Source organism: Symphalangus syndactylus, chromosome 9 (assembly GCF_028878055.3).
Source record: "Symphalangus syndactylus isolate Jambi chromosome 9, NHGRI_mSymSyn1-v2.1_pri, whole genome shotgun sequence".
NCBI lineage: Eukaryota > Metazoa > Chordata > Mammalia > Primates > Hylobatidae > Symphalangus > Symphalangus syndactylus.
In genome coordinates, this window is record NC_072431.2 from 10,530,055 (window position 1) to 10,674,233 (window position 144,179).

Consider the following 144,179-nt stretch of genomic DNA (forward strand, 5'->3'; position numbering starts at 1 on the left):
GTGCCACCATGCTTGGCTAATTTTCATATTTTTAGTTGAGACAGGGTTTCACCATCTTGGTCAGGCTGGTCTCGAACTCCTGACCTTGTGATCTGTCTGCCTCTACCTCCCAAAGTGCTGGGATTATAGGCGTGAGCCACCGAGCCAGGCCGATTACTCAGAATTTTCTATATAGACAATCATATCATCTGCAAATACATGTTTTAATTTTTCCTTTCTTATTTAAATACTTTCCCTTGTCTTACTGTACTGGCTAGAACTCTTAATACAAGTGGTGAGAGCAAACAGTTTGCCTTGTTCCTGATCTTGGGGAAAATCATTAGGACTTTTTAGGTATGATGTTAGCTATAAGTTTTTCATAGATGCCTTTTTCCTCTGGTTGAGGAAATTTCTTTCTATTTCTACTTAGCTGGGAGTTTTTTCATTAGAAATGAATGTAGAATTTTGGCAAATGCTTTTTATGGATCTATTAAGATCACCATATGGTTTCCATTTTTGGTCTGTTAATGCAGTGAATTTTATTGATTGATTTTCAAATGTTAAAACAACCTTTCATTTCCTGGAAAATTCCTACTTGGTCATGGATATGGTTTGCCTGTGTCCCCACCCAAATCTCAACTTGAATTGTATCTCCCAGAATTCCCATGTCTTGTGGGAGGGATGCAGAGAGAGGTAATTGAATCATGGGGGCTGGTCTTTCCCGTGCTATTCTTATGATAGTGAATTAAGTCTCATGAAATCTGATGGTTTTATCAAGGGTTTCTGGTTTTACTTCTTCCTCATTTTTCTCTTGCCGCTGTCATATAAGAAGTTTCCTTCACCTCCCACCATGATTCTGAGGCCTCCTCAGCCATGTGGAACTGTAAGTTCAATTAGATCTTTTTTTTCTTCCCAGTCTTGGGTATGCTTTATCAGCAGTGTGAAAACAAACTAATACAGTCATAATGTGCTATTTATTTTATATATTTGGGGATTTAATTGGGCTAAAATTTTGTTAGTAATTTTTACAACTATGTTCATGAGGAATAGATCTATAGTTTTTTTTTCTTTGAATGTCTTTGTCTAGTTTGGGTATCAATATAATGCTGGTCTCACATGATGAAGTGAGAAGTGTTTCCTCTGCTTTATTTTTCTGATAGGTATTATGCAGAATTGGTATGTGTTCTCTGCTAAATATTTTACAGAATTCGGCAGGGAAGCCGTCTTGGCCTGGAGTTTTATTTCTGGGAGAATTTTTAACTAAAAATTTGATTTCTTTAATAAAAATGGGGTTTTTGTGTTGTTTGTTATTTCCTTTTATCCTTCTTACATCTATAGGATCTGTAATGATGTTTTATTTCTAGTTATGGTATAATTATTCATATCTTATATGGATAAATATTGGTAACTTCTTTATTCTCTGTCTCTGCCTCTCTGTCTCTCTTTCTTCCCAAATCAGTATGGGTTGAAATTTATTAGTTTTACTGATCTTGTCAAAGAACTGGCTTTTGGTTTTATTGGTTTTGCTATTTATTTTTTCCCTTATTCATTAACTTCCACTCTTTATTATTTCTATTTTTCTACTTACTTCTACGTATGTCCTCTTTTTCTAATTTCTTCAGATAAATTTGTGGTTAATAATTTAATATTTACATCTTTTCTAATATAGGTCTTAGTTTTTCTTTGAGCATGTTTTATTTGTATTCTACACATTCCAATTCTTTGTATTTTCATTTTCATTCAGTTAAGAGTTGGTAATTTTGTGTTTGATTTATTCTTTGACAGATGTGTTATTTAAGAGGGTATATTTTATTCCAAAATATTTTGGGGTTTTCCAGATTTCTTTTTGCTGTTAGTTTTCCATTTAATTACTTCTTTGTTATAAAATATTTGTCTAATTTGTACCTTTTTAACTTATTGAGACTTGTTTTATGGTTTAACTTGTGACCTCTCTTGGTAAGTGCTCTGTGTTCTAAAATATTCTGCTGGTTTTGGTTGAAGGGTTTTATAAATAGCAAATTTAGAATCAACAATTGGTTGATAGGGTTGTTCAGTTCTTCCATATCATTACTGACTTCTATCCACCTGTTCCACAGATCACTGAGAGAGGTGTGTTGAAATCCTTGACTATAGGCCGGGCACGGTGGCTCATGCCTGTAATCCCAGCACTTTGGGAGGCTGAGGCGGGCAGATCACAAGGTCAGGAGATCGAGACCATCCTGGCTAACATGGTGAAACCCCGTCTGTGTTAAAAATACAAAAAAAAAAAAATTAGCCGGGCATGGTGGTGGGCGCCTGTAGTCCCAGCTGCTCAGGGGGCTGAGGCAGGAGAATGGCCTGAACCAAGGAGGCGGAGGTTGCAGTGAGCCGAGATCATGCCACTGCACTCCAGCCTGGGCGACAGAGCAAGACTCCGTCTCAAAAAAAAAAAAAACAAAAAACAAAAAAAAAAAAAAGAAAAAAAGAAAAATTCTTGACTATAATATGTATTCATCTATTTCACCTTGAAGTTCCATCAGTTTTTGCTTCAAGTGTCTTGAACATTTGATATTAGCTGTATAAATGTTTAGAGTTAGTATGTCTTCCTGTTAAAGTTTCCTTTTATCCCTGTTAATAGCCTCTCCTCAGTGATATTGTTACTTGTGTAGTTTAGATTCTTAATATCCTTTCCTTTGCTTACTTATGGCCATTATCTGCTTTTTCTATTTTAGTGTTTCTTCTTCTAATTAATCCTTTTTGTTATTTCCAGAGTTATTTTTTTAACACACAGTTTTGCTCATGTAGTCATTTGCCTACAAAATACAATCTAGATCCCTTAAAAAGACAGTCATGGCCATTCACAAGCTACTGAATCCTACTGTATATCACTCTAAGTATAGAGTGGAAGCTGAGAGTATGACTGAAAGTTTGTGAATCCTGATTCCATCACTTATGAGCTGTTTGGCTAGTTCAAGTTAATGAAACTCCCTATGCCTCAGTTTATCCATGCAAAAACAGAAATAATAAGAACCATACCTAACCAATAGAATGGTTTTAACAGAAGAGTTCATTCATTTTAAGTTCCTAGAACAGTGTCTAGTACACTATCAGCAACAAATGTGGCTTTAGCTCTAATTACTATTATCTGGATACTTTCTTTCTTGTGATATCCGTTTTCTATTCTTGCTGTACTTGACAATGGTATTTATACTCCCAGGGCTCTTCTTTGTTCATTGTCTTTTAGTCATTTGTATCCTGACATTTTACTATTAGTGTGTTAGGACACACTGGGTCCTATTTAAATTTTTGATTTTAGCAGACATGCTTAGTTTTAGCATGCAGGTCTTGGCCATCTTTTGTGGACAGTGGTTCCAATGAAAATTTAATTATCAGAGCCTTTGGGGTGTTATTTTGGTCTGCTTAATTTACCTGAGACTCCTACTGTTTCCTACTAGTGCCATCTGAGGGGGCAGAAGGAGCGTCCCTTGGTCAGGCTGCCTGGAACCTATAAGTTGGGGAGGGAAGTTTCATTTCCACCAAAAAGAAGAAGCTTCTCATGTGGGCACATCCACCCTGTGTCTCTTATTGTGGGAGGAAGCCTCTGGAGACAAAGAGGCTTCTGGGCTAGCCAATTCTGTGGCAGGATTCCCCCTTGTCAGTTTCAGTAGTGTTTCTAGGTAGGGAAATGTGTGTGTGTAGATTGGACAGAGAATGCTTCCTCTGGCTCCTCATTATCATTGGGGCTTCTGATTGATCTGCACTGCTGGGGCTGGGGTGGGGCCTGCAGGACTTGCCTGGTCTTGTGGGTAGAACTCTTCTTCCATCCAGGGGAGGAAGGACCCTGCCTGGGCTGCCTTCTGTTGCTGTGTGGGAAGTTGGGAAACATTGGGCTTGCATCACATCACCTTCTTCAGTTGGGTGGGGGTAAGAGATGCTCTGCCACTGTGTTTTTCCTTTAGTCCTGGGGTGGCTAACCAGTTTGCCTTTCACTCTCTACCTTTCAAAGTTATCTTTTGGTTGTTTCATTTTATTTCCAGTGTTTATAGTTGTACTTAGCATGGTAAAACAGAGAGAAATCTTGTTAGAACTAAAAGTCTTGTTTTTCTCATTTTAAATGCTTTTGTCAACATTATCTCCAACTTATGTGATCCCATTTATCCTTCGACTCTTAGTTCAGCCAGTATCTTCTCTATGAGAACTCCCTTGAATCAAGTGGCCACCTTCTTTGACATGGACTCATTGTCAATAAAAATAATACAAATAAAAATAGAGTAGAATAACTATTACATAGCATTACATTGTGTTAGGTATAAGTAATTTAGAGATGATTTAAAGTATAGGGGAGGATGTGCCTAGGTTATATGCATATACTACACTATTTTATTTAAGGGACTTGAGCATTCATGGATTTTCATATCCATGGGGTTCTGGAACCAATCTCCCAAGGATAATGAGGGATGACTGTATTCAGCAGGGAGTTAAAAATGTCTTCTGTGGTTTAAGTAACACATAAATAAATGTTCCATATTAGGGATAACAGTCACATTTAGGTCTAAGCAGGTATCAACAATTTTAGTTGTAATAGTAAAGACAGAGAGATGTTAGGTGTCTCTGGAATAATAACCATTAAGGAATCATTTCTAAGTGAGAGATAATTAATATATTTATATGGTAGGGAAAAGATATTTGTAGGTAGGAATACATTAAAGCTGTATCAGAGGGCACAGTAAAAGAGAAAGAGAACATAATAAAAATGAAAACAAAATTATATCAGAAGATATAATGAAGGAGAATAGCTGAGGGAATTGTATTCAGAGCACCTGGTTAGTGTAAAGCAGGATTTCTCCCCTTATGACAAGAATAAATATGGATAAGTATAGATTTGGGGGAGGAAGGAGTTAAAGCTGTAGACCTATGATTCATTGCTGCCCTGATTACCAAGACTGATGCTTTTGAGGGAAAGCAAAGAAGGCACTTGAGCCAGTCAAATCTCCATGTAAACTATATTTTGGGTAAATAGACTAACATTTGTTAGGAGAAGAGTTCTTACCTATGGAATGTCCTTTAGAGGTTGTCTCTGGCTTCAGATTACTTATAATAAATGCATCTATAGTTTACGGATTTGTAAGGCATGAAAACTATTGCATATGTTCTACAACTCTCTGAGGGCATAAAATAGAAATGGTTTGTAATCATACTCCCCCATATGGGGAAAGTGACCACTAAACCTCACTTAGAGACCTCATCTATTCTTCTCGGCCAGATGACTCCTGTCCAATGTGGAAAGAAAGGACCTGAGAAATCACGCGGGATGTTCTTGATTTCTCTCTTTGTCTGAGAAATCACGCAGGATGTTCTTGATTTCTCCCTTTGTGCCTCTTGATTGCCTATGTGCTTGACATTGTTAATAAAACTTGCTGCTGGGTAAGGTCTCTGATATGTGTGGTTCTGATTTGGTAATTTGATACTCATTGTGATGCTCAGATGTTAATTCGGCGGAATAGGATAGGGTATTTTAATTTGGTGGGTTGGAATACATGTATTTTCTCCACAGATCGTGAAAACCGTGCCCTCAGCTAAGAGAAAGGGATTGGAGGTGGGACTTAAATAGAATGTTAGAGACTTTGACTAGTGTGCATTGTGAATTGGGAAAGAAGAAAATGTAAAATGATTGCAAAGAGACATTCAGCTGTAGCTAAGGTAAGGTCAATGTGATAACTAAATGGAACAGCTGGGTTGTGCTAATAGAAGCAGGATATCTAGAGTGTGAGGGAGGTGCCTATCCTGCCCCACTCTGTACTAGAATGTTCATTTCTTCTGGACTGTAATAGTCTAACTAGAAAACATTCATGGGAGACCAAGAAGATGTTAAGAACTTGACTCAATATTATGTCACATATTGGACAGTGGAAAGATTGGCAACATTTGGTTGAGAGAAAGGAAAACAGAACAGGCCTCAGGTGATTGAACATGAACCAATGATTGGAAATTGTGCAGAACCATTTTATGACTATATAATGAAGCATTTTAAAAAGCTGCCTAAAGATAGAAAGTGCAGCCTTAAGCTAGATATTCTACCACCTCTGGAGATTTTTAGTGCAGCAGAGTTGGTGAGGCTGGAGAATGTGTATCAAAAGGTACAAAGTTTCAGTTAGACAGGAGGAATAGGTTCAGGTGATTACACAGCATGGTGACTATAGTTAATAATAATGTATTCTGTACTTAAAAATGGCTAAAAAATAGATTTTAAATGTTCTCACCAGAAATAAATCATACATATTTGAGAAAATAGATATGTAAATTAGCCTGATTTGGTCATTTCACAATGCATGCATGTACCAAAATATTACCTTGTGCTCCATAAAGATGCAAAATTACTCGTCAATTAAAAATAAGGTAAATCTTTAAAAATAAAAACAAAACAAAAACAAAATCTGCCACATAGCAAGATTTGGGACCACTGAGCTGGTTCTTGTAGTGAATATTTGAACATCTGGTGGCTGAATTAGATGATAGCTCATATTCTTTTCAAGCTGATACTGTGTGTCTGCAGTTGACCACATACTGAAGATCAACAGCAGTACTTTTCAGTGAGTGCTGTCTGCCTCTTATAGCTTTATGAACAGCTGGCCTCTGGATGATTAGTTTATTTTCTACGGCTCCCCAGTACTGGATATGGCCACTGCTTATGAAATATGACTCATTTATTGGATCTTAATCAGGTGGTAGGAAGCCTGACACAAGTGAGCTGTCTAGATACTCATCAGTACCGAGCTGTGTCTGAAGTGCTTGAGTAAGAAATATTAGCAGAAGTGTACTTCAAGGCTGAGTTACTGCACCCGTGTCTAATAAGCTCACTTGGGAATTCTAATTTTGAAGGGCTTCAACACTGGCAGAGTTGAGCATGTCATGAGCCCTTGTCTGATTTTCTTAATTGTCTTTACTGACCATTATGTTAATATTTACAATTCTAGTTATAGAATCCAACGTAGTGGCTAAATATTCTCCTGACAATATCCATAAGAAGGAAAAGTTACTGATGACACTTCTCTGTATAAAGTACATTTATAACAGAACCAGGGACAATACCTCCAGAGAGGAGAGGTCAAGAATTTTATCCTGTGGAGTCCTATCAGACTTCAGTTTATTTTTGTAACCAAAAAATTAATGGTCCCAGCTCCTCTGGGATTTGATGGGCCAAATTTGGCTATATATTTAAAATCCACCTGCATTGGCCTCCCAAAGTGTTGGGGTTACAGGTGTGAGCCACTGAGCCCGGGCCAAGAAATCTAGTTTCAATTTCCTCAGCAGATACTGATGTGTAGCCCCTGTGAAGCTTAAACACTTCAGAATTTTATTTCAAATAAGGAAGAATATTTGATTTGGGTCTGTAGATTAAATTGCCCCCTTTAAATAAGGGAAGAGTGATATATTCAGAAAGAACCATGATAAAATTCCTTTGTACTAATCTTGGCGATGAAAGTTCAGTTTGAAACTAAGACTTATCTTAAGAGCAGGGTTTCTCAAACCTAGCATTACTGACATTTGGGGCTGGAAAATTCTTTGTTGTGGAGGGGTGATCTGGTGCATTGTAAATGTATAGTGGCATCTCAGGCCTCTATCCACTGGATGACAGTAGAACCCACCACCTAATTTTTACAACCAAAAATATCTCTAGATTTGCCAAATGTCCTTGGGGGAAAAATCACACTCATTTGAGTACCACTACTCTAGAGAAACACTACAGCATTGATTGTAATTTAATAAAACTTTAACAATCTTTGTACTGAAAATTTAAAAAAAAACTGTAGTAATCATCTGGTCTTTTAGCTTGTTACCCCTCTAGATAGTTCCAGGACATTATATAGACTGTGAAGCTTGACCTTGATGGGATATAAATGCTTTCCAAATACAGAAAAGAAGTAGATAGGATGTAGTTTCCTGAATATAAAAAATCTGCGAGGTGTCACAGGAATGTGGCCTGGATATGGCAACTTTGACTAATTCATCATGATTCTATAGAAAGACAAAATTGTGCTGTTGGCTTAACTCCTTTTTAATTATGCAAAAACTTTAATATTTGGATTGATCCTGTGGGAATGGCCTTCAGACACAATTAAATAAACATATCTTCAGCCAACCAAAGATTGTTATTAGAGGTTTATCTTTTTATTGGTTAACTTATAGTTGTAATAAAAACGTGTAATTGGTAGAACAGTAATGTTTAAGAAATGTTCAGTAATTCGCTTATTTTATCTTTATTTAAGGCTTTACAACAAATGGTAAAGTTTGTGTCAAGGGTTGTCATTTACATGAACTTAAATGATACAATATCATTTTACTCAGAGTTAGCACAATGTGAGCTTTAAGGATACAGTCCCCAAGACTGTCCTTACTTCTGACACCAATTGCATCTTTGGGGAACTCCCAAAACCACCCTCAGTTTTGAATTCACCAGAATTACTCACGGAACTCGTTGAAAGCTATTATACTCATGATTATGGGTTATTACAGATAAAGGACACAAATTAAATTCAGCGAAAGGAAGAGACAAATAGGGCAAAATCTGGGACAGTTATAGATGTGAAACCTCTGGTGTCTTCAGGATGTGTTACTCTCTTAGCATTGATGTGTGACTTATGCACAGAGTATTGTTAACCAGGGAAGCCCACCCAAGCCTTAGTGTTCAGAGTTTTTACTAGGGCTTCATTACATAGGCATGACTGATTGATTCATTGCCCTTGTGTTTGATTTCAGTTGCCAGGTTGACAGATGCATGATCCAAATTTCACGCTCCAAAGACAACCACATTTTAGGGTGTAAAATTCAGGGTGTGGCCAGCCCCTACCCCAAGCAAAGATACTTCTCTCAGTTATGACATATATTACAACCCAAAAATTGAAGGCAAAAGCCAGGCCTTTCTTTGGGCAAGGTCGAATTCTTTACTGCAGATTTGAGCAATACAAACTTGTTTATAGAGCCTAAGTATGATACATATGTATGTAATTTTTAAGAATTCATTATGCTTCAGATATTTCCACACATACTATTCTTGAAATCCTGCATCTATTTATAAGATAAGCCATAGTATTAGAGGCCACAAGTATAACAATCTTATCTCATGTGTTGTACAAGTTGAATATCCTTTATCTGAAACGCTTAGGACCAGAAGTGTTTTGGGTTTCAGATTTTTTTCAGGTTGTTTTCAGATTTTGCAATATTTGCATATAAATAATGAGTATCTTGAAGATGAGACCCAAGTCTAAACAGTCAATTCATTTACATTTTATATGCACCTTATATACATAGCCTGAACATTATTTGATATAATATTTTTAATAATTTTGTGTATGAAAGAAGTTTTGACTGTATTTTAAATGTGATCCCTCACATGAGGTCATGTGTAGAAATTTCCACTTGTGGTGTCATGTCACTACTCAAAAGGTTTCAGATTTTGAAGCATTTCAGATGTTACATTTTGTGATTACACATGCTCAACTAGCATTATTATTACTATTTTTTAAAATTTAAGCTTCTGTGTTTAAATAGTGGTAGAATGTCTCCCATTATTACAATGAGTTGTCAGACCAGTTTTCCATTTTACAAGACCAATGTTTCACATAAATTATATTCATCATAGTTTTAAAATATTTTAATTTAACATAAAACTTTGAATTATCAGAAGTACCCATGATCAAAATCACACAGCTAGTAACAGATGAGCCAGAATTTGAACTTAGCTTTTTAAGTTCCATGGATTCTTTTGATCTCAAAGCTGTACAAACATCATGAAAGGCATTATTCACAAGACCCTGGAATCAGCTGAGAACACATGACCAGCCTTTGGAAAATATTGCCAGTGGTTTGTTGGGACTCAATAGATGCTTAGAAAAGCTTCTGTTAACCTGACATGATAAAGGCAATTGAGAAGCATTTTGTTTATGTGCTTAAAATGCATGTCCATATGGCAAATCAGAAAATTTGTTTTGGCTAGTGCCCAGGCCTACATAGTTTTGGTTTGTGATTGTATTTGTCATTGGACAGACTGGTTTTGTCTTCTCAGAGACTGAATAAAATTTGGGTCATGATGGTACCTTTACAAAGCAGCACAATCTTACTGACTACTTAACTGCTAAAGATGTGTTTCTATGCCTCCACTGAATCTTGGACACAATAGCGTTAGGGTAATTATCCTAGTTTACATCACTATTACAGCACATTCCTTCTGAATCTAAAGTTATTGTGACTTAGAGAATCACTCATGACTTTCTATTTTAAAACTTGGTCCTGGCCGGGCACGGTGGCTCAAGTAATCCCAGCACTTTTGGAGGCCGAGGTGGGCAGATCATGAGGTCAGGAGTTCAAGACCAGCCTGGCCAACATAATAAAACTCTGTCTCTACTAAAAATACAAAAATTAGCCAGGAATAGTGGCACATGTCTGTAGTCCCAGCTACTCGGGAGACTAAGGCAGGAGAATCGCTTGATCCTGGGAGGCCGGAGGTTGCAGTGAGTAGAGATTGCACCACTGCACTTCAGCTTAGGCAACAGAGTGAGACTTTGTCTGAAAAAACAACAACAAAAAACTTGGTCTTAATATTTACACAGAAACAAACTTTGTCTATTACTTGTCAGGCCAAAATTCATGTCGTTTTCCAAGACCATTGTCCTCCTCTGCTATCCCACTTAAACTGATTGCTATCTTCTTGTGCGGTTTGTAGTTAAAATGATTAAAAATTTTCTGGGCTGTCGGTTCTAGTAGCTATTGAGTGACTTAAATAGTTTTAATACATTCACAAACAAAGTTTAATGGGCAGATAGCTTTTCTGTATTAAGTTGAAAAAAAGAAATCTCACGCAGATTTTTAGCTGGTTTTCTTTGATGCCTTTTTCAATGTCCTGCAGTTGTTTCAACACGGAAATATTTCAGAGAAAAATGTGTTTGGGCTCCTGAAGACATATGTATTATAATTTTACAACCAGAAAACTTGGGCTTTGTAACTCAAATTGCAGAACTTATCTGAAGTTTACTTGTCTATCACCAATAAGAAAAAAGAGTGAAAATAAATATATAGCTAACAATATCAGTGACAAAATGAAAAAGTAGTCAAAGTAGAATCTTTCCCTTAAAAGTGGTTTTAAAATTCTAGTTCTAGGATCAGATCCATTGGAATTATCTTGAGTATTTACTGAAAATATGGAATCTCCAGACATGGAACTCAAGAAATTTTATTTTTAACAAGTGGTTTTAGGTGATTCTCAGATTCACTCAGAATTCGGAACCACAGTGTCAGTGAAGCAGATAACCTGAGAGTTCTCTTTAGGGAGCAAGTATCTACAAATGGTGGAGAACTTAAATTAAGAGGTAGATAATGTAAGGATTGGGAATAATTGATATTAATATAAGGAGATATAGAATATGGAGGTTACCAATGTTGAGGTCAAGCATATCCCAAAAGAACTATATACTTCCTGCGTAACAGAGAGCCAAGGCTAGAAGAAGAAATTGGCAGATCTACATTGGAATACATTTAACCAAGGAGGTGAAAGACCTCTACAAGAAGAACTATGAAACACAGTTGAAAGACATTGTACATGACAAAAATAATTGGAAAAACCTCCCATGTTCATGGATAGGGAGAATCAATATCATTAAAATTAACTCTACTGCCCAAATCTACAGATTCCATACAATTCCTATCAAATTACCAATACCATTTTTGGCAAAATTAGAAAAAACAATTGTAAAATTCATATGGAGCTGAAAAATAGCCTGAATGCCCAAAGCGATCCTAAGCAAAAATAATAAAGCTGGAGGCATCACATTATCTGACTCCAAACTATATATACTACAAGGCCATAGTAACCAAAGCAAGATGATATTGATACAAAAACGGACACATAGATGAATGTAACAGGATAGAGAACCCAGAAATAAAGCCATAGTTACAACCAACTGATCTTTGACAACACTGACAAAAAATAAACAATGGGCACGGACACCCTATTCAATAAACAGTGCTGAGAAGTGACTAGCCACAAGCAGAAGATCAAAATGAGATCCCTACCTTTCACTGTATACAAAAAATAACTCAATGTGGATTAAGGACTTAAATGTAAGACCTGAAACTATAAAAATCCTAGAAGAAAACCTAGGAAAAATTCTACACAGTGTCCTAGGCAAATAATTTATGACTAAGACCTCAAAAACAAATACAACAAAAACAAAAATAACAAATGGGGCTTAATTAAACTAAAGAGCTTCTGTACAGCAAAATAAACAACAGAATAAACAGACAACCTGCAGAATGGGAGAAAGTATTTGCAAACTACGCATCTAACAAAGAACTAATATCCAGAGGCTATAAAGAACATAAAAAAACAAGAACAAAACAAATAACCTCATTACAAATGGGCAAAGTACATGAACAAATACTTCTCAAAAAAGACATACAAGTGGCCAACAAATGTACGAAAAAAGTCGCTAATTATTAGATAAATGTAAATTAACATTGTAAGATACCATCTCACATCAGTCAGAATGGCTATTATTAAAAAGTCAAAAAATAAACATATTGGTGAGGATATGGAGAAAAGGGAGCACTTACACACTTTTGGAGGGAATGTAAGTTAGTTCAATCCCTGTGTAAAACAGTATGAAAGTTTCTCAGAGAACTAAAAATAGAACTGCCACTTGACCCAGCAATCCACTATATATACCCAAAGGAAAATAAATAATTTTACAGAAAAACACCTGCACTTGCATATTTATTACAGGGCTGTTCACAATGGCAGAGTCATGGAATCAACTTAAGTATCCATCAGTGATGGACTGGATGAGGAGAATGTGGTATATATATGCCATGGAATCCTGCATGGACACAGAAAATAAAATAATGTCTTTCATTAATATTCATGTGTTTTTATTCATTTCATGTCCTTCACAGCAGTATGGTTGGAGTTAGAGCCAATATATAAATATTTTTTATTCAGAAACAAAATCAAATGCCACATGTTCTCATTTATTAGTGGGAGCTAAACAATGAGTACATGTGGGCATAAAGATGGAAATAATAGACATTGGGAAATCCATAAAGGGGATGAGAGGGGCATGAGGTGTTGAAAAAGTAACCGTGGGTTACAGTGTTCACTATTTGGGGGATGGGTTCACTGGAAGCCCAAACTCCAGCATTATGCAGTATACCCATGTAAAAAAAACCTGCACATATACCCCTGGAATCAACAATAAAAAAAGATTATAATAAAATGTACTTGCATATCTTGTTTCTAACCCCAGCCCAGTCCTCTTTACAAAATACAATTGACCTTTTGACCTCTCTACAAGCACTTCATCTCTTTGAGTTTCTTATACCCCACAGGGAGAATATGCTGAATAAAATTTATGTGATTTGGCTCTGTGTCCCCACACAAATCTCATCTTGAAGTGTAATCCCCATGTGTTGAGGGAGGGAAGTGATTGGAACAGCGATTTCCACCATGCTGTTTTAGTAATAGTGAGTGAATTCTCACGAGATCTGATGGTTTATAAGTGGTAATTTTTCCTGCTCTCTCATACTCTCTTGCCTATCTCCTGCTGCCATGTAAGATGTGCCTGCTTCCCCCTCCACCAAGATTGTAAGTTTCCTGAGGCCTCTCAGCCATGCAGAACTGTGAATCAATTAAACCTCCTTTCTTTATAAATTACCCAGTCTCAAGTAGTATCTTTATAGCAGTGTGAGAATGGACTAATACACAAACCTTTAGTATTTAACATAAAATATCATATAATAAACATGAAAATATATACTATATATGTGAGCTTTAAAAAAGTGACTGTTATATTTTGCGTATTTTATTTTTTTCATTCATCTATTTGCTCACTGAGCAAACTTCCAATAATGAATTATACTAAGTACTACTTTAGGCCCTGGAAATAAAAAATGATAAAGAACTATGAATATATAATATCTATTGACTCATGTTCCAGATGTGCTATGTTTGGTATACATTAATTCATTTATTCTGGAAAGTTCTAATAATAAAAATTACATGTATTAAGTGCTTCTAATGCACTAGATATTGCATGACTGACTGTATAAAATAGAGTTGTTTAGATAACCAACTGAATGTGTGTGTGTGTGTGTATGTAGTTGGCCCTACATGGGTGTGTGTGTGTGTGTGTGTGTGTGTGTGTGTGTGTAGTTGTCCTCATGGATTCTGCATCCATGCATTCAACCAATCTCACACTGAAAATATTTTTTAAAAAATTTTGTCTATACTGAACATGTGTAGTTTTTTTTGTCATTTCCTAAACAATTATGCATAACAATGATTTACATAGCATTTACATTTTTAAGGCATTATAAGTAATATAGAGATGATTTAAAGTATACAAGAAGATATGCATAGGTTATTTGAATGCTGTATCATTTAATATCAGAGACTTGAGTACTTGCAGATTTTGATATCTGTGAGAGGTCCTGAAATCAATTCCCCATGGATATTGAAGGATGACAGTGTGTGTGTGCATGCATGTGTGTGTATTAAGATGGAGTTAGAGAAAGAGAGGGAGAGGGAAATTTATTTTTAAAAATTGGCTTATGAGGTCATGGAAATTGGCAAGTCTGAAATCTGCAGAGAAAGCAGCAGGCTGGAGACCTAGAAAAGAGTTGACATTACAGCTCAAGTCCAAAGGCAGAAATTCTTCCTCTGTGGGGGAAGCAGGAGGATTAAATCTTTTGCTCTTATGGTCTTGAATTGATTGGATGTGGCCACTCAGGCCATGGAGGGTAATCTGCTTTCACTAAAGGGCTACTGATTTAAATGTTAATTTTATCCAAAGATAGATTGCATAGTAATAGGTAGACTGGTGTTTAACAGAATGTCTAGGTACTATGGCCTAGCCAAGTTGACACATAAGGTTAACACCACACTGCTTTACATATATTGTATCTTAGCAACTCTGTGAGGTATTATTATCAACTGCGTTTTACAGATCAAGAAATTGAGGAAACAAGGATAAGCGTTTTGCCTTGGAGGAGAGTAATTGTAAAGAGTGAAAGACATTCAGACAGTTGTTCTAATTCAAACCAATATTCTGAACAATAATGCTTTCACTTCCAGGGGAAGAAATTTAGGCAAATTGAGATTAAGTAACTGGCCCGTGCCATTCAACTAGTAGGTGATGGATTCAGAATTTGAATCCAGATCTGATTGTAAAGCCTCTGTTGTTAACTCACCATACAACAAACCTTTTCGGTCTCTGTCCCTAGGCAGCTCTCAGTCTGTTAGAAAAGTAAGATATGAAAACGAATAATTGGTATTGTTAGGAAATGATTATTTGGAGAGACTGGAGTCTTCCTGAAAAATATGGCCTCTGAACTTTGCTTTGTAAATAGTCAGATTGAAGAAGACACCATGAAATGGAAAGATATTCCATATTCATGAATTGGAAAAATCGACATTGTTAAAATGTTCATACTACCCAAAGCAATCTACAGATTCAATCCAATCCCTATCTAAATACCAATGATATTCTTCACATAAATAGAAAAAAATTATAAAATTTATATGGAACCACAACAGATCTAGACTAGCCAAAACTATCTTAAGTGAAAAGAACAAAACCAGAGGATTCACATTACCTGACTTTAAATTATACTACGGAGCGGTAGTAACCAAAATAGCATGGTACTGGCATAAAAACAGACACACAGACCAATGAAACAGAAGAGAGAACCAAGAAACAAAAATCCACACACCTACAGTGAACTTATTTTCAACAAAGTTGCCAAGAACATACACTGGAGAAAAGACAGTCTCTTCAACAAATGGTGCTGGGAAAACTGGATATCGATATACAGAAGAATTAAGCTAGACCCCTATCTCTCACCATATACAAAAATCAATTGTATTGATTAAATACTTAAATCTAAGACCTCAAACTGTTGAACTACTACAAGAAAACATTGGGGAAACTCTCTAGAACATTGGTCTGGGCAAAACTTTCTTGACTAGTATCACACCAGTGAAGACGACCAAAGCAAAATGGACAAAAGGGATCACCTCAAGTTAAAAACCTTCTGCATAGAAATGAAAACAATCAACAAAGTGAGAAGACAATCCACAGAATGGGAGAAAATATTTGCAAACTACCCATTTGACCCCATTTGACAAGGGACTAATAGAAATATACAAAGGGCTCAAACAACTCCATAGGAAAACAATTAATAATCTTATCAAAAAGTGGGCAAAAGGTGTGAATAGTCATTTTTCAAAACACAAATGGCAAACAGGCATATGAAAAGGTGCCCAACATAATTGATCATCAGAGAAATACAAATCAAAATTAAAATGAGATAGCCTCTCACCCCAGTTAAAATGGCTTATAACTAAAAGTCAGGCAATAACAAATGTCGGTGAGATGTGGAGAAAAGGGAACACGTGTACACTTTTCGTGGAAATGCAAATTAGTACAACCACTATGGAAAACAGTTTGGCAGTTCCTCAGAAAACTAAAAATTGAGCTACTGTATGATCCAGTAATCCCATTGCTGGGTATATACCCAAAAGAAAGGAAATGAGTATATTGAAGAGATATCTGTACCCCCATGTTTATTGCAGCACTGTTCACAATAGCCATGATTTGGAGACTACCTAAGTGTCCATCAACAGATGAAGGAATAAAGAAAATCTGGTATTTATACACAATGGAGTACTATTCATCCATAAAAAAGAATGAGATCCTGTCATTTGCAACAACATAGATGGAATTGGAGATCACTATGTTAAGTGAAATAAGCCAGGCACAAAAGACAAATATCATGTATTCTCACTTACTTGTGGAATCTAAAAGTCAAAACAATTGAACACATGAATAAACAGTGTAGAAGGATCATTACTAGAAGCTGGGCAGGGGAATGAGGACTTGGGGTAGAGGTGGGGATGGTTAATGGGTGCAAAAATAGAAAGAATGAGTAAGACCTGATATTTGATAGCATAGTGTGACTATAGTCAATAATAATTTAATTGTACATTTTAAAATAAACTAAAAGAGTATAACTGGATTGTTTGTAACATGAGGGATAAATTCTTGAGGGGATGGATACCCCATTCTCCATGATGTGCTTATCTCACATTGCCTGCCTGTATATTGTTCCCCCTCCCAAGTAGCTGGGATTACAGGCACCTGCCACCATACCTGGCTAATTTTTTTTGTATTTTTAGTAGAGATAGGGTTTTGCCATGTTGGATAGACTGGTCTCGAATGCCTGACCTCAAGTGATCAGCCCACCTTGGCCTCCCAAAGTGCTGGGATTATAAGCATGAACCACCGCGCCTGGCCACATGCCTGTATCAAAGCATCTCATGCACTCCACAAATATATACACATACTATATACCCATAAAAATTAAAAATAAAAAAATTCAAAAAAAGATACAATAATGAGGCTTTATTAGTTGGACAAAAGTACATTCCAGGAAAAATCTGGCATGTGAAATAAAATGAGTATAAAACAGCAAAGTGTATTAGGGAAAGAATGAGCATTTTGTTATTTCTCTAACTGATATGAAGTGGGGGTGAAGTGGGGTGGGGTGGGGTGGTGAGGCAGGAGATCAGAATGGCCAGTTAAAGCTAGGCTAGATATTATTTTGTGCTAGTAGGGAGACAATGAGGAATTTTTAATTGGGGAGAGATTTTATTAGACTTTAGTTTTACAAACAATGAGAAACTCTTTCAGAAAAAGTTGTGAAAGACTTTGAAATAGACAAAAAACTTTACTAGGTGTCTTCATTTGAAATATATGTTGTTTAAAGGACAGAGCACACCCTTCTGAGTTATTTGATTCTATGGGATTTGCATCTTTCATTGTCTCTGAGCTATTCAAAATTCTGTAAATTGCAGATCATGTCGATGCAAATGACTCTTGTCCATAGATGTGCAAATGAATTTTCTGGAGAATGGAAAATTAATTTTCCTCCCTACTGTGGAAAAAGCCAGGCTTGAATATATTGGTAAATTCATCTCAGCATCCCTTGTTAACCTATATAAGTGTGGTACTTTAACTTCTCCTTTGAACTCATTGTAACATCTTACTTGCTCCCTCATTCATTAATTAGTTAAATAAAATCTACGACACATGTTTATTTTATAGTTGTATGTTATCATGTTACCTTAAATTTTTTTTAACTTGTCTGTCCTAAGTGAAGAGACAATGTGCTTCCTATGAAGGCAGCGGTAGCACACGCAGATGGAGGGAAGGCAATATAGTAGAGAGTGCTTTATACTGACTTTGTACTGACAAAACCTAGTGTACTGGCTTTGTACTGACAAGACCTAGTGTACAGGCTTTGTACTGACGAGACCTAGTGCTCTGATGAGATATGGGAAGTGATGAATTACGAGGGTTCAAAAATGATTCCTCGATTTCTGGCATGAGTGATTACATAGATAATTTCTTTTCTCAAGATATGACCCACAGGACAAAAGATATCAAGGTAGAAATTACAGTGGGTTACTAGATATTTGGTTGTGGAGTTCAGAAGTATCTGATGCTAGAGGTGCTGATTTGAGAGTCATACATTTATAGATGTAAATTCACGAGACTAAATTTAAACATTAAGGAAGAATTGTAAGGTGAAAAGACAAGTGGGCACAAACATTTTAAGGATGAGCAGAGTCAGAAGATCTAGTAAAAGAGATGGGAAATAAATATGTTTATTTTTGGATGATGTTAGAGAAGTCACGGGGAGAACAATGTTTGTAGAAGGAAAGACTAGTCAACAGTGTCAAATGCTGGAATTTTCAGTCAGTTGGGTTTGGCAATGTGAAAGTCAGTGGTGGCCATTGCCAATTTAAGTGTCATGGGGTGTGTGTGTGTGTAGAATGATAAAAAGCAAAAACAGGGTGTTGGGAATTTGAAAATCTGATAGAAGGTAAGGAAAGCTGTGGGAAAGAAGGTATGAATGGGTGAAAAATCAAGGGAATTTTTAAGATTGAACATAGCATAAGGGGAAGGAGTCATCTGAAGACAAGGAAGAGAGACAAGGAATTAAATTTATAAAGCTCCAAGTTAGATGAAAATACATCGGACTCAGAGTCCAAGTGGAAACAACTTTCAAAAGGAGGAAGAAGATGTTTTACCCTGAGGTTCAAGGAAAAGAGGAACAGCTGGGAGCAGCACAGGTAGCTTCTAAAGTTGCAGAGCAGGAAGGTGAAATATATGTTACTTGATAACTTTTAATATCATGTACTCAGAGTTAAGGAGTGAAATTCAGGAGGAAAGGAAAAAGTATGCCTAATCCCTGAATTGAATGGGAGTGGGAAAGCTGATAAAAGATAAACTCTTCATGGTAAAATTAATCTGGTATAAGTAGCTTTTCTCCTGGCGTATTGTTCTTTGCAAGGTTTTATTTGCAGGTATGAAACCCCTGGTTCGTGGATGGTTGCTAAGAGATATGCCTACTCTGAAATATCTTTTTCACCTTCCTTTACTTTTCACTATTACACTCTTCAGTTCATTAGAAAACTATGGGGGAACATATTAGTCTCCTCAAACCTCTGTTAGATATGTATACCTGGCAACGGTCCCTCTAAAAATATAGTACATCATTTTAGCTCCATTATTGAAACACTAAGTCATAAGATGATGTAATATACAACAGATAATTTCCAGTGGGGTAAAATTGTAACAACCACCATTGTGGGCGGGTGAGAACAAACACAGTGTATAGGTTAGGAAGGGCAGCTCTTTGTACTAAGAATGGAAGATATCCAAAAGGAAGGGGACGATATGAAGATGAACTTCATCTCACAGTTTTGCTTAAACAGCCCAGAATATGGATAATCATGGTTACTTACCTCTAGCAGTGTAGTATTGATAGGTAATGACACAGTCATTTTAGAATGATTCTTTCCTATTTGATATTTTCCCAGATCACTGCTCTAAGTGCTTTACATGTGTTATATTGTTTAATCCTTACAACCACGCCTAAGTTAGATTATTATTCTTGTTTTACAAACGCAGAAGTCATTGAGTTAAGTCACTGAGTTAAAAGAAAAACCTTGTAATTCACATAGCATGTAGTGAAGCTTCAAACCCAATTGCATTGATGCAGTTGTGGATACCCTACCTCATTTTGCCAACTGCATATGTGGACTACAGTAACTTGTTGCACTCCTGTGTGCTATGCAGTGCCTGTTACAAGGACCCTAACTACAAGTCTGGCTGTTTTTTATTTCACTTGCCTTCTCCATGTGCTGTGATTCTTAAACTTTACTGCACTCAAGAATCAAGGGAACTTATAAAGAAATCAGATTCTAAGGTTCCAACCCCAGAAATTCTAATTCTGGAAGTCTGACTATGTCCCATGAATTTGCACTCTAAGCAGACTTCCTAGGTCACTCTGAAACAGGTGGTCTGTAGACCACACTTTAAGAGTTATCTTCAAGGATTGGGCTAGTTTTAGTTTCTAGTCCTTTCTTGTGTATCTTAATGTAAATAATTGGAAACTGTTGGGTTAAATTCCATAGTTAGTATTGTAGAAGTATGTGTAAATATGTTTTATGGCTGAAAATGAAATGTTGAGTAATTTTTGTGGATTAGTAATATCTTTAAAAAGCACTCCTATTTCTAGGAGACATTTTTATTACATCAATATGTTGTCTGAACCTGCCTCTTTGTGGGGAAATCTTAAAAATTTTATATAAAATAGACAATTCTCCCAGAATTATGGCATTATAACTTACTCAACAGCTTTGGAAACACAATAAAAGAAATATTATGAACTTACTATTCTTTCTCTTTACTCTTGACATTAAGATATGCCCTTAAAATTATAACTGTATGTATTTATACCGTACATGAAAAGTGTATACATTTCATAGATATGAATATATAGGAGCAATCCACTTCTGCTTCGTTGCTTTTTACATTTTGTTTTCAGTTTTCTAACAAAGGTCATCTTTCTGTTCAGTACAGGAATCCAATCTCTATCTAGTGTTGACATAAGGGAACTATAGGCTATTTTTAAAATGTCAGTTATAATCTCTGAATGGAGTGCTTGGGTGGCCAATTTCATGTTTCTGAATTTTGATGGTGGTAGAGGTTTTTAGTGCCAGATGTGTGGGGATTTGATTCCTGTGTAGAAGGATAAAGCAGGAACCACATAAGATAGGTGCTGAGAAAATTAATTGGCCTTTACAAGCCATTTGTCACAAGGCACAGGGTAGTTCAACGCACAATGCATAATGTGTGCAGCAAGACCAGGTGTGTATTGGGTTATCTATGGTAACATCCTGATAGCTACTTGAAATCTGGCTGGTACTAGCCAAACAACAGAAAATATTCAGTTGGTTGAAATAAGATAGGTAATGACATTTTTTTATTTAGGTGATCTGTCCACTCAAGGCAGAATGCCACCCAGTGGTAGTCTGATAGGAGTGGCAAGGGCTTGGTGGTAAAAATGATGATGAAGAAAAAGCTTACAAGCTATACATACCATAAGAGAACCTAGGACTCATTCGCAATATAATTCCAGGTAGATAAGTGATATATTTAGCTTAGTAAGAATTGGTGCAGGAATTGGGGTCAGTGGTTCTGTACTGTTAGAGGAGGTTCATTGGCAAATATATTTGAGAATCTGGGAAACATTTCCCTGGAGAGCCTTTTTTTCTTTTTTTAAAAACATCATGACACTCTTACAAATACCTCTTCTAAGTTCTAAAGAGACAAGCAAAAGTACAGTGCATAAGCCATAATGACTGAAAAAAATATAAAAGACAAGGTGAAAGGAAAATAAGGAAGAATAATAAAATGGGGCTACAAGAGAGAGAACTAGAGATATGTGCTATCAAATTCTCACAGTGACTGAAGGTGGGACACCACATGAATTTTGAATTTCCTAATGAGCCAAAACCAAGAGGGAATCAGGACAAGTTGCAAGATTCAGATTGTCCATATTATACCAGCTTGAGGGGAGGCTATGGCCTTGAAGTCTAAAGGAAGTTCCCCCATAGTTGTTGCAAGGGAGACAGAGTGAAACAGTGTGCAAAAAGATTTTCTTACAGCATTTTTATAGCATTTTTCAGTATAGGATACGTCATTAAACAAAAGCACAATTTTTAAAAAGTGATTCTTTTATTGTCTGGGAAGGCCTAGACAGTATAGTCTGGATTGATTGGTTGGATAAACACAGAGGAACAAGAGAGTGGCAAAACTGTACCATGCATGCAGCAGGCCATGCTCTACAAGGGCCTCTGAGGATGCAGCAGAGAGGTACCCTGGGTAATTTCTGGCAAATCTTTCAGTATTGTTATTGTATGTTAGTGATGGTGGGAAGATTCGTAAGTCTTAAATATTTACTGAGTACAGGATAAAGTTCTCATACTTTTATTAAAATAAAGGAGTTTAAGACTCTGTATTGAAGAGATAGCAGTCTATAGTTCCAACCACAGGCAAATTAAAACATTCCTAAAACTAGACTCATTTTTGTGTTGGCTCCAACAGTTGAACAAATTAGAGACTGAATCCTCATAGTTTAAACCCTTAGAGCATCTTTGAGACTATTGTAGTTTGGAAAATTTCCCATGCAGAAATAATTAATTGATCATTAGGCCATAAAAAAATCTTACTCAGGATATCTAACTTTAATTATAGTGGCTGGCCAGTGATACATAGCTTAAATTACTCCTTAGTAACCAAAGGAGGTTTTCTGTCAATTCATATGACAAATATCTGTCAAAATTTATGAGAGTCAGCATTCCTTCTGCTGTTAGCTCACCAGGCCCTTTGTCTCTTGAGACCAGTGTGAGTCTATTAGATCATATCCCTAGTATTGAGGAGAGCACTTAATTGTTCTCCTAGATGTGAGGTAGGAATGGACTACATCTATTAGGTAATCTACAATGTGTCAGTGGGCAAGTGTACCCTATGTGATGATAATGATAATGATATCATAATAGTGATTTTACTGAATATTTACTACATGTACTTGATACTTGCTAAGCACATTATGCACTTTATTTCATTTAGTTTTTGACATTCATTTAGTTATTATTAAGTATAATTGTTTTCAACTTGCAGCTATGGAAACAAGAGTTTAAAGAGCTTACTTACATTTGCACACCTACAAGGTAGAATGTACACCCAGGTGGAAATAGGAAAGTCCGTATTCTTGTCTATTTGGAAAGAACAACATTTGCCTTTTCATCTTTGCATTTCACCATCTGACCTACAGATTATAGATCTCATAACAGAGTTCAAATTAAGGGCCTTTTGCTATTTAGCATGGAGGGAATGTTTTGCCAGGCCCAAGGCTTAGCCATTGTTCCTGGATGGGAGCCACCTGCCAAATTTCTTGAAACATAACTGTTAAATATTATTATATCCAGCAGAGTAGACTCAGTTTTTCAGAATATTTTCCATGTCATTTAGAATCCTTAATGATTAGAATATTATTTAGAGATTTTAAATAATTTTATAGAACATGAATTATATTTTATTGTTTAAATTAAAATATTATTTTAATATTAAAAAACTTTAAACTTCTAACTATGTCTTCAAAGTACTGTTAGTTATATCTATGACTTCTTTGATGCTGGAGTCTTTGTCAGGTTCACTACTGGTATGGTAGTCTTTCAATGGGCAATTTTGATTCACTTTTGAAAATGTTATTCACAAAATAATTTCCAGAAAGATACGATAAATAAGCAGTAATTACTTGTACATTTTATCTTCATAGTGTAAATCTTGGGATAGTGCAAAATGCTCAGATCTCAAGAAATATTATTTATGCACACAAAAATGTAAGAATGAAAAATATTTGTCCATATATATGGTTAAAAATTATTCTCTGCTGTTATTGGTTTCATGCTGTGGAAACAAACCCTGAAGGGTACTGATAAGTTGCCTTAAGGCAATTATGCTTTTAGGCCATTTATCCTAATGCATGTCTAATATGAAGTCATATGCCCTTCTTCATTTTATAAGGAAACTGTCCCGGTGTCTGAGAGCTTAGAGTTTATAAAAGACCTATATGAACGGATTAATCAGGTGAGGTCTTTTGGAAGAGCTAACTTTTATACTAGATTTGTAAATAATTAATAAAATAGACTATTCTATAAGGACAAAGAATATAGGCAAATGGAGATAGCAATTTAAAACACCACGAGGCTAAGGAAGAGGAACACTGGGTACATGATATATAAGAAATTAAGAAAGATGGAAGATGGCCGAATAGAAACAGCTCCAGTCTACAGCTCCCAGTGTGAGCGACACAGAAGACGGGTGATTTATGCATTTCCAACTGAGCTTTGAAGAGAGTAGTGGTTCTCCCAGCATGCAGCTTGAGATCTGAGAATGGGCAGACTGCCGCCTCAAGTGAGTCCCTGACCCCTGAGTAACCTAACTGGGAGGCACCCCCAAGTAGGGGCAGACTGACACCTCACACGGCCAGGTACTCCTCTGAGACAAAACTTCCAGAGGAATGATCAGGCAGCAGCATTTGTGGTTCACCAATATCTGCTGTTCTGCAGCCACTACTGCTGATACGCAGGCAAACAGGATATGGAGTGGACCTTCAGCAAACTCCAACAGACCTGCAGCTGAGGGGCCTGACTGTTAGAAGGAAAACTAACAAACAGAAAGAACATCCACACCAAAAACCCATCTGTACATCACCATCATCAAAGACCAAAGGTACATAAAACCACAAAGATGGGGAAAAAACAGACCAGAAAAACCAGAAACTCTAAAAATCAGAGTGCCTCTCCTCCTCCAAAGGAACGCAGCTCCTCACCAGCAATGGAACAAAGCTGGACAGAGAATGACTTTGACAAGTTGAGAGAAGAAGGCTTCAGAAGATCAAACTACTCTGAGCTAAAGGAGGAAGTTTGAACCAATGGCAAAGAAGTTAAAAACCTTGAAAAAAAATTATACGAATGGTTAAATAGAATAACCAATGCAGAGAAGTCCTTAAAGGACCTGATGGAGCTGAAAACCACCGCATGAGAACCACATGACGAATGCAAAAGCCTCAATAGCTGATGCGATCAACTGGAAGAAAGGGAATCAGCGATGGAATACGAAATGAATGAAATCAAGCGAGAAGAGAAGTTTAGAGAAAAAAGAATAAAAAGAAACGAACAAAGCCTCCAAGAAATATGGGACTGTGTGAAAAGACCAAATCTATGTCTAATTGGTGTACCCGAAAGTGATGGGGAGAATGGAACCAAGTAGGAAAACACTCTGCAGGATATTATCCAGGAGAACTTCCCCAATCTAGCAAGGCAGGCCAACATTCACATTCAGGAAATACAGAGAACGCCACAAAGATACTCCTCGAGAAGAGCAACTCCAAGACACATAATTGTCAGATTCACCAAAGTTGAAATGAAGGAAAAAATGTTAAGGGCAGCCAGAGAGAAAGGTAGGGTTACCCACAAAGGGAAGCCCATCAGACTAAGAGCGGATCTCTTGGCAGAAACTCTACAAGCCAGAATAGAGTGGGGACCAATATTCAACATTCTTAAAGGAAAGAGTTTTCAACCCAGAAACTCATATCCAGCCAAACTAAGCTTCATAAGTGAAGGAGAAATAAAATACTTTACAGACAAGCAAATGCTGAGAGATTTTGTAACCACCAGGCCTGCCCTAAAAGAGCTCCTGAAGGAAGCACTAAACATGGAAAGGAACAACCCATACCAGCCACTGCAAAAACATGCCAAATTGTAAAGACCATCGAGGCTAGGAAGAAACTGCATCAACTAACGAGCAAAATAACCAGCTAACATCATAATGACAGGATCAAATCCACACATAACAATATTAACTTTAAATGTAAATGGGCTAAATCCTCCAATTAAAAGACACAGACTGGCAAATTGGATAAAGAGTCAAGAGCCATCAGTGTGCCGTATTCAGGAAACCCATCTCACGTGCAGAGACACACATAGGCTCAAAATAAAGGGATAGAGGAAGATCTATCAAGGAAATGGAAAACAAAAAAAGGCAGGGGTTGCAATCCTAGTCTCTGATAAAACAGACTTTAAACCAACAAAGATCAAAAGAGACAAGGCCATTACATAATGGTAAAGGGATCAATTCAACAAGAAGAACTGACTATCCTAAATATATATGCACCCAATACAGGAGCACCCAGATTCATAAAGCAAGTCCTGAGTGACCTACAAAGAGACTTAGACTCCCACACAATAATAATGGGAGACTTTAACAACCCACTGTCAACATTAGACAGATCAACGAGACAGAAAGTTAACAAGGATATCCAGGAATTGAACTCAGCTCTGCACCAAGCAGACCTAATAGACATCTACAGAATTCTCCACCCCAAATCAACAGAATATACATTATTTTCAGCACCACACCACACCTATTCCAAAATTGACCACATAGTTGGAAGTAAAGCACTCCTCAGCAAATGTAAAAGAACAGAAATTATAACAAACTGTCTCTCAGACCACAGTGCAATCAAACAAGAACTCAGGATTAAGAAACTCACTCAAAACAACTCAACTACACGGAAACTGAACAACCTGCTCCTGAATGACTACTGGGTATATAACGAAATGAAGGCAGAAATAAAGATGTTCTTTGAAACCAATGAGAACAAAGACACGACATACCTGAATCTCTGGGACACATTCAAAGCAGTGTGTAGAGGGAAATTTATAGCACTAAATGCCCACAAGAGAAAGCAGGAAAGAACTAAAATTGACACCCTAACATCACAATTAAAAGAACTAGAAAAGCAAGAGCAAACACATTCAAAAGCTAGCAGAAGACAAGAAATAACTAAGATCAGAGCAGAACTGAAGGAAATAGAGACACAAAAAACCCTTCAAAAAATCAATGAATCCAGGAGCTGGTTTTTTGAAAAGATCAAGAAAATTGATAGACTGCTAGCAAGACTAATAAAGAAGAAAAGAGAGAAGAATCAAAGAGACACAATAAAAAATGATAAAGGGGATATCACCACCGATCCCACAAAAATACAAACTACCATCAGAGAATACTATAAACACCTCTACACAAATAAACTAGAAAATCTAGAAGAAATGGATAAATTCCTAGTCACATACACCCTCCCAAGACTAAATGAGGAAGAAGTTGAGTCTCTGAATAGACCAATAATAGGCTCTGAAATTGAGGCAATAATTAATAGCTTACCAACCAAAAAAGTCTAGGACCAGATGGATTCACAGCTGAAATCTACCAGAGGTACAAGGAGGAGCTGGTACCATTCCTTCTGAAACTATTCCAATCAATAGAAAAAGAGGGAATCTTCCCTAACTCATTTTATGAGGCCAGCATCATCCTGATACCAAAGCCTGGCAGAGACACAACAAAAAAACCAGAATTTTAGACCAATATCTTTGATGAACTTTGATGCAAAAATCCTCAATAAAATACTGGCAAACCGAATCCAGCAACCCATCAAAAAGCTTATCCACCATGATCAAGTGGGCTTCATCCCTGGGATGCAAGCCTGGTTCAATGTACGCAAATCAATAAACATAATCCAGCATATAAACAGAACTGAAGACAAAAACCACATGATTGTCTCAATAGATGCAGAAAAGGCCTTTGACAAAATTCAACAACTCTTCATGCTAAAAACTCTCCATAAATTAGGTATTGATGGGACATATCTCAAAATCATAAGAGCTATTTATGACAAACCCCCAGCCAATATCATACTGAATGGACAAAAACTGGAAGCACTCCCTTTGAAAACTGGCACAAGACAGGGATGCCCTCTCTCACCACTCCTATTCAACATAGTGTTGGAAGTTCTGGCCAGGGCAATCAGGCAGGAAAATGAAATAAAGGGCATTCAATTAGGAAAAGAGGAAGTCAAATTTTCCCTGTTTGCAGATGACATGATTGTATATCTAGAAAACCCCACTGTCAGCCCAAAAATCTCCTTAAGCTGATAAGCAGCTTCAGCAAAGTCTGAGGATACAAAGTCAATGTGCAAAAATCATAGGCATTCTTATACACCAATAACAGACAAACAGCCAAATCATGAGTGAACTCCCATTCACAATTGCTTCAAAGAGAATAAAATACCTAGGAATCCAACTTAACAAGGGATGTGAAGGACCTCTTCAAGGAGAACTACAAACCACTGCTCAATGAAATAAAAGAGGATACAAATGGAAGAACATTCCATGCTCATGGGTAGGAAGAATCAGTATTGTGAAAATGGCCATACTGCCCAAAGTAATTTATAGATTCAATGCCATCCCCATCAAGCTACCAATGACTTTCTTCACAGAATTGGAAAAAACTATTTTAAAGTTCATATGGAACCAAAAAGGAGCCCTCATTGCCAAGTCAATCCTGAGCCAAAAGAACAAAGCTGGAGGCATCATGCTACCTGACTTCAAACTATACTGCAAGACTGCAGTAACCAAAACAGCATGGTACTGGTACCAAAACAGAGATATAGACCAATGGAACAGAACAGAGCCCTCAGAAATAATGCTGCATATCTACAACTATCTGATCTTTGACAAACCTGCTGAAAACAAGCAATGGGGAAAGGATTCCCTATTTAATAAATGGTGCTGGGAAAACTGGCTAGCCATATGTAGAAAGCTGAAACTGGATCCCTTCCTTACACCTTATACAAAAATTAATTCAAGATGGGTTAAAGACTTACATGTTAGACCTAAAACCATAAAAACCCTAGAAGAAAACCTAGGCAATACCATTCAGGACATAGGCGTGCGTAAGGACTTCATGTCTAAAACACCAAAAGCAATGGCAACAAAAGCCAAAATTGACGAGTGAGATCTAATTAAACTGAAGAGCTTCTGCACAGCAAAAGAAACTACCATCAGAGTGCACGGGCAAGCTACAAAATGGGAGAAAATTTTTGCAATCTACTCATCTGACAAAGGGCTAATATCCAGAATCTACAATGAACTCAAACAAATTTACAAGAAAAAAACAAACAACCCCATCAAAAAGTGGGCGAAGTATATGAACAGACACTTCTCAAAAGAAGACATTTATGCAGCCGAAAAACACATGCAAAAATGCTCGTCATCACTGGCCGTCAGAGAAATGCAAATCAAAACCACAATGAGATACCATTTCACACCAATTAGAATGGCGATCATTAAAAAGTCAAGCAACAACAGCTGCTGGAGAAGATGTGGAGAGCTCAGAACACTTTTACACTGTTGGTGGGAGTGTAAACTAGTTCAACCATTGTGGAAGTCAGCGTGGTGATTCCTCAGGGATCTAGAACTAGAAATACCATTTGACCCAGCCATCCCATTACTGGGTATATACCCAAAGGACTATAAATCATGCTGCTATAAAGACACATGCACACGTATGTTTATTGCGGCACTATTCACAATAGCAAAGACTTGGAGCCAACCCATATGTCCAACAATGATAGACTGGATTAAGAAAAGGTGGCACATATACACCATGGAATACTATGCAGCCATACAAAATGATGAGTTCATGTCCTTTGTAGGGACATGGATGAAGCTGGAAACCATCATTCTCAGTAAACTTTCGCAAGGACAAAAAGCCAGACACCGCATGTTCTTACTCATCGGTGGGAATTGAACAATGAGAACACATGGACAGAGGAAGGGGATCATCCCACACCAGGGACTGTTGTGGGGTGTGGATAGGGGGGAGGGATAGCATTAGGAGATATACCTAATGCTAAATGAGGAGTTAATGGGTGCAGCACACTAACATGACACATGTATACATGTGTAACAAACCTGCACATTGTACACATGTACCCTAAAACTTAAAGTATAATAATAATAAAATTAAAAAAAAAAGAAAGATGGAGGGGGAAGTGAATAGAAATATAAGGCTTTGAGGTTAGGACTGAGACATTTAAATTAGAGTCATAGGTGATGTAAAATTGTATATTTACAGATATTTTTGTGTATCATATGTCAGAAAAACAAATGAAAGATTAATTTCATAATTTTGTATGAGACATGAGTAAAAGTAACAGTGATTTGTTTAGTAAATTTCATATTAAGCTTCTTCTATTTGGTACTAATATTTAGTGATGAGTAAATATGACTAAATATAAATATTATGACTCACTTTGGTCATAGTCTTATAGCGGAGTCTGGAGTACATGGACTACAAAAGTAGGTGCTGCAATAACAAAAATAGATTAAAAATACTTCTGATTGAGAAAGTGAAGACTATTTAATGGAGGTGACTTTTAAGCTGGACTTTCAAAGGTTAATATCATTCCAATAAGCACAAAAGAAAAGCTATTCCAGGTGGAAAGGCCAGGGCTGGCCAAGGGTACAGACAGAACTGTTGGTCAGGAAGTTGGAAGGAGTATGCAAAATACTGAGAGGTGTTTTAAGCCCCTTGTAAAATCACAGTCTCTTTACATTTACATGTAGATCAGCTCTGAGTACATAAGAAGACCTGATTAAATGTGCCAATGATCTTTTCCTACTAGTTTCTTATGTGCCAATGATCTTTTCCTACTAGTTTCTTATGATGTGGTTGAATAGAATCACAATTCTATTCACAACTGATAGAACTGTGGAGTAGAGTGCCAAAAAGCTAGGTAGGTTGGCATCGTATCTGATACCTATAAGCAATCAAAAATTTATTCCTTGCCTTCACAGATATCTTCTAATTCGATTCTCTCAAAAACTTTATAAATTAGTGAGAGTAAATATTCTATCCCTTTGTGGTAATTTAGATTAGCCGATACTTGCCAAGGTTACTTAATTGGTAAGTGGCGGAAAGGGATTTGTACCCAGGTTTTCTGGTGTCAGGTTTAGTCTACGCCACACATGCAAAATGACAGAGGTGTAACCATTTTAACAGATTAATACTATGAGAGGAGAATCAGCAAAGAGAGCAGTAAAGAATTTACCTGAAAATCTTTAATTTCCTGGCAATGGAGCCTTATAGTTCTTGATTTTTAAGAGACAGCATTCTTCTGTTAGTTGATAGGCTATAAAGAAGCCAACTGCTGCGATATACTATTAAACAGCTATATCTTAATTTGAAATCTGTTGGTATGGTCGTGCCCCATTTAGTTGTTATTTGGATGGACAATGGTGAACCTATCTTCTGTAACAAATAGAAATGAATGAGCTTTTATTAAGGGGATCCATATTCTATCAAGTTCATGTTTACTCATAATTTTATTACAAGGACAAAGGGGAGAGAATGATCCTTTAAAGAATTACTGTAGGATGTTTAGAAAAATAAACACTCCCCCAAATACAGAATTACTATCTTCCCTTATACAGTCCTGTTTTTTTTTAAACAACAGCAAGGAATTTCAGGTGTTTTACTGATAGCCCCATCAATCTTCGCAATATTCCTGTAAGTCAGGTAGGTGGCAGGAATTACTAGTAAGAGGAGAAGAAATTTAATATGTTTATTTGTTGCAAGAAAAAGACACATGAAAACTTGTAGTAAGAACCCTTTAGTTTGAAATATTACACATAATAGCAGGGGAATAAATTATTCAAGGGAGAAAAAATTAAATATAATGAATCTTTCAGAATCTGGAAAGTTTTCTCATAACAAATGAAAATAGAAAATAAATCATAATGAATATTAAAAATAGAAAAATATGACATTTCAGCTAAATTCAATAAACATATATTGAGTGCCTAATGAATTTAAACTTTAATCATTTTCTGTTTCCGTTTATATTGAAGAATGCTATTTCTTAAGTGCCAAGTGTTAAAAATATTTTTAAAATGCTGAAGGCATCTCTTGATAATATAAGCAGTGTATGAAAATGAGCTTTAATAATGATTCAAGTTGTGGGTGGTTGTGAGGAAGGAGAGACAATAAAAATCGTTAGCAGGAGCTCTGCTGAAGTGTCGAATACATTATAAAAGGGCAAATAAAGATAGGTATAACCTTTGTCTTTAAGCACAGAGTATGGAAAAGTGTTAAAGGATAATGATTAGTTATTCATCCTCACTATGGGCATAATAAAAGGAAAAAACCATAAGAAATTTTTAGTTGATAATGGGAAAGATTTCTCAACAATGATCATTGCCTGATGCAGTGCTAGATTGGGCAATTAATGCAGGTTGTGGAACATTTTTAGAGAAGAAAAGAGGTGAAGATACAGGGGTATGTGACTATTAATGTCCCTGGCCTGAGTGTGTGAGTGTATGTATGTGTACATGTATTTTAAGACTGTATTTTTGAGAGATTGCTTAATTCTTTTTATGAAATATGGGGGTAGGGAGGAAGTTGAAGGATAGATTGTTGATCTTTTTAGTTTATTTCTTTAATGTTTCTGACTCTGTAAGTCTAGGAAAATGTTTTAATGTTAAAATTTGCTATTCCCAGCCATCAAAATTGTGTCCAAAGCAATTAAGTGAAGATGGAAAAATAAGTTGCTCAATGTGTATATGTACATATTGTGAGATGTCTCCAGATTTTAAGGAAGGCTAAGACATCTTTTGTCCATGTCGGTTAGAAGTCCAAAGCCATTTAAGCCTAGTGGTTCATGACTGACAGAAATAAAGGGTCTCCAGCTGCTAGTGACTTGATCTTTCAGAAGTATATATCTCTTCCAGAAGCACATAGATTTTAAAAGAGAAGTTGGTGAATAAGGCAATTCTTAACCTAAAAGATAGGAGTTCTCAGATTTTAAGAGTGGGGCCAGAAGGCATGGGGAAGACATAATAATAGCAGAAGTACTTTCAATCATACCATATAGGAGACCACTCATAATAAAGGTGAACATAGGAACAAGAGATGGTAAAATAGTAAATTGATAAAGTGACTAAGAGAAAATGGGAAGAGTGAAAGAAATCACAAAATGATAAGAAAGCTGAGCAGAGAGAGAGAGAATCTGGTTATAAGTGAGACATGAAATGCAGAAGGAATAAAAAAGAGACAGAGGGTTGGGCATGGTGGCTCACGCCTATAATCCCAGCACTTTGGGAGGCTGAGGTGGGCAGACCACCTGAGGTCAGGAGTTCAAGAACAGCCTAGCCAACATGGCGAAACCCCATCTCCATTAAAAATACAAAAATTAGCCGGGTGTGGTGGCGGGTGCCTGTAATCCCAGCTACTCGGGAGGCTGAGGCAGGAGAATTGCTTGAACCTGGGAAACGGAGGTTGCAGTGAGCCAAGATCGTGCCATTGTATTCCAGCCTGGGCAGCAAGAGTGAAACTCCATCTCAAAAAAAAAAAAAAAAGCCCTCAAAACTATGTTCTGGTTCTAAAGTAGCTAAAGGAAGTGTCTACACATTGCTAAACAACCAATGAATTAAGTGTAAAACTTACTTAAAATTGTTGTTTTGCATTTTGCAGACTTAGTCTTAGCTACCCTTTTTAAAAAAAAAAAAAACTTATTTTCATCTCCCCTTATTCCCTCCTCATCTCTTGTTTCCACTTCTCATTGTATGTATGTATGTATGTATGTATGTATGTATGTATGTATGTATCCATCCATCCACCTATCATCTAGCTATTTCTGTGTTATTTAATTTGATTCTTATATCAAATCCTCCACGATGTAACAGGTTAAAGTTGATTGTAGTTGTCATAATATTAAAAGCTCTTAAATAATTTGAATGTGGACCCAAAATTAGATCAGTGTTTCTCTAGTGTGGTTCAAACCTTGAACAAGTTATACTTTTATTAAAATGTAGATTAATTGATTAAGAATCTTTAGAGATGGTTATGGTGACAATCTATATGCTGGACTGTATTTTAAACACGTTTACATGATGAGATTTATGCACTTTAATATTTGATAAGCATTACTGTAGAGTAAATATATAGAAACCTAGAAATGATAAACTTTTCTGATTTTAGATATACAGGCTTTTAGGAATACTAATGTGAGTGTTGAGGCCAGAAAAATGAAGCCGGGTGGTACTGGAGGAGTATCTCCGAAGACTGCTCTCAGTAGGCTGACAACAAGTTAAGATGAATGTGTAACTGTTTTCTACATTCTTCTTACTGCTATAAAAATAATTGAAATGCAGAATGCTTAACTTCATTCAGCTGTAAGCCTTGTAAGAACGTCAATAAAAATTTAAAAATTCTATTCCTGTTCTTTCATTTTTCTAGTTTCCCTGGGTGTCTCTCATCACCCTGCCTAATCCTTTCTCTACAAAACATTTCTTCTTGACACTTGAGCTCTACTTTTATTACTTTTTCCATTATGCAAAAGGTAACTTGAAAAAACTGTATAAAAGGTTTATGCGTTTATGTTAAAGTTTTGACAGTTGTAGAAAAAAGTGAAATTGGTTATTGCTACCTCAATGAAATTATTTTGTTAATACTTCAAAGATAATTTTTATGTGATTCACACTGGAGACAAGTTTGATTATTAATTTCTATAATAGAACATAATTATGTTGGGGGGGACATTTAAATTTGCCTGAAAAAAGGCTGTTTTTCATCTAAGCTTTTAAAATGGCTGGAATTTATCACATGTTAAAAGTTTAGGGTCTGACCAGGTGATACAGAAATGACCAAGAATTTCTTCCATAAGCTTACAAGTAAATGGAGAAGGCATTTTTGGTAAATACTATAATCTTCTCTTACATTATATTGATTAGGTTTTTCCTTTTTAAAATTTCTTTAAAGTGACAAGTGTAAAAATAGACTACTGAGGACTAAATTATTTCTATTCAGAATGATTTTATTTGTTCAAAACTATTCTAGAAGGAAGTGCAAAACTTCAAGTATGTATGGAGTTTGATGCAATATGAAATGTATGAGTGTGGTATTTTAGCTATCTGGTGCAATATAAGGTCATTACTTTGGAAGAAACATTTCATATCCTTACAGGTCCCCATGATAGTCTTTCGCACCAGTGAAGGAATATAAAACATGAGCTCAGCCTCTTGGTTTATAATCTGTGAAGTTTTGAGTATATTGTTGAGTTTCAAAAACAAGGGGATGTGAATTATAAAGAAACCTTTAAGAGTTGTGATTGAATGCAAAAGTTAGTTCATTTTGGGGAAGTATATTGGCTCAATCCTATAGGCTAATTATCCAAATCTTATTAAGGTTGGATATATTTACATCACAGATTTCTTTATTTCTTGTTGACTTAGGATAGTTTCACACTGGTAACAATAAAAAAAGAGAATTAAAATAATTACCAGAATACTTCAAGTGAGAAAGTGATTCTCCTTAAATATTAAGTTTAAAGGGGTTAAAAATGTTCTTTTTGGTAACCTCTGAGCCAGTCTCCCCTAACCCACCTACAGTAGCGAACCAAATTTAGTACCTAATGCAAATATATTTTTGAAAAAAAAAAAAGAAAAAAAAGAAAGGAGGCCTCTATAAGGGATAGCGGACAGAGAAGTAGAAGAAAGCTGACTTTCTAGTTAGTGGGCAACTCCCTATGCCCGCTAGCTAGCTCCCCTGTCTCCAGGCTGTGAGACAGGTTACTCACACATTCTAAGAGTTCTCCTGCACAGGTGGAATGGAGCTAAAAGGATTTCATGGATCTCCTGCGAACCATTACGTGATTGTTTCTTGTCACCAAGGTTCATCCCTGTGCTTCTATCATCCTCTCCTCTGCTTTGGTTTATTAATATTGGGGTGTTCTCACTGTTGCAGCTTCCTAAGCTTTTATAGAAGATACAGAGCTTAATTCTCATTTTTCTAAATATAAAAGGATGTCAAATTGGTGGTTTTGAAAGAGACACCCATATATCAAACACCAATGTTAGTCATGAAACAGATGACACTCTAGGAAGTTTAAGCAAGACCAGCCTGGGCAACAACGTGAGACTCCCATCTCTACAAAAAAATTAAAATAAACTGGATTTTAAAAAATTGCACAGTAACTCTCTTCCCATGGGGCGTGTCTTCCTTCATTTTTAAGCAAGAGAGGGGGGATTTAGGAAGCTTAATTTGGATATCTGCTGATAAATGGGCTGAAGGGGACATTGGGCTCAGACTACACACCTACAGGTTGTGAAGGCCACATCCAAGGAAAGGTTATCCCAGACTGGAGTGGGTCAGGCTCAAGGGAACTTAAGTAGGGCTCCTCCTAATGCTGCCTAATAGGGTGATCTATGGGACATTCAAGAGAAGGTAGACGTGACTGCAAAATTTATAGAGACTTAGGAAGGAGTAAAAAACCACTGGGAAGGAGTGAATTTGTTTGGGTCAAGGAGCTGCATGTGAGAGTCCACACTAATGCTGGACATCTCTGAGGAACTCCAAAATTCACCACATCAGATAAAGCCAGCTGTAAATATCTGCTGGGTCAAGAGTGTGGGAAATCAGTTCAGGGCTGTGTGGTCAACAAGCACTGAGGAAACTAGGACCTGACTGAGTTTTTGCCAAAGGGAGAGGAAAACTACCCCCAGATAATACATTTAGAGAGCATTCGAGGCAAAAGCATAATGTGTTCTGATTATATCCCGTGAGTTCTACTTGGTAAGATACTATGTGCATAAGTCCCAAGACCTCCTTAAATAACTAAAGGTTAATAATTATTATTGGCTCAATTGGTGTAATCTTAATAAGGAAACAACATTTAGTAAAACTGGAAATTGAAAGCCTTAATTTTCTTTTTTTTTTTTTTTGAGTACCAATAAGTCTTTATTTATTCATTGTATTTTCCCAGGGAAAGGAGAAGGGAAGGGAAGAGTCAGCATGTGTTAAAAAATGATTAGAAAATGGGAAAGGAAGTACCCAGTACAGCAAAATCAACCATCAAATAAACACACCCCAGTGATGGGGTCACCAAAGCCCAAAGGGGCTCAGTCTCCTGCAGTTCAGGAATGAGGGAAAAGGATCAGGAGAAAAACAGACAGGTAGAGGCTTTTCTACCCTCCCTCCCCATAAATTCAAGATTTTACACAAAGCTTTGGTTTCTAGCAGTAAACATGGAGTTACATTCGTTCGTCTCCTATTAAACAATCTTGTGGCCACTTTGACATGTTTCTAGCACCTGCATAAAAGTACCTGAGTGACTTGGATATACATTCATATTCCCTTTCTTGGCCTCCTGACCCCACTTTCTACATGGAAGGCCCCCAATTGAAATGAAAATTAAGGCAATCGAAAGCCTTAATTTTCAATCAGTACATTTCTTTATCTACTTCATGTAATAAAGTACTACATTCTAAACACAAATACTTACGACTTTTTTCAAGGTTAGATAATCACGAATCACTGGGATGTTGTCACATAGTACATTCTTGTTTAATTATGCATAATCAAGTTTTCCTTTATTTTATTATAGTATAGTTTAATATCTCATTTATAGATACTTATAAGAAGAAATTTTTTTTCTAATCTCCCCAAAGCCTTGCAGTGATAGCACTGAGGAAAGCCGGTAGACCTAGAGGCCACTACCAAGTTCCCCTCCATGTGATTTGTTGAATTCCAGGTGGGTGCTCTAACTTTTGGACCATACTCTGAGACTGGCATCTTACAAGGCCAAGATGGTAGTGCCTGTCCTTGTGCCTGATATAGACTTTGGTTTTGCTATTTCATATCAATTATTTTAGACAATTAAATATTGCAAGATATGTAATCTTAAAAAAGGAAAGTAGTCTCTCCTTATCCGTGATTTTGCTTTTCCTGGTTATCGTTACCCACGGTCAACCATGATCTGAAAATGTTAAGTGGAAAATTCCAGAAATAAATAATAAATTTTAAATCGTATGCCATTCTGAGTAGTATGTTGAAATTTCACATCTCATTCTGTCTGCCTGAGACATGAATCATCTTTTTGTCCAGCATATCCATGCTGTGTATGCTAGACATCCATTAGTCTCTTAGTAGCCTTCTCAGTTATCAGATTGACTGTTGTGATATTATAATGCTTGTGTTTGACAGACCAGGAGGACCATCACCTTGGACAAACACTGCCTATTTAAGTTCCAGCTCCCTTTCTAGCGTCATGCATTTCAAGGAAATCACTTCTCTTATTACAAGCAGCCAGAAAGAGCAGACAGTAAAACACAGGTAAGACAGCTGGGACACAGAGGGAGGTGGGGGGAAAGTCTCTTGTGTAACGGGCCAAACTTCACCCTCATACAATGGGCCCAAGTAAAACAGTGGGCCTTAATAAGCACATTCCTTTCCCTTCAGGTGCACTAAGGTAGGCCAAAAGCAGACTGAGGGACGTGCCTGCAGCTGCAGAAAGATGTGTAGGAACAGACACACAACTCTCCCTCCCAGATAAGCACAACAAAGAGACACAGAAGCAGTCCAAGCCTCTGCTAAACTCTCCCACCCTGAATCCTTAAAAACTCTTAATCTATAAGAGAGTGTGGCTCTGACCTAACTCGGCTAGCCGCCCCTCTCAGGTTAATTTAAAATAATCCTGTCCCTGTTGACTAAAAAGCCACCCTTCGTGTTTCTCTCCTCTTTCTTTAATTCTTACAGTGTTTATTTTACTAAATCGTTCTATTTTGTTATTAGTTATTGTTGTTAATGTCTTATTTTGCCTAATTTACTAACTAAACTTTATCATAGATCGGTATGTTTAAGAAAAAACACAGCATATAAAGGGTTTGGTACTATGTGAGTTTTCAGGCATCCACTGGGGGTCTTGAAATGTATCCCCTGTGGATAAGTGGGGACTTCTGTATTCTATTTATATATCTGACAATAAATTGACTACAGGTGGTTGTTTGTAACTACTCCACCTTGCTCTATTTTCAGTTTTGTCATTTCTGTTGCAATGGTCAGAAACACCTATTATGGATGCTACTAATACCATTCTCTTTCATTATTGTCATCTTTCTTAGACTTCTTGGCGTCCCTCATTCATATGGTGGACATTGGTGTCCCTCATTCATATGACGTTTTTCCATTTCGATTCTCCAAAGTTTATTTTTAAATTTTTGTCGTGGATACAGTTCATGCTCTATCCAGGTCCTCTTTAACTGCCAGTGCACTCAGTTCAACAGCTGCTGTTGATGTTTACTGTCAATGCCCCACAACTGAGCAAATATTCTCTAAATATTTGTCTGAATAAGGAGCCACCTCACCTGGGAGCCATGACCTGCTTCCTTCCCAGTGCAGCCTGCAGCTAACACTTCTCTGATGGGAGAGGGGCTCTAAAAGGCTGGCCTCCTTGCTTAAGGTGGGGCCGACTCTGTAATTTCTTGCAGATTCAGAGATCCTCATGGAGCTAGGCATTGTCTAAGACCACATACTTGCATAGCTTTTTTCCTGCATTACCTTTTCCTCACTCCTGTTCCTCACTCCGCATCTCCTGACAGCACTCCTTCAATAAATAACTTGAACAAGAATTTCCATCTCAGACACTGTTTCTAGGAAACCCAACATAAGGTGATCATTTTGATCTCTCCTTAAAGCTTTCTCTAGGTGATGCCATGCTTCAATAAAAGCTAATATGCTGACTTTCAAACTCTGCACATCATATTGTCTCCAGTGAAGGGTGTCCAGGTTCTTGGCGTCTTGAACAAAGAACTGGAAAAAACACACAAACAAAGCAAGGAAGGAATGAAGAGATTTATTGAAAATTAAAGTACACTCCACAATGTGGGAGTGGGCTCAAGCATAGGGGCTCAAGGGCCCCGTTACAGAATTTTGGGGAGATTAAGTACCCTCCAGAGGATTCCATTGGTTACTTGGGATATGCAGTAAATGTAAATGAGGATGAAGTAAAGTTACAAAGTTATTTACTTGGCCTACACCCTGTGGAGAAGATATTTTCCTGTCATAGCTGAAGTGTGAATTGGCCTTATGTTCCCTGCCTGAAGACCCTATTTGCCTGCCTCAATATGTCTTATGTAAATTTCAGACTGAGAAGCACATTTGTCTGCTTTTTGAGGATTTTTCAAATTTGGAACTGCCTCCTATCTCTGGACAAGGTTGCTTTTTGATTCTTTTAGTTGTATTGATTTAGAAATTTCAGAATCATAAATTATTAATTATCAAATTCAATAGTCTTGTGAATATAACATCCTATGGCATATGAAGTTTGCAGACCGGGCATGGTGGCTCATGCCTGTAATCCCAGCACTTTGGGAGGCGAGGCAGGCAGATCACCTGAGGTCAGGAGTTTGACACCAGCCTGGCCAACACAGTGAAACCCCATCTCTACTAAAAATACAAAAATTAGCTGGGCATGGTGGCATATGCCTGTAATCCTAATTACTTGGGAGGCTGAGGCAGGAGAATCGCTTGAACCTGGGAGGTGGAGGCTGCTGTGAGTAGAGATTGCGCCACTGCACTCCAGCCTGGGCAACAGAGCTAGACTCTGTCTCAAAAAAAAAAAAAAGAAAAAAGAAAAGATTTCGGACAGATTACATATCTTGCAATATTTAATTGTCTAAAATAATTGATATAAAATAGCAAAACCAAAGTCTATATCAGGCACAAGGACAGGCACTACCATCTTGGCCTTGTAAGATGCCAGTCTCAGAGTATGGTCCAAAAGTTAGAGCACCCACCTGGAATTCAACAAATCACATGGAGGGGAACTTGGTAGTGGCCTCTACGTCTACCGGCTTCCCTTAGTGCTATCACTGCAAGGCTTTGGGGAGATTAGAAAAAAATTTCTTCTTATAAGTATCTATAAATGAGATATTAAACTACACTATAATAAAATAAAGGAAAACTTGATTATGCATAATTAAACAAGAATGTACTATGTGACAACATCCCAGTGATTCGTGATTATCTAATTGTAGTTTTGATTTGCCTTTTCCTAATGGTTAGTGATATTGAGCATTTTTTTCATACAGCTCTTGGCCATTAGTATGTCTTCTTTGAATAAATGTCTCATAAAGTATTTCAACCATTTTTTAATGAGTTTTCTTTTTGGCTGTTGAACTGTTTAAATTCTTTATATATTTTGGAAACTTACCCCTTTTCTGATGTACAGTTTGTAAATATTTTCTTCTATTCTGTAGGTTGTTTCTCCTGTTAATTGTTTCCTTTGCTGTGCAAAAGCTTTTTTCATTTGATATAATTCCATTTGTTTGTTTTTGCTTTTGTTGCCTGTGCATTAGAGTTCTTATTTCAAAATCCTTGCCCAGCCCAATGTCATGAAGCATTTCTCCTATATTTTTTTCTAATAGTTTCATAGTTTCTGGCTTTACATTTAAGTCTTTAACCCATTTCGAGTTTATTTGTGTATATGGTGAGAGATAGGGGTCTAATCTCATTCTTTTGCATGTGGATATCCAATTTTCCCAGCACCATTTATTGAAGAATTTGTCTTTTTCCCAATATATGTTCTTGCCACATTTGTTGAAAGCCAGTTGGCTCTAGGCGTGTTAATTTATTTCTGAGTTCTCTGTTTTGTTCCATTTGTCTATGTTTCTGTTTTTATGTCAGTACTATATTTTGGTTACAATAGCTATATAGTATATTTTGAAGTCAGGTGGTATGATGGTTCCAGCTTTTTTCTGTTTGTTAAACATTGCTTTGGCTATTTGGGGTCTTTGTGGTTCCATATAAATTTTAAGATTGTTTTTCCATTTCTGTGAAGAATGTTATTGGTATTTTGATAGGGATTGCATTAAATCTGTAGATTGCTTTGGGTAGTGTAGTTATTTTAACAATATTAATTGTCCCAACACATGAACATGAGATATTTTTTCCATTTATTTCTGTCTTCTTCAGTTTTTTTTAGTATTTTGTAGTTTTTCTTGTGAAAATCTTTCACCTCCTTAGTTACCTTTATTCCTAGTTAGATTATTTTTTGTAGCTATTGTAAATTGTTTTCCTGATTTCTTTTTCAGATATTTTATTTTTATCATGGCAGTGATCTTTTGTGTTTATTTTTTATCCTGCAACTTTTCTGAATTCCTTTATTAGTTCTAATGCTTTTTTTTGGTGGAGTTATTAGGGTTTTCTACATATAAGATAATGTCACTTGCAAACAGGGACAATTTGACTTCCTACTTTCCAAATTGCATGCCTTTTATTTCCTTCTTTTGCCCAATTGCTCTGTTTAGGACTTCCAGTACAACGTTGAATAGCAATGTGGGCATCCTTGTTTTGTTTCTAATCTTAAAGTTTTCAATTTTTCTACATTCAGTATGGTATTGACTGTGGGTTTGTCAAATATGACCGTTATTGTGTTGAGGTATATTTCTTCTCTACCCAGTTTGGTGAGAGTTTTTATCATGAAGTGTTGTTGGGGTTGTTGAATTTTGTCACACACTTTTTCTGCATCTGTTGCAATGATCACATGGTTTTTGCCTTTCTTTCTGTTAAGGTAATATATAACACTTATTGATCTGTGTATGGTGAACCATCCTTGACCCCTGGGATGAATCCCGCTTGATCATATGAATGATCTTTTTAATGTGCTATTAAATATGGTTTGTTAATATCTTGCTGAGAATTTTCGCATTTATGTTTTCTCAAGGATATTCACCTGTAGTTTTGTTTCTTTGTTATGTCTTTGTCTGGTTTTGGAATCAGGGGAATGCTATTCTTGTAAAGTGAGTTTGGAATAATTTCTTCCTCTTCAGTTTTCTGAAATAGTTTGAGGAGAATTGCTGAGTTCTTTACAGATTCTGAAGAACTTAGCAGTAAAGACATCAGGTCCAGGGCTTTTCTCTGAAGGGTGACTTTTTATTACTGATTCAATCTCCTTACTTGTTGTTAGTCTGTGCATATTTCCTATTTCTTCATAATTTAATTTTGGTAGGCTGTATGTGTCCAGGAATTAACTCGTTTCTTCTAAGTTATCAAATTTGTTGGTGTATAGTTTTTCATAACAGTATCTTATGATCCTTTGTATTTCTGTCATATCAGTTCTAATGTCTCCTTTTTCATCTCTGATTTTATTTCTTTGCATCTTCTCTTTTTTCATGTTGTTAAAAATTTATTCCTTTTATCTTTCCAAAAACTAACTCTTTATTTCATTAATCTTTTGAATTTTTTAAGTCTCTATTTTATTTATGTCTTCTCTGAGCTTCATTATTTATTTCCTTTTACCATTTGGGTTTAGTTTGTTCTTGTTTTTCTAGTTCCTTGAAGTGCATCTTTAGGTTTTTTTATTATAATTTTTTTATAGGGAGGCGTTTATTGGTATAAACTTTCTTTTTACAACTGAATTTGCTGTGTCTTGTAAGTTTTGGTATGTTGTGTTTTCATTTCACTTCTCTAGGAAGTTTTAAATTTCTCTTATAATTCCTGTATTGACCCATTGCTTATTAAGGAGCATGTTGTTCAATTTTAATATATTTGCAAAGTTTTTGAAATTTATCTTGTTGATTTCCAGATGTACATGGTTTTACTCAGAAAAGAAGAAATTGTGTTAGTCCGTTTTCACACTGCTATAAAGGAACTACCTGAGACTGGGTAATTTATGAAGAAAAGAAGTTTAATTGACTCACAGTTCCACAGGCTTAATGAGAAGCATGACTGAGAGGCCTCAGGAAACTTATAGTCATGGTGGAAGGTGGAGAGGAAGCAGGGACTTTCTTCACCTGGTGGCGGCAGAGAATGATAGAGTGTGAAGGGGGATGTGCCACACACATTCAAACAAGCAGATCTCATGAGAACTCACTGTCATGAGAACAGCAAGGGGGAAGTCCGCTTCCATGAGTCAGTCACCTTCCACCAGCCCCCTACCGCGACATATGGGGATTACAATTTGAGATGAGATGTGTGTCGGGACGCAGAGCCAAATCATATCAGAGATGATCTCTATCTTCTTAATTTGTTAAGAGTGCTTCGTGACCTAACATATGATCTATATGGGAGGACATTACATGTGAAGTTGAGAAGAATGTGTATTCTGTAGCTGTTGGATGGAATGTTCTGTAAATGTCTGTTAGGTCCCTTTGATCTATGGTGCAGTGTAAGTCCAATCTTTCTTTGTTGATTTTCTGTCTGGATGATCTGTCCATTATTTAAATGGGCTGGCATATGCTTCAGCTAGGGAAAAAACAGTTCTGGGGCACTAAGCTGAACATAACACCTTATATTTGCAGACTAAGAATATTGGCTTTGCATATTTGCATGCTCCAGTGTTGGGTGCATATATATTTGCATTTGTTATATCCTATTATTAAATTGATCCTTATATAATTATGAAATGACTTTGCCTATTTTTACAGTATTTTAGTTAAAATTCATTTTATCTGTTATGGTCACTCCTGCTCAGTTTTGGTTTTCGTGTATGAGGAATGTCTTTTTTCCATCTCTTAAATTTCACTCTTTGTTTTTAAGAATGAGGTAAGTCTCTTGTAGGCAGCATGTAGTTGGGCATTTAAAAAAAATTATTTAGCCACTCTCTTTTTTTTTTTTTTGAGATGGAGTCTAGCTCTGTTGCCCAGGCTGGAGTGCAGTGGCATGATCTCAGCTCACTGCAACTTCTGCCTCCCGGGTTCAAGCGATTCTCCTGCCTCAGTCTCCCAAGTACCTGGGATTACGGGTGCCTGCCACCACGCCCAGCTAATCTTTGTATTTTTAGTAGAGACGGGGTTTCACTGTGTTGGCCAGGCTGGTCTCGAACTCCTGACCTTGTGATCCACCCCCCTCGGCCTCCCAAAGTGCTGAGATTACAAGCATGAACCACTGTGCCTGGCCTCTCTATCTTTTAATTGGTGAATTTAATTCATTTTCATTTAGAAATATATTGGTATGTAAAGACTTCTCCAACTTTATTGTTTTCTGGTTGTTTTAAAATCCTTTGTTCTTTTCCTCTGGTTTGTAGGTTTTCTGTGATGCTGCCCTTTGTTTTCTTTCTCTTTCTGAATTGTGCATCAGTTATAATTTTTTAAATTTGTAGTTACCATGGACTAACATAGTTTTGTAATTATAATAGGCTATTTTACACTGATAACAACGTGACTTTGGTTGCATGAAAATACTTTAGAATTTTTTCCTCTGCCCCACAGTTTATGTTTTTGTTGCCCTAAAATTTTAAAATTTACATTTTTATCTGCTAGCTATTTTTTTTTTAAATATTGTGTCTTTAGCCTTTCATGCTAGTAAACTGGAAGATTTATAAAGCATCATTCAGTACTGGAACATTCTCAGTTTGAATATGAATTTTCCTCTACTGGTGAGTTTTATATCTTCACATGTTTTCATGACAGTAATTATTATTGTTTTGCTTACAGTTGTAGAACTCCCTTAAGCATTTCATTCTTTCTTTTTTCTTTTTTTCTTTTTGAGACAAGGTCTCACTGTGCCACCCAGGAGTGTATAGTGGAGTGCAGTGGTGTGTGATCATGGCTTATTGCAGAGTTGACATCCTGACTCAGGCAATCCTTCCACTTCTGCCTAATGAGTAGCTGAAACTGCAGCCACATGCCACCATGCCCAGCTTATTATTATTATTATTTGTAGATACAGGGTTTCACTCTGTTTTCCAAGCTGGTCTTGAACTCCTGGTTTTCAGCAATCCTTCCACCTTGTCCTCCCAAATTCCTGGAATTTTTAAGCATGAGCCACAATGCCTGGCCCCTTAAGCATTTCTTGTAAGGCCAGTCTAATGGTGATAAATTCCCTCAGCTTTTGCTTATCTGTGAAGGCCTTTATTTTCTTCTTATTTTGGAAGGATGGTTTTGCTGAATATGGTATTATTAGTTGACAATTATGTCTTTCAGCACTTTGAACATATCATCCCATTCTCTTCTGGCATGTAAGGTCTTCTGCAGAGAAATCTTCTGATAGTCTAATGGTGATTCCTTTATATGTAACTTGACACTTTTGTCTTGCAGCATTTGGAATTCTCTATTTTTGAAAGTTTAATTATTATGTGCCTTGAAAAGGGTTGAGTCTAACTGAGGACTTGTGGGTTTCTCAGATCTGGATATTCATATCTATTACGAGATTAGGAAGTTTTAAGCTATTATTTTATTAAATAAGTTTTCTATGCCTTTTTTTCATCTCTTCTTCCCCTGGAACTCCTGTAATGTGAACATATGTTTGCTAAATGGTGTTCCCAAAGTCCCATAAGCTTTCTTTATTCTTTTTTATTCTTATTTCTTTTTTTTCCCTCTGGGTTATTTCAAAAGAGCTGTCTTCAAGTTCAGAAATTCTTTTTTCTGCTTGATCTAGTCTGTTGTTGAATGTCTTAATTGTATTACTGTATTTTTAATATACTTTTTGAATTCCTCAGCTCTAATATTTTTGTTTGCTTTTTTTCTTTCTATTAAATTTCTCATTCAGATCATGAATTGCTTTTCTGATTTCATTGAATTGTTTGTCAGTATTCTCTTGTATCTTGCTAAGTTTCCTGAAGATAATTATTTTGAATTTCTTTTCAGGCATTTTGTAAATATCCTTTGTGGGGGTTTTACTACTCATGAATTATTGTGTTTTTTGGGGGTGTCATGTTTCCTGGATTTTTTGTTTGTTTGTTTCTCATATCCGCTGACATGATATCTACTGATATCTACACATCTAGTGGAACAGGTTGCTTTTTCCAATTCTGTGGAATGGTTTAGTAGGGGGAAAGTTTTTTTTTTTCTGTAGAGGATCCTGGGTGTCAGTTGGGTATGGTGCATTGGCTTTGTGTCTGTGTGGACTCAGTAGTGTGGTCTCTGTGTAGTTTCTTCAATGTATTTCTCATTGGCTGATATTTGTGTTTGCCTCGGTGCCTTAGCTGTGGGAGTTTGTGACAGCCAGGGTGCATTTTTGCTGAGGGAAGGGGTGCCAAGCCGGTTGCAGGGCCAGACACATGCAGGCATGGTTGGTCGGCCAGCAGTGTGGCAGTCTCTCCCAGAGCTGGGTTACCAACAGATTGGCTGTCAGTGTGGGCACAGATGTGGCAGGCCATTGTTAGTGTGATGGACCCTCTGGCAAAGCAGGGCTCTGCTGAAGTGGCTGTTAAACCGTCCACAGGCTGTCACGTGTACTGTAAACCGCCTGGCTGCCTGACGGTGCACATGTGGGAGCAGTAACCTGGCTGATAGTTTGGTGGTGTCCCTGCTGTGCAAGTCTGCTTATTTCCCAGAAGAGCTGGTTGCTATGTGGTTTCAGACACTGGAGTTTTAATCATTTTGTCCAGCCTATACTCCTAGTACCCAGGGTCATAGTGTTTCAGGCATGCATGTGAACATGAAAGAATGATGTTGGGACCTAGGCAATGGATAAAGGCAATGTGTTCTGGCCCCCAGGGCAGAAAACACTCTAGCAGTTGGTCTGGTGTTAAGATGGTGCTAGGTAGTAGCAGTTTACATCACAAGAGTGGAGGATTCACAATGTAGATTCCTAATCTGGAGCAATGCACCTGTGCCAACTTCTAGCAACTCTCCAAAGTGGGTTTGGGGCCTGTGAGGGCTAGGGGATTCTTCTATAGAAGGGACCACCAGCATCTGTGATGATAATGGGACTGCTGAGTGTGTTCAACTTTTCTTTTTCCTGTAAGAAGAAATCCCTCTGTCTCCGAGCTTATCCTGGTGGGGGAGACATTGTAAAGTGGCAGGGTAGCTTGCACCCCTCTCTGTGGTGCTATCCTAAGTGTCTGTGGTCCACAGGGTTTTTACCACTCCCTGGTGTTCTCTAGGGTACTTGATTAGTCACTCCACTCAAAATGTAGTTTTTTTTTTTAATTGTTTTTGTCCTTTTTTGTTGAGGTGGGGAAAGCCAGGTAACTCTAGTTGGCATTTCACTGATGTCATTCCATGACTTTTCTATTCCAGTTTTTGCCAGCCACAGAAATCAGTCTTCATCTAAGTCTTCCCTTTCAGTTCCTAAGTGTATCAGCTAGGATTCTTTCTGTTGCACAAGACAGATTACTAACTCTAACTCATTTTAAAAAGATGGGGGATTTATTGGCTTATATAACTTGAAAATCCAGAGGATAGTTTCACTCTAAGTGTGGCCTGGTTATAGGCTCAAACAATGTGATCAAGATTTTATTCTCCTCTTTATTTCTTATCTTTTTCCCTGTCGGTTTCTTTCTTAGTCTTCAGGGGTGGGAGAAGGAAGTTGTCACACAGAAGTTCTAAGCCTACGTTTTCCTGCGTTAAAATCCCACAGAAGTGAAAGCGTCTTTTTCTGAGTATTCTGATCAAATCCTGGCCTTCATTCTGATTGGAACAACCTGGGTACATGTCTAACCTCGAACTAAAGAACTAGTAGGGCATGGGTTTCTGCCCCCTTTTTGAGGTTGGATCACCACCAGAACCAGATAGATTGAGAATCAGTTGGGTGTCATTCTCTAAAGAAATTCAGGGTGTGGTTCCCTAAATGACACCAATAAAAGCTTGGTGGGAAATATACCAAATGTGCATTGAACTAAGCATATCCTAAATGAGTCTGAGTGATTCTCAGTGGCCTCAATGCTGTCAGTCTACACTGGATGAGTCTTGCTGCCTTGAATTCAAGTATTCAGCTTGCTCAGCATAAGTACCTGTGTGACCATTGAATTATTCTGACCCTAATCCGTTATGGAAATACATTCAGAATTTGCTGGTTGTTTTTTTTTTTCTTCTTCTTCTTTTTTTTTTTTTTTTTTTTTTAAGTTCAGTAGATTACCTGTCAGGTTTTCCAGGCTTTGAGTAAAGATGTTGGTTGTGGGCATCTGCCTTTCCATACTTATCTTACCTGCTATAGCATCTGTGCATTTTTAAAACCACTTCTTGTTGCTAACTACGTTATTGATTATTCAGTGTACCCATTTACAGTGCCTGAAGTGTGATAGTCTGAGATGGTAAAAGCAGAATAGAAGGTAGATGAATCTCTGCTTTCATTTTCCTCACTGATGATAAGAATACCTCACATAGAGGGCTTGCTAAATAGTAAGCAGGTTTATAAACAATTTAGATATGTTAACTTATCCTCACACAAAGCTGTGAGGTAGATACTATTCTTCTTATTGTTTTACTTGTAAATAATTAGAAGCAGAGAGATATTAGATAATTTTCTCAGGGTCACAAGAATAGAATGATGTGAACAATGAATTTACCCAGGTAGTTTGATTTCAAGATCTGCTTTCCTAACAACTACACAATGCTGCCTATGACGGACACTCATATATTTATTCTTGATCATTTCCTCACCTTGGCAGATGTGCCCTGACTATACTGTTAATGGGCTTTCATTATTCAGATGAGTCATAGTGGCACAGCTTTCTCATGCTAGATATTTTTGCGGAGCTGCTGAAACTTTTCATGTACCTTCTAGGTACAGAAAGAAACTTGCAGTCTTTAGCATATCCTGTGTTCCAAAGCTTGGAATTGAATAGCCAGCTCCCATGTAGAAACATATCCAGCCAGTTGGCTCTTTTGCACTTCTTTCTCACATTAAACTTCCCATTGCTTCAGCTGTTCTACCAGCACTTGAGGGAGGCAGAGTCATATAATGGGACAGGGAATCACTTGGGACTCAGGTCTGGGTTGTAGTTCTAACCTGGAAGTTAAGATATGTGTGAATTTTTGTATATTCACCTTCTCTGTGCTTCAATTTTTTCATATGTAATGTGCTGAGAAAATAGAACTTATGAAACAGAAAACTTGGTTCAGTGTTGGCTAAAAAGAAAAGAAACCACATTTCACAAATAATGCTAATGAATAAGGTTTAGGAGGAAATAATTTTGGAAGTACAAAGAATGTGCTGATGAGATAATGATAGAGAAAGGAGGCAGGGAAATCCTGGGCACAAGAGGGCTGGCCCCGGACAAGGGCCCCATCCTCAAGCCGAAAAGCCTAATACTGCGGCCAAAGTGAGAACGTGCATCCCTGTTTTCCTGCTTGAATGTTGTCTTTTCTAATACCACCCATAGCCCACTCTGCCCCCATCATGTGCCTATAAAACCCCAGAACTCAGCCAGGAGAGAAGAGAAGCAGCCGGATGACAGAAACTATGGTTGGACATTGGAGAGAAGCAGTTTGACTTCTGAGGGACAGCTTGACAGTGTAGCTTCAGAGATGAGTCTGGTGTAGCTGCAGAGAGGAGTCCAGGGATGGTGGGACTCCAGAGGAAGATGACCTTCCTGCTCTGTTCTTCCCATTGAGAGCCACTCTCATCAGCAATAAAATCCCCCGTGTTTACCATCTTCAGTTTATTCACGCAACCTCATTCCTCCTGGACACTGCCCAAGAACTTGGGTGCCACGAGTGCAGGTGCAAAAGGCTGTCACACTAACCCTCCACCGAGCTGTTAACACTTAAGCTGTCTGCGGACAGAAAAGCGAAACAGGCAATGTAACACTCCTTCTGGGGCTTCAGGGGTCATGAGCAACCCACTAGATGCTGCTGCAGGGCACGCATGGAGTTTTGCCCCTGCCAGAGCCCAAAAGTGCTTGCCCTCCCTCCTGCACCTGCTCACCTGTGCTCCCCATCCCACAAGGGGTGGAACAAGGGGTGGAAAAAAAATTATATTCTGTGATCACAGGTAGTTTCAGAAAAACTCTCAATCCTTGCTTTTCTTCTCCTGTCACACCACCATAACAATTATCATCGACACAGAAGAAGACTTTTGTGACCAAATGTGTGGTTTTTTCTCCACCACCAAGGTAGCAACTAATTCTACAACGGACACTAACTGGGTGTCCTCCAAGTCACTCTGTCACCCAGGCTGGAGTGTAGTGGCACGATCATGGCTCACTGCAACGTCCACCTCCTGGGTTCAATAATTCTCCTGCCTCAGCCTCCCGAGTAGCTGGGACTACAGGTGTACGCTGCCACACCCAGCTAATTTTTTGTATTTTAGTTGAGACGTGGTTTCACCATGTTGCCTATGCTGGTCTAGAACTCCTGAGCTCAGGCAATCCACCTGCGTTGGCCTCCCAAAGTGCTAGGATTACAGGTGTGAGCCACCATGCCTGGCCTGGAACTTCTGATTGATGGTCTTCAATTTGGGGTTTCCATTACCGTCTCTTTGGTTTCAATTAATTTGCTGGATTGGCTCACAAAAATCAGGGAACACTTAGGTTTATCGTTTATTGTCAAAGATATTGCAAAGGATACAGATGAAGAGACTCGTAGGATAAGGTATGGGGGAAGGGGCACAGAGCTTCCATGTCCTCCCTGGGCATACCCTCCTCCAGAAACCTCCATATGTTCACCTATCCAGAAGCTCTCCGAACTGTGTCCTCCTGGGTTTTTATAGAGACTTCACTAACTAGGTCTAAATAATTAAACCACTGGCCATTGCTGATCAACTTGACCTTCAGTCCTCACCTTTCTCAGGAGTCTGGGGGTTGGGGCTGAAAGTCCCAACCCTTTAATTATGCCTTTGTCTCAGGTGATTGTCCCTACCCTGAAGCTGTCAGCCAACATTAGCATGCAAAAAGACAGCACTTTGGAGATTCCAAGGATTTTTAACGTTGTATACCAGGAAACAGGGATACAGACCAAACAGGTATTTCAAATGTCACAGGGGTACACAATCAAAGATGACTACTCCTGTAAGAGCAGAGGTGGGGAAAAGGCCATACTTACCTTTAAATATATATGGACTCCGTCTCTTGATATAACCCTGAGAAGGAATGTAGATGCTTCCTTTTTACTTCTTAAGACATTTAAAATTCCCTGTTTAATTTTTCTGGAACTTAATCTTCATAGGCAAGCACTGGGAAGCCTTATATTTTCATTTAATTTATCAAATAAATTTGGTTTAGGAAATGACATTTCTTCCTTTGAGCTGTAAATGAACTTACCAGCCTTGGGTTAGCAGAATGGGCTCCAACCTGGGTTTCCCTGAGGGCCTTCAGCAAGCAATAGCAATAACAACATAAATTACGTCCAGTGGATTCAAATCCAAACATGATAGAAGCTTTGTTGCTTTGACAATAGTAATAATTAATAGTGCCTTCCTCAGGGGATGTATTGAGTATATAACGCTCAGCAAACACAGTGTTGTTAATGTCAGGCCTCTGAGCCCAAGCTAAGCCATCATGTCCCCTTTGACCTGCACATATACATACAGATGGCCTGAAGCAACCGTAGATCCACCAAAGAAGTGAAAATAGCCAGTTCCTGCCTTAACTGATGACATTCCACCACGGTGATTTGTTCCTGCCCCCCCCCCCCGTCAATTGACTTTGTGACAATACACCCTCCAGGCCCTTGCGATAATGTGATAATGTACATTGTGCTATTCCCCCGCCCTTGAGAATGTACTTTACGTGATACACCCTCCCCACCCTTGAGAAGGTACTTTGTAATATCCTCCCCCGCCCTTAAGAAGGTACTTTGTAATATCCTCCCCCGCCCTTAAGAAGGTACTTTGTAATATCCTCCCCCACCCTTAAGAAGGTACTTTGTAATATTCTCCCCCGCCCTTGAGAAGGTACTTTGTAATATCCTCCCCCGCCCTTAAGAAGGTACTTTGTAATATTCTCCCCCGCCCTTAAGAAGGTACTTTGTAATATTCTCCCCCACCCTTAAGAAGGTACTTTGTAATATCCTCCCCCGCCCTTAAGAAGGTACTTTGTAATATCCTCCCCTGCCCTTAAGAAGGTACTTTGTAATATTCTCCCCCACCCTTAAGAAGGTACTTTGTAATATTCTCCCCCACCCTTAAGAAGGTACTTTGTAAGATCCAGCCCCTGCCCACAAAAAAATTGCTCCTAACTCCACCACCTATCCCAAACCTATAAGAACTAATGATAATCCCACCACCCTTTGCTGACTCTTTTTGGACTCAGCCCACCTGCAACCAGGTGATTAAAAAGCTTTATTGCTCACAGAAAGCCTATTTGGTGGTCTCTTCACATGGACGTGCATGACAATTAAATATAATGAACCTCAAGTTTCTCTTCAAAGAATCAATGTGTCAGTATTTTCAGCTCTCGTATTCTTTGATTCCCCATTTTAAAGTTTAACTTCCTGGTTCTCTTATCTCCCTTGCTTCCAGTTTCAGTAAACAGCTTTCCTGCCAGTCCTAATCAGTAGTTCACATCTGTTCCCTGGTTACCTGCTCTGTCCTGACTCATCCTGGTCACCTGCTTTGACCTAAGTCACCTGTGGTCACCTGTCCCATCCTGACTCATCCCAGTCACCTGCTTTGACCGAAGTCACTCCTGGTCACCTGCTCTAACCTAAGTCACCTCTAGTTACCTGTTCCTAACCATCCTTCCCTCCAAACTACTCAGCCTGCCACTCTGGCTTGTACCCCTGCCCTCTTTAAAATAGCCAGTCGTAGTTAGCTAAGACTGTGCGGTCCAGCCCTAGCCAATAGGGGAATGACACAGCAGTAGGGGCTACCTGCATCAGGAATAAGAACTCCTTCCCCTCCCTGTCCAGGTGTGCTGTCACCATTACTCCATTCATGAGTCACACCCTTCTGTAGAAGTAAAAATTGCCTTGCTGAGAGAATTAAATTTACGTTCAAGTGCTATTTCTTCACGGCACTGAGGAGCAAGCATTTTGCATTTCTAACAGTGTCATAAATATTTAGTAAGTGAGGAGGGAAAAAAGAGAAAAAAAAGAAAGAAAGTAGAGATTAAAAAAGAGAAAAAAGCTGCCTGTGTTAGGCTGATTCATTTCAAAGGCAGTAACAGGCAAATTTCGATAACATTATCTAAGAGCCACAGCTCAGAGGAATGTGCTCTGAACACTCCCCCAACACTCTCTCAACATAAGGATGTGAAGAGATAAATTTTCCTATCTCTCATTTAGTGTAAGTAAACTTCCCCCTCGAATCCCATCCCCTCTGCTATGTAAACTATAACTTGCTCCTAGCTCTGTAAGTTTTATGAGTTTCTGTTTTTCCTATAGTTAATGATTGTAGGTTCCTGCTCCTTCATCTAAGCAGTATAGCCTGAGCAGGTCTAGCTTGTAGCCAGCTAGGTGCCATGGTAGGGGTCGCAAGGTGAGTCTTTTTGAAACTCCTTTGAAATAACCAGATAACGACCATTTGGGCTGCATAGTAAGGAGTATACTAAACCTGAGTTATAAGCTTGTCTTAGTTTCATTAACGGCCTTTGTCTTGTCTCTGTACATTCGCCTTTGCACCACTTAGGAGTAGGTATATAAGCAAAACCTTGTTGTTGTTCTGGGCCCGCGTTTTTGGACGTTGAGTCAGCTGGGCTGGAGTGCGCTCAATAAAAGTTTCTCCTGCTATACCCTGAGGTTTCCCTTGCCCTCCTGATTTTCTACAACATAAGTAGTAGTTACTCTTAATTTGCTACATGTAGTAACTTATCCAGAAGCCTATCTTTGTATTTCCTGTCACACACTCCCCAACGCCTTCCATCCTCCCTTTAACTGGGAACTCAGCTTCTCTCCATTCTTCTGCAAACCAAAAATCAATTTCTAAGCCCTCCAACAGACTGAATGGACTCCTATCTTGGCCAACGGGATTCCCAAGAAATTTGAAAAGTATTTCAGGCCTTGATGGGAAGGGGGTTGGACATGCCTCATTATACTCTCCTCCCTTTGGAATTCAAACACAATCAATCAGCACTAACAGTGCAACAGGGATATTTAGACTGACAAAACTGACTGTTTGTAGTAAGAAGATAAAAAATTCCAATCTGTCTCTAGTATAGCATCACATGACAGATAGCAGGCCCTGAAAGAAATCAAAGTATTTTACACCAAAATATATTTCTTTGACATATTTTGAAATGGCCTCACAAAACTCTCTTGTGGGGGATATTTATGCTTTGTAGAGAATCCCCTTCCCAGGTCTTTTTCTTATCCCGAAGAGATTAGCTGAGAGTCTAACACTTTTTAAAGGTCGGAATAGGAAACTTTGGTATCTCTTGCCTCTAAGGGCGGCCACCTGTGAGACTTCATCTATATAGTAAAGACTTCGGTCTCTACAATCCCTTATCTATTTTTTTTCTTTGTTTTGAGATAGAGTTGCACTCTTGTCACCCAGGTTGGAGTGCAATGGCATGATCTTGGCTCACTGCAATTTCCGCTTCCCTGCCTCAGCTTCCTGAGTAGCTGGGATTATAGGTGTCTGCCACCATGCCCAGCTAATTTTTGTATTTTTAGTACAGACGGGGTTTCACCATATTGGCCAGGCTGATCTGGAACTCTTGGCCTCAGGTGATCTGCCCACCTCAGCCTCCCAAAGTACTGGGATTACAGGCCTGAGCCACCACACCCAGCCCACAACCCATGGTCTTAACCCAGACACTCCTTTCTATTGAATCAGATCTTTAGATAATAATTTAACTTTTTCAGACAATTGCCAATCAGAAAATCTTTGAATCCACTGTTAAAGCAAACTAAATATGGCCTGGGAAGGACTCCATACTTCCATATTTGAGTCCTCATGAGTGAACTGCAACTTAGCTTAATAGGCAGACAAGATTGAATACCTAAGTTAGGAGTATGTGCCTGTAACAACAGCTGAGTGCTGATGCCTTGCCTAAAACATATTGTGCTTTTTTGTATCTCAGCAGGAGTTGGTGGGTATTTATCCTCAAAGTCATATCAGTGTTTCCCGCTAGGGTCTGAAAAGGCACCTTAATTATTCCTAATTCCTACCCATGTGCAATGGGTTTTGTGCTCTTTCACAGTCACCAGCCCAAGGTGTAACAGGATATTCTGGCAGCTCCCAAATCTTGTAAACTGAAAAGACTGATTTCGGTGTTCCTGTCATATTGATAATGTTAGCATGTGGAATTTGCACTAGGTAAGCAGGGCTGCCAGTGGTTATTCCTGGCTTCTCAATGGCAAAAGCCACAAAAGCCACAGAAGTCACAGTTTCATATTCATTTCTTTCTTGCCTATGTCTAGTACAGTGCCTACAATTGAAATATTTAGCAAATGGCTTCATAATTGTGTCAAATAAATGAATTCCAAAAAGATCCATCGTGCAAAATAAATAAGATCTAGGTACAAGAAAGATCACGTAGGAGCAAACACGTATGTAATTTTCTGTTATTTTTAAGGAAGCTAGTTTTTTGACCTGGGGTGTTTAACAAAGATTTCTCTTTTACCTGCAGTGTTTTGTTTTCAGTTATTAATGGATAAGTATTTTTTTTCAAGAGCACCCACCTATTTTTTATGTAACCTTGAACTTCTACTTAATTTTTCTGTGTTAGTTGCTTCTACAAAGGCACTGCAGTTTCTGAAAACAAAGCGATGCAACTTAAGCCCTCCTATTGTGGATGAAACAGGACTTTGGGATGTGGCCATTGTCAGCAGCAGGGAATCAGAGATCACAGGGAAACTGAAGTCTAGACTCATGGTATACTTGGAAGGATGACTTACTATTATTGTTTTTTGTATGAATACTTCCTGCAGTGATATAAAGAGACATGAGATAAGAGAGATGAGTCGTCCAAATCATTTAGACCAAGTTCAAAATTAGGACAAAAATGTCTCTCTCTCTTTTTTTTGAGTCAGTGTCTCACTCTGTCACCCAGGAAGTAATACAGTGGCATCATCATGGCTCACTGCAGCCTGGACACCCTGGGCTCAAGTGATCCTCCTGCCTCAGTGTCCCAATTATGTGGGACTAGACTTGTGTGCCATCATGCCCAGATAATTTTTTATTTTTTAAATTTTTGTAGAGATGGAGTCCTACTATATTGTCTAGGTTGGTCTTGAACTAGCCTCAAGTGATTCCTGCCTTGGCCTCCCAAAGGGCTGGAATTACAGGTGTGAGCCACCATGCCCAGCTTAAAATGTCTCTTTTTTGTTTTGAATTTTTCACCTGCATTTTGTCTCTCTTCTATTCCTCACTTTGCTTTTATGAAGAACTCAAATATAGGCTGACTCAAGCCTTATTTTCCTTAGTGTCACCTGACTTCATTTCCTTCTCATAATCTCATAGTTAAATATTCAAATTTTTTATTAATAACTTATAAATCCATAATTTAATATAACCTATAGGGAATCTTTTTGGTTACTTTAGATATATACATTTTCTTTGGACTAATCATTCCTGAAAATCTGGCTTTAAAATGGAATTTATATGTTAAATTTCTTATAAGCATTTGAAAAAAAACGTGCTTATTTTGGACAGCATGTAAGTTATTTTTAAATTTTTTGAAAAGTTATCTTAATATCAGTCCCCAATCTATTTCTGTTGTCTAATATTGGGTCCCATCATACATTACATTACTCTTTTGGATCCTACTATTAGTATGAGATCCCTACGGTTAACAGCCCTAGGCTGGGTGTGGTGGCTTATGCCTGTAATCCCAGCACTTTGGGAGGCTGAAGCGGGTGGATCACCTGAGGTCCGGAGTTCAAGACCAGCCTGACCAACGTGGTGAACCGTCTCTACTAAAAATACAAAATTAGCTGGGTGTGGTGGCGCATGCCTGTAATCCTAGCTACTCAGGAGGCTAAGGCAGGAGAATCACTTGAACCCCGGAGGCAGAGGTTGCAGTGAGCCGAGATCATGCCATTGCACTCCAGCCTGGCGACAGAGCAAGACTGTGTCTAAAACAAAAAAAAAAAGCTCTGAAGTGGGGGATGGTTAGGATGTATATCAGCTTTTTATGAATTTGGCAATTACTTCCATCTGTCTTGCATTCATCAAAAAGTACAAAGTATAACCATGATGAGAACTAACAAGTGGTAGAGGGAGAATATAAGAATTAGGGGTTATTATTGGACCTGTTTTACGTAATACTACATAAGAGGGTACTTATAGTAATACAAAACTTTTCCAAGGTTCTGTATATTTAGCAAGCAGATGGATTTCTATAATAATGGTATCTCTTTTTTTCTCTTAAAATCAACTTTATTACTATGGTTTGCATACAGCCAAGATATTTAAGTGTGCAGTAGATTAGTTTTAACGAAAGTATGCAGTACTCCCCCCTCACCCACAGGAAATATGTTCCAAAACCCCCAGTGTATGCCTGAAAGTGCAGATATAACCAAACCATATAAATACTATGTTTTTTCCCTATACATACTTACTATGATAAAGTTTAATTTATAAATTAGCCACAGTGAGAGGTTAACAATAACTGAAAAAAGAACAATTATAACAATATACTATATTACATGGTTTATGTCTCTCAAAATATGTTATACATTCTTAACAATTTTCAGAAAGCAGTTGGTGTAAATAACTGAAACTGCAGAAGAGAAAACTGTGAATAAAAGGGAACAACTGTACCCTTATAACCACCACTCTAATCAAGATATAGAACAGCTTCATCACTTCAGTAAGTTTCCTCATGCCCCTTTGCTTTGATCTTCACTCCCTACCCAACCCTAGGCAACTGCAAGTCTGCTGTCACTATAAATTATCCTGCCTGTCTGAAATAATACAGTATGTAACCTTTTGTGTATAGCTTTTTCATTAAGTATGTTTTAAGATACTGCCATATTTTTGTAAGTATCAGTACTGTGTACATTTTTATTTTTTATTTATGGAGTGATATTGCATTGTAGGAATATATCATAGTTTGCTAATTTATTTATCTGCTGATGATAATTTGGGTTGTTTATAATTTTAGGCTATTATTAATAAAGCTGCTACAAACATTAGTGCTAAGGTATTTCTTGTTTTTTTTTTTTTTGGAGACGGAGTCTTGCCCTGTCGCTCAGGCTGGAGTGTAGTGGCGCAATCTTGGCTCACTGCAAGCTCCTTCTCCTGGGTTCACGCCATTCTCCTGCCTCAGCCTCCAAGTAGCTGGGACCACAGGTGCCCGCCACCATGCCTGGCTAATTTTTTGTATTTTTAGTAGAGATGGAGTTTCACCATGTTAGCCAGGATGGTCTCGAGCTCCTGACCTCGTGATCCTCCCGCCTCGGCCTCCCAAAGTGCTGGGATTACAGGCATGAGCCACTGTGCCAGGCCTAGTGCTAAGGTATTTCTATGGGAATAGATTTTCATTTTTCTCAGGGAAATATTTCAAATGAAAGTGCTAGGTCATATGGTTTGTATATTTTCAACATTATTAAGAAACTGGCAAACTTTTCTACAGTGGTTATACTACTATTTTACATTCTACTTAGCAATGTATCAGAATTTTAGTTCTATCAATTGGTATTGTCAGTCTTTTAAAATAAGTGTGTACTGTTATTTCATTATTGTTTTAATTTACATTTTCCTGGTGACTAATGATGTTGAGTATATTTTCATGGCTTATTGACCAGTTGTATATCTTCATTTATAAAATGAATGTTCAAATTCACTTTACACAGACTAATTATGAGAACCCTGACTAGAGAACTAGAGAACTAGATAACCCTCTCTAGAGAACCCTGACTAATACAGATTTTGGCACCAGGGGTGGTTTTAGAGGAAGAGAGTATTAAGGATGGAGTCGTTTCGTTGGTTTTAGGGTTTCTGGAGGTGACTGTTTAATATCATTAGACCTTATTATTTGCTTATTTTAAAAATGTGTGTGTTTGTATGGGTTTTTTGTTTGTTTGTTTTGTAGATAGCATGTAGTTTGTTGGTCCTGCTTTGTTCTACAGCCTGACAATCTGCTTTTTAAATTGGGGTGTTTAGACCATTTACATTTAATTAGATGATCAAAATAGTGGGGATAAAGTTTTGATCTTGCTGGTAGCTTTGATTTGTCCAACATTATCTCCTTTCCCCCGTGTTATCCTGCTTTCTCTTGGATTCAGTATCTTCTAGTACTTTATTTTATAGCAACTGTTGGTCTATTAGCTATACTTATTTGTTTTATTTTTAGTAGTTTCTATAGGGTTACAATATACATCTTTAACTTATAATGTAATATTAACTTTTCACATCATATTTTAGCACTTCATAGTATAAGAACAGTATGTTTTCATTCTTACCTCCTGTCCTTTGTGCTATTATTATTTTGTTTCTACAAGTGATAAACATAATTTATAGATTTTTCTTTAAACAGTTATCACTTAAGTAAATTTTAAAATGAGTAATATATTTTATATTTACTCACGTATGTACCACTTTCAGCACTCTTTATTCCTTGTGCACATTTAAATTTCTATCTGGTATAATTTTCCACCAGCCAGAATAACTTTCTTTAACACGAATTATAGTGCAGGTGTGGTGGCAATGAATTCTCTAAGTCTTTATTTGTTTGAAAATATCTTTATTTGCCTTAATTTCCAGAGAGTTTTTATTTTTTAAACTGGCTTACCGACTTTTTTTTCTTTTAGTGTATGAAAGGTGTTATTCTATTTTCTTCCAACTTATATTGTTTAAATAAATTCTTGTATTTATTCCTTGTATTTAAAGTATCTTTTTTTCTCTGGCTCCTTAAGATTATCTCTTTATCCAGCTTGAGGTTTGTTGATATTTGAGGATCTGTGGGTTTATAGGGTTTTTTTAGGGCTTATGTATTTTATTTTTTATTGCTTTCGTGTTTATTTTTATTTATAATCACTTATGCCTTAGGATTGTCATGAGTGTACATTAGAGTACTATAATATCAACTTTTATTTTAGATTTAGAGGGTACATGTGCCGGTTTGTTACATTGGTTTATTGCTTGATACTTAGGTTTGAGGTATAAATGATTCCATCACCCAGGTAGTGAGCACAGTACTCAATAGTTAGTTTTGCAGTCCCTGCACTCCTCCTTCCCTCCTGCTTCCAGTAGTCCCTGTGTCTGTTGTTTCTATCTTTATGCGCATGTGTACCCAATGTTTAGCTCCCACTTCTAAGTGAGAATATGCAGTATTTGTTTTTCTGTTCCTCCATTAAGTCACTTAGGATAATGGATTGAAAGACTCAATATCATTAAAATGGCCATACTTCCCAAAGCAACCTACTGGTTCAATGCTATCACAATCAAACTACCAACGTCTTTTTTGGTAGGAGAACCTTGACTAGTTGTGAGGACCCCTAATTGTGTTCATGTTGCTGTAAAGCGCATGATTTTATTATAAGTACCGCATTTTTTCTTTATCCAATCTGCCACTGATGGCCATCTAAGTTGATTCCCTGTCTTTGCTATTGTGAATGGTGGTTCAATGAACATGAGTTGTGATAGTTAACACTGAGTGTCAATTTGGTTGGATTGAAGGATGCAGTATTGATTCTGGGTATGTCTGTGAGGGTGTTGCCAAAGGAGATTAACATTTGAGTCAATGGGCTGGGGAAGGCAGACCCATCCTTAATTGGGTGGGCACCATCTAATCAGCTGCCAGTGAATATAAAGCAGGCAAAAAAAAGTGAAGAAAGGAGACTGGCTGAGCCTCCCAGCCTACATCTTTCTCCTGTGCTGGATGCTTCCTGCCCTCAAAGATCGTATTTCAAGTTCTTCAGTTTTGCGACTTGGACTGGTTCTCCTTGCTCCTCAAGCTTGCAGGCAGCCTATTGTAGGACCTTCTGATCATGTAAATTAATACTTAATAAACTCCTCTTTATATATATAAAATATATATGTATTACATATGACAGCCATTAACTCCCCTTCATATATATATATATATATATATATATATATATATGTATATAAAAGGGCATATGTATATGTATATATATATATACACACGCTTTTAGTTTTGTCCCTCTAGAGAACCCTGACTAATACATGAATGCATGTGTTTTTTTTGTAGAGTGATTTATTTTCTTTTGGGTATATACCCGGTAATGGAATTGCTGAGTCAAATGGTAGTTGTTTTAAGTTCTATGAGAAATCTTCAAACTGATTTCCACACTGGCTGAACTGATTTACGTTCCCACCAACAGTGTATAAGTGTTCCTTTTTTTCTGCAGCCTCACCAGCATCTGTTATTTTTTGACTTTTTAACAAAAGCCATTCTGACTGACATGAGATAGTATCTCATTGTGGGTTTGATTTGCCTTGCTCTGCCGATGAGTAACGTTGAGCATTTTTTCAGGTTTGTTGGCTGCTCATATGTCTTGTTTTGAGAAGTGTCTTTTCATGTCCTTTGCCCACTTTTTAATGGGGTTGTTTGGCTTTTGCTTGTTGAGTTGTTTAAGTTCCTTATAGATTATGGGTATTAGTTTTTTGTTGGATTCATAGTTTGCAAATATTTTCTCCTGTTCTGTAGCTTATATGTTTACTCTGTTAATAGTTTTTATTTCTGTGAAGAAGCCCTTTAGTTTAGTTAGGTCCCTTTTGTCAATTTTTGTTTTTGTTGCAATTGCTTTTGAAGTCTTAGTCATAAATTATTTCCCAAGGCTGACGTCCAGAATGATGTTTCCTAGGTTTTCTTCTAGGATTCCTATAGTTTGAGGTCTTACGTTTAATTGTGTAATCCATTTTGAGTTAATTTTTGTATATGGTGAAAGGTAGAGGTCCAGCTTTATTCTGCATATGGCTAGCCAGCTATCCTAGCACCATTTATTGAATAGAGTCCTTTCCTCTTTGCTTATTTTGTCAACTTTGTTGAAGATCAGATGATTGTAGGTGTGTGGCTTTGTTCCTAGGTTCTCTGTTCTGTTCCATTGGTATATATGTTTTTATACCAGTATCATACTGTTTTGGTTGCTGTAGCTTCATTAGCATATTTTGAAGTTTTATATATATGTAATGTGATGCCTCCAGCTTTGTTCGTTTTGCTTAGGATTTCCTTGGCTACTTGTACTTATTTTTGTTCCATATGAATTTTAGCAGCGTTTTTCCATTTCTATGAAAAAGGCCATTGGTAGTTTGATTGGGATAGCTTTGAATCAGTAGGTTGCTTTGGGAAGTATGGCCATTTTAATGATATTGATTCTTTCAATCCATGAGTGTGGAATATTTTTCCATTTGTGTCATATGTAATTTCTTTCAGCAGTGCTTTGTATTTATCTTTTCTGTGCAGTATACAATCTGTTAAGCAAATGCAGTAGTTTTTTAATTTCAAATATTATGGTTTTCATCTCTAGATGTTTTTTTTTTAATCTTCCCTTTGTCTCCTCATTATCTTCACTTAAAAAAATTCTGAACATATTTATGATAGCTTTCCAAAACTTTTTGTCTACTAATTCCATAAGCTCTTCATTCCTAGGTCTATTTCTATTGACTAGTTTTCTTTTACTTACATGTTACATTTATCTGCGTCTTTTTATGTTCAGTATTTTTTTTTTCTTTTGAGACAGAGTCTTGCTCTGTCAATCAGACTGGAGTTTAGTAGCACAATCATGACTCACTGCAGCCTTAACCTCCCAGACTCAAGGATCCTTCTATTTCAGTCTCCTGAGCAGCTGGGACCACAAGTGCATGCTACTATGCCTGGCTAACTTATTATTATTTGTAACCTAGAGTTGGCAATTCCTCGTCTGTGTAAGTTGGGGTAGTGGTGCCTACTTCAAAGAAATACCAGTGATTAGAAATAATTGTGTAAAATGGTCTAGCATAATTCCCAAAACGTGGTAGGAAAGTACTCTCACTGATAACTACATGGTTAGGACCTTCATCGCTATCATCATCATTAGCAGCATCATTGTAATTGGTTGCTTTGTTACAAAGAATATGTGTGTGTGTGGATAGGGGTATATATATATATATATATACACATACACACTTTTGGTTTTGTTATGTTGCTCAGAAGACTGATGGGACTATGTTAAATAGTTTAGCTTATATTACATAATTGGTTATGTCCTTTTTTTATTTTTTGAGACGGAGTCTCGCTCTGTCACCCAGGCTGGAGTGCAGGGGTGCAATCTCGGCTCACCGCAAGCTCCGCCTCCCGGGTTCACGCCATTCTCTTGCCTCAGCCTCTCCGGGTAGCTGGGACTACAGGCGCCCGCCACCACGCCTGGCTAATTTTTTGTATTTTTAGTAGAGACGGGGTTTCATCATGGTCTCGATCGCCTGACCTCGTGATCCGTCTTCCTCGGCCTCCCAAAGTGCTGGGATTACAAGCATGAGCCACCGCGCCTGGCCTGGTTATGTCATTATAATAAATAAAAACAAATTTTTCTTTTTCAGAAATGTTATGGTTATAGTAATCATTGAGAGATTCCTCCCAGAGTCCCCCTCCCTCCAACTATTTTTTAGTGAGCGGCATTATAAGCAAATACCATGCCTATTGAATTTTTGTTGTGGTGATGGCATTTCATATAAATAAATTACTTTGACCTTTAATAAATCATTTAACTATTGCCTATCTAGATAGCATTAAGCAAAATCTAAGAAATATACCAAGGATACCACTTATATATTAACTTCAGCTTAGAAACTCTATGTGCCACTTTTTTTCCCTTTATTATTTGCAGAGGGAATATCCTCTCTGTTGCCATGTATGGTGATATTGATGTCCAATTTCTGTCAGCTGTCTTTGTGACTCTAAATCAGAGATTGGCAAACTATAATCCATGAGCCACACTTGACTCACCATCTATTTTTGTAATAAAACTTTACTGAAACACAGGCACACCCATTTGTTTATGTATTATCTATGGCTGCTTTTGTGCTATAATGGCAGAATTCAGTACTTGCAACAGAGAATTTATGACCTATAAAGCCTAAAATACATTCTTTTTCAGAAATGTTAACTAGTATAGTTGTAGTAATTATTGAGAGATTCTCTGGTCTTTTACAGGCATGTGCAAATTCCTTCTCTAAATCAATAAATCCCACACTTTGGAACTCTGCTGGTCCTTGTGGGCGGTATGTTTGGTTAGCTTTTACCATTCATAAACTAGAAACAGCAATTTCCTAAGATGAGCCCTGAAATAGTTCAAACTGTCCTTTTAAAATACAAGCATTGGTATCACAATGTTTTAATTCTTAAAAAGGCATTTGAAAATAATTTGTAACATTGTTTTTTAGCTTGTTATATATCCTTACTTAACAAATGCTAATGATAATTTTAAGAAGGGTGGGTGGGCCTGTATTTTGTCTGTAAGGATATAAATAATCCATACTCTAATTGTAATTTTACTTGTAATTATTTCCCATATCCTCCATTTCCTTTCAAAGCAAAAGAAGTGTCACTGTTTTCCAGAAAAGTCTTGTTTTCTCTCAATTGATAGCCTATGCTTGCTGTGCAATGATAAGAAGTTCATTTTACAAAGTAAGCTCTTAGAGATACATGGCATAATTATCATGTGATGATGGAACAAAAGCCAACCGAGTGTTGCCAACTTATCTGGCTAGGGCAATTTTTCTCTTCAGAGAACAGATTGCTAACACCGTGCTAGTTACATTGGCTACTTTCAAATTTGTAGAATGAAATTGAGAAAGCAATCATTGTTGAGGGCATGGGGCATGGGGCATGGAATGGGAATGAAGAGCTCTCTCTCTTCTCTCTCAAATCTTTTGAGAAGAGGAGGCTAAATTCAGGCAGCTAGAAAATACACATAAACTCTTGATTTTAGTAAATCACTTGAGAGCAGACAGATGCATGATACAACAGGTAGCTCTAAAAATGTTAAAATACAACAGCATAGATGCCAAGAGATATCCTCTCCCCGAAGCCAGTCTCCAGTTTGATTTCGTGCCAGGGGTTAAAGATTAGAAGCTTTAGGCCAGGTGCAGTGGCTCACGCCTGTAATCACAGCAATTTGGGATGCCGAGGTGGGCCGATCACCTGAGGTCAGGACTTGGAGACCAGCCTAGCCAACATGGGAAAACCCTGTCTCTACTAAAAATACAAAAAGCCCGGCATGGTGGTGCATGCTTGTAATTCCAGCTACTCGGGAGGGTGAGGCAGGAGAATCACTTGAACCTGGGAGGCAGAGGTTGCAGTGAGCTGAGATCGTGCTACTGAATTCCAGTCTGGGTGACAGAGCGAGACTCCGTCTCAAAAAAAAAAAAAAAAAAAAAAAGTCATTTTGTTTCTAAAGCAACTTTGCATTTTAAAGATCCATCTGTTTTGTATCCACCTGAAATAAATTTTGCATTCTCTGATTCATTTCCTATTTCATGATGACACTTTTCCTTTCTAAAACTTTCTCTTAATATTTTTAGAATTATTAATATCTTTCATTTCTTTGCTGTATGCCATTTTTCTGAGTTAATTAAAATAAACTTTTCCATTTCCTCTTTCGTCTAATTTCTTCTAAAAGTTCTGGGAAAATATTTCCTCCCATGAAAGGTATCTACATTTTTAATAGATTTAACTTCAGCATCTTCAATGCTTATTATTGCCAAGATGCTGTTCCAGGAGATTTTGGGAGATAAAAGGAAAGGACAAAACATGTACTCTCCTCAAATTTTTTCTGTTAGTTATATGTAAATTTTTGCTAGTTATAAAATTTGAAAACAATGATAGATGAGTGGATATTAATAGAGTAGAACAGTATCCATGTCATATTATATAAGTAGGTCATAATAATAGTGTAGACAAAATATACTGCTGTGAAAGCATTAGCAGTATATTTTTGTGTAGTTTTAAAAGGTGGTCATCATTCACATGTGGAGGGCTTTGCTCTCTCTCCCATGCCATCTTCACGTCAGAAAGAATCCACATATCTTATCTGCTTAGTTATTATTCTCTGTCAGTCTCTTTGGGATTATAGTTATTCTGCTTAGTTCTCTTAAATCTGTGGCATCAGAGTGGATCTACTTTATGTGTCTTTCATTCTCTCTCCAAGTAGATCCATGTCTGGACTGGCTCTAGCATCTAATTTATGGGATTATCGTTTCTAATCTAGCAATTAGTCCTACCTCTCCTCCATCTTCTCTGATTTATTTCCTGTAAACAGAGCTAGTTAATGAATAAATTACCTTGTTTATGTGCCCACATGGATCATAATAGTAAGAACTGTCATATACTAGAGAGAGAATAGAGTAATTGTTAAGTCTTGAAATCCGCATTGCCTAGGTTTAAACCCTTGCTCTGTTACATAGATGGATAGTTGCAGGCAAGTCATTTGCCGTTCTGTTTCCTATGTCAAAAGGAAATATTGACAGTGTTTGACTCACAGTCAGTGGAGCAGATTAAATGAGATTATTCCTGTAAAGTGTATAGAAGGGTATTAGGCATAGAGAGACCACTTGATAAATGATGTTTTATTACCATTAAAGATAAGCAGGCAGGCTTGGAAAAAGATCTCCCTCTTCTACTTTTGATTTTGAAGATAAAAGCATGTCCCTGTCCACATTTTTAGGATTTCACATCTTTGTGGTCAGTATTTGCTGTGGGAGGCCATGAATAAATGTAATCAATTGGGATGACTTTCTGAAAAACAAAAGGTTTGGGTTGTGACTAAAGAAAACTTATGATGGGGCGAACAGTAGGAAAGAAATTGCCAACTGTGCCAGACATCAGTGTTGAAGAGTAAAGACCAATTGTTAAGATGCCTCTAAAATTAGTGTGGCTGGGGCCGGGCGCGGTGGCTCACGCCTGTAATCCCAGCACTTTAGGAGGCCGAGGCAGGCGGATCACGAGGTCAGGAGATCGAGACCATCCTGGCTAACACGGTGAAACCCCGTCTCTACTAAAAATACAAAAAATTAGCCGGGCACAGTGGCGGGCGCCTGTAGTCCCAGCTACTCAGGAGGCTGAGGCAGGAGAATGGCGTGAACCTGGGAGGCGGAGCCTGAAGTGAGCCAAGATTGCGCCACTGCACTCCAGCCTGGGCGACAGCGAGACTGTGTCTCAAAAAAAAAAAAAAAAAACATTAATGTGGCTGGAAAAGTATGCAGAGTTTATGAGGATGATGAAAATTCTCATCTTTAGGAAAGTCATGTTACAAAAGGGAAGGTCACCTTGATGACTGCCATAGAGCTGCCTGGTATATGATGATATAGGGCCCAGCTGTCCCAGTATAGATTGTTCCATGATGGAGAGTTTTACATCCTTTGTGGGCAAGTCTGTACTGAAGCCTGGAAACCAGAATTGGAAATTCTGGATTAGATCCATTTGGAAAGTCTTGATTATTTCCTAGTTTCATCTTTTAGGACTTTTCTTTTCTTTTTTTTTTTTTGAGACGGAGTCTCGCTCTGTCGCCCAGGCTGGAGTGCAGTGGCGCAATCTCGGCTCACTGCAAGCTCCGCCTCCCGGGTTCACGCCATTCTCCTGCCTCAGCCTCTCCAAGTAGCTGGGACTACAGGCGCCCGCCACCAAGCCCGGCTAATTTTTTTTTTTTTTTTTTGTATTTTTAGTAGAGACGGGGTTTCACCGTGGTCTCGATCTCCTGACCTCGTGATCCGCCCGCCTTGGCCTCCCAAAGTGCTGGGATTACAAGCGTGAGCCACCGCGCCCGGCCCTTTTAGGACTTTTCTACAATGTGTTGACAGTTGGCCTCTGCCTTAACATCTCTTGAGCTCGAATGGATCCCTGTACAGCGGGATTAATTGTTCCTCTTTTGAACAGTTCTGATACACAGCAAGGCATTTTAACTTTGAGCTACTGACAGTCTCCTCATTATTTATGCTCCTAGTTGTAGAGTTTCTTCTTGTCACTCTGCTGTGGTCTGAATGTTTGTCTCCCCACAAATTTATTTATATGTTGAAATCATAACCCCAAAGGTGTTGGTATGAAGAGGTGGAATTTTGGAAAGTGATTAGGTCATGAGGGTAGAGTCCTCATAAATGAGATTAATACCCTTATAAAAAAGGTCCAAGGGGGCTTGCTAGCCCCTTCCACCCTGTGAGGACACAAAGTGAAGGCACCATCTATGAACAAGAAAGCAGGCCCTCATCAGACACCACATCTGCTGATCATTGGTCTTGGACTTCCCAGCCTCCTAGAACTCTGAGAAAAAAATTCTGTTGTGCATAAGCCATCCAGTTTGTATATAGGATTTTTTTTTATAGCAGTGAGTAAGCCAAATGGACTAAGACAGGCTCTCATCACAGCTTGATCATATATTTATCCTGGCAATTACCATAATTGTTTACTTGCCCCAATAGTGTTAACGTATCACAATTACACTGACCAAGACTAATCTCTGACAAGTCATCAAAACTTTGAGGACAACTGTGACTGCAGACTAGTCTCCAGCAATTTTTATCCACCTTACAAAAAATGTTATTTGTGAAAATATATCTTGGTGTATATTTTTAAAAATTCGATTGTTCTCTTTCTTTAAGTATTGATATTTTATGCTTGTTCCAGTTTGTGTACATCTTGAGAGAGTCATAAAACTGTTGATTACATGTGCTGCTTCCCTCCTTAAATCATTATTGTAAAGCCTTCTGGGTTCTTTGGTTAACCGTATAAAACCATAGGAGGTTTCGGTATTCATTCCAAATAGGCTGTGGTATCTTTAATTTCAGAGATATGCCTTTGTTTTTTAGGAGCTCTTGTGCCTAACACCGTGCCTAGCACTGTTAAAATTTTCAATATGTTTCCATGGATGAATAATAAAATGAAAATGTCCCTAAATTATTAAACATTTTTTCTTAGTAACAAGGAGACCCTACATTACTTTTACTTTTCCTGAAATATTTAGGAAGCTCCCTGATTCTTCTGGGAATGTAACATTACTTGAAATCGTTAGGACGTTAGTGTTTTTGCTTATGATTGTTTCTTTTCATTTCTTGAGTGCACATTTTGAATTAGTTTCAGAAACTGAGTTTTGGAACCTCTGAGCCATGCTATTAACCAAGTCATTTAGCAGTATGAAAGTGTTTTCAGGGAGATAGATCCAGAGAAAATAATTTCCCTCTCCCCACTGACTAGAACTTCGGAAACTGCCATTTTACCTCCCCAAATTAGTGATAGCAGTGAGTAGCTTCTGTATCTATTCTAAACGCAACCTTCCACAGCGCTTTTATAAAGCTTGCATTGGCATCCCTGAACATCCCGTTAATTAAGAATTCGCAGCCCTGTTTCTCGTTCATTCTCCTCCATGGCTGTGCTGTCAGGTTTTGCTTTTCTTCCTTAGTAACAGAAACTGAAATTAGAATTCCGAGTGGAGGCATCACTCCCCGAGGAGGCTGAGAACACCACACTCTTCTGAACTTGCTCTTTCTCAGAGCATCTGTCAGTTATGGCTCACTTGTTAAAATGTGGACATTTCACCATTCTGTCATTCACTTAGAAATAGTGTGTACCCCTTGGGCAAGTAGTTGCTTTGCAGAAAGAAGTGTAACAGAAATTCTTCGTTAATAAATCATTATTTTAACCATGCCTTCATGAACATAACCAACATTTTTCTCAAATAGCCTAGATAACTCCAATTTAAAGTCCTTTTGAAATAAATGGGGGTATTAATATCTACCTCACTGGGTTGTTATAACTAGTAAGTGGCTAATGTATTTAAATTGGTTTGTATTATGGCTGAGAAATAACAGGCAATTAGTAAAGTTTATTATTTTTAATATTTTTATAGTAATAAGTTCATATGTAACATAAATAAACTGCTAATTATTTAACTAAATTTCCAGAGAGCCTAGGGAGAGAGCAATAATCTTACCATAAATCAGCCCTAAAATTGCAGTCATAAACATGAAGGATCAACCTGTTTTTATTTTGTACATTTCTTTTAAATCAATTAAATTTGATGAATTTTGAATAGAAAACAGATAGTTGGCAAGAAAGGAGCTATCATATCACTGTTAATGAATGTATGACTGTAAAAGGAGTTTGATGTATCATAGTGAAGATGTAAGTTTGTTCCTGGACCAAACCGAGGGTCAGGCTGCTTATTCTCACAGCCCAATAACGAGAGGCAGATGAACTGGGAAAGACGGGAGGTTTTCATTTCTGTAACTGGTTACAGGCAGAAGGCCTGGAAATTATCACCAGACCAACTCAAAATTACAAAGTTTTCCAGAGCTAGTATATCTTCTAAGCTACATGTCTACATGTAAGTGTGCATTAATCTAAAGACATAAGTGATTAACTTCTTTTAATCTATAACTAAGATCTGAGTTCTGAAGACCTTCCTCTGGAGCCCCAGTAAGTTTGCTTAATCTAGATGGGTCCAGGCGCCAGGGGTGATTACCCTTATCTTGTCTCCTGCTAAATCATGGAGGTTTGGGGAGTTCCTTTAGTCTCTAATAAAGCTTGTTTGTGGACGTCTGGGGAATTCCTTCAGATCACCAGTAAAATTTTTTTTAATCCTAAACGAGTTCTGTTAAGAATTCCTTTGTTATCGTGTGGTGTTTCAAGGCCCAGGAAAGGCCAAAGTCAAACTCTTGGTGGGCTCTTGTTACATTCCAGCCTTTGTATGAGGGCACTGGCTCTATCAGCTGTTAACATTTAAGCTAACAACTCACTCAGTGCTGAAACAGTTGTAATGGAGGCCTGCGTTAGTGAGACCTGGCCTGCCACTAATTGACTTACTCTGCACATTCCTATGATGTAGTATTTTTATTTTCTGTTTTAAAGCCCAAGGAGGACTGATTTTGGTAGCTGGCTTTTAAAGGCCATTTCCTTTCTTAACTTCAGTTTCAGCTTAATTATATGTTTAAGAGCTTAATATGTATACGTAAAGCTGCCAAGTTTATATTTAATGTAACACACCAAATGTATGTAGACTGTTGATTTTTTTCTGAATAATATTAATTTTGTCTTTATTTCACACACCTCCAATTTAATGTGCAGTAGAAGTGATAACTGTTTCTTATGAAGAAATTAACTGATTATTTCACTTAAATTTGTGTTACGAGTTACAGCAACTTGCTTTCCAAAAATAGACAAGCAGTAAGGTGGAAAGGATTTTCGTTACGTTTACCATATTGTTTTAGAAAACATGGTACCTTTTCTAAAGTTTGTAAACTTGTTAATTATCTTGACATTTTCTGGGGTGGGAACAGTTTCAAAATAAATTCGCATATTTTCACTGTGATAGTCAGAATTTCTTTGCCAAAATTGACTTAAACAGGCAAAGCTTAGTATGGTTTACAAAAGAGGATTATTTAAATTTATTTTTAGTAATCTGCCCCAATTCCTGATTTGCTGTTATGAATTTGCTGAGGCAGACATGTAATTTCTCTGGACCTTTTCAAATATTTATGTGAACCTGTAAGTATGTAATTGAGGGCAGTTTTCAGTCTCTTGCTTGTATTAATTCTGTGTGTGTGTTAAAAAAAGGATAGGTAATAGATTGGCGCAGGAATCCCATACAAAAGGCAGAATTGCAGGTAATTTTTACCATAAGTGTTGAAACTAGGGATCACATATGCCTATATAGATAAGTCATCAGGTCTTTTGGAAAATTAGAGACAAAAAGTTTTGTACAATATTACTTTTCTGTTGTTGTTGCAGAATTCAGTCTTAGGAGGTAATGGTTTTGCAAAGGTGCTGGGAGGTGGTAGTACTCCAGATATATTCTGAACATAGAGACCACAGGATTTCCTGACAATTGGATTAAGTTTACGAAAAATACAGGCATCAAGAATCACCCTAAGGATTTTGGCCTAAGCATCTGGAAAGATGGAGTCACCATCCTGTGAGAGAGGAATACTAAAGATGAAGTATTTTTTTTCGGGCAAATACTGAATTTCAGAAATGTTATTTTTTTTTTTTTACTTAAAGACTAGTGTGATAGTAATAGAAATGTTCATTTTGAGATACCTATTACACATCAGTGAATAACTTCTCTTTGTTTTCCAGAATCCTCTTCTACTCTTCTCCTTTACCCTATTCTCCAATAGACTGATCTATGTTCATTTCATTGGTAGATTTCTATGCCCTTTGGCTCCCGATTATGTTCAGTCAATGGGGAGCTCACAGACAGGAGAGGGAAGGAAAGTGAGGTTTGTAGATCTATTCTCCTGGCTTCCTCACAGACATATTTTTTCCTCAGGTTCTCTGTATTACTTACCCGAGCACGTGTTACCACTATTCTCATACTGCCTCATCTATATGATTCTCTCCTTCCGGTTTCTAGTAACTACCTGTTCCCCTTACCATTTTGGACCTGCAGGTCTTAACGGCTCTGTTGCTGCTGACCCAGAGTCATTGTACTAACTACCCTCGATCCCCCATCCCCTCCCTACAACTTTGTAAATAGTCACTTTGTAAAGAAACCTTCCTCAAATCTTCTAAATTTGGCCTGCCTTCTTGTTCTTATCAGGACCATAAATGCTATAACTTCCAAGTAGAACCATTCTCCCTCTCTGGGAAGTGGCTGGGGTTAAGGGCATTGCTTGTGTTCATGTCTCTTTCTCCTTTGGAATGGCTAATCAGAAACTCAAAAGAATGCAGCCACTTGTGTCTCACTCATCTGTGCACTAGAAACTACCTCTCTGTTTCCAGTCTTCCTGCTTTTGCTTCAAGTTGTCCCACCTTTCCAGACTGAACCAATGTACTTCTTACATACATTGTCTCATGTCTTCCTAAAATGTATAAAATGTATAAAGCCAAGCTGTGCCCCAACTACCTTGGGCACATGTCATCAGGACCTCCTGAAGCTGTGTCATGGGCACGTCCTCAACCTTGGCAAAGTAAACTTTCTAAATTAACTGAGACCTGTCTCAGATTTTCTGGGTTCACATACTTTTCTCTGCAGCTGAGTCAGTCCTCAGAGTATTGACCTCACCTCTGTATTCCAGCCTGATATCAGTCCTAGTGTATGAATGGCAGAGGTGGTTTTTGAATGGGTAACAGGTGGAGAAGAAGGAGGAGTGGGGTTTGGGGCTGAATGCTGGGAAGCAGGAGGGGCCACCAGGGCAGAGGATTTGGACGGGTAAGGAGTGGATGCAGAGGGGTAAGAATACGGGCGGCGTTTATCTGCAGGGTCAAAAGGAGTTTTGGAGGAAGGAGAGATCTGGGGAGGGCTTTTATTAAGAAGAAAGATTTTATGAGAGGTGCAAGCTTGACACAAGGAGGGATGATATTTAAGGTAGAAGTAGAAGAAGGCCTGATTATAGAGAACCTCTTGCCATTTGCCATTCCCGGTTATAAAGTTGTTAAATTCCTGAGAATTTGCAAGTTAAACGTTCCATTTTCAGGCCATTGGCTGTCATTATCTAATGTGTTTTGGTGCCAGGCTGTGTTACAGTAAAAGACTAAACACTTAAGCCAAGTTTGGCGAGGTCATGAAGGAGACAGCACAGTGGAAAGGGTATAAGAATGTGGGATTTTTTAGCATCCATGTGGACTGGATGCAGCCCAGGTGTCTGTTTTTGTTCTAGGCATCCCCAGACAAAAGACAGAGACCCAGAATCCTCTTTCTAAAGAGGATGGTCAAACTGAGAAGAAAACTGGGCATCCCCAAGATTTCTTCTAGCTTAGTCACGCTGGTCCTCCAAGGACCTGGAAAGTGGACCTGACTTTTCCCAGGTACCATGAGAAAGCCAGGAGATGGCAGATCTTACCAGCCAGCTGGATTAGTGTCCAATGTTGGATGTTCCGGTTGGAATCAGCAAAGGGCCTCTTTGATGACAGCTACATGAAGAAGAGAAAGAGAAAAAGAGAGAGAGAGAGAGAGGAAGGGAGGATGAGGGAAAAGTGAAGTGAGAGAAAAGACAGGGCAGGTGGCCAGAGACCCTCAGGATCCAGGAGTTAACTCAAGATGAGTGGCCATTGCCCACTGCTTTCTGGGTTGTAAGGGGGCCTCTGCCCCCAACACTCATCCCAGGTTTCGGCACTAAATGTAAGAGTTAAAGAAAGAGGTAAGAAACACGAAACATGGCTTGGCAGTCAAAGACAGGTTTTCTTTGGTTAAAACCTGAGAGGTGCTCCTGGCCGATTGAGGTCAGGAGTGTTTTCTCTTACAGACTAAGAGTATATATTGGTTTTAGGGTGAGGAGGGTTTATCATAAGCTTGGAATGTTTATGTGTGTGGAGAAGTTTATAGTGGGGTTGGAATCTCTCTGGGAGGAGGGGACGTTGTCTGGGGCAGAAATCTTTCGGGTCCGAAGGGGGGTGATCTCAAGGCCAGCATCTTCCCAGTTGGAGGGGCTTATCTAGGGGCCAGCATGTCTCCGGTTGGGGAGGAGTTTGGCATGTTTCTGGTTGGAGATGTTATTTGTGATTTATGGTCATGCTGACCTTAGCCATTACATTGATGCCCTTTGGATTTAGGTGGTTTTTTATTAAGGTGAACTTTAGAATGAGGGGCTTGTCCAAGATGGCGATGCTCCTGCTCTGTCAGTAAGTGCTTGATCAATATTGAATAAATTAAAAAACTGGGATATAAAATCTGGGATGAGACAACTCTTACATTCAGGGAAGAATATGAGGGTTCAAAAGGTTTAGAGGGAGCTGGGTGGGGTAGTAGTGGAAAGTGAAAGTGAGATACAAAAGAGGAATTTAGGTGGAGGTACTATCAATAAATTACCAACTTCACAGTTTTGTCTAGACCTGCCCATGCTGAACTTTTAGAAAAAATACTAGAGACATCATGATAAAGCTGAAGATTAGCATATTTAGAGGATCTGAAGTAGTATATTGTATTGCATAGGTTGGAAATGGGTATTTTGTTCCTTAAATATTCAGATAGTAGATATAGATATAGTTTCTGGATAAATAACCCTCAGCATATTCTATCTATATCAGGGAACGTTCCACTGAAAGAGGCTTCCAATCCTCTGTGATTGAGGGTGAAACTCTATAAAATTTCAAGTCTGTGGAATGAAAAGATACTGTTCTTATTCCCACATGTTTGGTAGATTTGGAGAGTTTTGGTGTTGAGATTTTACTGAGCTGTGTCTAATGTTATACTAGGTAGGCTGTGTTTACAGGGACCAGAAGGGATTGTATGATTATTTCAATTTAAAAACTCAACTAATAATGGAATATATTAAGCTACAATACCAAGAAGGATTTAAATGTTTCTTGTTTCCCATTTCTAATTATACAATTGTCTTTTCTGCTTAATTTTAGAATGCTCATGGTATGATTTAATATGTTTAATTTTACTACCATCATATTCTGAGGATAAAGATTAAGGATTTTTGTTTTATTTTCTCCAAAGTTTGTTATTTTTCAGTAGATTTTTACTTAAATGTGCAAAATGGTGATATTATTTATTTTAACCTTTAGATTAAGCAAGTGAATTAAGCATCATACAGGTAATATTGAAATTCATATTTATTTTGCCCTGTTTCCAAGCAAAAATGGAGAACTTAAATGTGCTGGAATCACAATTTGTATTGTAAAAAGTTTTTATACCATGTACTGTGTTTGGAATATAGCTTTCGGTACTTTATACTTTTAGGGAAAAATTGAATATCTTAAAATTCTACCCTTTACACCACATGCAGTAGTTATTAGTGAAGTCAACATATTGTGTGACTATCTTCATTATTACTTTATGACCACGTGTTTAACTAATAGCTTTTATTTTGTTTTATCCTTCCAACGTACTAAAACTTTCAGAATACCCAATACAGCTTTTCCATATAATGACACTGCCTCATTAGTTTGATGCATTTGGGCATACATACTAATAAGGACAGTCGCAAGGTAAAAATACTTTATTTCATTCTTCTCTGGTGTTCCTTTTTGAAATAAGAACATTTTCCACTAGTGGATGTAGCAGCTCAAATGTAACCAAAGGAAAAAGCTCAGGAAAAGGCACAGATGGTCTCATTGGACTCTAGAGGAACTACTTGTCTTATCAGTGGCACTTTCTTCATGGATTTTCTACCTGTTTGCACAGCATAAAATTAATTTTTCAGGTAACACTTCCATAGCCATAATTAATATCAAGGCTGTAATTTCCTAGCATGGGCAGATGAAGAGTTACTCAGCTAAAAATAGATCGGCTTAACAGTCCCTATAAAACCTTGTGGCCCCTTTCAATTAAGAGATTTTCCTGCGATGGATGGCAGCACACAGTGCATTATTCATATGCATTTTTGCTTCAGCCATTGGTATGCATCATGAATTACACCATGGGGCTCACCTTTTTCTGAGGAGGAGACAGTATCTTCCTTTCGGACAAATCCTAAATTGGATTTTCTGGGCCATAACTGACATTGATGGTTTTGTCAGTAATAAACTTGAAAAAGTTTTTTCCCCACTCTGGAGTCTTCCATTTGTTAGAAAACTGTCAATAGACAAGTGGAAATTCATGTTAGTTTAATTGAAAATTAATGTCCATTCAATTCCACTGACAATATTTTCTGAAAGAAGGTTCCTATGTAAATTGCAAAACTCAGGAAGAGAGAAATTTTAAGCTGCCAAACTACAGCTGCAACCAAACACTAATCTTTATTAAAAAAGAGTTTCAATGGCTAGGAAGGAAATGAAATCTGTTTGGAGATTCACTTTCACTGTTCTGTATCTTGATTCATTACTAGACTCTGCTAAATTTGATTTCTGTTAGTCTTTTCTTAAACACATTGATTTTTTATTAACTTTAATTTTTTTAATTTTTAATTTTTGTGCTTACATAGTAGGTGTACATGTTTATTGGGAACATGAGACAGCTAGATATGGTATACAATGCATAATAATTGCATGAGTGTAAATGAGGTGTTCATCACCTCAAGCATTTATCCTCTTTGTGTCATGATCAATCCAATTATACTCTTTTAGATATTTTATAATATATAAGAAATTATTGTTCACTGTAGTCACCCTGTTATGCTATCAAATACTGGAATTTATTCATTCGATTTAACTATATTTTTGTACCCACTAACCATCTCCACTCCTCCCCACTCCCAGACCACACAACTATACTTCCCAGCCTTTGAAAACCATCCTTCTACTCTCAATTTCTGAGTTCAGTTGTTTTTAATTTTTAGCTTCCAAAAACAAGGAGAGAACATGAAGTTTGTCTTTCTGTGCCTGGCTTATTTCACTTAACATAATGTCCTCCAGTTCCATTCACGTTGTTGCATATGATAGGCTGTCATTCTTTCCTCTGCCTGAATAGTACTCCATTGTGTGTATGTACCACATTTTCTTCATCATTTCTTTGTTCTTGAACACTTAGGTTGCTTCCAAATCTTGGCTATTGTGAATAGTGCTGCAATAAATATGAGATTACAGATACCTCTTTGATATATTGATTTCCTTCCCTTTGGGTATATACCTAGCAATGGGATCTCTGGATCATATGGTAGTTCTATTTTCAGTTTGTTGAGGAACCTCCATACTCTTCTCTATAGTGGTTGCAGAAATTTACATTCCCACCAACAGTATTACGAGGGTTCTCTTTTCTCTACATGCTCACCAGCATTTGTTGACTGTCTTTTTGATAGAACCATTTTAACTGGGGCGAGATGATATCTCATTGTGGTTTGATTTGCATTTCTCTGATGATCAATGGTGTTGAGCTCCTTTTCATATGCCTGTTTGCCATATGTATTAGTTCTTTTGAAAAATGTTTATTCAGATCTTTGGCCCATTTAAAAATCTGTTTGATTTTTTTCCCATAGAGTCGAGATCCTTACATATTCTGGTTATTAATCCCTTGTCAGATAGTTAGTTTGCAAATAATTTCTCCTATTCTGTGGATTATTTCTTCACTTTGTTGATTGTTTTCTTTGCTATTCAGAAACTTTTTAACTTGACATGATAACACTTGTCCATTTGTTCTTTGTTTGCCTGTGCTTGTGGAGTGTGACTCAAGAAATATTTGGCCAGACCAATGTCTAGGAGAGTTTCTCTAATGTTCTCTTTTAGTAGTTTCATAGTTTGAGGTCTTAGATTTTACATCTTCAGTCCATTTTGATTTGATTTTTGCATATGATGGGAGATAGGGGTCTAGTGTTACTCTTTTGCATATGAATATTCAGTTTACTCAGCTCCGTTTGTTGAGAAGACTGTCCTTTCCCCAATGTATGTCTTTGGCACCTTTGTCAAAAATTAGTTTACTATGAATGAATGGTTTGTTTCTTGGTTCTCTATTCTGTTCCATCAGTCTACGTGTCTGTTTTTATGCCAGTATTGTGTTGTTCGGTTACTATGGCTCTATATTATAATCTGAAGTCAGATAATGTGATTCCTCTAGTTTTATTCTTATAGCTTTGGCTATTCTGTGTCTTTTATTGTTCCATGTACATTTTAGATTTTTTTTTTACTTCTATAGTGAATGTCACCGGTATTTTAATAGGAATTACATTGAATCTGTAGACTGTTTTGCATATTATGGACATATCAACAATATTGACTCTTCTAATCCATGAACATGGAGTTAGATTTCTATTTTTTGTGTGTCATCTTCAGTTTCTTTCATGAATGTTTTACTTTTCATTGTAGAGATCTTTTGTTTCTTTGTTTATGTTGATTCTTAGGTACTTTATTGTCTTTGTAGTTATTATAAATGAGATTACTTTCTTGATTACTTTTTCACATTGTTCAGTTGACATAGGACATACTACTGATATTTGCATGTTGATTTTGTATCCTGCAACTTTACTAAATCTATCAGGTCTAATGGGTTTCTTGGCACAGTCTTTAAGATTTTCCAAATAAAAGATCATCTGCCAACAAGGATAATTTGATTTCTCCTTTTAATTTGGGTGCCCTTTATTTCTTTCTCTTGTCTGATTGCTGTAGCTAGGACTTCCAGTATAATGTTGCATACCAAGGATGAAAGTGAGCATCCTTGTCATATTTCAGATTTTAGAGGAAAGGCTTTCAGTTTTGCTACATTCAGTGGGATACTAGCTGTGAGTTTGTTCTATATGGCTTTTATTTTGCTGAAGTTTTGATATAGTTTGGCTGTGTGCCCACCCAAATCTCATTTTGTAGTTTCCATAGTCCCCATGTGTTGAGGGAAGAAGCTGGTTGGAGGAAATTTCCCCCATGGTGTTCTCATGATAGTGAGTGAGTTATCATGAGATCTGATGGTTTTATGAAGGGCTTTTCCCCCTTCGGTCAGCACTTAAGTCTCCTGTTGCCATGCGAAGAAGGATGTGTTTCCTTCCCCTTCTGCCATGATTATAAGTTTCCTGAGGCCTTCCACACTATGCAGAATGGTGAGTCAATTAAACTTATTTCCTTTATAAATTACCCAGTCTCAGGCAGTTCTATATAGCAGTGTGAGAACAGACTTATACAACAAATTGGTATTGAGAGTGGGGTGCTGCTATAAGAATACCCAAAAATGTGGAAGTGACTTTGGAACTTGTAACAGGCAGAGGTTGGAACAGTTTGGAGGGCTCAGAAGAAGATAGGAAATGTGGGAAAGTTTGGAACTTTCTAGAAACTTGGAGGGCTCAGAATACAGGAAGACATGGAAAGGCCTGGAACTTCCTAGAGACTTGTTGAATGGCTTTGACCAAAATGCTGATAGTGATATGGACAATGAAGTCCAGTCTCAAGTAGTCTCAGATGGAGAAACTGTTGGGAACTGGAGTAAAGGTGACTCTTGCTATGCTTTAGCAAAGAGACTGGCAGCTTTTTGCCCCCGCCCTAGAGATCTGTGGAAATTTGAACTTGAGATAGACGATTTAGGATATCTGGTGGAAGAAATTTCTAAGCAATAAATCATTCAAGAGGTAACAGAGCATAAAAGTTTGGAAAATTTGCAGCCTGATGATGCAATAGAAAAGACAAAACTATTTTCTGGGGAGAAATTCAAAATACTGTGGAGATTTGTGTAAGTAACAAGGAGCCAAATGTTAATCACCAAGACAATGGGGAAAATGTCTCCAGGACATGTCAGAAACCTTCAAACAGCCCCTCCCATCACAGACCTGGAAGCCTAGTAGGAAAAATTTGTTTCCTGGGCCAGGCCCAGGCCCCCCTCTGCTGTGTGAGCCTAGGGACTTGGTACCCTGCATCCCAGCCACTCCAGTCATGGCTAAAAGGGGGCAAGGTACAGCTCAGGCCATGGCTTCAGAGGGTGCAAGCCCCAGGCCTTGGCGGCTTCCATGTGGTGTTGAGCCTGCAGGTGCACGGACGTAAAAAATTGAGGTTTGGGAACCTCAGCCTGGATTTCAGAGGATATATGGAAATGTATGGATGTACAGGCAGAAGTTTGCTGCAGGGGTGGGACCCTTGTGGAGGACCTCTGCTAGGGCAGTGCAGCAGGGAAATATGGGGTTGGAGCCCCCACACAGAGTCTTCACTGGAGCACTACCTGGTGGAGCTGTGAGGAGAGGGCCACCATCTTCCAGACCCCATGATAGTAGATCCACCAACAGCTTGCACCATGTGCCTGGAAAAGTCACAGACACTCAACGCCAGCCATGAATGCAGCCGGGAAGGGGCTGTACCCTGCAGAGTTAGAGGAGTGGAGCTGCCCAAGACCATGGGAGTTCACTTCTTGCATTGGTGTGACCTGGGTGTGAGACATGGAGTCAAAGGAGATAATTTTGTTATGGTTTAATGACTGCCCAATGGATTTTGATTTTGCATGAGGCCTGTAGCCCCTTCATTTTAGCCAATTTCTCCCATTTGGAATGGGTGTATTTATCTAATTCCTGTATCCTCCATTGTATCTGGGAAGTAACTAACTTGCTTTTGATTTTACAGGCTCATAGGCAGAAGGGACTTGCCTTGTGTCAGATGAGACTTTGGACTTAGTCTTTTAAGTTAATGCTGGAATGAGCTAAGACTTTGGGGGACTATTGGAAAGGCATAGTTGTATTTTGAAATGTGAGGACATGAGATTTGGGAAGGGCCAGGATGGAATGATGTGGTTTGACTGTGTCCCTACCGAAATTTCATCTTCAATTCTAGTTTCTGTAATTCCTATATGTCATGGGAGGGACCTGGTGGAAGATAATTGAATCATGAGGGCAGTTCCCCCCATATTCTCATAATAGTGAATGAGTTCTCATATTTTCTGATGGTTTTATAAGGGGCTTTTTCCCCTTTGCTTGGCACTTCTCTCTCCTTCAAGCATTTTAAGAAGGACATGTTTGCTTTTCCTTCCACCATGATTGTAAGTTTCCTGAGGCCTCCTCAGCCATGTGTAAATGTGAGTCAATTATACCTCTTTACTTTATGCATTGCACTGTCTTGGGCAGTTCTTTACAACATTATGAAAGTGGACTAATACAGATACATTCCTTCTTTACTCAGTTGTTTGAAGATTTTTATCATGAAGGGATGTTGAATTTTATCAAATGTTTTTTCAATATCATTTGTCATGATCATATATTTTTGTGCTTCATTCTGTTGATATGATGTATCATATTGCTTTGCCTATGTTGAACCATCCTTGCACCCTAGGATAAATCCCTCTTGGTAATAATGAATGATCTTTTTAATGTGTTGTTGAATTCAGTTTGCTAGTATTTTGCTGAGGATTTTTGCATCAATATTCATCAGGGATATTGGCTTCTAATTTTTGTTTTTTGATGTGCCTTTTATTTTAGTATCTGGATAATACTGGGTTTATAGAATGAGTTTTGGAGGTATTCCCTCCTTCTCTATTTTTTGGAATAATGTAGGCAGGATTGGTATTAATTCTGTAAATGTTTGGTAGAAATCAGCAGTGAAGCCATCATTTCCCAGCCTTTTTTCTTTACTGGGTGGCTTTTTATTATGGCCTCGATCTTATTTCTTGCTATTTGCCTATTCACGTTTTGAATTTCTTCATAGTTCAATCTTGATAGGTTGTATGTGTCTAGAAATGTATTTATTTCTTCTACATTTTCCAATTTATTGACATACTGTTGCTCATAGTAGCCTCTAATTATGCTTTGAATTTCTGTGGTATCAGTTGTAATGTCTCCTCTTTTTATCTCAAATTTCATTTATTTTAGGCATCTATCTTTTTTTTCCTAGTCTGGCTAAAAATATGTCAATTTTATTTAACTTTTCAAAAACTACCTTTTATTTTATTGATCATGTATATTTTTCTTCATTTGTATTTCATTTATTTCTGCTCTGATCTTTATAATTTCTTTTCTTCTAATCATTTTAGGGTTGGTTTGCTCTTGCTTTTCCAGTTCTTTAAGATTGTTAGGTAGTTTATTTAAAGTTTTTCTACTGTTTCGATATAGGCCATTGTAGATCTAAACTTTCCTCTTAGTACTGCTTTCACTGTATTCCATAGGTTTTGACATATTGTGTTCCCATTATTATTTGTTTTAAAACATTTAAATTTCCTTCTTAATTTCTTTATTGACCCACTGGTCAGTCTGAAGCATATTGTTTAATATCCATGTATTTGTACAGTTTCAAAGATTCTTCTTGCAATTGATTTCTAACTTTATTCCATTGCGGTCAGAGAAAATACTTGATATGATTTCATTTTTTGGAAATCTTACAGATTAGTTTTGTGGCCTACCATATGGTCTATTCTTGAGAATACTCACTGTGCTGAGGACAAGAATGTGTATTTGGCAGCTGTTGGATGATGAAATAGTATGTAAAAAACCTATGAGGTCAATTCGGTCTGTAGTGCAGATTAAATTCAATGTTTCTTTGTTGCTGTTCTGTATGGATGATCTGTCCAACGCTGAAAAACGGGTGTTGATGATGTCAGCTATTATTGTATTATGGTGTATCTCTCTTTTTAGTTCTATTAATATTTTGTTTATATATCTAGGTGCTCCAGTGTTGGGTATATATATATTTAGAACTGTTTTATCCTCTTGTTGAATTTACCTTTTTGTCATTATAATGAACTTCCTTGTCTCTTTTTGTAGTTTTTATCTGAAATCTCTTTTTTTCTGATGTAAGTATAGCTACATCTTTTCTCTTTTGGTTTCCATTTGCGTTGCATATTTTTTTCTGTCTCCTTACTGTTAGTCTATGCATTTCCTTATAAATTGTTGGTTCTTTTTTAAATTTATTTATTCAACCAGTCTATGTTTTTTTATTGGAGAGGTTAGTCCATGTACCTTCAGTGTTATTACTGATAAGTAAAGACTTACTTCTGCCATTTGGTTTGTTTTCTGGTTGTTTTGTGGTCTACTATTCCTTCTTTCCTTCCTTCCTATCTTCCTTTTAGTCAAGGGAATTTACTCTGGTGGTGTGTTTTAATTTATTCCCTATTATTTTTTGTGTATCTGTTGTATATTTTTTCGATTTGTGGTTACCATGAGGTTTGCAAGTAATACCTTATAATTCATTCTTTTAATCTGATGACAACTTAGCCTAGATTGCAGAAACAAACTAACAAACAAGCAAAGAGAAAACTTATAAAAACTGTACTTATAAATTTATCCCATTGCTTTTTAACTTTTTTTTTTTTTTTTTTTTTTGAGATGAAGCCCACTCTGTTGCCCAAGCTGGAGTGCAATGGTGTGATCTCAGCTCACTGCAACTTCCGTCTCCCAGATTCTAGCGATTCTCCTGCCTCAGCTTCCTGAGTAGCTGGGAATACAAGCATGTGCCACCATGTCCAGCTAATTTTTGTATTTTTAGTAGAGATGGGCTTTCACTGTGTTGGCCAGGCTGGTCTTGAACTCCTGACCTCGTGATCTGCCTGCCTCAGCCTCCCAAAGTGCTGAGATTACATGTGTGAGCCACTGTGCCTGGCTCATTTTTAACTTTTTATTGTTTCTGTTTATATCTTATTGTACTGTCTATATCTTGAAAAGTTGTGGTTATTATTGCTGCCAAGTCTTTCCTGCAGACTCTGGCTGAGTGACAGTGGAGAGGAGTACTCAGACACAGATATCCAGTGAAAGAGCGGGCTAGGGGACTGCCGGCACTAGGGGCCAAAAAGAATTAGCAGTCCCCCTAAGCTGGCGACGCTCGCATTTATTTAGTACAAATTTAATGACAAAGGCTTGGAGCAAACACAATTTGTAGGTAATAAACATTGTCGACCCCCACAGTAAAAGTCCTGCACATGAATGATCAAAGGTTGGTTTCTGGACACATAAGTAAACAGATTTATCTAGATAAGTTCCTTTACATTCCCTTGTTATCTGCCCTTTGCTCTCAGCCCCCAGATAAGAGAATTTGGGTGCCTTCACCCATAATCCTCTCCTGAAGCTTTTGTAAAACCTCCTGGCCTTCCAAGAGGGTTTGCATCTTTCCTTATAAGTTTTTTCTTACAACTTTTCTCACCACCCTGACTGAACTCCTACATCTCCCCCTTTTCTGTTTTTTTTTTTTTTTCATCTGGTTTTGTAGATAGAAGAGTACAGATGTGTGCAGCAACAGGTTTGTCTGGGATTGCAGTCACTGTTTGTATTCCAGCTTTGCATCCTAGATTTAGTAAATAAAATAAGACAAACATGAGTATAATCAGTAACATTCTTTTCCAATCAAGGAATGTTACTTCGCACCTCAGTTCAATGTGTGCCATTACTAAGGAACCCCACTGGAGGTATGTTAACCCCTTCCAGCCAAGCAGTTACATTATTAGAGGCTAAGAATGTGGTGCCTACCCAGGTAGCAGTGCGGAAGAAAGGCAGATTTAGAAGATAGTCCCAATAGTGTAGCAGGTACCAGTTGCAGGTAGAATGAGAGAATTTAAAAAGGTTAATAAAGCATAGCAAGGAACAAATTATATGGAGTGAATGGTGTCTGTGTCTGGAGCAGGATTTGCTTAGCTTCCTGAGTCGTCTTCTTCAGCATAATGTCTAGGGCCTGTGTCATTTGAGGAAGCTGCATTGTCTGGGGCTGCAGGTTCTGCAGGGACATTTCCTTCATTTCTGGTACCGGGTTGGGTCCTAGCCATGCCATAGTATGGTTTGTTGCGTTGTGCTGGAATCCAAAGAGGACCTGAGGGAGTGTGAAAACAAGCATATCCTCTTCCCCATGTTAGCAATTCATTTGGACCACACCATACGTTACTGTTTACATCTTTCCATAAAACTGCAGGTTTTATCTCTTGGGAGGTTTTAGCAAACTGCTTTTCTATAGCTGATTGAAATTTATCATCTAAGTTTTAAAAATTAAGGGTAAATAAACCTTGTGCTAGTTGTGTTGCAAGGTCCTTACTCATATTCCCCGTTTTTTGTTTTCTGAGCATATTTTTAGGAGTGGAATGGACACGTTCTACTATGGCCTGTCCTTAGGGATTATATGGGATGCCTGTGGAATGTTGGATGTGCCATGTGTGACAAAATTGTTGAAATTGTGAGCTGGCATAAGCTGGACCATTATCAGTTTTAATTTTCATGGGCCGCCCCATAAATGCAAAAGTTGAGAGAAGATGTTTAATGACATATCGGGTGGACTCGCCAGGAAGAGCATGTGCGCTAATTAGGTGAGAATTGGTATCAACAGATACATTCACCTATCTTTGTTTTACAAATTCAGGGATGTATGTAACATCTATTTGCCATAACTGATTAGGTTGTAGTCCTCTAGGGTTAACACCTGTTGAAGGAGGGGATGTGCCTGTGAGCTGGCAATCTGGGCATTGCAGGATAATTGATTTAGCTAGTCTTTAGGTAAGTTGAAATTGTTTAGTTAAGTTCCTCCAATTTTGGTGGAAAAATTGATGAGACTGAGTGGCTTGGTCAAGCAGTGACATCATAACTTGCAGGTCTTCCTGTTCATTGCCATAAGCCAAAGTGCCAGGCAGTGAGCTGTGAGCTAAATATGTGTGATAAAAATAGGATGTGTACAGCAATTGCTGAAGTAGAATAAGTGCACATAGGGTGAGCTTGAGAGTGGACTTAATGAGAGCTGTTTCAAGGATCTGCAATAAATAAACAGAACAAGCAGAGCACTAACGATATTGATAGGCTAAGCAGAAAAGGTCTCCATGGCCAATATTAAGGCTCCAACTTCAGCTCTCTGAGGACTAGTAAATCCGGAACAAGTGAGGAAATTATGTAGTCTGCACCAAACAGCCACTTTTCCATTTTTACCAGAGCTGTCAGTAAAAAGTGTTAAAGCGTTAGATATGGGGGAGTGAACTACTTTTGTAGGCGCAACTACAGGAGTATGACATAAGAACTGAACTAGTTTGTCAGCAGGAAGAGCATGCTCTATATGGCCTGTGTAATCAGAGAGTGCTATTTGCATGTCTAGAGATAAGGGCAATACTGCTTCGAATTACTTTTTACTCTAAGGAATTCTTATGACCTCAGGGTCATAACCTAGCAACTGGTGGTGTCATCTGTGGCCTGTATAGATAACTTTACTAACTAGCTGGATATAGGGAGATATAGGGAGATAGTGTTTTAGTCCTGGTATGTGAGCAAAAAACTCATTCTAGGAAGCATAGCCCTGGGGCCCTCTGTCTTATTAATCCTGTTGGGGAATGTTTAGTAGGAAAAACAAACTTTTGAACTGAATATCATGGGTCTATGCGATCTAGTTGTCTCCGAGAAAGAGCTTGCTCTACTTCCTCAATTTCCCTTTTTGCTGCAGGAGTTAAATACCTGGGAGAGTGTAGGGCTATATTGCCCTTTAGGGTAGAAAACAGGTTTTGTAACTTATCAGTAGTTATGCCTAAGGTGGAGTGAAGCCAATTAATATTGCCCAGTAATTTTTGATAACCATTTAAGGTGTGTAAGTTGTTAGTATTTAACCTTCTGAGGTGTTACTAACCAGGAAGTTAGTATGCATCCAAGATATTTCCAAGGAGAGGACAGTGGTACTTTTTCAGGTGCTATGATTAAACCTCTTAACTGTGTATTCATTACGACAGAGGCATATAAACTTAAAAGTACTGGCTCTGTTGGGGGTGCTAGTAAAATATCATCCATAAAATGAATAATCTTGCAATTAGGAAATTCTTCTCTACTGAGGAGCAAAGCCTGATTTACATGATACTGACACATGGTAGGACTGTTCAGCATCCCTTGAGGAAGTACTTTCCAATGAAATCATTGAGCTGGCCTTTCATTATTGATAGCTGGTATTGTAAATGCAAATTTTTTCTCTGTCATGTTCTGCAAGGGGAACAGTTAAGTCAATAATGACTACAGGCCAATCTTGAGGAATCGCCATGGGGGAAGGGAGGCCTTGTTGAAGGGGCCCTATAGGTTGCAAATTAGCATTGATAGCCCATAGGTCATTCAAAAGCCTCCATTTGCCAGATCTTTTGGGAATGACAAAAATGGGTGAATTCCAAGGGCTGTTTGATGGTTCTACATGGTTGGCTTTTAATTGCTCCTCAGCTAATTCATGGGCTCTTTGTAATTTCTCTCCCTTTAAAGGCCCCTGTTTTACCCAAATTGTATCTTGAGAGAGCCATGTCAGAGGCAGAGGAGGGGTAATAACAGTGGCCAAAATTAGAAAGAGGTCTGCAGAGTGACCTCAATTAACCCTTTTGTAAATGAGCTAGTGGCTCCGTTTTCTCTAATGCTTTTTCTTATCTGTTTATAAGCATCAAAAGAAATGTGTTCATACACCTGATTGGCTTGTCGATCTTGCATTACTGGGCAGGCTAAGAGCTCCTCTTCTAATGCTGCTTGCCTAAGACAGGGTCCTATAGTTGTAGCATATCCCTCGTCTTTTTTCCAATTTATTTGAGAGGGCTCAGACAAAACTTCCATTACCACTTGGTTATTTTTCCCCCTTAATGGCGGGGCTGAGGGAGAAGGAGGTGGTGGTAAAGTAGGTGACAGTTCCTCCTCCCTTACCTTTTTAGGCTCTTCTGTGTAGAGTGAGACCAAAGCAGCCCTAACTAAAGCCCATAACATTGAAGATGTTACTGGGACCCATTGCCCTTGCACATGATGTTGTTTAAGATTTCTCCCCACTTGTTCCCAGAGGTCTATGTTTAGTGTACCTTCTTCTGGAAACCATGGGTTATGGGAAACAACAGTTTGCAGTAGGTCTCTTAATTGAGCCTACAAAACCGAGGCTCTGCTAGCTTTAAGCAGCTGTTTCAATATTTTTATATACTGTTGCTGTTGAGCTGATAACCGTTATCCATTGATGAAAGCCTGGCCTGAACAATTCCGTCGAACTTGGAAATCCCGAGTGGGCATCAATGACTTACTGACTGCGCAGTCTCTTCACCTTCATTTTTGAGGGTTCTATTGTGATCTGTTGCAGCGTTTCTCACACGGTGACACTCACTCGGCTGCCACTGAGTCTGTCCCGTAGACTCTGGCTGAGCGACGGATGAGAGGAGTGCTCAGACACAGATACCCAGTGAAAGAGCGGGCTAGGGGACTGCCAGCACTAGGGGCTGAAGAGAGTTAGCAGTCCCCCTAAGCCAGTGATGGTTGCATTTATTTAGTACAGATTTAATGACAAAGGCTTGGAGCAAACACAATTTATGGGTAATAAACATTGTCGACCCTGAGTAGAGAGCAGTCCTGTGCGCGAATGATTAAAAGTTGGTTTCTGGAGACATAAGTAAACAGATTTATCTAGATAAGTTCCTTCACATTCCCTTGTTATCTGCCCTTTTCTCTCAGCCCCCAGATGAGAGAACTTGGCTGCCTTCAGCCATAGTCCTCTCCCGAAGCTTTTGCAAAATCTCCCGGCCTTCCAAGAAGATTTGCATCTTTCCCTATAACTTTTTTTCTTTCAACTTTTCCCACCACCCTAACCGAACTTCTACATATTTGTTTTATCAGTTCATCATTTAGTTTTTCTACCCAGGATATGAGTAGTATACATATCACAATTACAGTGTTACAATATTCTATGATTGTCTGTGTAATTACTATTTCCAGTGAGTTTTGTACCTCAAGATAATTTTTTTTTTTTTTTTTTTAGAGACAGGATCTCACTCTGTTGCCCAGGCTGGAGTGCAGTGGCGTGATTACTGCTCACTGCAGCCTCGACCTCCCTGGGCTCAAGTGATCCCCCCACCTCAGCCTCCCCAGTAGCTGGGACCACAGGTGTGTGCCACCACACCTGGGAAATATATGTATTTTTAGTAGAGATGGGGTTTCACCATGTTACTAAGGCTGGTCTCAAATTCCTGAGCTCCAGCAATCCACCCACCTCGGCATGCCAAAGTGCCGGAATTATAGGTGTGAGCTGCCACACCTGGCTTCCAGATATTTTATTGTTGCTCATAATGTCTTTTTCTTTCACATTGAAGAACTCCCTTTAGCATTTCTTGTAGGACAGGTCTGGTGTTGATGAACTCCTTCCATTTTTGTTTGTTTGTTTGTTTGTTTGTTTTGGGAAAGTTTTTATTTGTCCTTTATGTTTGAAGAATACTTTCCTTGGATATATTATTCTAGGATAAAAGTTTTTTTTCTTTTAGCAATTTAAGTATGTTGTAGTCTGAACAGTTTCCAGTGAGAAGTCTGCTGCCAGATATATTAGAACCCAATTATATTTTGTTTCTTTTCTCTCGCTGCTTTTAATATCCTTTTTTAATCCTTGACCTTTGGTAGTTTGATTATTAAATATCTTGAGGTAGTCTTCTCTGGGTTAAATCTACTTGATGTTCTATAACCTTGTACTTGAATATTGAGATCTTTCTCTGTGTTTGGGAAGTGCTCTTTAATTATCCTTTTGAATAAATATTGTACCACTCTCTCTTTCTCTCTACCTCCTCTTTAAGACCAATAGCTCTAAGATTTGCCCCTTTGAGACTATTTTCCAGATTCTGTAGGAATGCTTCATTGTTTTTTATACTTTTTTCTTTTGTCTCTTCTGATTGTTTATTTTCAAACAGCCTGTCTTTAAGCTCAGTAATTCTTTCTGCTTTATCCATTCTGCTTTTAAGAGAATCTGTTGCATTCTTCAGTATGTCACTTGAACTTTTCAGCACTAGAATTCCTGCTTGATTCTTTTTAATTATTTCAATCTGTTTGTTAAATATATCAGATAGGATTCTGAATTCCTTCTCTGTTATCTTGAATTTCATTGAATTTCCTCAAAACAGCTATTTTAAATATTCTGAATTCTCTGAAAGACCTCATGTCTCTTTCTCTCCAGGATTGGTCACTGGTGCCTTATTAGTTTTTTTGGTAAGGTCATGTTTTCCTAGATTGACTTGATGCTTGTGTATGTTTGACCACTGTCTGGGCATTAAAGAGTTAAGTGTTTGTTGTAGTATTCACAGTCTGGGTTTGACCGTACTCATTGTTCTTGGCAATGCTTTCCAGTTATTCAAAGGGGCTTGGGTGTTATAATCTAAGTTTTTGTCACTGCAGCCATATTTGTATTAGCAGGCACCACAAGCCCAGTAATGCTGTGGTTCTTATAGACTCACAGACGTCTGCCTTGTGGTTTTGTATAAAATCTGGAAGAATTCTCTTGATTACCAGGCAGAGTCTCTTTTTGTCTTCCACTACTTTCTCTCAAACAGTCTCTCTCTCTCTCTTTCTCTCTCTCTCTCTCTCTCTGTCTCTCTCTCTCTGTGTGCTGAGCTTCCTGGAGCTGGGGGAGGACGAACCAGCTCACACAGGGCCCACAGCAAGTACTACCTGGCTACTGCTGTGATTATTCACAGACCAAAGTTTCTTCAGTCAGCAAGTAATAGATTGTGTCAGAACTGGGCCCTTCCCTTTGAGGCAATGGGTTCTCTTCTGGCCCAGAGAGTGTCTAGAAATGTCATCTGGGAGCTAGGGCCTGGAATAAGGGCTTCAAAACTCTGTTTGGTGCCCTATCCTATTGTTGCTGAGCTGATATTTAAGTTGTAAGACAAAGTTCTTATTACTCTTTTCTGTCCTCTCCTCAAGCAGAAAGAAGGAGTTTTTCCCAGAGTTGGGAGCTGCACTGCCTGAGGTTAGGGAAGGGGTGGCACTAAGCGCTACCTTGGCTGCCCCAGCTTGTGTCTTACAGGTCACATGCCCCACAAGTATACTGGCTTTGAGATCAGCACAGTGCCAGTACTTGCCAAGGAATTGCTGTCCTTTTGGCCTAGACTGCCTTTTTAAGTTTACTTAGAACCCTAGAGCATTTTAGCTTGTAGTGATGAGGATTGCCAGAACTTAGGTTCTGACCACTGAGATCAGTGATTCCTGTCTGTGTAGGACTGGTCTCAATGCAACCTCCATGGGCATTGACTGAGTTCTGCCTGATATTTCTTTCTGCTGTGACAGGGTAGCACTGAGTTCCAATGCAAAGTCTCACAATCACTGTGCTCTCCCTTCCCCAAGTGCACAGTTTATCTCTACACTCCATGGAGCCCACTGCTGTAGGATGAGGGAGGGGTGGCATCAGCTATTCAAGACTGTCTTTTCTACTCTCTTCAGTGCGTCTTTCAGTGACAGGAAGTTAAAACTAGGCTCTGTGATCACTCACCTGATTTTTGGTTCTTATGAAAGTGCTCTCATTATGTGCATACTTGTTCAATTTGCTGTTCTTGTGGGGGAGGGAATGATTGGTGTAGGCTTCTATTTGGCCATCTTACTCTGCCTGATTTCTCTTATTCTTATACTGTTAATTCTATTTTAATTTGTGTAATCCTGCAGAGTAATGAACACCCAAAACTTCTAGATGTAACAACTGCAAAGAGAGAAGTACAAGAGTTGGAAAACAACAGTGGTTGCAAATTCACAATATTTATTTCATTTATACTCTTATTCGGTCCTAAAAGGATTTAATGAAGGTGGTTTTTCTTTTCAAAGTGTAAAATGTAATAAGATTGAGTGATATGAGAGCAACATTTAGCAGTACAGAAACATCGTGAAACTGTTTTGTTTGTTTATTTTTAGGATCTATTAGAGGCTCAATATTATCTTTCTATGTTAAAGAGAAATGAATGGAAAGGAGGTAAAAGCGGTAGACTAGCTAACAAAAATATTTGTGTCAGCCAGAAGGGCTGCCATGGACAAATAGTAAGGTAAATCCCGAGATTCATATTTTCTTCTAGGCTAATTCTTTCTAGCCTGACAGGTTAGAAACCTCATGCCCTCTGCTGATTTTACCTAAAATCCATTTGGAAGAATTCTTATGGTTGTAATTTGCTTTTTGGAATCCCTCCTCCATGGCTCAGTGCCTGGCATATATTAAATACTCAGTAAATGTTAAATGTTTTATTGCTAGAATGCATCATGCAAATTATATGGAGCTTTATGATTTCAGGAGAGAATGACATGAATATTCTGGATTCTTTGTATTCCTAAATCTATAGAGCATTTAAATGCGTCTCCAAGGATACACCAATAAAAAACACTTTTCCTTATTTTATTAGGGATAGAGTTATCTGTTAATTAAAATAACCTTTGAAATGTTTTCTAAATTAGCAAATTTGTCCTTTACAGTTAATTCCTCTGAATCTGACCAATAAACCGTTTAGAAATAAGATTTAGAAGTGGGATGTTTTATCTGTAAACAAAAAAGGTCACTTGCTCTTTAAGCCGGAGGGGAATGGTCCTAACTCCAAAAAACATATTAAATTTAGGTCTTAGTTAAAAGGCAACTATAAAACCTTTATTAAGCATCCCAAGAGATAAAAGTTGTCCACATTAAATTGATACGTGAAATCTGAAGCCTTGTCTAAGCAACCTGCTTAGAAAGTTGTTCCTTATTCCTGCATAATACACCAGTTACAATGGGAGCTGAGTCCTAGGGGTCTATTTCTTTTACAATCGTTAACATTGGAGGAGACACATAAACGTATAAGTAAGTGTGAGATAAATAGTATAGGCTGATCCACATGGCTATAGAGTGATTACTCATTAGGGATAATGAAGAATAAGATTTTTAAAAGATTCCGTAGATTAGGAGAGATATTAAAGTGGGGGGTAATTAAAAAACTTGGAAGAGAAAATAAAAGGAAGCTGAATACCTGTCCAGAAAGGTTATTTGAGAAAAGTGACCATATTTAGACAAGATTGTCTTTGTATTTTATTTCTCTATTTGGATAAATGTATAATGGTGTTATGGATTTTATAAAAAATTGCTGTAACATCATCACATAATTCTAATTAAGAATTCTGCCCTATTCTTTCATCCTGGGTCTTTGGCTGAAGTACAGGTTCACACTTTTCTCCTTCTCCCATCTTTCTTTCCTTCATACATGTATCTGTATATGCTCATTTAATATTCCCCAATTAACTTTACTTTCAGTTATACAAGTAATACAAAAGTACATCTAAGAAAAAAATCCAAGTAACAGTGATGAAGAGTAAGTCTCTTTTGGGGGCAACCTTCCTACCTAATTTCTTTGCTTCCATCTATGCTACTTTATCACCAGGGGTAATCCCTGTAACTAATCTATGTTTATTAATTCCCATAACTAATTTATGTTTGGATTATTTTCTAACATTATTTTTAAAGAAGATACAATCTTTCCTTCTTGAGAGCATTAGGAAAAGCAAAGTTGATGCACTGAGATAAATTCTTCCAATACTATGCTTCTATGTGGATTTAGAGATACCTGACCTCTGGCTGATTATGTGCTGATACTTAATTGACAAAACATTTTAGAGTATTTTTAATTCTGGTGAGAAAACAAACCTTTCTCTTACCACATTTTTATAGATGACATAACTCTTAAAGGAAACAAATATTCTGATTAATAGCACTTTGGCTTATATTTATAATATATGAAACAATCTTTCAGTAAATTTAATTCTATCCTTTACTTAATGAATTTTTCGAGAAGTTCATCATAACATGCATTTTTTTAGTGACTTAGAAGCACTTTAATTTTTATGGATGCCTTATAATAATTATAGAGAATAATTGAATGAAGAATGGATAGGTTGACTCTTACAGTGAGTAAAATTCCTTCTTTCAAGCTAGTGATGGGCATTAAATGATGAGTATTCCAGTTAGCAGTAGGCGCACATTATAAGGTGATTTTCTTATCACATCTTCGTTAAATGGAGATGCTCTTAGGACAACATGTCATTATGTTCTTCCAGTAACATAAACTACTTTTGAAACATAGAAATTACTCTCTTGCATTGCATGGTATATAAGCAACATATTCTGTAGTGTAACTTATTTCTACATGCTGTTTCTCATAGTCAGTAAACTCTTTCAAGTAAAAAGTTAAATGTACATGGCAGATGCTTAAAATCTATTTTTTTTGGAGTTTCTAAAATGTAACATGCCAATAGCATGCCAAGAGCCAGGAAAGGAATGGTACACAATAGTCTTTGCAGGGAGGGAAGTTCTACATAGTTTTGATATGAACTTAATTCTGAAGTCTTCAAATAAGCAGATGTCATGTTTTTCTGTAAAGTCACTGTTCCTTATTTGCACTGCAGATTGTTTCTTGAATGGTAAAGAAACGAGTGGAACCACAGTTGGAAACTCAGGTATTGCGCATATTCCACAGCCCAGTTTAACACAGCCTACCTTAGGCCTTAGCATGAGGTAACTGACTGCAACTGATTTATCACTGACAAAGTGACTGCAAATTATTCTAGTGCTTGTAGAAATTTGCAGCTATTTCCCTATCTTTTAAAATTTTACCCATGGATCAAATTTTCTAGTAACTTAGAAAATGAGATGAGACCAAGAAAAGATGAGTAACTTAATCATATGGAAAGTGAAAAAGAAGGATAGAATGAACATTTTGATATGATTATGACCAAATATAAAGGCAGACAAAATATGTTGTAATACACACACACATATAGAGATATGCATATACACACATTTATTTATAAAGTATGTCAATTTGGGGGTTTTCTTTTGATGTAGAGAAGACTGATCTATAATGTAGAGCCTTGTGTGTGGATTCACTTTGTCACATCAGTCAATTATTCCAAGCAAGTTCAGAGATTTCTAGGTCTAAATCATAAGTATGCTAAACAGAAGTAAAAAACAAAATCTGGGATTTTGACCTTGCCTGTTGATTTTTGACCTCGCCTGACTCAGCTGGGATGGTATGATCCATGTAAAATTTCTTTCTTTCTTTTTTTTGTCCTACAGTGTGTGGCTTCATGTAAAAATTTAAATAAAGGGAGGTAGCATTCTCCATCAATAAACAGACTTTTTCCTACATGTTTCACTTTGCATATACCACCAAACTGAACGTACTTTGTGTTCCTAGTGAGACATTGAGAAAATCTCTGTTGAAGACTTTAGGAAGTGTTCCCAAAGGTGGAGAATTGGAGACCAGGGAGGAATTTTTAAACTATCTTGGGTATTGTGAAGAGCAGACTTTTTAAAATTTTATTATTATTATTATTTTTTTGAGACGGAGTTGCGCTCTGTCGCCCAGGCTGGAGTGCAGTGGCGCAATCTCGGCGCACTGCAAGCTCCGCCTCCCGGGTTCACGCCATTCTCCTGCCTCAGCCTCCGGAGTAGCTGGGACTACAGGCACCCGCCACCACGCCCGGCTAATTTTTTTGTATTTTTTTTAGTAGAGACGGGGTTTCACCGTGGTCTCGATCTCCTGACCTCGTGATCCGCCCGCCTCGGCCTCCCAAAACGCTGGGATTACAGGCGTGAGCCACCGCGTCCGGCCCCTGTGAAGAGTAGACTTTTATTTCCCTTTTTATTGACAGGCTGTCAATAAAGGTAAACTAATTCCATCCTGTGGCGAAGGAAATTTGAAGTGTGGCATCCTAATCTCTAAATTGATAAAGGTTGTGTGTCAAAATAAGAACCACAAACAATAACAACCATCACAAAACCACACTCAACTCTGGTTTGATTAGTGTGGTCATTTGTGAAATTAAAATTAGATGAAGGAACCAAAATTTTTAGCCTCAGATTTAATTCCCGTTGTAAAGTCTTAAATAATACTGGAGGTCATATATGCATGCTATAAATACTAAATATTGCCAAAAATTAAACATCACTAAAATTAAGCATCATTAGCCAGAGTTCCCTAGTTTCCATTACTGGTACCATTTTTTTGTGCATCTTTTCAGAAGTAGTAAGTTATATATGTATAAACATCTTCTTTCGTTATAAATTCTCTTTTCTTCTAATAATTTGGTATGGTACATTTATGTGGTAAGACCTGAGTTTAGCTGATGAAACTGGTACTGTAGACAAATTCTAGAACATGGCTTTTCTGTTTGTGAGTCTACTGGGGGAGATTCTAAAATTAATTTATTTGTAAAAAATAGGAAACTTCCCTACCCCCTACTTTTCCAACCAAATTGAATGGTGCCAGACTTTATATACCCCAGCTTCTTTTCTGGTTATGTCTTCATAATACTTCATATTGCATAAGTAATTAAAACCCCAAACTAAACATAACCTCAGTGAAAGTTTTTCTGACCAAGCTTTTGTAAATCCTAATAGGCCAATTAGATAAACTTTATCAACTGTCTGAGTAGATCTCATCCGATGGGATTTAATCTCTGTTCCATTCCTTCATTTTAAAAACAGCTTTATTGAGGTATGATTGATATACAGAGAACTGCACATATTTAATGTGTATACTTTAATAGGTATGGATATATGAAAGTATTCCTGATACCACCACCATAATCAAGGTAATAGACATATTCAACACCTCTCAGTTTCCTTACGTCCCTTGTGTGTGTGTGCGCGTGTGCAGGTGTTAAGAACATTTAATAAGAAATCTACACTCAACAAATTTTGAGGTGCACAATGCCATCTTATTAACTACAGGCAATATGTAATACAGAAGAACTCTAGAACTTATTTATCTGACATAAGTGTAACTTCATATCTAATGAACGCCTCATTTTCTCCACTTCCTAGCCCCTGCCAACCACTATTGTATTCTCTGCTTCTGTGAGTTTGACTGTTACAGATAGCTCAGAAGTGGAATCATGCACTATTTGTCCTTCCGTGCCTGGCTTATTTCCCTTAGGATAATAGCCACCAGGTTTATCCAGGTTGTAGTAAATGGCAAGATTTCTGTGTTTTTAAAGACTGAATAAGTTCCATTGTATTCATATACCACATTTTCTTTTTCCATTCTTCTGTCCATGTCCACTTGGGGTGGTTTTCATATTTTGGCTCTTATGAATAATGCTGCAGTGAACACGGATGTGTAGGTATCTGAGATCCTGATTTCAATTCTTTTAAATATATACCCTGAAGTGGAATGGCTGGATCATATGATAGATTTATTTTTAATATTTTGAGGAACCTCCATACTGTACTAAATAGCTCCTGCACCATTTAACATGCCCACTAACTGTATAAAAGTGTTTCAATTTCTTCACATTCTCCCCAAAATTTATTATCTTTGTTTGGTTTTGATAACAGTCATCATAACAGTATGAAGTGGTATCTAATTATAGTTTTTTTGTTTTTTTTTTGTTTATTGCTATAAATTTCACTTAAAACTGCTTTTATTAAGTAAGTAATAGTATGCTGTATTTTTATTTCCATTTATTTCAGGATCTTTTCAGATTTTCTTTTTGTTTTCTTCTTTGACCTATTTGTTGTTTAGGTGTGTAATGTGTAATTTCCATGCATTTGTAAATTTTATAATTTTCCTGATGTTATTACATTCTAGTTTCATATTAGTGTGGTTGGCAAATATGTTGATATAATTTCAATCTCTTAAAATATATTTACTTAAAATTGTTAGGACTTGTTTTGTGGCCTATCATGTGGACTCTCCTGGAGAATATTCCATATGTGCTTGAGAATAATGTGTATTCTGCTTATGCTGGGTAGAACGGTTTGTATGTCTGTTAGGCTCATTTGGTCTATAGTGGTGTTCAAGTTCATTGTTTCCTTATTGATTTTCTGTCTGAATGTTCTGTCCATTATTGAAAGCAGGGCATCACTTCATTCTTATTGAGGACGATTCTTTACTCCATTCAAATTATAGATAATTATATTACTTTATTTCTTGATACATTTATTGTAAGTTTGCCTTTTCCCAAGGGGTTACAAGTCCTAGGCACTGTTATTTCACTATTCACCACTGCCGAACACTATTATGATTGTATTTTCCCAGGTATATCTCTATATATTGTCTTTAAGGCTCTGTGGGCAGTAAGTATGGAGAGGGCCAGCCTCCCAGCAAAGGCTTTTGTTCCAAATCCCTGGATGAACTTTGATGACTGAGACTTGACAAATGGATAGTTCCTTTGGCCCTTTTATCCTAACAGTAGGAAGAGTAAAATATATTTTCCTTAAAGCGAGAGAAGAGCCAGCTTAATCTTCCTGTACCAGGACTTTTATGGGGGCAGCAGTACTAGCCAGAACTCTCTCAGATCCTCCTACCTCAGGCATATGGGAGAAAGACTTAGAGGAAAAAGAGAGAGGAATGGTGGGATTCTCTCAGAAGGGTGCTATGCAACCTAAACAAGCATGTATAAGAAAACAGTCAGCTATTTTTCTGGTCTTCACTTCCTTATCATGATGAATGTCCCAATCATTAGAAGAATTGACAAAAAATCTATTTTTTTGTTTGTTTGAGTAACACTGTCCTCTCTTTGGAACAAATTGATATAAAATATTTTTGGAGGCAGATGGCAATAGTGGGGTGAAAGAAAATTTGTTTTTGGCAAATGTGCATGGTATTTTGTTAAAACATTAAAATTAATCTAGCTTAAAATTATTATGCTCTTATCATATGGCAATGATCTTCGGCACTCTGATGATTCCTTTATTTGTGAGCAGGAGAGTAATTGCTTTTTGAAAAGAATCTTGGCCCTTCCCGTAGGTACTCCCTTGTTTATCTCTATGTGCAGATGGAGTGGCTTTCTCTTCAAGCGTTTGTTCTTGTCAGACTTGTCAACTTTCATAAGAAAATGTCAATCCGGCCTCTGGGTTGAGGAGCTGTTAAAACATATGGCTTTGCACTTAACTGGAAAAACAGAATAGCTTCACTCCAGGTGCTTGTCAGGGAATATAATCTTCAACTCACTGCCATTCAACATTTATCAGAAGCTCAGCTGGGAGAAACAATATTTATGAAAGATTGTCTGAAGGACGTGGTGTCTGTCCATTCACCTAGCTCCTCTTAAATCTATCCTATCTAAGCCAGACAAGCAAAAATTCTGTAACACTGTTCTGGTTCCTGTGGGAATGTGCTTACTAAATTGTGTAGTGGCATTTTGCCATAAGCTTATGCTGAGTGATGTTAGAAGAAACAGATTTTTGAAAGCCACTGTGTTTACCCTGAGGCTGTCGTTTAATGATTCTTCACTATCTTACACACTTTTTTCTTTAAGAGGGCCCACAGGAGAAACTTCTCTCTCATGTCAGTACCAGCCATGAGCGTGTTCTTCTTTGCAACTTGTATATTTATAAGCACGTAGACACTGAACCATTACTGATCCTGCCAATGCCTTTATTTGCTAGCAAGTATAAAACTAAAGTTGTAACCCATTTCTGGAGAGCATGCAGGAGTTTACAACATAAATTTTGAGAGCTAATTACATGCCTGGCTTCACCTTGTTTAATTTTATCTGATTTACCCTTTGTACAGAGTTGGATGGGGAAAAATAAGGAAAATCTTCAAAGGAAAGCCGATCAGTCGAGTCTGGAAGGACAGTAGTTCCTGGAAAAAGAAGAGGAACTCACTTGATTTGTAGAGCATAATGCTTTGGGGCTACAGTTAAATCCATGCTTAAATGACATTTCATAGAAATCTGGGTCATATTATCATGTCTTACTCGTGTCATTGTCTGTCTGGGCTGAGACATTCCACCTCTAGTGACCCACTTTTTTTTTTTTTTTTTTTAGACGGAGTCTTGCTCTGTCACCCAGGCTGGAGTGCAGTGGCGCAATTTCGGCTCACTGCAAGCTCCGCCTCCCGGGTTCACGCCATTCTCCTGCCTCAGCCTCTCCGAGTAGCTGGGACTACAGGCGCCCGCCACCACGCCCGGCTAATTTTTTGTATTTTTTTAGTGGAGACGGGGTTTCACTGTGGTAGTGACCCACTTTTTATTTTTTCTGGGCCTCCACCAAGGGAAGAGTCTTTCTGGGGAATTGAAAAGGGAAGCATTTGTCAATGGGATGAGTGAGAAGGAGATACATTCTGGAGATGATAAGGATATATAATCCACAGGAATTACTTTGTTTTCAGAGTCTCATTCGGGAGTTATTAAAGTAGAAGCATCTGAGTCGGAAGCAAACCATCCAGATAAAATATTGGCATCCGGCCACCAAGTGAATGTATGAGCCAGGCCATTAGTCACACAGATGCTTCTTTCACAGCTTGTATCAAAATCTGTCACTGACTTTGGCAGCCGCAGGTTAAGTCACTCTTTTAGGGACATAGCCACGTGCTACAGAAATGATAAACCTTGATTTTCACCAAATGTTAAAAGGCCCTTTTGCTTTCTATAAAATAATAATTAAAAGCAAATTTTATTTTCCAAACTCGAATTTATGAAAGATAATAAGAACTTTCTTTTACTAGTTTGTCATGTAATGAGAATGTGCTGTAAGGGTAATGCAGTGAGTTTTTCTTGAATCTAAAATTATGTAATTTAAAAGTAGGTCTGTGTTTCATTCTGAGATTATGTACTTCCTATTTTGGGTGTTCATGGCCAAATTGTCTTTATGAAATTCTAAGGTATTTTTTAAAAATTGCTTCCTATTGTTAAATAATAATAACAACAGTAATCATAACAAGTTAGTCTCTAGGGCTGGCTAGTATGGTTGTTCAGGTGTTTACTGCATAAGGCACATGAGTTACATATTTGGCGATTATTCAAATTCTGGAAACCAGTAACTAAAAGAATGTCAGCTTTTTATGAGCCATATATATCTTTTCTCCCCCCTAGTTGGAAAGTTGAGCTATTGTTTCCCGCTAAACGATATCATCTCATAAAAGATTTCAATGAAAACATTGTGGAGTAGAGTAGGTAATTACCTACACCTTTTCAAACAATGTGGAGCAGATTAATATGCTTCACTGATGGGATGATGACGGCTGGAACCCTTTAAAAGACAGCTTCTGCAATTCAGCACCACAACTTTCCCAGTTGTCAGTAGCAACACCTCTTTCTCTGATTGTTGATTGGCACTGAAAAGCCCTTGTCAGCTCCTAAAATTTATTTAATATGATACAACAGCATAGAAGACAGGAAAGCTTTTAGGCATTATATGCTGCCCTACTGTGTCTCCAGGAAATAAGTTTAAATGACTTTCTACTAGGCTTCTACTTTTCTTATTATAAAGACATGCAGTGTAGTTAGCCTTCATGCACAAGTACACTTACACACTCACAGCTAAAATGTGAAAGGCTCAGAGTTCTTGAAAGGTGAAGACAGCCTATTATTATGCCCTAAGCACACTGGACACAAAACCAGCACTTCACCAATTTTAGAAATTAAGTTTATAAGGTCCTACAAATAACACCACTACCTGTCACTGCATGATTCTACAAGGATAAGGAAACATGCATTTTTGTGTCATTGAAATTTCTCTAGAACTCTTAATCCTAACTCAATTCACTACAGTGAAAACCTGAATAAATACATTTCATCCAGGAAGGGATTTTACAAGGTTTAATGACTGCAGGTGATATTTTAAGCAAAATAATTTTTCATTCTCTCTCTACTGGAAAGGCAATAATTTACCCAGTGTAGGTAAAATATGCTACTAGAAGCAGTCTTCCTTATAGGATGTAGTTTTATTGTCACATTTCTAAAAGAGACAATTGTCAAAATATAGTAAAAATTGACTGGCAGATTTCTATTATTACTGGATTTGTGGATAATTTCTGATGTGAGAGATTAAAAAGTTACTGTGCAGCAATTAAATTAGTTAAGAAAGTCACTTTAATAAGGCATTAAGGTTTGGCCTATCCTTCTCCAAGAAAATCGTGTGATAAACCATTTCTTCATCCATAAGCTGTTGAGTTCTAAAACAGAGTGGTAGATATTTTATAAAAGTGTACCTTACAATGATTTTGAAAAGAAACTTTTTAAATATGAATGAAATGTAAGTCTAGTTTTATTTGAAATGCCAGTAATAATCTCAATAGGTTATTTTTTCCTAAAAATTTCATGGGCATTGATAGTTCTAAATATTCTGGCCCTAGTAAAGCTTTTGGGGAAAAGGTAAATATAAATAAATATTAAAATTAGATTTTATTAGTTTCATAACAATACATACATATCTTTTTCTATTGTCTCTCTCTCTTCCTTTCTTTACCTTCGTTTCTTTCAATCCTATCTCTTCCTACATGTTTCACTTTTATTTCCTGTTGGAATGTTTTTTCCTTCCAGCCACCCAGATCTCTTTGACTATAAAGGCTGTGTTCTTCCCTTTTGCAGCACTGATTGCAAGGGAGGTTGTTGCTAGGGTGAAATATCTATGTCTGGAAATATTTAAGCCTAACTTTTAAGAAAATCCAGAAAATGTATGCTACTTGCAAGTAAGGAGATAACTGATTTCCTCAAAGGGACTCTTCTAGCACAATGACTTCACTTTCCATCAAGAAAAGTCTCATTCATGACAACATATCCATAGAATCCAAATCATTTTTTAAAAATGAGATACATATTGATAGGAAACAATGTAAAATTAAAACAAACCATAAACTTTTCCACTTCCCAAAAATAGAGATGAGAGATTCTACTATCATGTTTGGTAAATTTTTTACTAACTCTTTATTATTTTTACTTTTGGAATAAAATTTGGATTCAATTTCCTCTAGAGTATTTTAGAGTCTTAAACATCAATAAAATAGGCATTTATACTAATTTTTTTATTAGGCTGGGAAACAAATTTACACTTTTATTTCACTGGTGATCTACTCCAACCTTCTGTAATATTTATTTCCTTATTTCACTTTGAGCTCATTATTTTATTCTTCCTATGTTATTTATTTATTTGTTTAATAGGCTTTTTAAAAAGAATGGTCCATCTGGAGAGCTTAAGTGAGAAATTTATAGAGCTAACCAGTTCAAATAAAAAAAACACAGTATCTCTACATGACAATATAAAATAATTTTAAAAATAACTACTACAGTATGTTAAATGTAAACCATAGTGGTAAACATTACTTTAGATCATGACAACTGAAATATCTTTTTTTAAATAAGTTGCCAAAAGGCAAAGTTAGTACAACCTGATCAATAATGTTGTTTTAAAATAAAAAAACCCCAAAAACCTTGAAAAAGGGTTTATAGATGGGTAAATATGTTTTCTCCTCAGCACTTTGCAATACTAATAATTTTTCCCTCTCTTTTCTGCTGTGGTTGAGTAAAACAGACAACGGCAAAACCATTTTTTTTCCTTGCTTTAAAACTTGCTTACCTGGGTTAATATACTAACATTAATCAAGCTGATGTTCAGGAGGCAATAAATAGCTATAAACTGTCCTATGTGTTTAATCCTTTCTGCAGTATGGGAAATGTGAACTTGATTCTTTACTGTGTTTTAAAAAGAGTTATGACTTTATATAAAAAAATTTGTGGGTGAAGGCATTTGTATATTCACATCCTTCTATCTTCTCTGGTTATAATGCAGTTAATCACTCTTCAATACCATTTTATCACAATGTTTTTTAAAGTGGGGTTCATGAACAACTGGTGTCCTTGAATTGTCAAAAATGCAAGTACCAGCCAATATCTTCTTGAAGTTCCCAGTCAAAATGGGCAGAGAAGGAACTAGATGTGGGGCAGGGGTCGATTTTTATCTCATTGCAGTCAGTTGATTACCTTCATTACCTGGACCTTATATCACTTTTTCCACATGACATAGACTTCCCTTCATCTCCCTTTTCCATGAAATGCAAATGAGCAAAGAATGTGAGTGCTCTGTTGTCTTTCCTTTTTTAAAAAAATGTGGGTATGTTGCAGGTATATATATTTATGGGGTATACTAAATATTTTGATACAGGCATACAGTGCATAATCACATCAGGGTAAATGGGGTATACATGACCTCAAACATTTATATTAAAGTTGCAAACATTCCAATTATATTCTTTTAGTTATTTAAAAACATACAATAAATTATTGTTGATTGTAGTCACTCTGTTGTGTTATCAAATACTAGACCTTGTTCATTCTATCTAACTCTATTTTTGTACCCATTAACTATCCTCACTGTCCCCCACACCTCTGCTGCCCTTCCCAGTCTCCGGTAACCATCCTGCTACTCTCTATCTCCAGGAGGTTAATTGTTTTAATTTTTACCTTCCACAAATAAGTGAGAACATGCTAAGTTTGTCTTTCTGTGCCTGGCTTATTTCACTTAACATAATGACCTCCAGTTCCATCCATGTTATTGCAAATGACAGGATCTTATTCTTTTCTATGGTTGAATACTACTCCATTGGGTATATGTAACCATATTTTCTGTATCCACTAGTTTGCTTATGGACACTTAGGTTGCTACCAAATCTTGGCTATTGTGAATAGTGCTGTAATAAACACGTGAGTCCACATATAGCTTCAATATACTGATTTCCTTTCTTTTGGGTATATACCTAGAAGTGAGATTGCTGTGTCATAGTATAGTTCTACTGTTAGTTTTTTGAGGAACCTCTCTACTGTTCTACATAGTGCCTGTACTAATTTACATCTCCACCAACAGTGTATGAGTGTTGCCTTTTCTCCACACCCTTTTATCCAAACAATAGGCATTCATTATTGCCTGTCCTTTGGATAAAAGCCACTGTAACAAGGGTGAGATGATATCACATTGTAGTTTTGATTTGTATTTCTCTGATCAATGATGTTGAGAATCTTTTCATATACTTGTTTGCCATTCGTATGTCTTTTTTTGAGAAATATCTATTAATATCTTTTGCCTATTTTAATGATTATCGGATTTTTAGATTATTAGATTTTTGTCCTGTACAGTTGTTTGAGCTCCTTATGTATTCTTGTTATTACTCCCTTTCAGATGCATAGTTCGTAAATATTTTCTTCAATTCTGTGGATTGTCTGTTAACTTTGTGGATTGTTTCCTTTGCTGTGCATAAGATTTTTAACTTGGTGTGATCTAATTTGTCCATTTTTGCTTTGTTTGCCTTTGCTTGTGGGGTGTTATTCAATAAATCTTTGCCCAAACCAATGTCCCTGAGAATTTCCCCATTGTTCTCTTTTATTAGTTTCATAGTTAGGGGTTTCAGATTTACGTCTTCAGTTCATTGTGATTTAATTTTTCTATAAGATAAGAGATAGGGGTCTAGGGTCTAATGTTATTCATTTGCATATGGATCTCCAGTTTTCTCAGCACCATTTATTGAAGAGACCGTCCTTTTTGTAATGTATGCTCTTGGCACCTTTGTCAAAAGTGAGTTTACTGTAGATGTATGGATTTATTTCTGGGTTCTCTATTCTGTTCCATTGGTCTATATGTCTGTTTTTATGCCATTACTATGCGGTTTTGGTTACTCTAGCTCTGTAGTATAATTTGAAGTCAGGTGTATTAGTCCATTCTCAGACAGCTATAAAGAACTGCCTGAGACTGGGTAATTTATAAAGAAAAGAGGTTTCATTGACTCAGAGTTCTGCAGGGCTGGGGAGGCCTCAGGAAACTTACAATCATGGCAGAAGGGGAAGCAGGCACACCTTGCATGGTGGCAGGCAAGTGAGAGTCTGTGAAGGAGGAACTGTCAGACACTTATAAAACCATCAGATCTCGTGAGAATTCACTATCATGAAAACAGCATCGAGATAACTGCCCCTATGATCCAGTCATCTCCCACCAGGTCTCCTCCTCAACATGTGGCGATTATGGGGATTACAATTCAAGATGAGATGTACGTGGGGACACAGAGCAAAACCATATTATCAGATAATGTGATTCCTCCAGTTTTGTTCTTTCTGCTTAGGATAACTTCGGCTATTCTCAGTCTGTTGCAGTTCCATATAAATTTTAGAAATTTTTTTTCTATTTCTGTGAAGAATGTCATTGGTATTTTGACAATAATTACATTGAATCTGTAGACTGCTTTGGGTAGCATGGACATTTTAACAATATTCAGTCTTGCAATTCATGAAGATGAAATATCTTTACTTTTTTTGTGTTTTCTCCAATTTCTTGCATCAATGTTTTATAGTTTTCATTGTGGCATCTTTATTTCTTTGATTAAGCTTCTTCCTAGGAGTTTCATTTTATTTGTAGCTATCGTTAATGGGATTACTTTCATGATTTCTTTTGTAGATTGTTCATTGTTGGCATATACAAATGCTACTGATATTTGTATGTTGATTTTGTATCCTGCAAATTTACTGAATTTATCAGTTCTAATAGTTTTCTTGTGGAGTCTTAGGTTTTTCAAAATATAAATCGTATCATCTGCAAACAACTATAACTTGAATTCTTCTTTTCCAATTTTGATGTCCTTCATTTTTTTCCTCCTGTGTGATTTCCCTACTTAGGACTTCCACTTCTATGTTCAGTACCAGTGGTAAAAGTGGGCATACTTGTCTTGTTCCAGATCTCAGAGGAAAGACTTTCAGTTTTTCTTCATTAGAGTGTGATACTAGCTGTGGGTCAGTCATATTGCTCTGTTGTCTTGAAGAGCTGATTTATTTGTGGCAGATGAGGCTTTTTGGGGGCTCAACGTTGTAAGAACTGCTTTGCTAATGCAAAGGTTGGGGAAATTGTGGATAAATTTGGATTCCAAAAGTGGCTTTTAGTGACATAGTAACTCATATTGGAATTGAAGCTATGTAGGAGTATTTTGTAAACTGTAATGTGCTTTTACATTGCAAGGTACTAGTTGTTTACTTAACACTGGAATCATTTGGTTAATAAATTATGTATTTATATATCTACATATGTATCTCTCTCTATATACATCAGCTGCTTATTTAGAAGTCAGTTTGGCTGATTGGTTCAATTTAAGCACTGCATTAAAGTAAATTCTGTATATTTTCACACATTTCATTGAAGACGTCGTAATTTTTCGTAAGTAGTTTTATGGAAATCTTTAGTAGAACTACATTTTCTTCTATTTTAAATGAACCATTGGACACTGGGAGGCCTTTTCAGTAGCAGAATGGTAATCAAATATCTACTGTTCAAGGCACTATTTGTTTCTAATCAATATTAAAAACAATGATAACAATATAAGCAAAGAAAAATGCTGTAAACTGAAACCAAACAAAAATCAGACATTTGGCTGGGCACAGTGGCTCACATCTGTAATCCCAGCACTTTGGTAGGCTGAGGCGGGCAGATCACGAGATCAGGAGATCGAGACCATCCTGGTTAACACGGTGAAACCCTGTCTTTACTAAAAAAGAAATACAAAAAATTAGCCGGGCGTGGTGGGGGGCGCCTGTAGTCCCAGCCACTCGGGAGGCTGAGGCAGGAGAATGGCATGAAGCTGGGAGGAGGCGGAGCTTACAGTGAGCCGAGATTGTGCCACTGCACTCCAGCCTGGGCAACAGAGCGAGACTCCATCTCAAAAAAATAAAACAGACATTTATTTAAATAACTACTCATTTAAATAATTGCTTTCTTTTTCTGATTTTAAAGGATAATTATTCATAGCATAGACAATAAAGATGTATAGAAGGGAGTGAATTCCAGCATAGTGGAAATGGGGTGATGAGAGTGGGAATAAGGGGTAAATGGGAAAATAGATAGCAAGAATGGGCAGCAGAGACTATGCTTCTTCCCTCATCAGGTTATTTGAATATTTGAATTAAAGAAGGAAATTATATATTGAGTGGGAAAATAAACAGTTTTTTTTACAAACATAGTGACATTTTGGCTGCATTTTATTAGAAAATTTATGTGATATTTAGAGTTGTTGAACTATTATATTATTTTATAGTTGTGGGTTAAATTCTCAAAGAGTAAACGTGTATCTAAAATATTAGATGTAACTTTAATTACACAATGTAATGTTTAATTAAGTCTGTAGCATGTGTAGGTGAGTTGTATCTCGACTGTGATTTGGCGTTTTCAGTTACCACCTCTTGCCTACATTCTTCTCTTAGTATTCCGGTTGTGAAATGTTTACTTAATAGTAGAATTGGGACTTCTCTCCATTCCTTCATTCACTCATCCAACAAACATTTGTTGAGAAGTCACTATGTGCTGGGTACTGTTCTAAACCTGGGTATGTAGCTGTTAAAGCAACAGATAAACTTCCTATTCTTGTGTAGTTTAAATTCTAGCAAGTGAGATGGAAAACATATGAATATCAATAATGCCCAGGGATAAGTGTGATAAAGGAAGTAAAGGAAGGGGATAGGAAATGATAGAGTGTGCATTTTAAAGGGAGGGGGCAGGAGATATTTTAAACAAAGTCCTAGAAGGAGCTGAGGGAATGAATCAAAGGAAAAAGTATAAATGAAGGATTAGAAGTAAGATTAGGATAAAGTACGCTAAATATCTATAATGAAGACAGCGCTGAAGTTCTAAGTCAGTAATTCGATTCTGAAATAAATCATATTTTTTCAAAAGCATATTTGGTAGCTTCTATTTATATGACTGAAAAAACTGCATTACTGCAAGCTAGAAACATTTTTCATTGAAAAATGCACTCTATTCATTCTTCAGGCAATTTCAAGTTAACTTTCTAAAATGAACTAAGATTTAATTTTATCATGATGATATTGAAATGTTAAACTTTGCAGTTCATTTAGATTTATGAAGAAAAAGTTATACAATGAATTCTAATGTGATTTCAGCTAAATTTGGAAGTCAATTTCTTAAGAAATGAAGAACTGTGTTACATTACTTAGCAGAGATCACTAAGACTCAGCCTGGTTTCTCCAAAAACAAGTGATGCTGAATTAGCTTCATGTCCTTTTTTTGACAGAATTGTTAGGCTGGTAGATCAGGGGAAGGATAGAGATATAATTTATTTGTATTTATTAAAGTAATAGAACCTTTCTTTAAACTTTTGAAGAAATATGCACTTGGTGTTAGTACAGCTACATTTCTTGGAAACTGATTGATAAAGTATATCCCAGATTGCTACGTAACAGATAAACTTGGCTTGGAGAAAGTTTCTGGTAATGTGATTTAGGGAATCTATCCTTTCCCTGTACATTTCAACTTTTTTTTCCTAATGACTTAACTAAATGAATCAGGTTCTAAGCTAAACTTGATGTGCTAGAATGATGTGGCAGAGCAGCAAAATGAAGTTTCTCAGGAATAAACATTAAAGTTTTATCATTGGATCAAAAAAATCAGCTCCAACAAAGACAAAATACAGAAGAGACATGGCTTAGAAAAAGCATGTGTGGAAACTAAGATTTTCGTTCAGTGAGGGTAAGCAGTTTAATGTGCTGCCATTATCGCACCTTGGGCTGTGTCATTACTAAAAAATCATGTTTGGAAGAAAAGTGACTTATTCTTTGCCTTACTTTGCATTAGGCAGGCCACATGCTATTTTAAATTTTATGCATAATACTGTATTTTTAGGAATGCATTAGAAGAGAGACCAGGAAAGTGAAATAATATCATATGAAGAAACATTTTCAAGTCAAGAGGCTACCTACCTAGAAAAGAGAAGACCTGACAAATTGTAAGAAGCTGCAGGGAAGGACATAAATAGAAACCAGATGAAGTCTTATTTAAGCTTAATATGACTGTAAGCTAAGGATAAATTGATCTAAAGCTGGACTGTATTAGTTTGTTAGGACTGCGTAACCAAGTACCACAAACTGAATGGCTGAAACAACAGGATTCCAGTGTTTGATGGAAATCTTTGCATTCCTTGGCTTGTAGGTGCATCACCTCTATCTCTACCTTTATGTTCACATGGTATTCTTCCTGGGTGTGTGTCTATTTTCAAGTTTCCCCATTTTATGAGGACACCAATAATATTGGATTCAGGGCCTACCCTACTCTACTATGAACTCATCTTAACTAATTATACCTGCAATGATCTTTTTTCCAAATTAGGTCACATTCTGAGGTACTGGGATTAGAAATTCAACATATGACTTTTTGAGGGTCACAATTTAACCCATAACAGTGACTGATAGCTGATTATCCTCCTAGGAATAAAGACGTGAATATGTCTCAAGGGTTTGTTATTCTTTGTAAACACTAACATCAAAAACAGTAAGATAGTCTGCTTTAGAAATATACATATTTTAAAAATATTTTCTATGATTAAGAAGAGGGTGGTGAATATTTTTCGAAAAATCTATAAAATATCTTTAGGGCTGAAATCTCTCATATGCAACTTCTACTTAATCATTGCTGCTCGTTTGGTGCAAAAATAATCGCGGTTTTTGCCATATGTCAAAAACCGCAATTACTTTTGCACCAAACTAAGAGATAAACCTAAACTCTACATTATGTCTATGAGATATTCTGATGATGAATGTGAATGCTGTATCCTGACAATTGTGAGGCTCATCTCAAATGTGACTGCTCACTTTTATTCCTGATTATTCAGTACTTTTTTTTTTTTTTTGGCTTGGTCCAGTTTTATTTGTTCCCAAACCTGCGTATTTCAGACATTTTGATAGAATTATGTGATTTTACAAATATTATCTAAACCCACAATATTCAAGTTATTAAAAAGTAAAGTAGTTGAAATGAAAATAAAGTTTATTCTTTGGAAATACACAATGAAGGCAAAATTTATTTTTTAAAAATATTGCCAAATTAGATGTGAGGAGGCAATTGTGAAAGCCTGGAAAAAAATTGTCAAACTATGAAAGGATATGCATTAATTCTCTAACAAATATCTTCTTTTCAAAGACACTGAAACTGGACATTGTAGAAGATGAATTATGAGAGTGATTTATGAAAGAAAGATAATGGAGAATTACAATCGATGGAGACATTCAAAGACAAGACTTTGGCGCTACATCAAAAGACAGTAGAATAAGTAGTCTTTGCTTATTTTAAATGAAAATAAATGTTTATAATACATATTTGTTGCTTTTAAAACTGTAAGTCAGTTACTAAGGCTGAAGGGAAGAATGGATGTTGGATAAAGAACTTTCAATTCTGTCATTGTTAGTAGTATTTGTGTGTGTGTGTGTGTGTGTGTGAACGTTGAGCTTGTCAGCTTCCACAGTTAGCAGGAAAAAGCACTGAATCATAAAGCATAAACTACAAATATAGCATCTGTATGATATTCTCTTTAAAAAATGGCAAAATTCTAGCAAACAGTCTTTGGTGCTTGCTTTCTTAGAATGATTGGCATGGGATCTGAGTCTTAGTTTCAGCTTTTATGACTGCTTTTTACTGCATCAAATATTTGACCAGGCAAAGTACATTTCAATGAACAGCTTTATTCCCCTTTAAAAGAATCTGAAAGTCTAGCTAAAACTCCTCATCAAGTTAGCTGGGATCATGGTGTTCATTTTGGATGAGGCAATGTACTAATTCACTAGTCAGCTCAATTTGACATTTCTGGGTTAGGGTATCTTCCTTAAAAGTTACACAATAAGTTGGAATTAAAGTGCTCTGCTTGCTTTTGATAAGACTGATCAAAAGAGTGATAGGAGTAATCACTAGTTAGAATCCTATTTAATAAGTATTTTCCATTTATCTAACTCTATGGAGAATTTAGGCTATTTGTCTAGTGAAATCCATTTGATACCAGGATTTGTTATGGCCATTCTACAATCAGGTGTTCCTAATATAATGAATGAGATAAAAAATAATTAAGCTAACATTTACATGATGCTTACAACTTCCAGAAACTGTTATTATGCATTATTAACTGACTTAATCCTCCTTACCACTTTAGGGGGTAGATACTGTTATTATTCCTTTTTTTTCAGATAAGGAAACTAAAGCACAAAGAGATTAAAGAACTTATCCAAGGTCATACAGCTGGAAAGAAGTGGATTTGGGATTGTGAACATCACAATTTCAGAAACTACATTTCACGATGGGTAGAGCTAGTCAAACATCTGAAAATAAAGTTTGGTTTAAAGATGACCATTATCTTGTTAAGAAATTATATAAATGAGTATCACTGAAAAGTCTCTTTAAACTCACCAAGCACTGTTCACTATGGACAAGAAAGTGTGAATATGGTTATTTTTTATTTAATGTTTTCATGATGATTAACTGAAAGATCTGATAGTAAATAGTCTTTGGGTCTTTTTAAACTAAAACTCCTGTTGTTGTTGATAGTAATTGATGCAATTGATAGTAATGTGCTGTATCCCTCAGATGTATTCCAGCTGAGGAAGGTGGAGAGCCACTAAAATGTTATTGTTCGATGTCATTTTTCTAAATCCTCTTTTGATGACTGTCCATCTACATACTGCTCAGTGGCTTTATATTTAGAACATTATTTGGGAAATTGTAGTTTCAAATATTTTAACCTATAAATATTCAATGAAGCCTTGGCAATGAAGAGTAAGACTTCATAAAACCTTGAATGTGTGAATAGCACGGTTCTGGTTATCTATGTAACAACATCCCCCATAGTATCCTAAAACAATAACATTACTATATCCCATGATTCTGTGGATTGCCTGGGCTTAGGTGGTAAGTTCTCAGGGTGTTGCTCGTTGTCACACCCAGACAGCAGCTAGAACTAGAGTCATCTTCAAACTCCATTTTCTTGCGTGGACCATCCAAGGTAGGTTTCTCATGCACATATCTAGTGCTTTGGTGCTTCTTGGCCTCTCTGTTTCCGCATTGTATCTCATCTTCCTGGCCTCTCCACATGGCTTGGGCTTCTTGTTGCATAGTGTTACAAGGTACTCACACTGCTAACACAGTAGCTGACTTTCAAGATGCACAAATTGGACTGTTTTAGACCAATTAAGGGCTATGGTGAAACTGGAGCAGTATCGCTTCCATTGTATTCTATTGGCCAAAGTAGCAGAGGGCCTCATCAGACACAAAGAGGTGGTGAAATAGATTCTACTTCTCAGTGGGGGAGTACCAAGTTCATATTGCACAAGGGGATGTGGAATGGGAGCTATTGTTGTTATCATGAGGTAATACAGTCTGCCTAAAGTACTATATCACCTAATTAGACTTGCTTTGCACATGATGACAAGGAGAAAACAAGATACTGTTTTGGAATGTACCCACTAAACAGCTGCCTAGATGCTGCTTACCTAACAAGTGCCTTGTTTCCACTCAAGGTCATGGATCTTTGGGAGTCTAATAAGAGTGATGAAAAATTATTCATAGGTCTCCTTCCTTTACTATACAATCCTCCCTGCTAAGAGAAAGATGGGCAAAGGACCTGGGATGGATATCTTTGTGAATCTATCAATAATGGATAAAATATCTCATTTGTCTACTTCTGTTATTATCTAATTCTTCCCTCTTAGAGGAGTCTGGGCAAAGGAGCCTAGACTGGGTGTATGGTGGAGAGTCAGTAACTAGGAGTAGAATCTAAATCAAATCAATAGTGCCCTAGTTAACCAAATCAAAGAGTAAATGTACAGAAACACAGGAAACCATGCAGGATAATCAAGACTAAAATTCTGGGTTATAAGGAAAAGCCTGAAACAATTCTGAGTTGCAAAATAAATGACACCAATAATCTTATACTAAATTTCAGAATGTTAGGATAGGCCTTATTCTGCTTAAGATCAGAATTGGTTCAAGATACTGGGCTGGGGTTGAACTAGAAGGTTGTGGGTTGGTAGCCCCAGCTAGAAGGAGAGGCCTAGGAGGATGCCAAGGAGTAATTGGTAAGTTGCAAATGTTGAGTTCCTACCATGAACTTCTGCAGCAATTGGTGACTGATTTGTTAGATGTTGCAGAGAGACTCAAAACAACTATCAATCATCCTGTTAAGTAATTAAAAGTATTCATTGGATTTTTAAATATACTGTATTATATACTTTTGATAGGAAAACAATAGAATGGCATAAAAGAATAAATTTTATTGTTTTACTTACATATTCTTTAATTTCTAGTAATCTGATTTTTTTCTTCTTCTTCTTTTTTTTTTTTTTTTTTGAGATGGGGTCTTGCCCCATCACCCAGCCTGGAGTGCAATGGTGCGATCTTGGCTCACTGAAACTTTCGCCTCCCGGGTTCAAGCAATTATCCTGTCTCAGCCTCCTGAGTAGCTGGGACTGCAGGTGCCGCCACCACGCCCAGCTAATTTTTGTATTTTTGGTAGAGATCAGGTTTCACCTTGTTGGTCAGGCTTGTGTTGAACACCTGACCTCAGGTGACCCACCCGCCTTGGCCTCACAAAGTGTTGGGATTACAGGCATGAGCCACTGCGCCTGGCCTATATCTGAATTTTTAAGAACTAAGTTTTACATTTGAAGGTAATGTAAATAATGTATACATTTATGAATATCTTTGGTTGCATTATTTTTAATAGATTAATACTTATAATAGTATGAATCTACATTAGCTAAAAATGACATGTATAGTTGATTTAGTTCTGGTCATTTTATCATTTTGATAAATTATGAAATTATATCATTGCATAGACTGGTTGATTTTTATACAGTTGTTTGTGCGACCAATTGGGGAAAGACTGGAATGATTACTGCAAGGGTGATTTAGTTTTTGAGTTTAAACACAAGCTAAGGTTTCAATTTCCTGCAGTGGAAGTGCTTTCTGAGCTTGCCTGAATAGGACTAAAATCGTTCTAGCCTAAGAGGTGTTGAATAATGATGAATTTTTCTTAAGCTCAGCTGATCTATTTTTAAAGATAACATAGTGAATGAGAATCAAAGCTTATCATTTCTGATAAATGGCAATAATAATAAATTGCGATATACTTTTAAAGAGTAGCAGTTATATTTGGACAGAACTTTATTTTTTCCAGCATGTGAATCATTACCTAATAATATTTCATTTAATTACCCAGAAAATTGTGAGTCAATAGCTCTGCTTACAAAACCTATAAACGGAAACTCCAATTCAACCTTATAGCTACTAAATTTTAATGTAAGAGACAACACAAATTAATTAAAGAGAAAATGATTCACAAAATAATTACAGCCTCTTGTTGCCTTAGGGAATAATAAAGAACTAACTTATTTCAGTAGTGAGGCTATTAATGGTGTGCACAACAATGAGATAAACCCAAGCATAGTTAATTCAATTTAAAAATTGGTTCTGGCAAATGAAGAAAATAAGTGAAGAAAAGCAGCGTGTGTGTATATATGTGTGTGTATATACATATATGAAGTGAGAGAATTAGTAAATTTTAACCTAATTTGTTTTTTAAAATAATTAATGTGTAGGCCTTTTCTATTGTGACTTTGAAAAAGTATTTGAAAACATTATATTGATTTTGCTGTTTATTTATAATCTATCTATATATCTATTATGTAATCTATAATTATGTATCTATTAAATATTTATAATTTATTAATGATTATATAATTGCACATGAGCACTGCTACTCTTTTTCATTTTGTGTTTTTAATATAAAATTCCTGTATTTTACAAATTTTTAACTAAAACAGCTACATTTAGTTCATTAGAGAGTTTCTTAAAAGTTTCTAAAATTTCAAAATATTTTGTTCTATCTTTTTTCTTTAGAATTTACATCCTTCCTGTTTTTCAAAAAAAATTGAAGTGGCTTATGAAATTAGGTATAATACAAAATAAGAGAGTTAGAAATAGAATGAACAGATATCATCTAAACTATAGCAGAGAGAATGAGGGGAACAGACACCCAACGTGAGTTGATAGAACTGGGGCACTGATCTTTGCTCTAACTTTCCGGTCAGCCAAGAAGAAGAGGAAAAATTTACAAAAGTACAGAACTTCAATTTCTGACTAGAGAAAGCATTAGGATATTAGGTTTTTTTTAAAATTTACTGGGCTTAAACTCAGATTGTATTTTGGTATCTTGTCTAAGGGATGTTGTATAAGGTACGGAGAAGTATTTTTGCTCCAATTTGAGACACACGCATTCATTCTGTTCAAATGTCATCATAAAATTTCATGCCTCCAGTTAGAGGCATGGGATGCATGGCCCAAGGATCTGGCACAGCAGGCTGGCAGTCCCAGCCACCTGCTTTTACAGCAGCCTTCCCCTTCCCCTGCCAAGGGGTTTTACTCCACTGGGCAGTAATTGAACTAGTCTTCCTGGTGAAGGAATCACTTGCATAAGAGTAAGAGGTTCTTCCCTAGGCATTTTTAAACTGTTTTTTTCCTTTCCTCTTCTCCATCCCATCAGCAGTTTTTTAAGCAAGTTTTTTTTTTTTTTTTCCTTTTAGAAGATGTTTTGCTATGCCAGGCCCCCCAACTATCACTGTTTATATTTTCTGTAAAGCTTTAATTGTGAAAAAGGGTTTGTAGGGCTAGTCTTGGGCTGTGGCCAACCTGGTGCGCCAATTAATGCTTTCTTATTTGAAAAGTAATACATGTGTGTAGAAATAAGGATGTAAACTGACCAAAATGGCATAAAATAAGAATGTTAAATCATTTAATAAAAAGTTAAAGTATTTTTAGATTCCTTACTTTCTCTCACCATCAGTCCCTTCCTCAGAAGTAGCAACTTATGGTATTTTAAGTTCTTTTGGTGGTTATGTCTATAACACTAAATAATATAGTTACACTTTATTTCTTTTTTTTCTTTTTTTTGAGACGGAGTCTCGCTCTGTCGCCCAGGCTGGAGTGCAGTGGCGCAATCTCGGCTCACTGCAAGCTCTGCCTCCCGGGTTCACGCCATTCTCCTGCCTCAGCCTCTCCGAGTAGCTGGGGCTACAGGCGCCCGCCACCACGCCTGGCTAATTTTTTTTTGTATTTTTTAGTAGAGACGGGGTTTCACCGTGGTCTCGATCTCCTGACCTCTTGATCCGCGCGCCTCGGCCTGCCAAAGTGCTGGGATTACAAGCGTGAGCCACCGCGCCCGGCCATCTTCTTATAGATTTCTGAGAGTAGTTTTGAAAGTCAGTGGTTTTTATGTGAGGTGTATTTCAAGAACTCATTTTTTTCTTTGACTGCCTTTCTCTGATCTTTTTTTTAATCTAAAATTTTGATTTTGCATGTAACAGGGCTGGAGTTTCTTATTATGCAATACAGTCTACACCATTCTTCTCACTGTTAATTGAGCTCATTTTCTTCAAAGTTTTGGCCTATTCTTCAAAGAGCTTAGTTTAGTGGAGATCTCTAAGGCTTGAGAAAATGACATTTCTTCCAGACATGTACTGTCTCCTGCAGCTTTTCTTGTATACTTATCTTCTGCCTTGTAACACTGTCTCCTTTTATTTATTTTCACTTTTTTTTGGTTTTTACTCCTCCTATTGATGTTTTGCCTTCTATTCTATGTTATGGGGCAATAATATTTTATTTTTTCTTATAGTATTGACATCCTAGCAGAGATATAACAGGAAAATCAGAAAAACAGAAATTGCTTTCATGGCAGTTCTTTTTCTATATTAGATTTCTTCCGTAAACCGAGAAAATTTGTTTTTTCTTTAAAAACTATTGGCTGCCTATTCCTTTGATTATATATTAGCCTCAAGACTTTCACATTTGAGTCCTTTAGTTCTCTCTATATGTTGCATATGAGTAGATGTGATATGCCAGAGCTTCTGAAGCAGAAGCTTTAAAAGGCAGCACCTGTTTTTGGCCAGCTCTCTCACTCTTCCCTGTGGCATATCTAAAAGAGGGGCTAGTCCTGCTTTGATTCAGGAATTAGAAGTCCCATCTAGCAGAACCACAACCAATTCATAATTTAGGGGCAATGCGAGTGAAAAACAATTTTATAAGCCACTGGGATTTGGGGGGTTGTTGCTTGTTACTTCAGCAAAGCTGATTAATACATGGGTCATATTTAAGCCTCAACCTTTGAAATATGTGGGCAAGGAGGAGCTACTCAGAATTTGAAATCACATGTTATTGAAAAAAGATGTCCAATTATCTCATAAGTTTCTCAGCTGGTCTCTTTGAATACCTGAGTAAGAAGCAAAAAGCTAAAAAGATATCCCTCCTAAAATGATTCATCACATTAAATCTTTCTGATGTAAATTGTGAACTTACCCATAAATAATTTTCACTGTGTATAATAATCTGATATTCTTCATTGTAAGGTATAATTCTCTATGGTATTTTCTTGATGTGAGAGGCAGATCCATCCAATTTCAGTTATTGATTTTATAATCTGGAACTGAAACTGACCAATAATAAAATAAAATTCTGGTCCCACTGAGACAGGCTGGTAGGAAGGGGGTCCCTGGAGAGACACCAACCAGCCTGCCCACTGGGGTGGTGCCTTGGGAAGTTCAAGACGTTTGCAGCAGGGAGGAGCCTGGCGTCTCGTCTTCCTGTGTGAACCTAGGATTTGAATGCGGGCAGGAAGTGCTTTAGCAGGAACTCTGGCCTAGCGAGAGTCCCTGTTTCCCCCTGTTCTTCCTTTTCATCCAGTAAAGCCCTGTCTCATTCACCATTCAAATAGTTTATGAGCCTGAATTTTCGTGGCCATGGGACAAAGAACCCCGTCTTTAACTCAACTAAGGAAAAGTCCTGCAACATTTTTGGTGCGCAACGTGGCGGCTCGAGAAGTGGTGAGTGAGATGCAAACCAACAATCCTTTTTCCCTCTCCCTTCTGAGCCTTTTCATCCTTATGGTCTTTTCCTTCGTTTTTCGGCCTGCACTGGCAAGCGGCAGCTCCCCACGGCTCTCCCCTCTATGGCGGGGCAGGGATGCATGGCCCAAGGATCTGGCACAGCAGGCTGGCAGTCCCAGCCACCTGCTTTTACAGGAGTCTCCCCCTTCCCCTGCCAAGGGGTTTTACTCCACTGGGCAGTAATTGAACTAGTCTCCCTGCTGAAGGATTCTCTTGCATAAGAGTAAGAAGTTCTTCCCTAGGCATTTTTAAACTGTTTTTTTCCTTTCCTCTTCTCCACCCCATCAGCAGTTTTTAAGCAAGTTTTTTTTTTTTTTTTTTCCTTTTAGAAGATGTTTTGCTATGCCAGGTCCCCCAGCTATCACTGTTTATATTTTCTGTAAAGCTTTAATTGTGAAAAAGGGTTTGTGGGGCTAGTCTTGGGCTATGGCCAATCCGGTGAGCTTTGCATGTCTGTGTGGTTTGTGCTACAAGCCTGCATCTTGTTTTACACACTGGGGGCATGGCCTGTAACTGCCTGGCAAGGCTTTGTTTAGGAATCCCGCCTTAGGGAATAAATTTCTTTCTGATTTGAGATCTGATATCTGCAAGTTTTCCTAGCCCTCTCTCTTAAGGTGCCCCACCTAGCAACTGGGTTTTCTTCTGCCTGTGTGTGTGCGTACTGTTTGTAATCTCTGTCAAATGAGCTTTAATTAATTTGGCCTAAAGAAAGACATGCACTTGGATCTAATATTTTTTAAAGGGAAGTTAAGAGCTGTGGAAACTTTCAGTTGATGACTTTAAGAAATAAAAAGAGCCCTAAAGACTATTGGTGAAATGCAGGTCAGGTGCAAGGTTTGCTAAGTATTTTGAGGTTACAAACTGCTTTATGGGTTTTGAGAACTATTCAACTTGCTGGCTTCACAATTGGTAAGGCCTGGGGACATATGGAAGTAACCACCCCTTAACTAATAAGGCAAACCTTGGCTGCAGTTAGCACACAAAGCAACTTACCAAGTTTTACCTTAAAGTTCAAAATTGCTAGGAGTTAATTGAAACTACTAGAAATATATTTACATGCAGAGTGTGTAAGAACAGTAAAATGTGTTTTTTAATAAAAGTTATAAGAAGGCATGGAAATGTAAACTTTTGCCTCCAGTTAAAGGATTGTTATGAGTTAAATTAGGAAAAAGCTAAAGGTTCAAAGAAGTGGTGGAAGACATGTGGGAATTAATCTTGCAGAAGAGGTTCTCTGTGTGAACATACTGACTGAATTCAAAAAAGGGTATTATATGGTTTTTCTGTAAATTTAGTATTGAAATAAAAGCAAAGCAAGGTTTTCCTAAGGCACTAATCTGCTGTTTGGCAAAATTTGTAAGGGGTTGTAAAAGGTTTTTGCTTCTTTAAATTTCTGAGCCATAATTTTTGGCAAAATAAATAACTTATGGTAATCTGGAATTCTATTTCATAATATCAAGTATTTTAAACCTTGAACATTTAACAGCCTTCCCAAAATTAAACTTCAGTTTCAAAACTGTCTTTCCTGACACCTGGCTTTTTGGATAGTCCAGAGGGCCCCTGGAATGTCCAGAAAAGAGAGGTAGACTGGATTATTTCACATATTTAGGTACATGAAGTTGTCAAAATGATGCTCAATCTTCTTTAGGTTATATCCTGGTGAGTAATGCTAATATGTGTTCCAGAATTGTGTGGGATTTCTAAAATTCTAATGTCCAAGTATACACTACCAATCATAATTAAGGTTTTTATTTTGTTAGGATAAACCACGGAGATAACCAAACTTCTTTGTAAGTTGTGTTTCTAACTGTAACTAACCTGGACATTTTCCTATTCACAGACAATTGTTTTCTTGTTTTAATCCTTCCTAAAAGATGGTTTATAATTACCTGTAGAAGTTTAAGAGATACTCTTAAATACAGCCTTCTGATAACTTTAGAGATTGTAACATTGGAATAATGGAAAATGTTCAAGACTCATGAAGAGCTGAAATGCTGATGAATATCAAGCAAAACAAGAGTTAACTAAATGGATTGAACTCAGGAAACTGAAGCAAATCTTTTTAACCTTTCCTTGGAAATTTGCTGATCCGTGTTTTGTTTTTTGGAGTCAAGGAAACTGAACTATTGATGGCCTTTAATAATTAAGTAGGTATACTCCCGTGATCAAGATTTGGAGCATGTTTGTTTCTCTCTGCCTGGTTCCTCTAGAATTTGGAAACTATCTGTGAGTATTGTTATGACAATATTGTTGTTTGCATCAGTGCAATAAGAATCCGTTGTCTTTTGGAACAGGACACAATTGGAGAAAGTGGTTATTTTACCAAGGCTTTGACTGAAAGGGTATCCTCCCATTTAAGGAGTCATTCTCAACTTGCAGAGCTGATAAAAACTCCATGGGAGAAACTGGCCTCATACTCTCATCTATGCAGTCCCTGTACAGGGTTCCCTGACCTGTGGTCAGTAAAGAATGTCACTTTCTAACAGGTCCAGGAGCTCCAAGTTTATCTTGGGACCTTAAGAGGGGAGGATCACCCAACTCACAAGTATTTGAGGATAAACCGTGGCTGGGCTAGGCTTTAAAATGTTCTTATCTGAGATTCCTTGTGGAACAAACTTCCATCAAAGCCAATCAGTCCAAAAGGTCTATGTAGAATCATTATTCTTGCTGCACTTTATGCAAATAATCAGGCCAAGTATAAGACCAAAGTCTATTCTGCGAAAAAAAAAAAAAACAAAAAAAACCCATTCAGTCCAATGATGTTTTTTTTTTAACAAACAAGAGGACTGGAGAGAGAGAAATCATGTTTCAAAACTTGTCATATATTTGTCATTTTTAGTTGTTTTTAAGTTTTTTGCCTACATTTTAGATTAACCCTGCTTGTTTTGTGAACCAACCAGCAATCCCTGGCTGCAGCTCAGAAAGAATAAGAGGGATAGGTAATGTAGAAATTCTGATCAGTATTCTAGCTCTGAGCAGTTATCCTGCAAATCCTGTTAGGTGTGGGAATGAATAGGATGCCCATCACTCAGAGGTTTCCCTTTGGAAAAGTAAGGCCAAGGGAGCTAACTAAAGTCAAGCACCATGCACCCACATCTTAGCAAGCATAACTATAGCCACCACTTATTTGGGTGTGTCACAAGACATTCTTTCCTCTCCCTTTTTGGAGGAGGACCCAGTTCCACAGTTTCACCTTAGCATTTGGTTTATGATAAGGAGTCCATGCAACACCTGAGACACATTTTTGTCCCAAAATCAATTCCAAGCTTCGGGGTCAAAGCCCTAGGAAGGAAAACTGTACTGAGGGGTCCAGAGGCAAATGACAACAGAGGTTAAAAGGGACAGCGCCGGTGAGCGTGGCTGATTCATGCCAATTAAGCCAACCCCAAGCTTCCTGTTTCATTGATAAAGGCCACGTTAATATCCATGGCATAAATGAGGTAAAGGGAACTCCAAGTCTACCGACAGTAGGTGGGAAAGAGACATAGGTGAGAGCGGGTAATTCCTATTCTCTAGGCCCCCCTGCTTCATGGGTGCAAGCCACTTTAATACCCATGGCAGTACCTGCCAAGGTTGCTGGGACTCGGGCATGCAAGAATGGAAAAAGGAAAGAGGATGCACTTCCGTCTCTCCCTCACGTACTCTGGGTATCTGCTAGAAAGGGACAGGAACCAGGGATGTCTGCTCCCCTCTTTCTTGATGGTCAGCCATTCATCCTCAGTCTGTACCCCTTTCAAATGCATCCTGAACCCCTGGGACTTCCTTGAAAGAACACCTTTTTTCTTTTCTCCTTCCCAATTCTCTCTTCGTTAATAGGTAATTATATCTTCATACTATGAGGTACTCCCCTCAGATGCATCCTTCAATCTGGAAAGAGTTAATTTTCTAAACCTTAAACTGGTTGGCTTAGGATTGAGCTCAGGTGAAGGGAACCCAGAAGCCCAACACAGCAGCAAAAGGGTAAAGTTGTTTTTTTTTTTTTTTTTTTTTTTTACCAGTCAGGCTTTTGGCCTCCCTTTCCCTGTGTAAACCGGTAAAAGGCCTCAGAATTTTTGAGCTGTCTTTACACCTCGGCTTGTTTTGTTTTGATACATGTTTTCTAGTAACCCGGCTTATCTTCTTGCCTTCAGGCCATCAAACTCCAAACAGTCATGCAACCGGAGCCTCTGATGGTGGCTCCTTAAATAGGACTCTCGGGAAGCTCTGACTGCCATTTCCCCAAAACTGCACCCTGTCAGCAGGAAGCAGTTAAGATCCGTCTTCATCTGTATCCTAATCTAATGGCAGTTAGATGTACTTCCTTAGAGGGAGGGATGAGACAGCCAGGTGGGAGGGGTTCCCCAGAGAAACTAGATGGATAGTTTGATTGATTGCAGCCAGCCTGCCCACTGAGATGGAGCATTACAACTTTCACAACATTTTCAGCAGGGAGGAGTCTGGCCCCTCCTGTTCCTGTGTGGAACTTGGGATTTGAACGGTGAGAGGGAAGCACTCTAGCAGGAACTTCAGCCTAGCGAGAGTTCTTGTTTCACACTTTTCTTCCTTTTCACCCAAGAAAACGTTGTCTCACTCACCATTCAAATTGTCTGCGAGCCTGAATTTTTGTGGCCATGGGACAAAGAACCCCGTCTTTAGCTGAACTAGGGAAAAGTCATGCAACACAACCATAGAGTTTATGAGCATGTAAATACACAATTTTAATGCCAGTGCAACATCAAGGCAAAATTTTGCCACAATAAAAAAAGTTTTGTCAGTGGTTACTAATTTTTATAATCATGAAGTTGTTCTGTAGATCCTTATACTGTATGAGGAAAACATCTTTATGTTTTGTCTATAAGACAAAATTTTAAGAATCATGTTTTTGTAATTGTTATAATTTAGTTTTAAACTATGATAATAATTTTAAAGTATTTTGAATCTTCCTGTAGACCGTATGTAATTATATTGGACCAAGTCCAACATGTACTGGAAAAGGGAAAGTTGAGTTGATATTTGAAAGCTTTTCAGTGTTGGAAAAAAAGTGTTTTTTCTCTTCTGTTGACTTACGTATTACTTTCGTTGACCATAACAAGTGTGATATATTAGTGATCAGGTGTAATTTGTAAATAAAATATCTTTTACTTTTCTTTTAAGATATATATTACTATAAAGTTATAGTGAGTGTGCATTTATGGTGAATTGCTGCCAACAACAAGCAATTTGACATTTGATTTTTACTAGAAAAAAGAATGAAATTTAAACTTTAAGCAGTATCTTTTTTTGCCAATATTTTACCATGAAATATGTCAATCATTTAGCAAGCTTAAAAAATGTTATTGGGAAGACTTGTACTCTCACCACAAAGATTCTTTCATCAATACTTTACCAATATTTGCTTTATTGCATATTTATCCACCTATCACTGTAAACTTCCACCAATCCATCTTATTTTGGGGTACATTTAAAAGGAAATTGCAACATTATTACAGTTTTTCCTAAGTACTTCAGCATGCATATAATGAAATAGAGTTCATTATTTGTTTATAGTCTTTCTTTTGATGCAAAGTTACATAAAATATGCACAAGTCTTAATTGCATATCAACAAAGTTGTGACAAATATGTATGCTTGTGTAATCAAAACCCCTAACAAGATATAAAACATTAGTTTTGTCTCAGACAGATTCCTTATCCCTTTTCCCAGTCAATTCCACCTGATATGGTTTGACTGTGTGTCCAACCAAACCTCATCTTGTAGCTCCCATAATTCCCACGTGTTATGGGAGGGACCCAGTGGGAGATAATTGAATCACAGGGGCAGGTATTTCCATGCTGTTCTCATGATAGTAAGTCTCACGAGATCTGGTGGTTTTAAAAATGGAAGTTTCCCTGCACAAGCCCTCTTTGCTTGTCTGCTGCCATGTGAGATGTGCCTTTTGCCCTCCACCATGACTGGGAGGCCTCCCCAGCCATATGAAACTGTGAGTCCGATAAACCTCTTTCTTTTGTAAATTGCCCAGTCTCAAGTACGTCTTTATCAGCAGCATGAAAACAAACTAGTACAGTAAATCAGTACCAGTAGAGTGGGGTGCTGCTGAAAAGATACCCTAAAATGTGGACACGACTTTAGAACTGGGTATTAGGCCTTGGTTGGAACAGTTTGGAGGGCTCAGAAGAAGGCAGGAAAATATGGGAAAGTTTGGAAATCCCTAGAGACTTGTTCAATGGCTTAGACCACAATGCTGACAATAATATGGACAATGAAATCCAGGCTGACCTGGTCTCAAATGGAGGTGAGGAACTGGTTGGCAACTGGAGCAAAGGTGACTCTTGTTATGCTTTAGCTGAGAGACTGGTGGCATTTTGCCCGTTCCTTAGAGATTTTTGGATCTTTGAACTTGAGGGAGGTGATTTAGGGCATCTGGTGGAAGAAATTTCTAAGCAGCAAAGCACGCAAGAGGTGACTCGTGTGCTGTTAAAGGCATTCAGTTTTAAAAGGGAAACAGAGCATAAAAGTTTGGAGAATTTACAGCCTGATAATGCAATGGAAAAGAAAATCCCATTTTCTGAGGAGAAATTCAAGCTGGCTGCAGAAATTTGCATAAGTAACAAGGAGCGGAATATTAACCACCAAGGTAATGGGGAAAATGTCTCCAGGGCATGTCATAGGTCTTAACAGCAGCCTCTCCCATCACAGACCCAGAGATTTAGGAGGAAAAAATGGTTTTATGGGCCAGGTCCAGGACCCCCCTGCTATGTGCAGCCTAGGGACTTGGTGCCCTGTGTCCCGCTTGCTCCAGCCATGGCTAAAATGGGTGAAGATAAGCTAAGGCTGTTGCTTCAGAGGATGCAAGCCCCAAGCTTTGGAAGCTTCCACATGGTGTAGAGCCTATGAATGCACAGAAGCCAAGAATTGGGGTTTGGGAACCTCCTCCTAGATTTCAGAAGATATATGGAAATGCCTGGATGCCCAGGCAGAAGTTTGTTGCAGGGATGGAGTCCTCATAGAGAACCTCTTCTAGGGCAGTGCAAAAGGGAAATGTGGGGTCAGAGCCCCCACACAGAGTCCTTGCTGGGGCACCACCTAAGTGGAGCTGTGAGAAGAGGGCCACCATCCTCCAGAACCCAGAATGGTAGATTCACTGACAGCTTGCACCATGTGCCTAGAAAATCCACAGACATTGAATGCCAGCCAATGAAAGTAGCCAGGAGGGAGGCTGTACCCTGAAAAGCACAGGGGAGGAGCTGCCCAAGACCACAGGAATCCACTTCTTGCATCATCGTAACCTGGATATGAGACATGGAATCAAAGGAGATAATTTTGGAGCTTTAAGATTTGACTGCCCTGCTTGATTTCAGACTTGCCTGGGGCTTGTAGCCCCTTTTTTGGGCCAATTTCTCCCATTTGGAATAGCTGTATTTACCTAATGCCTGTACCCCCATTGTATTTAGGAAGTAACTCACTTGCTTTTTATTTTACAGGCTTACAGGCAGAAGGGGCTTGCCTTGTCTCAGATGACACTTTGGACTATGGCTTTTGAGTTAATGCTGAAATGAGCTACGGGTGGAAGGGACTTGCCTTGTTTCAGATGACCCTTTGGACTATGGCTTTTGAGTTAATGCTGAAATGAGTTAACGATAGAAGGGACTTGCATTGTCTCAGATGACACTTTGGACTGTAGCATTTGAGTTAATGCTGAAATGAGTTAAGACATTGGGGGACCGTTGGGAAAGCAGGATTGATTTTGAAATGTGAAGACATGATATTTGGGAGGGTCCACGGGCGGAATGATACTGTTTGGCCCTCTATCCCCACCTGAATCTCATCTTGTATCTCCCATAATTCCCACGTATTGTGGGATGGACCTGGTGGGAGATAGTTGAACCACGGAGGTGGGTCTTTCCCATGCTGTTCTTGTGATAGTGAATAAGTCTCATGAGATCTGATGGTTTTAAGAATGGGAGTTTCCCTGCACAAACTCTCTTCTCCTGTCTGCTGCTATGTGAGATGTGCCTTTCATCCTCTGCCATGATTGTGAAGCCTCCTCAGCCATGTGGGACTGTAAGTCCAAAAACCTATTTCTTTTGTAAATTGCCCAATCTTGGGTATGTCTTTATCAGCAGCATGAAAACGGACTAATACTCCGCCCTACTCCTGGCAAACTAATAATTGCTATAATTTTTTTCACCATAGAATAATTTTCCTTGTTATGGAATGTAGTATAAATGAAATCATACAGTGTGTACTCTTTTGGGTAAGGCTTCATTTACACAGCATAATGTTATGAGATTCACCTATATTTATGTGTATTAAAAATTGTTTATTTTTATCATTAGTATTCCATTGTATAAATATATAACAATTTGTTTATTCTTTTCCATATTGATGGATATCTGGGCTGTTTCTATCTTTTGATATCATGAATACAGTTATTATGAGCATTCCTGAATAAGGTTCTTTTTTTTTTTTTTTTTCAACCTTTATAAAAACCATTTGGTAGATACCCAGCATTGGAATTACTAGTTCATAGGGTAGGTATATGTCCACTTTCGTAAAAAATTTCTAGACCTTTTCCCAAGTGCTTGAATCATTTTACTTTCCTACCAATTATGTATGAAAATTTCAGTTACTCCAGATCATCACCAACATTTGGTGTTGTTAGCTTTAGTTTTAACCATTGTAGTGTGTGTGTAGTAATATTTTATTGCAGTTTTCATTTGCGTTTACGTAATTATTAATGATATTATATGTTACCCAAACAGCAAGAGTTAGCTCTAGGTCTTGCTGCTTGCCCAACAGAAAGCCAGTCACTGAGACAGTGAGTATTGCCAGGGAGAAGGGTTTTATTGGGGTGCTGCAGTCAAGCAGATGGGAAATCAGTCTCAAATCTATCTCTCTGACTAAAATTGCAGATTTATTCAGCAGGGAAGAAATGTAATAATGTATGGGAAAAACCAAGTCTGCTGACCCCTTCCTTAGAGGTAAGGAAGAGGAGTTGGTCAACAGGAGGCAGGAAGGGAAGCAGGAACAGGAAGTCAGTTAGGCAATCATGATTAGTGAAGGATCTGACATCTCATTGCCCAGATGTTGTGATGTGGTAAGTTTCAGTTTCTTGATAGCGTCTAGGAAGTTTGATGGTTGATTTCCTGAGAAAGGAATTCAGATAAGAAAAATGTAACTTTCTCAAGTTTTAAGACTGGTTGAGTCAATTTCTACATTTATTCAAAAGAAACCATAAACATCACTTCTATGTGACAGTTGGGCCATATCGCATTGCTATAAATATCTGAGACTTTGTAATTCATAAAGAAAAGAGGTTTGGCTCACATTTTGGCACATTGTACGGGAGGCATGCCTGGGGAGGCCTCAGGAAACTTAAAATCATGGCAGAAGGTGAAAAGGAAGAAGGCACATCTTACATGGCCAGAGCAGGAAGTGCTGCACACTTTTAAACAACCAGGTCTTGTGAGAGCTCACTCACTATCACAAAAACAGCAAAGGGGAAGTCTGTCCCTATGAGGATCTAATCAGCTCCCACCAGGCCTCTCCTCCAATATTGGGGATTACAATTTCCCATGAGATCTAGGCAGGGACAGAAATCCAAACCATATCAGGTGATTTTCATATCTTTTCATGAGCTAATTGACCATTTGCAAAATTTTGTGACATACCTATTCATAACCTTTGCTCATATTTAGCTTTTTTCCTAGAACTATTTCAGTTTCCATTTTATTGCCTTCCTTAAAATATGTTTGTTTATCCCTTGAATTCAAAAAGAAATTGAGGTTTATTTGTTTCAAGATTGTGAGTACAGGGAAGAATCTCATATCTGTAGAATTTCCCATAATTTGGTGGTCTATTGAAGAGTTCCAAATCCTGTATATAATTTCTAAAACTATTATACTATCCTTCTGGTCACTGTGGTAATTTGGATATAAATGTTTCACAACTTCGCTTTTCAAAAACATGTTTTTAGACTTAATAAAAGATTTAATTAGAAAATAGCGTCTCAGAAAAAGAAAACAGCTAATTGTATGTTTTTTTAAAGAAAGTATCACTCTATAATCAGTATATGAGTTGCTACTGAATCTGAAAAGAAAGTACTTGTAGCAACAATTTTTCTCATACCAATAATTTCTTTCATAATAATGTATGTTGATAACTACAGACTTTTCTAATGAAATGCCAACAAGATTTTTGTAGAGTTACTAAAGTCATGGACTGTTCTTTAAAAAGTGCTTAACCTATTTTAAAATATAACATGGGTACTTTTCTTCTGTTTCCTTTTCTTCTCTTTTAATAGTGGTGGTAATAATACTGATAGAAACCATAAACTTTGATTGTCCACTGTGTCAGATACTGTGCTACATGCATGAAATATTATTTTATTCTATGATATAAACTTTAATTATACCTGATTTATTATAAATGAAGAAACCAAATGAGGGTCAAGTTGTTATCTCAGCTGAAAAGTGAAGGAATTAGAACTTGAATCTAGTTTTTTCTTTTTCTGCCTCTTAACTGTGATGTGCTGCTTTGGAGATCATAGACTCCTGAACTTTGGAAGATGAAACCTGATTAGTGGTGCTATTATACTTGTGTGAGTCAATCTAAGGAGTTTAAGATGTGTTCGATAGGCATTCTATAGGAGTGTTCTTATTTAGTTTGTCTTCTGTGGGCATCAGAATCTTAATTGAATTGTCAATTGTGGTCCACCTGTTTCAGGCATGTAGTTATAATGGTATCTGAAAGAATTCTTTAGTTCAAAGACTTATAAGTACAGCAAATAGATTACCTAAGAGTGAATATGCTATTTGGTATTTAGAATAAATGACAGCACAGAGCACCTACTACATACTTGGTGTTCTATTAAACAAAGATGAATAAGGCCCAAAGGAACTTATAGTCTAGTGGGAGTGACTAATATGTACACAGAGAATTTCTTTATAATATGGTTAAGTGCTATGATAGAGGCATGCAATGACTATAAATACTATATCCTTTGTGTTTCTGATAATATCTGTTAGTCCCTGCTTGCTAAGACATAAGGAAATTCGTGGTTAAAATTTCCTGAGGGAAATGATCACTGATTTCAGTTTGGGATTTTATGGTCTTGCTTAATTGTATTTGGCACTGGAATCACTAATACTAATTTCTGATAATCCTCTTTTTTTAACCACTACTCAAAATTTAGAATTTGTTAAATAATGAATATTAAACATTAAATCTGTCTCTTAAGAGAAAGTGCACAAAATCCTGATTCGATTTCTCTGCAGCCTTTCAGGCTCCATTCTTACTAAGGGTTGGTTGTTCTGTTTGCTCAAGGCTGCTAAGAAACTCATACCTTTCTGTGAAGAGAGACTGAGGCAGAGAATAATCATGGGGAGTAAGGGACATAGAGAAGATCCAATGTTTGGATTTATTATTGGATTTTATTGGGATAAAGGATAAGGAAACATCTCTTTTTATCTGAAAATGCAAAGCTAACACTCTTTATGGATGAACTATGATCTGATGATTTATCAAGATCATGTGCCAACTGGAGGGTCAGGCTTTTGATGCTTGCATTTTTACTATTATAGAGTAGTTAAAGGGATGGAAAATACAAGAATGGCAAGGTTGAATGTTTCCTTTTGGAGCATTGCGTAAATTACAGCATGACAGATAAACTCAGGTCCCCAAATATTTGGCTTATGGAGCAAAAGGAAACACATTTTGTAATCGTGGTGCAGGAGTTCCCTTCTGCCTGCAGCTGGTGCACCAAAACTGATAAAATTGCAGAAATTGATGTATAATAAGCACATTTTACCTTGGCTTTAGCACACACGTTTGTATGGGGTGTGTGTATGTGTAAGCAGAAACAAGTTTCCAGAAACAATACTAACCCTTATAAAGTTCCATTCACTGTGATCTGTTATGTTCTGTTCTATTCAGAGGGAAGAGTGTCTTTTCACTTACAAATGTAGTCATTAGATCATATTAGGGGAGAAAATTATTGAGTATTTGGAGCAGTATATTTGAAAGGCAAGCATAGAGGTTTTAATGTACTAGATAAGTAGATCATAACAGTGTTTTTCATTCCACTTCTGACGATCCACTCCAAACTTTGCTTTCTTCCTGCCTTTGTACTATTTCTACCACATGAATCTCTACCACTGGCCAAAGCTTATTGGACTATGAGTAGATGCTTGGCCCCAAAGAAATCAATCCATAGGCTGAGCTGTGTCAATCAGATGCCTAGATTGTTCAGATTTTTCTAGGATTATGATAGATCTGTATCTCTTTACAAGTCCATTTCTAGAGTCAATTTGAAATTTCTCTTCCTTATCTGCAAACATGACTTGACGGATGTACAGATATTTCCATGACTGTCATTGAAAGCTCAATCCATCTATAGATGGACATACTGTCTTGTAGCCTATATTATTACTTTATAACACTGGCTGATAAGTTTTATTCCCAATTAAATGCAGTAAATTGTTTTCTTTTTCTAGGCACTTCATCACCTCTTCTGACAGTCAAGCTAACAGGATCACATTTTCTCTGAGTCAGACTCCATTTTTTGCTGGCTAAGTACTCAGTAGTTTCTGTTGAGTGACTGGCAGGTCACAGCTTCTCATTCTTCAGAATGTCTTGGCTTTTCTTTTTTTATTTCCTTTGGTTTTATTAGATGGAGCTTGTATTTTCAACTTAACCACTTCTCCCTTAGGGCTGTTAGATAGATCTTTGATGTCCTGACATATCAGGTAGTTTAACCATGAAAAGGATTTTTTAGCTTGCCCTTTTTCTCTTCATGAAGCATGAATTTAGGACTACTCTAGAATTCTAAAGTTTCTTTAATATTTGGAAAATTGACTTATTGAGAATAGAATGATATTAAGCACCTCAGGTAGTTTTAAACATTTCAAAAGTCACCTGTTTTCAACTTAAGGTTAATTTTTCAGTTTAAAAGTCCTTAGAGCTCTTTCAATTTGGCCTGATGCCAAATATTTAGGCACACTGCAAAAGAATTCCATTATGAATCTCTCATTCAATTATCTGTTTTCAAAGGGCAGGAGAGAACAGAAATTTAGTTTCTTTTGTGAGAAGAGCAGATAAGAGTTTTATTTGCCAAGTGGTTTTTGAAAGAGAATTTTGAACAACTTTTGCCAGTGAGTTTCGTAGTGAATACATGTTTTATATTAAAATTCCTAAGATGCAGTTTCATTTCCCTTCTTATTTAAAAATAAGAGTTGAGAAAGTATACTAACTGGTTAGTTTGGAAGACATATTCATGTCTATATTTTAATAGAAGTATTATAACTTGCGATTTTATTCCAGGGATATTAGATAGGTTTTTGTTTAACATTTTATGTGGGGATTTACATGAAGTAATATTATGGATAATATTTTGTACTCAAAGACTTTTATCTATCCCTCAACCTTCCCCATTCCATAAGATTTAGAATTGAGTCAATTTCCAAATAAATCTCAATCATATCTTTATTCTGCTTGTGGGAGAAATCTAGAAAAATGCAACCACTTGTCTACTGTTGTTTTCCCTGATACACTGCTATAGTTCTAGGGTTAGTCGTTTTTCAGTTTAAAATGCAAGAGTTTAGAAGATAAATATAAAATACCTTTAGGCATTCTAACAGTCCTTGATATTATTAAGATGATGCAAAGAATTTTGCTATCAATAGATTTTAACAACTTATATTACAAATCTTGCAGGACTGTGTAATATTTTACTCACACTTAATTTCTGCAATTTATAAGTTACTATGGAGTTCATTTCTATTTTCTTCTATTCTTGTAAGAGAAACATGATTTCTCTAGGGTAGTACCCATATCTCATTTTGTGCAATCTTACTGTAACTGCTAATCAAAGTGTCCTCTAGCCTGCTGGAAAAAGACTTGTTATTTTACCTAAGATAAGACAATCAGAACCTATCTTCCAGAAATGTAAATCTGAGTCATACAATCTTATAATAGAAAACAGTTGAAGACTATTAATCATGGGGTGCATGGTGAAAAAATGTGTCACTCAAGTGTCATAATTCCTTGAGTCACTGTGATTCTTACACTTTTAAAATCCTGATCTTTTGCATTTTCTTTTGATTATAAGATTATTCTTTATCTTATATTTCTTTTTCTTTAAGAAAACTGACCTTTTTATTTTAAAACAAACACAGAAAATCACTTGAAAATTAAAACTAAATAAACTATTATAAAATGAACACTCTTATAACCACCATCCAGGGAAGAAGTAGAAATTGATAGCAGAAAGGAATAGAGCCACCATCACAGATAGCCCTTCTGCCACCTAGTGCCCCATTTCAAGCTCAACCACTATCTTGACATTTAAAGCAATCACTTCCTTGAATTTCTTTCTAGTTTTACCAAATAAGTGTAGATCCCTGGACACTATAGTTTAACATGGCCCACTGAAATAAATGTTCGTATGTCTTTTAAACTCTTTTGATTGGTGTATTTTTTCTATTTTTAAGTTTAAATGTGCTTATATCATATTTGAGGTGATTGTCTTGTGGACAGCACATCATTGAGTCATATAAAAAATCTACCCTGATACTTTCTTTTAATTGGTATATTTTGACAATTTGCATTTAATATAATTTTTGGTATGTTTTGGCTCAAGTTTACAATTTTTTTCTGTTTATCCTCTTTTGTTCTCTATCATTTTTCTGTCTTCTTGTGGGATACTTAAACATTTTTTAAAATTTCACTTTCTCCTTATATGTAATGTTTTGTGTGTATCTCTTTGTATAATCTTTCTGCGTTTGCTTTAGGTATTACATTATCCATCCATAACTAATCAGTCTACTGATGTCATGCTCTTTTCATGCAATGTGAATGTAGGATCAAATATACAATAGTTAACTGCCTGATCTAATGCTAATTCAAGTAAAACAAAACTTTTTTGATGCTTTAGTGAAAAATGCAGTAATACTAATCAAAATTTATAATTAATCATGGTTTGTACAATAGGTTTGAATCTCATGCCAATTTTTATGTTAAAAAAGTGAATGGTGAGGTTACTTGTTCTGATGTGAAAAATACTGAATTACATCCTAAAATAAAAAAATAGAATTATAGTATAGCACAGGTGTATTTACCTTAAGTTAAACTTGATTATTTAAAAAATCATTTTCTTAAAAAAAGAAAAACAATGCTAAGTTGTAAGAACAAGATCGGCTTATAGTCTTCTTTGAAGTTAATATAGCAGGACATTGAAAACTGAAATAATTACTTGTTTGGCATTCAGAAAATTCATGTTTATTTGAAGGCCTTGGTTAATACATATAATTTTTTGAATTATATAAGACCAAGTTGAACAAAACTTCTGGAACAGAGCCATTAAAAAAGTGAGCAACTAGCATTTTCACATTAATTTGGTTTTAAAGTTGGTGTGATCATTAGCTACTGATTTGACAGGAGTGCTCCCAAATCTTACCTATCCAAGTTTAAACTGTGTCTTACATATTCTTATAACATTAAGTTTCTGACTTCTGTATTAGTTAAAATTTTTAGTATTTGCACTCACTTTTTACTGCAACAAAAATGGTAAAAAAAAAAAAAATAGCCACAATAGAATGAGTTAGAAAGACTACTTAGTAACTAATAAATTGGAGATTAGTTCAACTGTTTCTTAGAAGGAAGGAAAACAAAATGGGCATTCGATTACCACTGGACATGGAATAGTGCCTTAAGTCTGTTTCCTAATCCTGCATACCAGCAGAACCCCAGAATACTTCTTGGCTTTCTCCTGAACCTTTTGATTTATAATTATCTTTCTGCCGAGGATAGTCTGACTTGGAAATGCAGCGGGTTGACTAGTTCTGCCAGGGGTGCTGCTGCTGAATCCTAAAGTCTTTGTATTCATGGTGGTCTCCTGGATTGCTTTTTATTTTTTTTAACACCATTTTCTTTACATTTTGCCTTATTGCACATAGTATTGATTCATAAGCCTCTGGTATATTGTTAACTTTTCTCTGAGGGACAAAAAATATAGACAATGAAATGGTTTTCTTTTTGAATGTGCACCTGCTACTCAACTTCTGTTGTGAGTTGAAATTGAGAATATGATTATTTGTGTCCATAGTTTTTGACTTGAGGTATCTTATATTCATAACCATTGTGCAGGTAATGGGCCAGGAGCAGAAGCATGCTCTTGATTCTTGGAGACCCTAGAGTGGTGTGTAGCTGGAGCAGGAATGAGCATAAATCCGGGCCTTCCCTCTGCTTCATTATGATTTACTCTATGTCACTCTCAGAAATATATTAATGGATATTTATTCCTTGCTAAGTTTTAGGGAAGCCTAATGTGTATATGTTAGTTGCTTATTTCCAAAATTAATTTACTCTTCTTACTTTAAGTGTTTCATATAGATTTTTCTTTCTCATTGGAAACATGTTTCAGCTAAGATAAATGAGCCAAAAGGACGAGTGCCCACTGATGTGTCGTCTCTTCTTTCTGGCTTGATGAAATCTCTTTTTTTCTTTTTGGAATAGACTGTTGAAGATTTAGTATGGCAGGAAGTCAGTCTCTGCAGTGTGTTCTCTGCTGGAAGCATTGATCTTCATTCTTTTTCTCTTTTTAGTTCTTCCTTCTTGATAGTGGCCTAGGGAGGGTAATTCCTGATTGTGGCTGACAAAACTCCCTATATAAAACATTCTCTTTCTTCACCTGAGCTCTGCCTCAGCAGAGACCTGCAGCTGAGAGGCTATCTGGGGAAAAATCTTTGTAGTTCTTCCTCAGTTATTCACAGCTCTCATTATTTGGACTCTCTAACCTCTCTGTGTTGCTGGGGAAGTTTTTACACTTAGAAACGGCAAGTACTAGGAAAAAATTGATAGGACATTTGCCTAGCCACACATTTTGTTGTTTCAAGTCATCATTATCAGATGACTGTAGAAACAATGGTTATAATTGACTAAAAATGCTAAAATGAAGTTTCAAAATAGAGTGACGTCATTGTGGCAGACATATATTAAAGTTTGACTTAGAATCCTAGCTATTAACCTGAGGACAAAATGAGCACTGTGAAGTTTGGACTGACTTAATGAACCAGGTAATATCACTACTCTGCTGGTGTATTTAATGATTGTAAATAACATACCAGCTAAACAGGTGAGTATGCATTGGTAATTAGAAATGGACTCAACATAGCTTGGTTATAAAAGGGAATATTTTATCCACAACTTTTGAAATGAAATAAATTGCCAGTAAGAAAAGGATTTTCAGTATAGTGAAAATGATGAAGTTGTCAAAACAACTTGAAAATGCACAACTATCCAAACTTCTAAGCAACACTAATCATTTCTTTGACACTGTAAGTACTTTAACAAAACTTAATTTCTTTATATTATTTGCAATGTAATGTTAGTTTTACACTTGAAAACCAAATCTGTGCTGCGTGAAAATGTGTTTTAGTTGTTTATAGAGGGAACATTATTTCTTCAGATTGATAACACGAATGCCTTATATTGTAGGTGGATAATTTTCAGCAATCTATAGTCTTTGATAGAAATCTATGGAAGCCATTATTTCCCATGAATTAAAACATTTGGCAGTTTTAAAATCTATTCTATTTTATGACTTTATTCCTTCTTATTCTTAGATATAAACATTGGATAGAAATATTTGCTCATATTGTATGTCATCATATATACTTCATTAGGCCTTCTAAAACTACACTCTTAACCTTCTCCATCCTGCCTGTGCCCTTGGGGACAGCTTTTCCCTTGCTGTCTTATGTTCCTTGATTGGACCAATGAGAGCTATTAGTAGATCAGGGTGCAGAAGGGAGAAGTCAGGGTTATTTCTCTCGTTTTCTTCCTGCTGTGTCATAGGCTGCCAGTGGGTGCTTTTATCTGTTTAAGGCCACAGCTTCTGTAGATAGCTCTCCTGTGCAGCTACAGCTTTTCTCTGGTTGTGGTAACTTCTCCTTCCTTTGATTTTTTTTTCAGGCATAGGGATGGTAACGATCTCTACTTTTGTTTTACTAAACTGGGTACTTCTCCATCTCTTGATAGTTTTTCTTATCTCTGCTACACCCTGATAAATATTATCTGTAATAGTTTCCTAGGACTACCAAAACAAATTACCACAAAGTTGGTAGCTTAAAACAACAGAAATTCTTTCACAGTCTTGGAGCCCAAAAGCCCAAAATAAAGGTGTTGGTTGGCAGGGTTGGTTTATTCGGGAGAATAGGAGGAAGAGTCTGTTCCATGCCTCTCCCTACGATTCGGGTGAATGTCAGGAGTCCTAGTTCCTTGGCTTATGGATACATCACTCCAACACTCGTCTTTATCTTTACATGGCCTTCCCTTCTGTGTGTGTATTCTCCTTTTCTGTTCCTTATAAGGACACTTATTTGTTGAATTTAGAACCAAATGTGGTTGATCTAATCTTGAGATTCTCAATTTCATTACATTTGCGAAAACTCTTATTCTAAATAAGATCATATTCTGAGGTTTCAGGCAAGAATATTTGGGTGGGTGAGGGGAACATTCAACCCACTATAGTCTCTTCATTAAAATCTCCTCATTTAATCATGTTGAATTCCTGACTAATAGAGGTGCTGCTTTTACTATACCAAAATCTGAAAAATTGAAAGATTATATAATGAGGTACTTGATAAAAGAAGACATTCAAAATTAAGTATTGGCACAGCTAGACTTGCTACAATAGAAACTGGGAATATATTGTGTAAAAAGCACACTAGAGAGAAGTGTATTTCTACTGTCTTTAAAAAATACTTTTCTTTAGAGTTCCTTTAAGACAGTGTATTTCTAGTCCCTTGTAAAATGTTATTTTAGAGAAATAAGATTTATTTGGAGTTCTTCACTCTCCCTACCAGAGAGGGTTTAATTGAAAAAACAAAACCCCTGTAATAAAATGGTTTAGTTTTATTCTTTAGTCTATTCATGTGAACTGTTGGGGTATAGATATAGCCCTCACATTCCTGGGTCAAGAAAATTAAGCAGCAGACCCTCCCCTCTATGATCTTAGCAGCTCAAAAATGCTTAATTGAATTGCACAGTGTATCAATATCACTCTCTAGTAGAAGAAATCAAGAAGATCCAAGACCCCAATTAGAAAAACCTTTATTTCCTTATAATGGAAGAAAACATGCACAGAATAAAAAAGAGCTAGTAATAAGAACAGCCATGGACAACCTAAGTCAGGGGAGAGTGAGATCAAAAGCTTTATGTAGAAACTATAGAAATAGAAAACCTGCATAGGATACTCAGAAGAGGAAGCACAGTCAGAGGCCCCAAGAATCTGGACTCAAACAGTCAAGACTGTTATTTGAGTCACAGTGCGTTAAAAGAAGTTTCATCATTTAAATTTTCCCTCTTTCCACCACATATTATATATAAAGAATTGTTGCTTATTTTATAGAAAAAAATGTGTAAGGTCTTAGTCAACCTTGTCAACAAAACCCTTCCAGGTTTTTTTTAGGATAATTATTGAATACATCCTTTCCATTTATATAAGTCATTTCTGGCAAACCAGAGAAAAGTAACATTTTTATCCACCCCTTTTAGAATGTTGCTCTAATGAGCTGTTTTATAAAAAACCTGCATGTGCTGCATGGTGTACAAACACAAGGCCTTGTTCTTGTCGTTCATTTGTTACACTAGAATGTTTGAATGAAGGAAAGTAATTTCTTTGTTTCTCGACTGTTCTTTGAGGAATCTATTTGGAATTGATATTTGCTTTATTATAAAAAATGCAAAATTTCTCATATTTTAAATGTTTTATTTGTCTTGAACAATCTAGTAATATTAAAAAGTCTTTCTTCTTCCATGGCAGAAATGAAAAATTGTGAAACTATAAATCTGTGCATATAGTTATTCAAATAAAAGAAAATGAAATATCATTTTAAGTGGTAAAGATGTTTTGATGAGTAACAGAGATAAACATGGCATAAAATAGATTACGTAATAAATAGTTTACAGCTGTGATTTGTTTAATACATTATAGTTGACCCATAGTGCCTGCTCACATTAATGGTTGAACATAAACCATCTTTGTCGTTGAAATTTTATTCAGATTTAAAAAGAGTAATGTAGTTTATGACAGATTAACTACAGCCATCCACTCTGTACCATCCTGTTGCTTTCAGATTGTAGAGTGAATGTATATTTTAAAAATCGTAATATGTCATATAATCAAAAGTGTTTTGTGTTAAAATATGGCTTTGTTCATCTGATTACAGCACTGGAAGCACATTAAAGTTTTATGAGAGTCCTGTAAAATTCAACAGTTTGATGGAATACCAAACAGAGTGGTCACTGTGCTTATGAAACTTTATTCAGAGATGAGATAGATTTTCTCCAGTGGTTATTAGGTGGAGTGACTGTTTCAGATCGTTAGATACCACTTAGCATACATGAGCAAGGATGGTGCCTGGGTCTGGAGTTGCGGAAAATTAAAAATATCTCTCAAAATATTTATCATATCGTCAAAAAGTGACTCAGACTTTTGAAAGAGACTGTCTCAAGTATGTGATGATAGACGTTTATAATCTCTTGTCTTCTTTTTTTTTTTTCCAGGGGATCAGCAAACTTTTTCTGTAAATGACCAGGTAGTAAATATTTTTGGTTTTATAGGCCATGTTCACAAAATCACTCAACTCTGTGCTTGTAGTGTGAAAGCAGCATAGATAATATGTAAATAAATGAATGTGGCTGTGTTTCAGTAAAACTTTATTTACAAAAGCAAGTAGCAGGATTGATTTCACCAGCAGGTTGAAGCTTGCTGACACTTGCAAACCTTTTCTGGTTAGCTGAAACTGTCTTGATGACCAGGAAGACATATCAAGGCATCAGGCTCTTCCAGTTTTCTTCAATTTTTGTAGCCAATACCCAAAGCCACCAGAATAAGAGAATGAGCTCTACCAGTTCTGGGATTTCCAATTATGTCATATTGACCACATGAAACATTTAGTTTACTTTTTCTAGCTAGTGAAGTCAGTGAATGAAATTATCACTGTATCTGTATCACTGTGTCACTTAGGAAAATACCAGCATGAGGCTTATTAAATTATATGCAACCCCCCCCCAAAATTATTTACAAGGTCCAAACCATCACCTCTGATCTTACTGATCTCTTAAATCTTTCCAAATTTCTTTGTAAACATCTTGCGAAGGTTTCCTTCATTTGCATGGTGCTTTTCTAATTATAATCACATGGGCAATGGGGCTCTGTTATGTGACTTGTAAACTGGAGAGATCGTGTCTATTTTAATTTTAGTGGAAAACTTCATCCCGCTGAATTAAACTAATACCTTAACTTATCTGCCAATGAATGTAACTGAATCTTCTTCCTCATGTTATTTATGTTGGCAGCCATTTAGATTCTTTCTCTTTACTGACCAGGGCATTTTAAATACTCTTTTCTCTTTGCCTGTAATTTGATGTGTATTTTCTTTATTTAAAAAATTTCTAATTTTGTGAGATCCTGCCATCCACAACTGATCTTGTAGCATTCAGCCACCATAGTTCACCTGTGGTGTTTAGTGATATACTGACTTCCGGGGAATAAATAGTATTCTTCAGGCAGCATCAAAGGCCTCCATCAATATCTAAAACACGGGGAGGGATGGGGAAGTTTCCTGGACTGCCTCTTGCTGGCTTATTTTTTGTGAACTTTGTCCCATTTATTTGGGGTTCAGTCATAGGATCTTAGTCTTCAGGTGCTTTTTGGTTTCTTTTTCCTAGCTTCCATTGGAATTGATGGTATCTGGGTAGATAGTGCGTACCATGTAATTACATAAAAACATTAAAATATCAAAGATTTTTTCTTATCATTTATTTAATACATGTTTATAGATAGGTTGGTCTTGACCATGTAATTTATTGTGCAAATCATAGCCCTTTTTTTCCTGAAAAGAAATAAAATAGAAAATAAAGGACCAAAAAAAGGTCATTGTGTTTAATGAATGTTTCCTATGCCTATTCCAGACACCAAAGATGCAGCAGTGACCAAAGCAGTCAAAGTCTCTGCCCCCAGTGTTTATTGTCTGTCTCTCCCAATTTTTTCGAGGGCAGAGACATTGACTGCCTTGGTCACTTGGAGTAGGGAGAAACAGATAATAAACAAGGAATAAAACAACCATTAAAAATAACTTTTCCTACTGTATTAGTTTGTTCTCATGCTGCTGATAAAGACATACCTGAGACTAGCCAATTTACAAAAGAAAGAGATTTTTTGGGCTTACAGTTCCACATGGCTGGGCAGGCCTCACAGTCATGGTGGAAAGTGAAAGACACATCTTGCATGGCAGCAGACAAGAGAAGAGAGCTTGTGCAGGGAAACTCCCCTTTTAAAAACCATGAGCTCTCATGAGACTCATTCACTATCATGAGAACAGAGCAGGAAAGACCCGCCCCTCATAATTCAATCACCTTCCACTGGGTTCCTCCCATGACACATGGGAATTGTGAGAGTTACACTTCAAGATGAGATTTGAGTGGGGACAGAGCCAAACCATATCACCTGCTTATGTAAATTTAAAGGTATTTATTATAACAAACTAAATGTATAGACTTTGTTTTCTTCTCTTACAGGCTAGTATAAAAATGGTTAAGAAAAGTTAACAACTGGTAGTTAAGGAAGTCTAAAACCACACTTCTTGGTTTTGAGTCCTGCCTCTCCTAGTTGGAATACTGATGAGAATAAATGAGCTAACACATGTACAACAGGGCCCTGCATATAGTCCTGGCACCGGTAAGCACTCAGTAAGTAGTATGTTAGTTTTATTATTACTTGACAAGGGGACTATGCTGATGAGTCCTCTGAGAATCTGAAAATAAGATCATCTTCACTGTTCAACTGCAAAATCAATACATCAGAGTACAGATATACACATAGTCTTAAAATAAAGGACAGTTTCCAGAGCAAAAGGGCAATATAGTAAATCTTCAGATGAATCAAAATAACTAAAAAATTACTACCTCAATTGAAGTGCTCTTTGTTAGCAATGGAGGTGTACAGAAAAGAAAGCCAGGGGACAAATGTTGGTATTGCCTATACAAACGCAAGGTAGTCCTAGGTTGGTAACTTCTCTAAGTGTTCCCCTTAGTTTGGTAGAGGTCCCTGCAACAGGTTCTCTAGAGACTTGTGCCCGAAGAGAAAGTCCTTTTTCTTTTTTCTTTTTGGTCATAAGATATTTCTCTAAAGTTGTTCGAGCTTGTAATGAGAGCTTGGCTGATCAATTTTTTTTTAATAAAAGAGTTGCTGTGCTTAAAATCTAAATTGGATTCAAATTTGACTATATTCTTTAAAGAAACAGTTGTCTTATTTTTACTGGGGGAGTACAGAGTCTGAGTTTATAGCCAACTTTGATATATAGTTTCAACCATATGAAATTTCCATTTTTGTAGGTCAATGTGGTCCCACACTGGCGATATCACATGGTTTAATTGAAAAATTGGGCAGCGAGACTGAAGTACCAAGTTGTGTAGTTATGCTCAATATGATTCAGCTTCTTGCCTCTTTTTGGCTGGCCACAGTCAGCCAGAGAGAGGACTTTAACCAGCCAGTCAAATGCAAAGGTCCTTGGCTGTCTCTCCTGGACAGTGAGGGCAAGGGGACACATGCTGCCCTTGCAGCCTCTTGACACCTGGTTGAGAGTGGTTAATGCAAGTACTGCTACTGCTCTTGCCAAACACAAATGGACTCAGTTTCCTCTAGGATCAGCAAACCGTGGGGATGAATCCATTATTCAGGCTCAGTTGTCTGTATGTACCACATACTTTGTCTAATGATGACAAACTGTAACTCTTTATCTCTCCTCTTCAGCTAGGCATCCTTTTCTTTGCTACTGGGTCTTGGTAGGCTACATTTAAGTTCTTTCTCTTTTTTTTCTACATTCTATAAGCTTATGTAAAGTATGAAGGCCCCATCCTTTAAGGCAGGGGTCCCCAATGCCCTGGCCATGGACCCATAGTCTATGGCTTTTTGGGAACCAGGCCACACATCAGGAGGTGAGAGGCAGCCCAGTGAGCATAACCACCTGAGCTCCACCTCCTGTCAGATCCGCAGGGGCATTAGATTCCCATAGGAGCCGAGACCCTACTGTGAACTGCACGTGCAAGTGATCTGGGTTGTGCACTCCTTATGAGAATCTAACGCACCCCGCCATCCCTCTGCTACCAAAACTGCTCCCTGGTGCCACAAAGGTTGGGGACTGCCGCTTTATATCACAATGGGACTAAGAACCAGTAAAAGCTTCCTTTTGCTTAGTTGCAATATTTTCATATGTATTGGTCCTCCCTCCTCAAAAAAACTGTTTTGCAAACCTTACTGCAAAAAAATTTGAAGGATTTTCTGCTTTATTTTAGGAAGTTCTTAACTGAGAAATATTTAGAATATTATTTTTGAAAAAACGTAATTATAATATTGATAAATGACTGTACAATAAACCAATTGTATAGACACACCAAAATTTGTAGAACAATGCTATTGTTATTTAGTATCCAGGTCTTTATATACTTTATTATAAATATCTTTATGATGAAGCATTTTAACGTGCTTGTGCACATCTACCATTTTTTCCCTTAGTATGAATTCCTAAAAGTGAAATTTATGACTCAATATGTACAATAATTTTCAGGTTTTTGATATATAGTTTAGTTTTTTCAATGACAGTATTAATTTATACCACCACTGTGTTGGTTAATATTAGGTGTCACTTGATTGGATTGAAGGACGCCTAGATAGCTGGTATTGTCTCTCAGTGTGTCTGTGAGTGTGTTACCAGAGGAAATTGACATTTGAGTTGATGGACTGGGAGAGGAAGACCCAGCCTCAGTGTGGGTGGGCACCATCCAATTGGCTGCCAGTGTAGCTAGAACAAACCAGGTGGAAGAAAGTGGGATAAACTAGCATGTTGAGCCTTCTGGGTTCCTTCTTTCTCCCATGCTGGATGCTTCATTCCATTCCTCCTGGCCTAAGACCTCAGACTCCAAGTTCTTGGGCCTTTGGACTCTTGGACTTACACCAGTGCTTTGCCGAGGGCTCTGGGGCCTTTGGCCACAGACAGAAGACTGCACTGCTGGCTTCCCTTCTTTTGAGGCTTTGGGACTCAGACTGAACCACCACCGGCTTCTTTCTTCCTCAGCTTGCAGATGGCCTATCATGGGACTTCACCTTGTGATCATGTGAGCTAATTCTCCGTAATAAACTCCCTTTCATATATACATATATCCTACTAGTTCTGGAGAACTCTAATAAAGCCACAAACTTTGAAGGCAACTCCATTTCACTGCACAGTCCCCTATACTAGTTTTATTCATATTTGTGAATCTTTGCAATTATTATAGCTAAAACATAGTACTGCATTCTTAAAAGTAGCTTTTAGCTGATTCCTAATTAGACTAAATTTTTTCAAGCGCTTTTGGCAATCTTCATTTTTCTTTATAAGGTTTTCTTATCCTTTGTATTATTTTATATTTGCGTATTGTTTTAAACTGTACACTTTAGTAATTCCAATACTTTATATGATTGTAATTCTTCATGTTTATTTTTTCTGATTTTTTAATATACAGGTTTTATCCAGTCATATCTACTAATCTTTTCCTTCCTGATTTCTTTGTGACTTACAAAATTTTTCTTCACGCTAGAACATTGTGTTCTGTATTTTCTTCTCTATCAAACTTACAAACTTATTTTTACTATTTGTTCAGTTAATATGAGGTAGGAATCTAATTCTCTCTCCTTCTCTTCCTCTCTTTCCAA

General features: G+C 37.3%; 2 long non-coding RNA genes across 2 annotated transcripts; both read left to right on the forward strand.

Annotated features, from left to right (window-relative positions):
• Positions 1-5,537: 5,537 nt before the first annotated feature.
• LOC129489171 (uncharacterized) lies at positions 5,538-34,030 on the forward strand. Its single transcript, XR_008659924.1, has 2 exons — positions 5,538-5,658; positions 33,798-34,030. It is a non-coding gene; the product is annotated as an uncharacterized lncRNA (long non-coding RNA).
• A 3,240-nt stretch (positions 34,031-37,270) lies between these two features.
• Positions 37,271-110,791, forward strand: LOC134731399 (uncharacterized). The gene is made up of 3 exons (XR_010113617.1): positions 37,271-37,347; positions 37,800-37,928; positions 110,674-110,791. It is a non-coding gene; the product is annotated as an uncharacterized lncRNA (long non-coding RNA).
• Positions 110,792-144,179: the final 33,388 nt, after the last annotated feature.